The following is a 123,283-nucleotide window of genomic DNA, read 5'->3' as shown; positions in this document are numbered from 1 at the left end:
TGCTCGGAATCTCAGCGGAGAGACTTGGCTTCTTACATGTGTCGAAGGAAAATGTCACCAATCTCAAAGAAATCAGAAAGCACAGTACCCATGCACGTAACTCCCAACAGCAGTCTGGGTGTGCTTACATATGTATTTCATCTCCACACAAAGCACCCTCCCTTCTCCTTCACGCAGTCATCACCCCAACACAGGGAGGGAGCAGAGATTGTGATAATGACAGTAAATCTCTGAGCATTCTCATATTGGTAGGGGAACTCACTGAGTTAAAGATTTCAGCCTTAGTTGATAGGCTTAAGTGATTCAGGCGTGTGGGAAGCTGTTGTTCCGGGAACCGGAATGCAGACTACCGACTCCAGGAAGTCACCAGCAATTCAACCTTTGTGCCCCAGGGGGCCTGCAGGTGCTGGAGAGGGTATGTGAGTTCTTGATCAACAGATAAAAAAGTACTAGGAAGATCACTCCAGGTCCTCAACTCTTATCCAATTGACCTTTTTTCCAAATCCCTTACCTTCCCCTTCTTCTCATAAAAAAGTCAGCTTGAGATGTTAAGACAGGTTTTTGGGAGGGTACAGAACCCACAGTCTTCTCAGATCACAGCCTCTGAATAAAGCGCCTACAAAGATTCAATCCTTGTCTCTACTCACTGGTTCTGGTAGTGACAGGCAGCACGAACACCGACTTTTCTGGTTTCAATATCTCAGTGGTCACCAGATTAATGGAACAGCATCACCAGCCCCATTTTCACAGACACGGCAGCTGAGAACCTGAGTGGTACATGGCAGGGTCAAGACAAGAACAAGGTTCCCTGGGTCCTGGTTCAGAGGACATTCTGCTCTGTCTCACTGACCCTCAGCAATGCGGAGGGGTACGTGGAGCCCAGAGCCCGGAGGTGAAGCAATCATACATTTTCAGTAAACACGTGAGAACTGCCAAAGGAAGGAATGAGCAAATCAGTGAGCAGATGTGTAAGTGGAAGTGGCTTCTTGGCTCCATCTGCCCAGAAGGGTAGAATTTTCTCCACCGGAGGAGGTGGATTGGGTGGGGGACCATGGTACACAGCAATTTGTCACGAGTTCTCCCAGTAGCATTGACCCATTTATCCCACGGTTGGCCCTCCTGGAACATGGCGTGGGCATCCCCTGTTGGCAGGAAATGAGCTTTGCATGCTAAGAAGCCACTCAGAAGCAGTGCATCCTGGGGCTGAAGTTGCTGTGAACTCTGTTACTTGATGAGAAACCAATCTGGGAGCTGAGCTGTTGCACTGCATATGGGCAGTTTCTGTTTGTCCCTGGACAGAGTCCCCAGAGCAGCACGCTTGAGCAAGCTTCCTGAAGACCCACAGTCCCCATCACCCTTGTTTGCTCTGCCCTCTCTTCGCTGCTTCCATCTCCCAGGTCCCAGGCTCCGCTGGATTCTCCTTTAGGGTCCCACCCAGGAAGACGGGGACAGGGCAGGCCCCAAGAGTGAGACAGAGGGCATGGAGGTCCCTGGGAACTTGCATTGTTCTCTTGGTTCTTCCCACTTAATCCCACTGAAACCTCAACCCACTCAGGTAGGAGAATGTAGGATGGACCTTGCTGAAGGATATTGTGATATAATAAAAAATAAATGTTTAGTCTTTGTCCCTGGTTCCTGACTCACAGCTCCTAACCCCTGGAAGCTCCAGGGTGATGTGTCTTTTGTACGCTAATGACTTCTGACCAGGGAGCTCTTAGAGGACGGCAGCTGGTCTCCAGAGAGACCAAAGCATGATCACAGGCTTGGAACTTACAGCCCTACCCCCCAACTTCCAGGGAAGGGAGAAGGGCTAGAGGTTGACTGAATCACCAACGATCAATGATTTGATCGATCATGCCAAAGTAATGAAACCTCCATAAAAATCCCTAAGTGATGGGATTGGCAGGGCTTCCGGGTTTGTGGGCACATCCAGGTGCTCGGAGGGCGGTACAGACAGGGAGGGCGCGGGAACTCTGCTCCATACTTCTTGCACCTCTTCCCCTGGTGGTTCATTTGCATTCTTTATAATGAACCAGTGAATGGAAGCAAAATGTTTCCTTGAGTTTTGTGAGCTGTTCCAGCAAATTATCAAGTCTGAGGAGGAAGTCACGGGACCCCTCGGTGTACAGCTGGTTAGTCACAAGTGCCGGTGGCACTGAGACTTTTGACAGGCGTCTGAAGTGAGGGTGGTCTTGTGGGACTGAGCCCTTACACCTGTGGGATGCAACACTGACCTTGGGTGGGTAGTGTCAGAGCTGAAGTAACATGGCAGGCTAACAGTTCTGACATCCGGGGACTGGGGTTTGGAGAACTGGTTGTTGGTGTGGAAAAACCCACGCATTTGTTGCCAGAAATGTTATGAACCAAAACAAGGTCAGAGTTATAAATCAACCACCTCCCTCCCCGCAAAATGGGTCTTTTCCATTTCATCTATTCTGTATTTCCCCAAGCCCAGGGTAGTGGGTGGCGGGGGCACATCATTATCCAGTGAAGCCGGAGTCCCCGGCTTTACCTCATTCACACCTCATTCTCCTCTTTCCGATCTGTGCCCAGTGGCCTCCACTCCTGCCTGTGGCCCAGACTGCTCCCAGCATCCTGCTTGCTGGGCCCCTCTTGTTCCCCCCTCACTCTAGTTCCCAACTGCTCCTTGTATTACGCTTTTACTGGCGCATCCTGGGAAATGTCTCAATTGGTCTAGCTTGGTCCCAGTGCCCTGTATGGGGCTCAAAAAGTCAGGAACTTGATCTCCCTTACCTGCTGGAGCCCAGCAGCAAACACAGCACCACAGCACTCTCCAGGAACCCTCGTGGACCTCTCGGCAGGCTGGGCTGCAGGCAGCCAGGCGGGGTGTGCAGGCTGAAGGAGGCCAGGCAGCCAGTGGATGTGCCCTTCATCACACCACCGGCCACCACTCCTCCCCCACACCCGTTCTGCCACCTTTCACACACATCAGTCCCTTTCAAATACCTGCCATCCTTGGCCTAGAAGCATTGAGAGCGGTAAACAGGAAAGATAGAGGAAGCGGGAGCCCCGTTGGAAAATGACCGGCCTGTCTAACGATTAACATCCACCCACTCAGCCTCAGCCACAGTAGCTCTAGTCAGACGCTTTCGATGCCTTAAAATTTCCAAATCACTTCAAGCGACTTGGGTGACATTCAGATGCAACATTCCCCAGATGTCTCCAGTTACAGGAAGCCAGATTTCTTATTTTCAGCATTTGAGAAAAGTATAAATCCTGGGGCTGGAGAAGTTTCAGCCAAGAAGTGCCCTACGTTGAGAGCAACACCAGTTGCACAGCCTGCAAGGAACGCGCCTCTCCTCTCCGGGGCCTCCCAGAAGTCTCTGCGCCCGGCTCTTCTAAATCATCGCTTCCTGGGCTAGCAGATCTAAAGAAGGAGAAACACCGGGCACACAAAAGTCTCTTCATTCCAACCATAGACATGTTCAGGGTGAAATGAGTCTTTGTGTTTGCTTTGAAATACTCCAGTTTGGGGGGTGGGGGGGATGGGAGGAAGGGAGATTAATGAAAAAGTTGGCAAGATATTGATCATTCTCTTGAAGCCGGGTGATAAACACATGGGGCTCACACTGCCCTTCTCCCTACTTTTGTGTGTGTTTGCATCTCTTTACACTAAGAAATTTGAAAGATGCCACGGGAAATCAGTCCTCAGCTGCCTTTTCATCTGGAGTCCTATTAATTACATACCCAGCAATTATTCAAGGGCATCGGACACAGGCAAGTGAGCACAGAGTTCCTCTCTTGCAGGCAATTTATACAGCCCGTCATTTTTTTTAACCTCACTAATTAAAATTAATGGTAATGTAGATGCCCTACCAGAAAGAATGATCAAGTCATGCCTATAGTTTTTACACATCCGAATGATTCATCAACTCTGCATTCACTCAACACAATCTTTACTGAGCTTATGATATGGTAGGAACACACAAAATTAAAGCTTGATGCCATCATCTGAGGTCCAGCCTCACTTTACGTGATGTGTGACTTGTTATTTAAGCCTTTTGCACCTCGTCTGAAAAAGAGGGACTGCTGTAAGAATCACCAATTGATTCACCAATTGACACGGGCCCTGCCCACATGAGAAACGCCATGTACCAGACCTGCAGACTGCTTGTGAGAGAAAAATGAGCCCCTCGGGGCTACGGCACCATAAGTCAGGTTTTTGGTTCCTCAGAGCTAAAAGCACTCCCAAATCACGCACCCACTTGTTAAGATTATTTTGGTGTTCTCCATGCTAGGCTTAACAGAGTTGAGAGATCTCACACATAATTTTACACTCTGCGTGTTTCATGTGTCATTAAACCAGGAGGATTTTCTCGCATCACCAAAAAGCATTCCAAAACCCCATTTTAGTGTTGGATGCGGGGATGCTTACCAAGTAATGAGTACAGTGCCTGATAGAAGTGAAACGAATGGTAGGTTTCCCCTGGCGACCACTCCGGGCCTGGGAGTGGGGCCCTGGGGGCCACAGTCTGCGGGGGAAGACAGGCTGGTTGATCCAGCTGTGACAGTATCGAACAGTGTCTTCCGCACATTTTTTGAGTGATGACACTATAGACTCTTCCACACACAAGAGCCCACAGCCTCACAGGGGAATTTTAAAGTAGTTATCAGTTGTATTTTTCTCAATTTCAGAAATTACAAATGCTTCTGGTAGAAAGATTAGACAAGACAGAAATGAATAAAGAAGAAAAGCAAAAACATCCACCAGCTGGAAATAAGCACAGGGGGAAGACATAGTTTGTTTATTAACTAACCTAACAGGTATTCCCACCCTTGCCCCATTGCCACTGATAGGGGACTCAAGACTTGGAAAATTTTTGTTTAAGGTAAATAGCCATAAATCTAGCAGGTAATGTGTATGTTAAGCTTTCCTTTCAGAAACTACAGATAAGGCCCATCCTGGCGCCTAGGAAAAGCAGCTGACCTCCTGGGGCACTGGCTAGAGATTACCGCCTGGAGACATCCGTTCCAGGAAGAAGCAGGTAACTACCCATCCCTCTTGGAGACAGCTACCTGGCCCAGGACAGGAATGTTGCAGCTGCTGAATTTCAAAGCCCTTACCGTACCTTACTTGCCCTCCCCCACCCCCTTTATAAAAGATTTGGCCAGGAAAGAGAAGGCAAGATGGTTTGTTAGGGTATGAACCCGCCATCTTCTCAGATCACTGGCCATCTGAATTAAGCGCCCATAAAAGATTCAATCGCTGTCATTGCTGATTGGATTTGGTAGTGACAGGCAGCCCGAACGCCGGTGTCTTTTCCGGTTACACCGCCTCCACTCTGCAGACTGCGAAGCTACAAAGTCACGTCCCCAGGGCCCTTGTAGCTGGGGACGGCCACAGGACATGGCTCTGGTCGAAGACACCTAAGCAGAAATGTGCTGGGGCACCTCGGTAGGGTCTGGAGGATCCTGATACGAGGAGCAGATGCTGCAGGCACAGTGTCACCTCCCTTCTTCCTTCCTGCCTCAAACGTGGACACGGTGCCTGGAGCTGGGGCAGCCGTGTGGGACCATAAGGAAAAGAGAGTGGCAGGGATACCCCCTTAAGCCCCCCTGGAGTCAGCCAGGCGGCTGACCCCAGGCCCTCAGACCTCCAGACTGTTTGTGAGAGAAAAATGAGCCCCTCGGGGCTATGGCACCATAAATCAGGTTTTTGGTTCCTCAGAGCTAAAAGCACTCCCAAATCACGCACCCACTTGTTAAGATTATTTTGGTGTTCTCCATGCTAGGCTTAACAGAGTTGAGAGATCTCACATATAATTTTACACTCTGCGTTTTTCATGTGTCATTAAACCATGAGGATTTTCTCGCATCACCAAAAAGCATTCCAAAACCCCATTTTAGTGTTTCTCTATTATGTAGTCATGTATCATTTCCATATTGCTAGAAATAGTTTCCAATTTTTCACTACTATAAATAAAACTGGGATAGACATCCTTGTATATAGATAAAAAAAAAAGTATTTGCCGGCATCTCTGGAAAATTCTCTAGGATAGATGGTAGAAGAGAAATTACTGGGTCGAAGGGCGTGAATCACGAGGTTGAAAACAGACGAGCCACACGGCCAGAACGGGAACCAGCAACCAGGCAGGGGTGGCGCCCGGGCCTTCCCCTCGGGTCACAAGTTAGTCGATCAGCCAGCACACACTTCCTGAGCTGCTGTTTCGCTCTAGGCTCCGGCAATACAGTGATGAGCAGAACAGACACGGGCCCTGCCCACATGAGAAACGCCACGTACCAGATGGCTACCCGGAGAGATGGCTGGCTTTCTTGGACCGTGGCCAGCTGATGAAAGGATGGGCTCACCCTAAAAGTTAGGAAGTCAAAGCCAACTGAGAAAAGCATTTGTGATCTGTATGGAAGCTCTAAGGGTAATCGGCATAAGATACAATCACAACCCGGCATCGTGTTCAGTGTGCCATTCTCAAAAATGATGTTGCAAAAAAAAATATTGAGGTGCGTGGAAAGTTGTTCAGAATGTTCAGAATAGATTTTAAAAAGCAAAAGGCAGATTTCATCTGGCTGGTGTGGCTCAGTGGACTGAGTGCCGGCCTGTGAACCAAAGGGTAGCCGGTTGGATTCCCAGTCAGGGCACGTGCCTGGATTGCGGGCCAGGTGCCCAGTAGGGGGCATGTGAGAAGCAACCACACATTGCTGTTTCCCTCTCTCCTTCCTTTTCCCTCTCTCTAAAAATGAATAAATAAAATCCTTAAAAAAAATCAAAAGGCAAATTTCAAACAGTGTACAGAAGGTGATTTTATTAAAATGAAAACTTTATCTTTTAGAAGACTAGAATAAACATCCACATGTTAGTGAATTCTCTGGATGGTGGGATTACAACTCATGTTTATTTTCTTCTCTTATCTGTGTTTTCAAAATCTCTATAATAAACTTGCCTTATTTTTTTTTTCAAAGAGAAAAAAATACATAGGCCTCTCGCACGCCCCTACCTGGGGACCTGGCCCAAAACCCAGCCATGTGCCCTGAGTGGGAACCAAATCAGCGACCCCTCCAGTTCACAGGCTGGCACTCAATCCACTGAGCTACACCAGCCAGGGCTTGATCATCTTGATATTTGGTGCCCTCATGGCTTTGGGCAAATGGGAGAAGGTCAAAAAATCTTAGCGGGCAACAGAGAGTTAAATAGAAGCCCAAAAACCAATCACGAACTTCAGGAACCTGGGCTGGGTGAAGTATCCCTTTAGACTCAGAGCTAATGTAAGGTGAACTGTGGCCAGGCACTAGGGCCTTGTGGTGGGACATGGGGGTTCCCACCCCCATGGGGGTTGCATGTAGCCCCCTTACCAGCTCCATGAAGCAGGTTACTCCTGTAATTCCCTGTTTGGTTCACCTGAGAAACTCGTTCCTTTCAAAAACACGTGTCGAGCTCCTACGGTGAGTCAGGCACTGTTCTAGGCATCGGGGTCTGCCTTCTGGTGGAAGGGGGAGAAGGAGCACGTGAACGAATAAACGACAATATCATCAGGCACCTTCCCCAAATCGGAGAAAACACGGCCTCGAGCAGACACTCGGGTACACTTCACGGTGGCATTATTCACACCAGCCAAAAGGTAAAAACTCACAAGTGTTCATCAGCCAATAAATGGATAAGCAAAATGTAGTATATACATACAATGGAATATTATCTATTCTTTAAAAGGAATAAAATTCCGACACATGCTATAACGTAGATGAGACTTGAAAGCCAGACACAAAAGGACAAATACCATATTTATTCCACGTATAAGAGGAACCTACAACAGGCAAATTCATGGAGATAAAAAGTAGGATAGAGGTCGCCGAGGGCTGGGAGGAGGGAGTGGGGAGTTACTGTTTGATGGGTATCCAGCTTCTGTTTGAACTATCTCTTCTGGAAACATAGCAGCGATGGTTACACAACATTGTGAATGTACAATACTGCTGAACTGCACACTTTAAAAACTGGCAAAATATCTGCCTGCAGGGAGAGAAGTTTAACCTACTGCTTGGTAAATATGCATGCTCCCCGTGGGCAGACCCCAAGGGGACTGTCAGGAGAGAGACGCCCAAAAAGAAATCTGCCCGAGAGTTTCCTGCCAGAAGCCAGGCGGCATCCCAGCAAAGAGTCTGGCTCTCAGAAGCCGAGGCGCGGTGGCCAGCCGGAGGAGGCGTCTGTCCTCCGCTCGGTGGAACCGCAGTCGGTGGTCCCCAGGGAGAGGACCTCCAAAAAATCCACAAAAACCAGCCCACAAGTCACCCTTGGGCTTCTACCACACCCCCAGGCACCAGTGCCAGATGACTACTGAAGCCACCAAGGAAGACCTTTTCTTCCCCCTCCCCCAGCCCTGGGGGGACCCAAAACAGCAGTGTGGGTGGGGGTGAGGGGCGTGAAGGTGGAAGAATCAGAGAAGACACCTAAGCCACATTGTCTCCGCCCCACAGGATTCTGAGCCCAGGGAAAGGGAAACTCAACTGGAAGAGTGGGCCGTTTTTATCTCAGCCTGGAGTGGACTTTTTTTTCACTGTCGGCCAAACCCACAACGAGGGTGAGGCCCTGAAGACGGTGAGTGATGAGGCCCTTGCCTCTCGGTTCCTTCCTGCACCTCCAAATGACGTTCATTCAGTTTCCTAAGGCTGATTCCTGCCTGTGCTCTTTCATAATTAAATAAGGTGAGGTCTCTTTTCCTGGAAAAATTAAAGCCCTGTTATGTACAAATACCGTTTCTGCCACTGTTGCTAAGAAACTCCTTCAGGATATTAATCTCCACTGGAGACCAGCCCTGTCCGTTTCAAGCAACAGTGGTGTTCATTTCACTTGGGAGGTTGTTGTTAAACATCTCAGAATTCTTCCTGATTCAACATAGTTTCTATTGTCTCTGTGACCGCCAGAGTTCAGAAGCAATTTAATTTTTTTTCCCTGAAAGGTGAGTCTAGCTAAAATACGTGCCACTAAAAATATTAAATGGCCTAAATTATTCCTCTTTGGGTAACAACCATTGCAGAAACTCCAACAGGTAAATTAATCTGAGCTCATACCATCTTGTCAGATGAAGACACATAAAAAATAATTCTGATTTACCCCATGAAGGAAGGAAGGGAGGTTGGTTTCAGGAAATAGAAATCACATCAGAGATATGGCCAGAGAGAAGTTAATATAAAAAAGTGTTAATGAGGTACAATGTTGTTCCCTTGGTAACCAAAGGGTGAAAGGAGGAGACTGAGCCCTCACAGAGGTGGCATGCGCAGGAAGCAGCTAAGCTCCCAGGGCAGGGGGAACAAAGGGAGGAGCTGAAACTGAAAAACTCAGAGGCGAGCCCTGCAGAAGTGAAACTCAGACCCCTAAGGAGGAGGCGCTGCTTTGGCTGGTGCTGGTGCTGGTGACAGTGATGCCTGCCAACGCTTCTGCTGTTAGAAGCGTCAGCTGCTGCCGCTGCTGGAGTAAGAGCTGTTGCTGGGGAGGCCCTGATGAGAACAGGAAACAAAGCGAAGGAGCGCGTCCCTTCTTCCTCCTCCACCAGCCTCGCAGCCTCCTCTAGTGTCATCTATCTGCCGAGTCCAGTGGGGACCAACTGGGGGAGCAGAAATGTAGTTTGCAGAGTAGAACCATAACTTGTAAGTGGCACAATAATAAATAGATAAATTATGTTTGAAAATGGTAAGGGTAATGAGGGGAAAAAGAGCAAGGTGAAAAAAAAGGATTGGGAGTGTTACATTTTAAATAGGGTGATCAGGGCGGGCCGCGCTGAGAAGGTAACTTCGGACCTGCCATTTAGAGCCAGGAGGTTTGCCACTGACCGCACAATGGCCCCATTCAATGTGCCCTTGAGGCAGCCACTGCACTGCCAGTGTCTGCCTAGGGCCGGCAAAATTCGCTCCTCACCCAGACTGATATTTAAGAGGCAGAACTGCTCAAATTTCTCACCTTTGCCTTCCCAATCCTATGTAAACAGGCTCTGACCTGACTCCCTGGGACACGGGCTTACAAAGATCTCTCCTAAAACTGTTTTCCGTTAACTTACCTGAGGGGCTCATCACAAGTGGGGTCCCCTGGCACGGCTGCACAGGCCAAGAGCATTCTAGAGAAAGCGTCTTCCCTAAAACAAAGACTTGCCAAGTACACACACACACACACACACACACACACACAAACACACACACCAGGTATTTGTGAGGCCAGGAAGACACCGATGCCCAGGCTGGGAATAGCAAACTGGTGAAAGCTACCCATTTATCTCAGAAGCCACTTTAGACAATTGGCATATTCCACTGCACAAAAATATAAACAAAGGCTTTTAGATAAAAAGCTTAAAGCCTCCGTTGAAACACAAACTAAAACCACAAAGAAACGCCACAACGCACCGTCCGAACGGCTGGACTGAAAAGACAGGCGGTGGAAACGACAAGTGCTCACGAGGACCTGGGGCAACCGAGATGCTCGTCTCTTGCTGGTCAGGGTATAAATGGGGCAGCCTCTTCGGAAATCTGTTCACATATTTAGCTTCCGGTTTTTCTAAAGCTAAATATATGGCTATCTTCTCATTCAGCAAGTCCAGTGCTAAGTGTCCAAGAGAAATAACTGCACAAAAAGATATGGACGGAAATGTTTTGCATAAAAGCCAATGACTAAAAACAATTCGAATTATCAGCAGACGAACAGCTGAATAAACTGTGGTAGTCGTACAATAGAATAATACCGAACAGCAACAACTAAACAGCTTTTTTAAAAAAGATTTTATTTATTTATTTTTAGAGAGAGAGGAAGGGAGGGAGAAAGAGATGGAGAGAAACATCAATGTGTGGTTGCCTCTTACATGTCCCCCACTGGGGACCTGGCCTGAAACCCAGGCATGTGTCCTGACGGGGAATTGAACCGGCAACCCTTTGGTTCACAGGCTGGCACTCAATCCACTGAGCCACACCAGCCAGGGCAACAAAACAGCTCTTTGCACACTCAGCAGTATGGATGAATCTCAAAGACAGAAGGCTGAACAAAAGGAGCCACACACAAGAACATACACTGTATGTACAGGACCAGGCAAAGCTGACGATAACAGAAGTCAGAATTGTGGTTACCTCCAGAAGGGGGGTGGCATACCCTCGGAAGAGGCATGAGGAATTTCTCTGAGTTGCTGAAAACGTTGTCCATCTTGATTTGGGTTAGGATCACATGGATGTGTTCATATCTAAAAATCTATCAGGCACTTAGGTTTAGTGCAGACTGAATTTCTCAATATGTGCCTAACCCTCAGTAGAAAAACTAAAGCAGGGAGGCAGGCAGGCAAGGGTCCTTCCCGAGGATGCGCAGTAAGGAGTCACAGGGTCTGGAATCACCTGCTGATTGCTCAAAGCGGACGTGTTAAATCCATCAGCCAGGATGCAGCCTCATAAGTCAAGATAAACACCACAGGACAAACCAATTACAAACAAAATTCAAGCTGATGTAAAAAATCTTTAGTGCTGATACTAGTCAGCTATATAAACTGGCCAAGTAAGTGCCCTTGAGGGACGCTAAGAAGAAAAATCCTTAAAATGCTAAAAAGTCTGTCCTATTAGTTTCATGTCTGTGTTTCCTCTTTTATGACACATTATGATGCTCTGAACCTTCCAACAGGCAAATAAAACAGGTGCCAATGTAAAGCACAGGTATATAAATACACACACACATATATGAATCAAAATGGTTCTGGTAGAATGCTTATCCAACTATAATTTGATAATTACTTTTTTAGAATATAGAGAAGAGTGTGGAAATTTGGCTGGTTCTCAGTATTTAGTTAGGCAAACATTTAAAATAATCACGCTTCTCTGTCTCCACAGTAAAATATAAATATCTGAAACCCCCTGACCACACTGATGACAAAAGCCAGCTCACTAACCAGCTCACACAGGGCACTGTTCAGGCAGCCGGTCCGAGAGACACGCTTTCCCTCTTTAAGACGGTTCCGGAGATAGAAAAAGAATCTGATTTCGCCACTAAAGAAACAACACAATGTTCCACATTATAGTTTGCCTGGATAAACTGTGACATAGCCATACCTTTAATATTGTGCAGCACTTAAAAATCATGCAGTAGACATGACCAATAAGCATATAAAAAGATGCTCAACTTCATAGAAAATCAAACAAATGTACGTTTAAACCTAAAGATACACATTTCACGGGGTTATCTGTAGTGAAAGAAAAAGGAACCTGGGAACAGCCTCAGTGCCCATCAACCGGGGAACGATTAGATAAGTCACGGGGCAGGACCCACTCGCCATGCAGGGGTCACTGCGCGGCCATGAAAAGGATGAAGCAGATCTATATGCATTGACAAGATATCTGTTACATGTAATGAACAGTATGTGCCGAGAAGCTTTCCCACCTAAATTTCAATGTCTGCCGATTCGCAGACATTAAAACTCCAGAAAAAAGAATGCCAGCTCTCCCCTCCACCAACAGATGGCATCGGCTGGAGTGAGAGGTGGTTTTGCACTCGCCGTTGGGAACGGCACATGGTCCGGTTCGTTACTCTACCGTGTTGCTATTCGTGTGCCCAGGTAATTTTTCATACATTATCCACCCTATAGTAGCCAATAAGCATAAAGCCGGTGAGAACCTCGAAGGCACCAGGAAGAGGCAATTATGAAAGAAACAAATGTAGAAATAACATTTCCTTTGAAAATGGTGAGGAAATGAGGAAACTAATGTTACATGTGCGCGTGGAAGGAACTGTCACCGTGGGAACGGTTTTACAAGACAAAAAATAAAGCCTGCACTAGGGGAAAAGATCTACGCTTATGCAATCAAGAGTAAGCAGGGGAAAAGGAAAAGTGAAACTGATGAAAGGGAAAAACTTATGGACAAATAAAACAGGTGCCAATGTAAAGGACAGGTATATAAATACACACACACATATATGAATCAAAATGGTTCTGGTATAATGCTTATCCAACTATAATTTGATAATTACTTTTTATTACGAGAGATAGAAAAATTACAAGAATCAAATCAGGTACCTATCAGCTGATATCTGCGTAAGTAGTGGCAAGAGTCCAAGTTTAAATCCAAATGTAGGTCAGCCTGACGAATTTAATGAGAGGGAAGGGAGTGAGCCCCAGGACTGTAAGCATCCCCACCCCAGGTAACCCCAAGTTACTGGGGACTCCTCCCACCCCCTCAAAGGTCTCCTCCCAAGACCCCGCCTACAGGCAGGGTGTCTGGGCAAAGAGGAGAAGGGTGGCCTCACGGTTATTTTCCACTGGTTCTGGAATGTATGTTTTCCTCCGGCTTCAAGAGTTCCTTCCAGAGCTGATTTTAAGGAAGAGACCAATCCAGGCTGGTTCAACATCTAAAATGTGGGAGCTCGCCGTGTCTTTTAAAATTGTGTTTTAGACTATTGTTGAAGCACCTTTTGCATGCAGAAAAAAATGCACAAGGCTTAAGTGTGCAGCTTGATGAGTTTGGACAAATATATGAAGCAAGAATACCAACACGTAGAACGAGACATAGGACAGCGTTACCAACAAAGAATGTTTTTTTTTAAAGATTTTGTTTATTTATTTTTAGGGAGGGAAGGGAGAGGGGAGAGAGAGAGAGAGAGAAACATCAATGTGCGGTTGCTGGGGGTTACGGCCTGCAACCCAGGAATGTACCCTGGCTGGGAATCGAACCTGGGACACTTTGGTTCCCAGCCCGTGCTCAATCCACTGAGCTACACCAGCCAGGAGAATGTTTCTTTATGAACCTGATGAACCTTTGCCAGTCAGACCACTTCAGAGGCGGGCACAGTTCACATTTTTACAAGCACGTGTTAGTGCCCACCTGCTCGGTGGAATTATACAGTATTCCCCTCTGGTATCTTGCTTCTTTCACTCACCCCTAAATATATTTCTAAATCATAGAAGAAAACTTTCCTTTTGAACATAGGTCAGAGGGTGGCTGAACTCATTTAGCTGAAGTCCTTGTACCAACAAAGCACCCTTTACTCTGGGGGTACCCACTTCAGTTCTCTGGGGGGAAACGCCTAAAACAAACAGTTCATCCTAACACGAAAATATGTAAGGAAGCGTAACTGACTGCAAATAACGTAGCAAACATGGAGTCCCCATATAAAAATTGAGTATCACTTGAAATCCAGGTTTGAAATTGTCACTCTTGGTCCCCAAGGGGCGGCAGGCAGGCTGGATTCTCAACTCCGTGCCCTGTTTCCCCCTCTCTCCCCGCCCCGTGGAGCTTCCTTAATCTCCCAAAAGCCTGATCTCACCCTAAAAAAGTCCCCTCATGCTTATCAAGTCCATGGGGAGACTTCCAAACCATATTCTACTTACTAGAATTTTCTTTTCAGCATTTTTTTTCCTCCTCAAAAGAACCTTCTCCCTTCTGCTGGAAAAATGAAAAAAGAACCCTTTCATTTAAGAGGTCAGAGACCATGACCTCCAGAAACGGTTCCCAACAAAGAGATCTGTGGGTGAACAGAAATCTCCAAGAGCTGTCGCAGTAACACACCAGGGTTTGTATCTGTGGTCTGTGTGCACGAATGAGGTCCATCAACAGATCGATCGTGGTTTTGAGGCAGGCTAGTGAGCCAGGACCAGCGGGACAGGGAAACTGAGGCAGAGGGTTAAACAAGCAGTTTGCAGGCATCTTGTGAATCCTATCTTCCCCAAACCAAGGACACTGAAGAGTAAATGTTTACTCTTCCTTCTGTCCTTGGAGGAGGAAAGGAGAGTGGAGAACCTTGAACCTCCTCCCCAGCCAGGGGGTAAACAGCTTAAATCACCCTACTCGGGAGAGATAGCAGAAATCCAATTAGTGCCATTTGCCAGCCACACCCACGGACAGGTGAAGTTATGGTGATAAGTCTCATTTTGTCACATCAGCATAAAATTGATGACTATTCTGTTGAGAACCTCTCCTAAACTCCCAGCTTTTAAAGCCCCTCAAAATGAAGGCTCCACGGCCAGTGCCCGCTGGAACCTGTCTCCAAGGCCCCCTTCTCTCTGACGTGTCAGCGAGCCAGAGCAGCCCCGCCCGGGCTCACTCCCCCACCCAGCCCCTCTCCTGCTGCTTCCGAGGTCCCGAGCCCCTCCTTGTTTCACTGTCCCCGCTTTAATAAACACACTCTAAAAATCACCAGGGCTCACGTTGGCTGACGTGGCTCCATGGGTTGGGTGCCATCCCGAGAACGGAGAGCTTGCTTGTTTTGATTCCCAGCCAGGGCACGTGCCTGGGTTGTGGGCCAGGGCCCCAGCTGGGACGTGAGAGAGGCCTCGCAAGTTTGTCTCGCACGTGGATGTTTATCTCTCTCTGTCTTTGTCCCTCCCTTCCTCCCTCTAAAAATAAATGAAGTCTTTTAAAAAATAAAAGAAAATAAATCATCTGGACTCAGGTTGTGAAGTCTTTCCTACACGGTCAAGAAACCCACACACTACAAGCCACCTGAGCAGACCCGCTCCGGGCCAGGTCCCCTGTCCGGCAACACCTTCAACAGCTAATGTGTGGGAGAGGGCAGGGCCCCAGCTGCCTCCTTCTGGGGTCCCTGGTCCCCTCCTCTGCCTCTCCAGGGGGTCTCTCGTGTTCTCTGCCCCACATCTATTTGCTCCAGACCGCACACCTGGCTGTGCCTTCTGGGCCAAAGCCCTGATGTTCCCCTGTAGTGGCCCCTAATGTACCTTCAAGCGCTGCCCAGGGCACCGGTCCTGTTGGCCGGCCCTCCAGTGCGGGCATCATGCCATTGGTTTGGACACACAGCTCACTGTCATTGCCCCTCATCCAGGCAGCAGCTTAGAGTCGTTTCTCCACAGCCACCGCCAAGCCCTTAGCAACTGTCAAAGACAAACAAAGCTGGGCATGAGTTCAAACAGCAAAAACAGATTTTTCTCGGGAACTACAGATAGCCAGGGAATTGCTGAGCTCCATTCCAATTTGCAAAGGGCATTGTAAAGGGAGAAGGAGAGAATCGGGAGGGGAAGAAACTGGGAGACGGCCCCCCCTCCTTCCCGTTGTGTTGGTTATGTTTCAAAGGAAGGCCTCTCAGGTCCTTGGGAAAGACCCTCCTGGGTTGTAAGAGATGCACATAAATCTCAAGGGGGCAGAGGAAGGAATTGTACACTTCTTCTAGTAAATGCACTAAGGGAAGGAAGTCAGAGGCCTCTGTCATGTGTTGGCTAGAACAAACAATAAATTCTTTTGACAACCCTGAGCTTTAGCAGATTAGAACTCAAAAGGGGCTGGGTGTTCCAAAGGGCACGGCCTTAGGCTGCTAGAAGCCCTGCTGCACCTGGTCAGGTCCCTTGTGCAGGCGCTTGGACAGTGTTCCTGCAGCTCTCACTACCCGTCACCCAGACCCCCACCCTCCAGCTGCTGAGCCTACCTCCGCCTGTGGCCTGCCTCCGCCAGCCTCTATTCTCGCCCGCAAGCAGCCAGTGCACCACCGCCGCCTGCCACCCATGGACCTGCCCCTGCTGCTCGCCCGTCTGCTGCTGGCAGGGGAAGGACCCCGGACCTCGCAACTCTCGCAGTTTTTATGCCCAGAGCATGCTCCTTCCCCGGGGTAACTGTGAGCCTCCATGACGTGTTTGGGCCACCCACTGTGTTCGGGTTACAGCCTCACCCAGTGGGAGAGCCACTGCTCTCATCTCAACCAAGACCCCGTGTCTGGGCTTTCAGTGGCCAGAGTCCTTCCTCCCCACTGTCGCCCCTCCCTGGGGCACCCCCCACCTTCAGTTCAGCTTGTGAGGATCCATCCTCCCCACTCCCACCCCACCCCCCTCACCAAATATGCTCAGATAAGTTCTATCCCCAAGTGAGAGCAAAGTTCAAATTTTTCCACCCCGTGGGCCCCTAGGCCGATGTGGATAAACAGCTCTAACCTGGCGGGAGAGGATTATTTTACATTGTTGCTAATGTGGATTGTGCTCCTGAACCTCCCCCTCTCCCAGGAGCAGCTAGTGCAAGTCAAGCCCTCTCCCTGGGAGCCAGGGACAGGGGAGGAGACGGCCAAACAAAGAGTCCATTCTTAGCTTTTGAGTTCCAAAATAGACCTTTTAAATTTATGGTGAGGCTGTCTTTGAAAAAAGGGAAGGGGGAGGGGTGCTGAATTTTAAAACCTAAGTCATGAAAGATTCAGAACATAAAATGTATGTCTCAATACATTCAGAAGACTGTGCATCACGTAAGAGCGTGTTTTCCAGCCCCGGGACGGAGGGGAGGGCAGGGGAGCTCGGGCATTGCTGTGTCGCTGCTCCCTGCAGTCCTCAGGCCCCGCCCGTTCCTGAGAGCGGGAGTGACCATGGCACCCACAAAGGCTCACTGAGGGCCCAGGAGCAGAGAAGACTAGAGGAAGGTGGACCTCCCGGAAGCGCAGGAAGCTCAAGTTTTGGGCACCGCACCTGTGGAGGCCTCTTCCCAAGTCCTAGACCTGCTTCTATATCAGTAATTTTAAATTTCTTTTAGCGAGGGCCCCCAGAACTGTACACGCTCCAGGATCTGCCCCCTGAGGGGCCCTGGGTCTCACTCCTGAGCAGAGCCTGGGGAAGCAGCCGGCCTCAGAGGACCTAGGCCTGCCAGGCGAAGAGGCCCAGGCTAGCCCTGTGGAGGGTAAGACCAAGGAGCAGTGCTCATCCCAGCTGAGGCCCCCACCAGCCTGCCAGGTGACTGCAGTTAGAGAGCGGTCCCAGACAAGACCAGCAGAAGAACCCAGGCCCCCCACGCCCCATGCCCCGTGCCCAGCCCAGCCCAGCTCAAATACTGACCCACAGAAGCCTGAGCAAACCACATGACTGTCGTTGTAAGCCACTGATAAGCTTGAGAATGGTTTCCTACGCAGAAATAGATGGCTGATACAGTGAAGTGAATTGGGGCAAAATGTTTATTAGGAAAAGAAATAGATTTCCACAGCAGGAGTCTTATGTTTTTAAAGATGTACACACCTCCACACTCTTTGTACACGCACAGAAAATGTCCGGAAGATCACCTTCCACATGTTTGAGCATTTATCGGTGTGCGTTACACTTAACATAAAAGGAAATTCACTGAGAACTTGGGTGCGTCCCAGGCACTGTGCTAGGCCTTAAGATAAAAAACATGAGCTCGACGTTGTCGTGTCCTCAGAAAGCTCCCAGCCTAACAGTGACAAACATGCGGACAGACCAGCCGACTGTGACGGCCATCTGTGCGGAGAGCAGGAAGGCGCAGGGAAATGGCCAGGTCTGTGGCGCAGGGTGGGGAAGGAGCACAGCGGGACAGGTCGGAAAAGTCCACCAAGGACGCTCAGAAACCAGTAACTGCTGATTACATAAAACGTGGAAGGACTTGAAAGTAGGGGCAGAGGACGTGGCAATTCCCTTCTCTAGGCTTCAAATCTTCATCAGTAAAATGAGGGAATTGGGCCCTGGCGGGTGTGGTTCAGTGGACTGAGCACCAGCTTGTAAACTGAAAGGTCACCAGTTCAAATCCCAGGCAGGGTGCATGCCTGGGATGTGGGTCAGGTCCACAGTTAGGGGCGTGGGAGCGGCAACCTATCAATATCTTTCTCACACATTGCTCTCTCTCTCCCTTTCTTTCTTCCTCTCTCCCCTTCTCTCTAAAATAAATAAATAATTAGGAAAAAAGAGGGAATTGGGCTAAATTATCTTGGGGGCCACTTCCAGTTCTCAAACTCTGGCATATTCCTCACACAGTGAAAATCACAAAACTAATAACACATCTAGAGGAAGCCCAACAGGTGGACACAGCCGCAAATCAGGAGCGAGGGATGTGAGTGAGTTGCTTCATCAGACTTCTGAAGACAAATACCGTTTTGTGCTCCTGCGATTCAAGCGCCACGTATGTGGATTTCAGATGTCAGGTGCAGGGGAGGCAAAAACGATCCTATCTCTACTTAAGCACTCATGTAACAAAAGACAGATTAACAAGAGAAGAACAGAACTTAATTAACATGTGCGTCGCATGTGTACACAGGAGGAACTCAGGGACGCGCCCCTCACAGAGAGGGCTTAGAACTCAGGCGTATGTAGCACCTTCACCAAAGAACAACACATCTGTAGAGAGATGGCAGGACAAATAAAAGTGGTTTTAGGCTTCCGAGGTTGGCCAACTGTGTGAAGATAAATATATGGGGGAAAATTAATCAAGTGAGGTTTGTGTGCAGGCTCCTCTGGTGCCATCACCAGACTCAGAAGAGTCTAACGTCGTCTCCAGGGAATGAAATCTTATGGCCTGCCTTTAGGCAGAACGGGAAAAGGTACAGAGAGCTTCTCCCGCATTCGCTGTTTCTTAATTTCCTTCAACTCTAAACAATTATGTGGAAGAGGCATGTTGTGGGGTGACATATTCTGGTTTCCTCCACAGGTTATGGGGACCAGCCATCCATCTGCAGGTGGAATCACTGAAAAATTTTGGGAAATACAAAACAGAGGAACGTATCTTTTTTTTTAAATTTTAAAAGATTTTATTTATTTATAGAGAGGGAAGGGAGGGAGAAAGAGAGAGAGAGAGAAACATCAATGTGTGTTTGCTGGGGGCCGTGGCCTGCAACCCAGGCATGTGCCCCGACTGGGAATCGAACCTGGGAAACTTTGGTTCTCAGCCCACACTCAATCCACTGAGCTACACCAGCCAGGGCAGAGGAACATATCTTATTCTGGCACCCGAGGCAAGCTCCTAGAACCCCAGCAGGACCGTACAGAACAAAGGAAAGAACACTGGAGGAAGTCGGTCTGGGTCCAGCTGGGTGACCTTGGGCAAATTATTCTCCCTCAAATAAATTATTCTCTGTTTTGCCATTTACATGTAACTCAGATGTAACTGAATCTCCTGTACCTACCCAAGACTGAAAGGCAGTCTCACCCATAAGCACATTAAAACACACACATACACCCCTGACTTCAAAAGCAAAATGACTATAGTGAGGGTTTTTCCTGAAAGTTTTAAGGAGGGAATTACAGTGCACGTTATATAACAAAACTTCCAAAAAGTCTTAGCTCTGCCAGAAAGGAAAAATAATTATAATCCCTAATTACAATTCTGAGTTCTTGGCTGAGACATCTGTACTAAAACACAAATTAAAAGCAAAAAGCAGGCCCTAGCTGGCGTAGCTCAGTGGATTGAGCGCGGGCTGGGAACCAAAGTGTCCCAGGTTCGATTCCCAGCCAGGGTACATTCCTGGGTTGCAGGCCATAACCCCCAGCAACCGCACATTGATGTTTCTCTCTCTCTCTCTCTCTCTCTCTCTCTCTCTCTCTCCCTCCCTTCCCTCCCTAAAAATAAATAAATAAAATCTTAAAAAAAAACTGATTAAAAGCAAAAAGCAAACACATGTGTATCTCATGTATACATGGGAGATACCCAGGAAAAATTAATACCCCAGAGAGGTGGCTCTAGAATTCAGGATTAAATACCATTTTGATGGGGAGAGAGGAAAGGGGTTGGCCTCTCAGGAGAAAGCACGTGACTTCTAGCAAAGGTGAGTGGGCCCTTCGGGGAACACGTGGGAGGTGTGATGGTTTGTGACAAAGTTTGTCAGGTGTGCCACTGCCAGGGCGGGGGAGAATGCCCCCCTCCCTCCCCTTCCGTAGTTCTCACAGCTGGATTAGCAGTATCATAAAACTGACTCGACTAGATTAACAGGAGAAAAGCCAATGTAATATGTGTGCACAGAAGAATCACAATATTATGCTTTCATCAAGTGAGGCTCAAAGAAATGATCAAACCAGGAAACTTTATACTTTTTAGACCAAAAAAAAAAAAGTTGACTGGACAAAGAAAGTTGGTGCCCTTTAGAAAGGACTCTAAACAAGGTTTGGGTGTTTGTTAATGAGGAATGTAAGCAAAGTAATACATTAGAAAATAGGCGGTGAGATTAGATTTTATAGACTCTTCCACTCTGAGCTGTTGAGCTCTAGCCATGTGGGGTGTTTCCAGGTGGGCGCGGGGAGGTGCCTTCCTTTCACACAGGAGATCTGTTTTCTGTGTCCAAGGAGATAAGGGAAGGTCAAGGTGTCCTTCTGGCACTGGCCCCTCGTCAAGCAACTTTGTTCTTTAAGATTTTATTTATTTATTTTTAGGGAGAGGGGAAGGGAGGGAGAAAGAGAGGGGAGAATCGAACCAGCGACCTTTCTTTCCGCTTTGCGGGATGACATCTGCTGCCCTTCAGCTCCTTCCTCGAGTTCTCTCTTCATTCGCTGCCACAGTGTTCCCTCCTCATCTCTTTTCCTCTCTCTCTCTCTCTCTCCCTTGCTGACACCCCTTCGAGTGTCACCTGCAGTTGAGCTGTCCCTCTCTGACGAACAGCAGTGACCTCACCTAACCTTCCTTCAAAGATTGTCTACAACTAACCATTAAAATGCTCTTGGTCTCAAAAACCGAGGAAGAGCACAAACCTCACTGTGTTACTCTGAGGATTCAATGAGATAAATATGACAAGTACCCAGCATGGAGTGGCAAATATGTGTTCCTCTTTCTGACTTCCTTTCTCCTGGACAATAGTGGATAGACAGAGGAGGGAGGGGGGGAGAGAGAGAGAGAGAGAGAAGCAAGCCACCCTAGGAGAACCATTGACCACTTTAAACCAGACTGTACGGAGATTTTTTTAGCCTGGGCCCTAAGCCCTGTTTTGTGCCAGCCCCTCCCCCACATCCTTCCAAAGTCCCCACAACCCTCCCTCACCCAGCCCCTTACCTGACTTCGCTCCTCACACATCACTCCTCACAGCTGGTTCCCTGCCTGCCTCTCACCCCACCTGTCCTCAGCCTCCTTAAACAGTCAGGCACATCACTCACTGAAATAGGACCCCGCTCTCCTTTCCTGAAACCCCTCTGCACCCAACTCGTGATACACTAGTAATTCCAGCCCCTGGGAGCAAAAGCCAATCGTGCCCAGTTTCTTACAAAGTTAAACGTGCGTTTACCATGTGGCCCAGCTGTTCCACTGTTGACATCACCCAAGAGAAATAAAAGTATAATGTTTACACAAAGATTTATATACCAATATACCTAGCAACTTTATTAGTAATGATCAGAAACTGGAAACAACCCAAAATGTCTATCACCAAGCACAAACTGTGCTTACTCCATACAATGGGACCAGCTATGAAAAGGGTTGCACTGCTGACACGAGCAACCGCGCGGATGAATCTCAGAAACATTATGCTGAGCACCAGACGCCCGCCACCGAGAAAGCATGCATGCTGGCTGCTTCCATTAATATGAACTCCTATATTCTAAAAGGCAAAATGAATCTGTGGTGACAGAGCTCGGCGGTGGGGGAGGGGGTAATGCAAAGCAACAGAAAGAAACTTGGGGGTTTGATGAAAAAGCTTTATATCTTCATGGTAGGGGTCATTCCCCAAGTGAATACATGATCGAAACTCAACAAACGGCACACTTTATTTTTGTGTGTAAACACTGGGAATAGTGAGAACTGTGCGTGTGTAAAATATCTAGTATTAACTGAAAGTGATTTATTTTTTAATTTTTAATTTTATTTTTCAATAAGAGTTGACATTCATTATTTTATAGTAGTTTCAGGTGTACAGCATAATGATATAATTCACTAAGTGATACCCCTGAGAAAGTACAGCACCCGCCTGGCACCACACATAGTTATTACACTATTATTGACTGTATTCCCTGGGCTGCACGTCACATCCCCACGACTGTGCTGGGACTACCGATCTGTACTTCCGCATCCCTTTACCTTTTATACCCGGCCTTTCAATCCCACTTCCATCTGGTGACTACAGTTTGTTCTCTGTATCTACGAATCTGTTTCTGTTTTGTTTGTTCCTCAAACTGTACACTCTATTTTTTTCCTATGGTTTCTTTTTTTTAAAGATTTTATTTATTTACTTTTAAAGAGAGAGGAAGGGAGAGAGAAAGAGAGGGAGAGAAACATGCAAGAAATATATCAATTAGTTGCTTCTCACAGGCCCCCAAATGGCGACCTGGCCTGCAACCCAGGCATGTGCCCTGACTGGGAATCGAACCAGCAACCTTTCAGTTCACAGGCTGGCACTCATCCCACTGAGCCACACCAGCCAGGGCAAACTGTACATTTTAAATGGGTGCATTTCATTGTATGCAAATTATATCTCAGTGAAGTTGGGCTTTTAGAACTGTTCAGTTTCAGCCCACCTCTCAGAGACAGGCTATGAATATAACAACTGGATTGTAATTCGGGGCCCTGGGGCAGGCTCCCCAGAAGTCTCTCTCCAGTTTGCACAAGTTCAAAAGCTGGAGAAAAGGAGTAGCTTTTCTAGCTCAATTCACCAAGCCAGAGGTCCTCCCGCTGCCCGCGGAGAGCAGGCCTGCACTATTTCAGGCCCAAGGGCAACATCCTTGAGACGTTTCTGTCTGGACAGAGCAGGAGATCACCATGGCAATCTGTCCGGGGCCCAGCCCTGGCAGGGCTCCAAAGCACACAAATAAAGCCATTGGAATGTGGAGCAGGGTTCAGGGCAGGGAAACGAGGAAGTTGCCAAGTTTTCATGAAAGTCAACAATGGGAGGCCACCGCCCCTGGAAGGTGTCAGTAGGGGAACTCGGGGTTCCAACAGGATCAGCCCAGGGATGTCTCGCACGCACACACACACACACACACACACATACACACTGCCTGGAGGAGAGCAGGACTGCCTCTTGAAAAATTTGGCCTGATGACATGAGAGCATGGGCTTTAGAGCTTGACGAACAGTGATCCCAGAGCCCGTGGTCACTTCCCTGTAATGTCAGGCAAGTTTCTGAACTGGTTATCCATGCGACCCCCTCCTCCCCTCCTCCGCATCTCTGCACGGAGGTCACCTTTTCTGTGAAGCCTTCCCTGATCCCCCTAAATCAAAATGCAGCCTACCACCCACATCAAACTCCAGCTCTATGTTTCTCTGTAGTGCTTAGCACCACCGGACATACAATATATTTTAATTCTTTTTTTTTAAGATTTTATTTTATTTTATTTTTTAGAGAGGGAATGGAAGGAGAAAGAGAGAGAGAAACATCAATGTGGGGTTGCTGGGGGTCATGGCCTGCAACCCAGGCATGTACCCTGACTGGGAATCAAACCTACGACACTTTGGTTCGCAGCCTGCGCTCAATCCACGGAGCTATGCCAGCCAGGACTCATATTTTACTTCTTTATTTTGTTTATTGCCTTGTTCATGTGTCAACCAAGGGTTAATGAATTAGAGGTTTTGCTAGAACTGAATGACAAAGTTTTATTCAAGGAACTTAAACGAGTGAATTACAACTCAGGAAACACTACTAGGCAATATGCAGCGTATTCTGGAGACAAGAAAAAAGTCAAGAGTTTTTCTAGTAAAAAGCACGTATTTGAGAAGAATCAGTCCTGCATTCTTAGCTCCTGAGTTGGTCCAAGATAGTGATCTGCCAGATGTCCAGTGGGCTCCACACAGGAACATTCTTTCCTAAGGTTCTCAGAAGGTTATCTAGAGAATTTACACACCTCCAGGCATTGGTACACAACCGAAAAGTTCACAGGTTTAAGGTCCCGGGCTAGTTGAAGTAAAATAAAATCCTTTTCCTCATGTTCTAACCACTCCGATTTTTGTCAGCTTGACTATAGTGACTCCATTTTGTCTCTGCACTCTTTCCTCAAATGTCAGCTCCATGAGGGCAGGGATTTTTATCTGTTTTGTCCACGCTCTGTCTCACATGCCTACGACTGTGCATGGCATATAGTAGGTGTACAGGAAACATTACAGAGCATGAACTTCTCTGAACATCTGCTTCTCATCAGCAAAATGGGGATAATATTCCTCCCATAAGGCTGATGTGAGGGTTAAAGGAGTGAGTTTAAGGCTATGGGTTATGTGCCCAGCCCCTAGTGGGGACTCTAGTGTCATTCACTGTTAGAGCTTTTATTTGATGAGGCTTAATCATGAACAGGCTGCTCATTACCACCCTTTAGCATCTTGGTCCAAATTTAAGAACAACTTTCATGCTTGCATTGGTAGCACATATACTAAAAAATTGGAACTATATGGAGTAGATTAGCATGGTCCCTGAGCAAGAAGGACACATAAATCCATGAAGCATACCTTATTTTTTAAAAGAAAAGAAAGAACAAATTTCATAGGAACTTACCTTGCCTCCCTGACCCCTGAGCCCAAGAACTTACCTGTGTCCTAGTTCTGCAAAACGACTGATTTTTAAAGACAATGGAATCAGAGATTCAGTCCACAGTGGCCAAGTAAATGAACTAATTCATTCATTGGCCAATAAGGTCCTCAAAAATGTAAAGGTCATTTGAACTGGTGGGAAAGGTTTAACCTATAAAAGGAGAGAACGGGCATGTCTTGCATCCTTCACATGTGCCAGGTGGCATGTGAGGCACGTGACATGCCTCACGTTGTTTTGGCTTTAATATTACAAGGAAGGAGTCTGAGAATGAAGAAACTGAGCCGAGAGGTCCGGTCACCAGCAGGAGACCTCACAGCGTTCAGCCACAGACCGGGAGGTGAACCCACAGCTGATGAAGCCCCAAAGCCTATGTCCCTGACGTCTTGGCTCAGCTTCTCTGGAAACTCACTTGGTAGAAGACCTCTCTGCCAAGCTAGGAAGTTTGGATATATTCTGTAGGCAATTCTAAATTTTTTTTAAAGCAGCTGAATATAAATATACAGGAACTACTAAGGAAGGAGGAATCATTTCTGCTTGAGATAAATCAGAAGAGCTGCAGAGAGGAGGTGGGCCTGCTCCGGGGACTTGCATTTCCGGTTCATCAGCTCCTCTCCAAGGACGTTATCACCGGCTTCGGGTTCCAACACGTGACCGCGAACAGCAGCGCTTCCTATTCACGTGCGTCTTCCATCGGGGCATATTTTCAACAGGTCTTTCCTTTGGGATCCTTTATTTTTATTTATGGCCCTTTGCGTCATTTCATACACAGACTTTTGCATGTTCTGACAACCACCACTTCCTGAACGGTTGGACTCCCCAGCGCTGTACACTTGAAGAGAATACACAGCAGAGGGCACAGAATTTGGCCCAGTGACTGCACATGCGTACCTTGAAATTCACCAAGGTGAAAGTAGTTACACCACGGAAACCAGTCAATGCTACAAATCAAGACTCCCCGCCCCCACTCAGCTAGAGAGCCTCTTGCTAACCACCGCGCCAACACACAGCTAGCTTCCCTGTGGTGAAAGGGCAGAATCCTGGACCGGAGTCAGAAAACCTGAGTCCTAGGAAGCCACTGACACGTGTAAGCAGGGCGGTAATCTGAGCCTCAAAAGCTCATTCGGGCTGTTATACAGAGAATGAAGGTCAGGGAAGCAACACCGGAGGCTGGAAGACCAGCTCAGAGCTGGTTTGCAGCAAAATGAGCCTGATGACCTGGGGTCGTGCGTGAATGGGGCTCCTGGGGCTACCTTAGTAAAATCCCGAAAACCTGGTGGCCTAAATAACAGGGTTTTTATGACAGTATTTTATAGCTGTGAGGATGGTCTCGCAGCTCTGAAGGCTAGACATCCACACTCGAGGTGTCAGCAGGGCCGTGCTGCCCCCCAAGACTGGGTAGAATCTTGCTCCCCTCTCCCGAGCTTCTGGTAGTGGCCGTCGGTCCTCTGCGTCCTTGCTTCGCAGCCGCCGTCACTCCGATGTCTGCCTCTGCCCCCACACGTGTTCTCCCCGTGTGTCTGTCTCCTCGCGTCACAAGGGCCCCAGCTGCAGTGGATTAAGGACACCTCCCCAAACCCTACTCCGTCCAGCATGATTTCATCTCAACTAATCACACCTGCAGTGGCCCTGTTTCCAAATGGGGTCACATTCTGAGTTTCTAGGGGTTAGGACTTCGACACATCTTTTGTGGGGGGGACACAATTTAACTTGTGACAGGGAGAGATTTAAGAAACTGAATCAATAAGACTTAAGGATTGATTATGTATTTGTACGAGGAGCAAATAAAAGATAGAAGTCAGGGTTACAAAACCGGAAAAGCCGGCGTTCACACTGCCCGTCACCTGCCAGACCCAATACACAGAGACAGGGACTGAATCTCTCTGGGCGCCTTATTCAGATGGCAGAGGACCCGAGAAGATGGCGGGTTTGCACCCTTACAGGCCATCTTCAATTCTATTTTCAACCGATGCTTTTTAAAAAGGAGAAGAAAAGTATAGGTAAGGGGTTTGGAATTCAGGGAAAAAGCTAATCAGATAAAAAGCTGCAGCATTCTTTCACCAGTGTCCTGGGCGTCTCACCCGGGAGGACAATGGTCCAGATAACATCTCAGCTGCCTGCTGTCTTCGTCATCATCATCCGTCATCCGGAGGCACAAAGGTGGAACTGCCTGTGGCCTCCTGCAGCCAGGCTGGAGCATACCTTCAGTTCCTGGAACAGAAGCTTTTTTTTTTTTTTTTAGGAAAGTTTTTAAAAGATTTTATTTATTTATTTTCAGAGAGAGGGGAAGGGAAGGAGAAGAAGAGGAAGAGAAACATCAATATGTGGTTGCCTTGCTCGCACCCCAAACTGGGGACCTGACCCACAACCCAGGCACGTGCCCTGAGTGGGCATGGAACTGGCGACCCTTTGGTTCACGGGCTGGCACTCAATCCACTGAGCCACACCAGCCAGGGCTGCTTTTTACATACATTGACTACTGAGCTTATCAGCTATTACCTGAAACTAAAATGTTTCCAACATTTGAGTCCCCCATCATCTCCCCACTGCTAGCTTAAACTTTAGCTTATTTCTATGAGGTCAGTTTCACGTGGAAGTGCTCATTTTCCGGTTGAGCACGCATCTGAGCATTAGAGCACCTGATGGGGGGGGCTTCAAAATACACTGAACTGCAGAACTACATGAGGGGCACATTGTGTGCAACAACAAGCTATGACACTGAAGAAAGTGAAAACAGCAAATGCCTCTCTAAGACCAGTCATGCCAGGCCCCCAAGAGGTTTGTTTAGACAAATCACTACCAAAGAGTCCCTTTCTTTGTCAGTCATTTACCTGCTTTATTTTATGCTCTAGGAGCTGTGGATTATCAGTCAGGTAGGAACAGCAGAGTCCTTTAAATTCTTCACATCCATGATTATGTCTTAAAAGGAGGCAGTCTATAGCTGCACGATTCTCCAATCCCGCGTCTCTGACTTGTCTTAGGCCTTAACTAATGGCACTGTTGGCCTGTGAGGTGGCATTCAAAGCTTTTGCTATAGCACAGGCTAATCTACTTATTTCCACATTCAAATAGGTTACCACGGCTGGCATTACAAATACAGTCAAAGGCACATATGCGGCAGGGCTAAAGGGTGTAAATCACTGTTACAATCGGGTTCGAGGGACTGTTCCCGTTGAGCCCAGGTGATGCGGGGCTTCTGAGGCATACACACTGTCAGTCTACCCAGAGAGCATGGCCCCCAGAGCTGTTTGCTGGAACACAGGAATACACAGTCGACTCCTCCACTTATCAGAAACCATCCTGCAGGCAATGTACCATGACCAAAGGCGTAAGATAAATTAGTGGTGGTGCAGTTCATCTTCACATCCACTGAGAGCACAGTCTTTAGTGCATTGACAAAAGTTGCACACTCTCTAGCTGGGGCTCTGCTAGCGACCTTTAAGGAAAACATTTCTCTGTCCTTCAGAGTTACCGCAGGTCCCCAATTACAAATACTATAGTAGGCCATTTTCTTAGCAACATGCTCAAACACAGTCTAATTTCTAAGGCTTTCCAAGGGAGTACGAACTCCAACAAGACATGAAGTGGAAACTTGTTCAACATAAATTCCTCCTGCAAGACAAAAGTCAGAGATGTTCAGAACATTTTTTGCTAAATATTCCCAAATATTTTCATCTCATTTGAAAGGGATACGTTGTCCATCACATGGGGTTAATTAAAAAGTAATGAAAAAAACGTAAGTCATTGTTTTTGAAAGATGATTTTGAGGTCTTCTTGAGGTTCGGAGGCCCACTGTTCCTCTGGTGCTTTCTGTACTCGGACGTGATGAATCCAAGGTTGTATTTCTGCCAATTTCACTGTGGTGGGTGGGGGTGGTGAGGAGCACGTCCCAAGGTTCAGTCCTCTTTCCTTCTAGTTGGCCCTCTGGAGATCCTGTCTTCCAGGTCCTGAGTAGCACCCCGTCTCCAGGCTCACAGGAATGGAGTCAAACCGGAGGAGGAGAGGTCTCTGATACAAGCAAGGTCATTCATGACAGCTAAGGTCTGACTTAAATACCGTACATATTTCTTTACCTTCACTTCCTGATCTATATGCATATCTCCCACCCCACTCATAGCCTGAAATGGTCATCCGTACACAGTTTCATAAGGATGCAACTGAATCCCACTTTGAGGAGACACCCGTATCCTGAGCAGGGCAATAGGCAAAGCTCAATGCCAATGGAGATGAGTTTCTTGACACAGCTTGGCTCCTTTTCTTCAAGGTGTGATTCATCTTCTCTCTGCCTTCCCAGAAGCCTGAGGTCTCCATGCTGTGTGGAGGGCCCACTTGATTCCTAAAAATTCACTAACCTTCTGTGTAATTTCTGAAACAAAAGCAGGTCCATTTTCACTCTGGATGCTGCCAGGGAGGCCAAAGCAAGGAATCATTTCCTTCAGTAAGTCGTCCACTACCTCAGGGATTTCTCCATTCTAGTGGAGAGGCTTCTCCCCATCCCAAAAAGGTGTCAGCAAAGACCCACAAATAGTTCCACCCTCGGACCCTTAGCATCTGGGTCAAGTCTGTTTGCCAGTCTTCATGCAGGCACTGTCCTTGGTGTCATTTCCCTTCTTTCTTTTGATGGGGATCTGTTTTGGGGGTGTTCTTCTGGCACACAACACATCTAGCAATTACCTTTTGTATGGCTTTAGAAATTCCAGGACCTGAGAGCCACAGCTTGAGATGGGTGGTTGGTGAGTCTCTCCCGTAGTGAGTGGCCTCATGCAAATGCTTCATGACTGGCTCTACTAAATGTTCAGGAAGCAGTATAACTCCTTTCTTATTCTCTCTCCATCCACTCTCAGCACCTTCTCCATCAACACCCCAACTCTCAGCTTTCTCTAAGTCTGCAGACAAATATTCAGGGTCAAATTGTGACAAGTCCAGAACAGGCACCAAAGGCATTATACACGTTCCTTTAGCAGCTTCTTTCACTGCTCAGTCCGCCAGATCGCTTCCTCTAGCCGCTCGTGTCCCCCTTCTGATGCCTGGGCGGTAAATGACTGCCACGTGTAAAGGTACCTGAACAGCTTCTAACCATTCTAAAATTTCTGCTGCATGCTTAATCTCCTTTTTATTGGAGGTTAATAGTCCTCTTTCCTTCCAGGTTGAACCATGTGCATGCGAAATTAGGAAAGCGTACCTTGAGTGAGTGTACACATTCACTCTCCTTTTGTGAGACAATTCCAGTGCCCTTGTTGATGCAATCAGTTCAGCTTTCTGGGCAGCGGTTCCCAGTGGCAAGGCCTTGGCCTCCACTGTTCCTTCGAGAGCCACGACTGCATAACCAGCCTATTTCCTTTTTCCATACAACTGATGCCGTCTGCATATACAGTCCAGTCTGCCTCTGCTAGAGGCTGGTCCCGTAGATCAATTCTGCTAGAATACACTTCATCAGTTATCTCAGCACAGTCATGTATTAGTGCAAACAAGTCAAGCTCTTGGAAAAGGAAGTCAGGATTTAACTTACTTCCAGTTTTGAGGGAGACGTTGGGATTGCCGAGAAGAATGGCTTGGTACCTGCCCATTCTTCCAGCAGTGAGCCGCATATTTCCCGTTTGCTCCAGCAGGCTCAGCACTTGCTGGGGCACATAACTGGCATAGGCCGTCCCAAGGAAAAGTCTTCAGCTTCCTGCAAGAGCTCTCAGGTGGCTGCCACTCTCAAGCAGGCGGGCCACCCCCGGACAGTATGATCTAATTTCCTTGACAATTATGTGATGGACTGCAAATGTCACTAAGCATTTGGGTGAGGAATCCTAGGGCAACACCCTGTCTCTCACGCACACATCATTGAAAGGGCTTCAGTAGGCTTGGAAGCCCAAGGCCGGTGCAGAAGCCAGGTGCACCTTCAGACACTCAAAAGCCTGAGTGCACTCCTTTGTCCACTCTAGAGGGCTATATTCCAGTTCCTTCAGAGCCTCACACAGTGGGTTAGCAATGAGCCCAAAGCTTGGAATCCTAATGTGGCAGTCGCTTGCCATCCCAAGGAATCCCCTTAACTGTTTCCCGGTGTTGGGAGGGGTCCTCTGTGGACTTTTATTGCACCACCTGCACCAACTCAGACTTTTCTGCTCACGGATGACTTTCCCCATTCCCTCAAGGAGGCATCTCTTATAATGCTCTAAGGGAGGAAGGCCGTCCCCATTGGGGTCCCAGTTGGGCTCAGTCAGAGGCATTGCCCTGGGAAGGCCCAGAGCCCCATCTGGATTTTCTTGGTGTAACCTTCGAGCCTCTTCATTTGCCTTATCCAACACCAGCCCCTGCTCATCCTCCTTGTTGAAGCAAAGAATTCAATAAGGCTTGTATGTCTGCCCAGTTGGGGTGATGAGTGGCAAAAACTGACACAACCAAATCAGTCATTTTAGCAGGATCAGGCCCATAAGATGGGTTTGAGCTTTTCCCATTTAACAGATCCAATGTAGAAAACAGAGTACGCGCCCAGTAATATCCAGCAGGCTGGCCCTCTGGCCTTACTCCCACTGAAAGTCTCCGAAAGGATATTGCCCTGTCCCAGTAGGGGCTTTTCCGCCAAATCTAATTCCTTAACCAATGCCAGTTCAGGCACCCTTTCCCCGTTTCACTCATTGGAGTGGATCCCCCGGGGCTGCGGGAACTCTGAGCAGCTCCTAGGGGTCATAATATCTAGGTCTTCCTGCCCCTCTCCTCTGAGCTTCTATCTTTCACATGCAAATTCCCTTTTCTCTGAGCCATTAACTTATTTTCTGTTTTGTTTTGTTTGTTAACTCTGCATGCATCTTTATCATGTAAACTCAAAAAAACTTCTAGGTAAGGCAATTTGTCCCACTTCCCTGATTTTTGACAAAACAACTCTAGTTACAATATAATACAGTCATGTAAAGACCCATTCAGTGATCAGAGCTCTCCTGAGTCTAAATTACACAGGACACAAACAGAACAGTACTGCAATAAAGCCACATACGCTCTAGGTATATACTCATAAGTCGACAAATTAGCCAGAAGTGGCCCGAAAAGGCTGTTTCCAGAACAGAGGCTCCCCCCCATCCTACCAGACGGAGACCCACACAGAGGGACCCGAACCAACCAGATCGGACATCACTGTTTCAGACGAAGCCCTGTGACCCAGAAAGGTACCTTTCCCAAACGACCTAAGACGTGACCCTGGATTTTAACCTGAACCAGAAAGCGCAACGATTCAATCAAACGTGTTAAGTGACCAGAAGCGCCGGGGGGGGGCGGAATCCCCGAGTGAAATCGCCTGGCAGCTGCTTGGGATTCTCTGAATCCAAACCCCCGGGCCTCTCAGCCCAGGCGGCCGATGGGACTCCCCGCCACATGCCCAGACTCACCGGAGAGTCCCAAAGTCAGTCCCAGCGCAGTCGCCAAAATATGAAACCGGAAAAGACACTGGAGTCCGGGCTGCCTGCCACTATCAAACCCAATAAGCAATGACAGCGATCGAATCTTTATGGGCACTGGTCATCTCGCCCTGGAGGACAATGGCTCAGATGCCATATTGAACTGCTTGCCGTCCTCCTGAGGCCCAAAGATGGGACTGCCTGTGGTCTCCTGGAGTCAGGGCGGGTCACACACTCAGTTCCTGGAACAAAGCTTTTACGTGCTTTGATGACTAAGCTTATTAGCTATTACCTAAACTGAAATTTTCCAACTCTTCAGTCCCCTATTGAACAACAAATGAACGGTGCGGGACTTACATGTGAACAAGGCATGGATGCCCGTGAACAGCATGTGAACAGCATGTGCAGAGCATGTGAATGGGGCATGGGTGACACATGATCAGGGCATGGGCAGCACATGATCGGCGTGTGAACAGGGGATGGGCGGCCTCGCGTTGCCAAACCAGGCCAGTTTGTGGGTGTTTTAAAGGGGGTGGAACTTAATGACAGAACTCCATCATTATTTTAAATCTGTGTAACTTTTAAATAAACAGTTCCTTTCCTTTTCACCAAACTCTCGCACTGGGAGTCACGCTTCATGGTGGCAGGCAATCGGACCCCAGATCTGTTCCAGAACAGCCTAGGCTGGGGTTCTTTCACAGCCTGAGTCACCCAGTCTGTGGTGTTTCATTACAGCAGTCTTAGGAAACTAATACAGGCTGTAAATTAAACCATGAGACTACATACAGCTTGCCCAGGGAAACTGTGTGGGTGCAAAAGAGAAGGACACAGAAGGAGAGTGAAGGCGGATACCTGGGGGTCATGCTGAAGGGAAAGCACCTCTCCCATCATGAAAGGAAGGAGGAAAAACCGGGTGCAGACTGTCTGAGACTGAGTTCCTCAAAAGCAAGACCCTGAGGTGAAGATTTCTGTGCAATGACCTATTAGGAAGCATTCTTAGCAATGACCCGCAGGGAAGTGAGAAGAGAGAACAGGAAGAGAAAGGGGCTGAGCATGAACGCAAGGACAGCAAGGGAAGGGAAGTATAAGGGAGTTCAATGGTAATGGGAAAAATACAATAAAAATGCAATTGTAACAGGGTGCAGCCAAGGCAGGGCCCCAGATAGGGATTTATAATGGAGTCCAGAACTCAGGGTGTTCAGGAAATATTAGAGAAAAATATGTATAGGATGTCCTCACCCCCACCAGTCTGAGCTGGGGGAAGGGACACATGGAACAGGGCCATTGAGAGCTATTTCGTACAGCAACAGCTTTGCAGCTAACCTCTGTCATGGTCATTTACCATATCTATAATCTTTAACTGGTTTCATAGATGTGTTAAATAGCTGTAGCCATGCTTTGAACCAGGGGGATGGGAGTGATTTCAACCAGGGATGTAACTAGGAAGCAACTCCCCCTGGTTACAGCACCTGTGTGAGAGCTTGGAGAAGATTGACTCCACGCCATGGGGCCACGCCTGCCCAGACTTACTATGGCAGCCAAGAAAGATTGGAAAAATATGGGAATGCTGGCAGGTGTAACTGATTGTGGGAGGAGTTGGAAATGGGGCTGCAGAGGAAGATTGACACAGGATTTAAACCCAGGTGCCACAGCCATACTAGGGGGGACCATGCGGCTTGGATGAGACTTAGGACCACGCGGTTTTGGGGTGCTCCTCTTTGCCATGTGGCTTAGGCAGCAGGAGAGACTTTGCCTGGAAGAAAAGGGGAGAAAGGACTCTTGCTGGTGGGCCATGAGAAGGTGTCACAAGGCTCTGTATTAACTGGAGATCGAGGTGGCAACACAGCGGATGGCGCCAGAACCGAGCGGCTGCCTGAACCACGGGAACAACCACAGGTTGGAAAAATGTGGAAGGGTGGGAGGGTGTGGTCGCATGAGATCTCTAAATTTAAGATTTCAGAAATGAGGGAATCCTAGGTGATACAACGTCCAGGGGGTGGCCACGGCAGTGGGTGCCTTAGACAGAGCAGAGGTGAAGGTCTCTGGCATTGAGGAGGTCAAAAGGCTAACAGGATGCTCTCACCTTATTAAATGGAGAGATACCATGTTCATGGACTGGAACGCTGAATATTGTTGAAATACTTTAGTTATCTTAAAACTACAAATAGCCACCATCAGGAATTCATTATTTAAAATGGTGACTTACACTTTAACATCTGAAAAGTGTAAGCATTTTATGGGGACACTCTGTGTCGTTGAATTTGTTGGATTTCAGGATAGGCTCGACAGAAAAGTAATTTCTGAACCTGCAAAGGAGGTGATCAGAACCTGGATTGTAGAGGTTTTTATGAAGGAACATCCCAGAAGTGACTCTTCTTTCAGTATAACAATCTGGGATTAAGTCTCAGCCTCACAAGTAGAAGTAATACGTGAGATCAAGATGGTATCAGTGAAATAGTCCCGAGGGTGCCCTGGCTGGTGTGGTTCATCGTATTGCGCACTGGCCTAGGAACGGAAATGTCCCCAGTTCCCGGAGAGGGCGCATGCCTACTTTGGGCTAGGCCCCCAGCTGGGGGAGTGAGAGAGGCTACCAATAGATGTTTCTTTCCCTCTCTTTCTCTTTCCCTTCCCCTCTCTCTAAAAATAAATAAATAAAATCTTTAAAAAATAAAGTAATAGTACCTAGGGCAAGAAATCTTCAAATTCCCCACCTGTGAAATGAAATTAATTCATTCCCGTGCTCCTGGATGATAGACTTGTATTACAGATTAGATCTTTACATTACTCGAAAAGCTAACTCATCATATGAAAGTCTTTAACCGTTCCCACGGCCCAATTTTAAGAGTCAAATTGAAGAGAAGGAATGTCCATCAGGATGCGAGGAATGTTCTAGGAACATCCTTCCTAGAAACCAAGTGAGGAAAAGATACTATGTACTCTATTAATCAGGATCCAATCAAAGAAAAGAAAACCAGTCTAGGTATTTTAAACAGAAGACATTATTACAGAACCCGGCTCCTGGAAGGTTAGAAGAGGAGGGGAGAGGAGATTACTCAGAGATGATTGACTTCAGGAAACCATCGCCACCGTGGGCTGGAGGAGCAGAAATGTTACCCGAAGCTCAGAGGCACGGTGTCCCTAAGGCTCTGTTGGCCGTCGGAGCCCAGTTGTCTGAGCAGGAACCCAGGGGCCTGTACTTTGCAGGTGGTTGCTTCTGTCCCTGCAGTCACTATCTATATCCATTGCTGTCATCGGCACTAAAGCCAGTGCTGTCACCACCACCACTGCAGCCACCTCAGCTGCGCTGCCGCCGCCGCTGCAGAAGATGCCATCGGAAACTGGAGGCAGGAAGGGGGTCGATCCTCTCCATCTTCCACTGTCTTTCACTGACAACACCTGAGCAGAAACCAGAACACATGGAAGCCTAGAAAACGTTACATCTCTCTGAGGCAGAGCCAAGCACTCAGGGGCAGATAAGGGCTGAGAGCAATAGGCACACGATTGGCACAGCCTATCCTGTTGGTTACTCGGCGTCCATTTCCATGCTTCTGCCTATATTTCACTTTCACGCAATTCTAACAACTTCATGCTTTCCTTCCTAAGAATATGCAAGGACACACTCTCTCCCCTTGTCCCCTCCCCCCACACAAAAAAAGGTGAAATATAAAATCCATCTCTGTATTCATCTCTGGGTGATGTGAAATCCTCTTTTAGCCCAATCACAATTCCATCTAAATATTTTATAATTCAGACTAAATTGAAGTTGGTTACCAAGACCACCTTCATCTCATATTGTTCTTGTTTATAAGCTTTCCACAGCTCTCCACTATCTTCAGGGTAAAGTCAAAACCCCATAGCTTGGAGCTCCAAGCTAGGCCTAGCTTCCTCTCACAACTTCTCACTACTCTAATCAGGCTGATCCATATTTTATTTACCAAACACAACTCGTATATTTTTCCCTGTGAGCCCTTGAGCTTATCATTTCCACCACCTAAAAGGCATTCCCCCATCTCTTTTTCTTTTCAGCCTCACCTCCTGTAAGACGACCCCATTTTCGAGGTGTGGCTCAGCTCCCATTCCCCCACACAGCCCCCTCCCAAAGGCACCAGCCCTCGGGACTCTTCCCACTGTCTGACGTCCTCTGGTCTACGCCACGGCGGAGAGGCCAGCTAGCCGTCCGGGCTCCCCCGCCGCACCTAGTGGCATGTTGCCTCCCACATATCCACTTACTGGCTGATACCTGGCTATGGAGGGTAGGGAAAATGAATTGGCAGTGCATCAGGGGCAATTAATTTGAAGCCCACGGCACCTACTGCCCAATATCGGCTTCCTGCAGCCTCCCAGAGGCCCCACTATGACTCCGCCTATTTGAGTCTGAATTATAATTTGAAGAAGTTCGTTGATTCTCCATAGCAAACTTCAAAGAAATTCAGTTGGCCTCCAAAGACACTGTTCTCAGATTACTGCCAAGCTAGCAACCTGGTTGAGGGTGTTCGTAAACCACACAGCTAGCCAGCTAATAGCAAGGCAAAGATAGAAGCAAACGAAAATGCATTCAGAGAGATGTTGCTCAACAGGAATTGTGGGCCCTGAGAAAACCTGCAGGATCTGAAAAGCAGAGGCCAAGAACTAAACAAAAGTTTGCGTAGCCATTCTGAGTCTGCTCCTGGCAAAGATAAGAAGAAGCAAAGCAGCTATAAATCTTCCTTCCTATGGAGATTGTGAGATACGGCTCAGAATGCTAACTCCTACCCACAAAGAAAATGGTTCATGAACACAAAAAGCAATTAGCAAAGAACCTAGCGACATGGTTCTTGTCCCAGTTCTGCCCCGGACAAGGTGTGACCCTTGCCCTCTCTGGAGCCCTGGCTCCTCATCTGAAAAATGAGCAAGTTACACCCAATAACCCTCACGGGCCCTTCTAATCATAAAATCTGAAGACATCTTTGTTTTCCGCTCTCCTTTTTACAAAACATCCAATCACTCACTGAAAACTCTTAATCATATATTATCCTCAGGGCCACCGCACAGGACTGTTCAGGCTGCACACTGAGCAAAGCCAGAGGTCACCACTGACATTGTGGTCTGTGTAAACGATACCCCTGTGCGGGATTGCACACAGCCTCAACATCCATGTTTAGCAGCTCTTCGATTTGTGAACCTTTTAAGGTTTCACATTTTATCTTCTTGATATCCATTGTTTCCTGGTCTTGGGTCTCTACCAACAGGACTGAAACTACATTAATCTGTGATACTGAGCAAAGGACCCTTTTATTGATTAACGCTTCATCATGGACATGAAATGAGGACAATAACACTCATGTGATATTTATTAATCACCTGCCATGTGCAAGACACTTTACATACATTACTACACTCAATCCTTATGAAATCCTATGCGGTATGAACCATTATCCTTATCTTTGGGTGAGAAAGCTGAGGCTCCAGGAGACTAAGTCAGCTGCCCCAGGGTTCACAACACAGCCACAGAGTGGCTGCGATGAGTATCCAAAGCTCAGTTTTTCTGTCCGTTGTCCATTGGAGCACCTTCTGCATGCTCCGTAGTCTCCCTACAGCTTGACGCTCTTGTGGCCTCATTGAACAAATGCAAATAACGAGAGCACTCAATTACCTGGAAGTAGCAGTAACACGGCATAAACTTGCTGGAAAGAAAATCATGTTGCAGGTTCGATTCCCAGTCAGGGTACATGCCTGGGTTGCAGGCCATGACCCCCAGCAACCACACATTGATGTTTCTCTCTCTCTATCTCCCTCTCTTCCCTCTCTAAAAATAAATAAATAAAAATCTTAAAAAAAAAAAAAAAAAGAAAGGAAAATCAGCGTTCACCAGTTTCCATCCTGATGGCATCACCATGGGCCTCCGTGTTGTCATCTGTCAAAGGGGGGTGATGTCTTGGGACTTCTTAAGACATTCAAGCACTGGGAAACACTTGACTAGTCTTTTTGGCCTCACTTACATTCTTGTGCCACTCTTGCGACCACTTTGGCCACCAGGAAGAGTTCACTGGGGTCCCTGCTTCTCCATGCTTCCTCCCAAAGGGCATCCCCAGACGCCCCCTCACCCTGAAGACCCTGGATCTGAGAACTTATTCTGTATAGGCTTAGAGACGGTTGTTTATTGTCGGTAGCCCTTGTCTCCTTCCCTCTGACACCCCAGCTTTGGGGGGTTTTCTCTGTGAATCAGGCATTACGTTCCTCCTAAGGGCGACGCAGCACTGTGGTCAAGTGGCAGGTGAAGTGCAAGAACGATGCTGCCTGCTGTTTTAAAGACCTGTCTTAATGTCACTCAACAGAATGTCACTGGGAGGCATCCTAATGAGCAAAAGTTTCAGATCCAGACCGGGTTTTCCCTCTCAGTGTGAATAGTCAAATCATTATGACTATGATTATAAGGGTGCGGGGAGTAGAGATCTAAATAAAATTAAAACGTGTGAATTATTTTTCAAGTACGGCTAATATTTTCTGCTCAATAACACTTGAATGCAAGATAGAATCTTTTCTTTATGTTTCTGCACCAAATTATATGTGGTTAGGAGCTTTTACCTACTCAGAGGGGAAAAAGATAATCTTAGTTATGTGTAGTGGCTTGTATCCTTCCCAGAATTGTTTTTGGTATCAGGGCACTTAGGCCATCCTGACATTTGGGGGAAGGTTCTCTGATTTCAGGTTTTCAAGGTTCTCACTAAGAGGCTCATTACCCAAAGCCACATGGCCCATCAAAAGATGACAGTTGGAGGCCCTGGCTGGCATAGCTCAGTGGATTGAGTGCAGGCTGCAAACCAAAGTGTCGCAGGTTCGATTCCCAGTCAGGGGACATGTTTGGGTGGCAGGCCATGACCCCCAGCAACCACACATTGATGTTTCTCTCTCTCTTCCCTCTCTAAAAATAAAATAAATAAAATCTTAAAAAAAAAAAAAAGATGACAGTCGGTAGCATCCATCCCTCCACGCCCGGCCATAGGGACCTCACTCACTCCCAAGACTCCCGTGATGCTGAGGGTTGAAACCCCAGGACCCCTCATGCCACTCCCAACAAAAAAAGATGCTTTGCTGGAGTGCTGTGTGGTGCTGGACACTGTTCTTTACCACTCCTGGGGCCCCCACAGTGACCAAGGAGAGTTCTCTGTGGCCCCTACTTTACCGTGGCTCCAACCCTGCTGTCTAAATCCGGGAAAGAAGCCTGTGACTGGTGAAGCCTACATCACAGGCCACACCTTCGCTGGAAGGGAGCCTGGGAAAACAAGTGTGGGCTCTAGAGCAACCAAACGGTGAGGCGGAAAGGCAGGCCCTGCCTCTCCCCAAGACACGTACAGTGGGGAGTTCCCCAAACAGGGGCGTTTTACCCTGTGGATCCTGGGGAAACCCTTACCCTCTCTTACTCTCAGCCTGCTCATCTGAGAATGAGGATGATAACCCCCACCTGACAGAGTGAAAGCCCAGGGGACAAAGTAAAAGGCTTCCTGCCTTCGGCTGGGGCAGCGTGGGAAAAGGGGAGACACTCCCAGGAGAGGAACGAAATGGCAGTGAGGAGCATGACCCACGGTGAGCATGTTTTGATCGTCAGGCAAAGACCAAGGTTGCAATTCCATTAAAAATGCAAAGGATCCAGAAATCATTCCTTTCCAACAGTTATCACCGAGCAAAGAGGATTCTAGGAGGAGTCAAATGTAAAAGAAGAAGAAGAGAAGATGCCCCAAAGTAGGACGCTGCATACAGAGCCAGGAGAGAAGGAAAAGTCGAAAGGTGGGGCAGGCTTATGACAGACCTTATCTCGCACTGAATCAGTATTACGTGACAGCTTCCCCTTCTCACCAAGGGCTCCAAGTCACCTGATCCTCCCACAGGCCAGCAGGTTGGATGTTAAGTTAAATAGTTGCAAGTACAGCAGCAGTGAACCTAAACAATTAAATCTCTGCATTCTTTGCTTTTCATGCCTGAGTCCTCCCCACATAAAAAACCTAATGTGATTTTTCCCCATAACTGTGAGCTTCCTCTCATGTTCCAGATGTGAAAATAAACAACAACTGATTACGGAATATAGTTCCAAAAAGAATATTTTTAAAACTTTTTTACTGGTATTTTCAATCTCTACAATAGCTTGAGCTTAAAAATAATAATAATAAAATAACAAATTACTTGATTAATAAATTATTATTTATTATTAATAAATAATTAAAATAATAAAACTATGATTACATATAATTAAAGCTATATATATTTTAAAACACCTTGTGCTTTGACTAATGCGGCTCAGTGGGTTGGGTGTCATCCTACAAACCTAAAGGTTATCGGTTCCATTTCTGGTCCGATGTTTCCCTTTTTCTACTTCCCTTCCCCTCTCTCTAAAAATAAATAAAGAAAATCTTTTTAAAATAAAAAACACCTTGTACAATTCTATAATGTTACTGTATATTTATATGCTTAGTATATAGACCGAACTAGAGTATATATGTATATGTCATTGAGTTGTATACATTTACTAAATTTTATTTAAAAATATAATAAAAATCATTGAACTGTACACTTACAATGGGTATATTTTATGGTATGTAAATTATACCTCAATAAAGCTATCTGTTAAAACCACCCTATATAAGATTTTTTAAAGATTTTATTCATTTACATTCAGAGAGGGGAAAAGCAGGTGAAAGAGACGGAGAGGAACGTCCATCAGCTGCCTCTCACATACCCCAACCAGGGACCAAACCCACAACCTAGGCATGAGCCCTGCCCAGGAATCGAACTGGCAACCTTTCACTTTGCAGGCAGACACTCAACCAACTGAGCCACACTAGTCAGAGCTCCCCCTACACAGGATCTGAAAGCAAACTACAAACTAGCAGAATATATTTGCCATTAAAACAATTAGAATAGAGATATCCTTACTGTATGAAGAACTCTTCAAAATCCTGAGAAAAACATTTGCATCTCAATGGGAAAGTGGACAAAAGAAGAAATAGACATGATCCATAAACATGAGGAAGACCTTCATCTTCACTAGCAATCAAATACACATAGTTTTAAGAAGTGAAAGCTTTCATGTATAAAAATTGCAACCTCTTCTTTAAGGTAATATGCAGAATTGGTGAGAGTGGCTGACTCCAGCTGAGAAAACTCCTAGATCCCCTGGCTGTCACCTGCCTTCCTAACAGACACTGACCTTAGTCCTCCTGCTCGGGGCTTCATCACCACCCCAAGTTCCCAGCTGTCATTATCGTACCTTATCGTTACTGGCTATTCACGTGGCTGTGTCGCCCAGGTAGGTTTCAGACCCTGAGAACTGTGGCTCGTTGTTCAGTTTATTCCCAGCCCCAACACAGTGCCTGGCCCAGAGTAGAAACTTCCCACGTATTTATTGCACGTTTACTGAATGAGTACGGAGAGCGAAACCTGCACGACTTTCCGAAGGGCATTTGCTTGTGTGTATGGGGTCCTCAGATTTTTTCTCGTTTTTGGCTCAGCCATTCAGCACTTAGGAGTTTGTCCTCACCAACAGGCACACAGATTTGCATGTACAGTGATGTTTATTTCAGGGTTGGTTTTGATAATAAAAATGAGGAATGACCACAAGTGTCCAACATCACTGATAGATTCATTTTTTTTCTTTTTTTATTGTGGTAAAACACACACATAACTGGCCAGTTTAACCGTGTTTAAGTGTACAATTCCGTGACATTTAATGCCTTCCCCGTGTCAAGCAACCATCACTACCACCCAATCCCAGCACATTCTCAGCACCCAGCAAGAGAACTTCATACCTGTTGAACAGTCCTGCCCCATGCTCCCCTCCCCCAGGCCTGGCAACCACTTTCTGCTTTCTGTCTCTACAGATTTACCTATTGTAGGTATTTCATATAAACTGAATCATACAACATGATTCATGTGGTCTTTTGTGTCTGGTTTGGTTCACTTAGCATAACGTTTCCTACACTGTGGATGTATCAGTACTTCGTTCGTTTTTATGGCTGAACGATACCCCACTGTATGAACGTACCGTATCCTATTTACCAGTCAATGAGCATTGGGGTTGTTTCCACCTTTGGCTATTGTGAATAGTGCCGGTATGAATATTCATGCCCAAGTTTTTGTTTGAATGCCTGTTTCAGTTCTTTAGGGCACATACCCAAGAGTGGAATTGTTAGATCATAAGGTAATTCTATGCTTAATTTATTGAGGAAGCCCCAAAATGTTTCCCACAGCAACTGCAGCATTTTATAGCCTCATGCACTGCACAAGGGTTCCATAGATTACTATGAGGGTTCCATAGATTACCACGAAGAGGCCAAGCTCTTCCCAGGCAGGTCCAGCCAAAGGCTGTACTAGGGCCTGGCCCCTTCTGCCCAACACAGGACTCTTCGATGGGCCATCTTTATGCCACGGCTCCCTGTTGAGTGGGTGGAACTTTTTCAGAGCTGTGCTGAAACATGAGGTTCTTCCCATCCAATCTCTCTTGCTTCCTCCTCTATTTTTACAGAATCAGATTTGGTCTGAAGACCCTCCCTGGCGTCTCCTGTTCCTTTTCCCTTTTATTTTTCATGGGAATTAACCCAAAGAAATCTCCTGCATTTCTCATCCCATGCTGTCCTGTTTCCTGGATGACCTACCATATGACCTAGCAATTCCATTTCTATTTACTCAAAAGAACTGAAAAGATATATCCCCAAAAAGATTTGTGCACAGGTATTCATAGAAGTTTCATTTATAATGGCCCCAAATCCAAAACAACCCAAATGTCCAGCAAGAGGTGAATGAATAAACAAATTGTAGTTATAGCCATAGGCATTAGGGTTTCCCAGAGAAACAGAACCAATAAAATGTGTGTGATTAAGGATTGATCAATTGATGGATTGATGCATAGAAACAGATTTGTTTTAAAGAATTGGCTACGTGGACATGGAGCCTGAGAAGTCCCGAACTTTGCAGCTGGCAAGCTGGAGACTCAGGAGAGCCGATGGAGTAAGTTCCAATCCAAGGGCAGCAGAGCACCAATGTTCCGACTCAATTAATCAGGCAGGCGAAGTGCCCTCTTACCTAGCTTCTTCGTTCAATTCAGGTCCTCCATTAATTCCATGGAGGCCACCCACGTTAGGGAGAACAATCAGCCTCACTCAGTTTACCGATTCACATATTGATCTCACCCAGGAACCCCTTCACACACATACCCGTAACAACATTTGACCAAATGACACGGCCCAGTCAGGTTGACTGTGTTTACTTGTGCGTGCTTGTTTCAAACAGTCTCTGGTGACCGGCTCAGTGACACTCATCAGGAAACACCTTTAAGCAAGCTGACAACAGTGTTTTGTGCTTGTTACTTTCTGAGGTTGGGTAGCACTTGATGGGGAGCATGACTGATATAAAACTAAACTGGTTAAAATTAAGATGAGTGAATTATAAACTATATGAAACTAACCTTAAATTTAACTGTACAAATACTGTGACCTCGCCGGCATAGGAACTGTCTTACCTTCTACTCCCTAAGCCTTGTATATTGTCACAAAGCCTTGTAGTGTCATAAAGTCTCAGTTGCTTCATCTGTATAGTGAGGAGAGTCATAGTACCTACCTCACAGTAAAGAAGATTAAATAAGATAATGCAGATTAAATGACTAGCATGTATCTGGCATATAGTTAGTTCTTATTCAATGTTAGCTTTCACTATCATCATCACGCCATGTATATACAAACCAGTTATGCTACAACCATGTAGTGAAATATACTCTTTAAATGCATTCACAGAAAGTCCTCCCTCTCCCTCTTCTTTCTTATAAACAGAGCAAGCATGGTGCTTGCTGGAAGGGAGTTCAGAAGGACATATTCTGTTACAGCCATGGAATTTTGAGCCTGTCTCCATCAGCAGAATCAAAACCTTGAGTCCACACTGACTGGCGTAGCTCAGTGGACCCTGACTGGCGTAGCTCAGTGGATTGAGCGCGGGCTGCAAACCAAAGCATCGCAGGTTCGATTCCCAGTCAGGGCACATGTCTGGGTTGAAGGCCACGGCCCCCAGCAACCGCATATTGATGTATCTCTCTCTCTTTCTCCCTCCCTTCCCTCTCTAAAAATAAATAAATAAAATCTTTAAAAAAAAGAAAATTATATAAAAACAACCTTGAGTTCATACATGAAGATTAATTTTACTGATACAGTTGTTTAATTCAGACAATTGTCACAGATGGTTGCAGCACTGTCTCTGTCTCCGTGGGCACAGAGTCAATCAGAAGCATGCTCTTTAAATTTATTTAATAAGACGTGCCTGGCATTTTCCTATATGCCTTCTCACTCGAATGTGTAGGCAACAAGCCAACTTCCCAGACTAAAGAGGACTCAGTGTTCTTTTTCTTTTATTTTTTTTAAGATTTTATTTATTTTTAGAGAGCAGGGAAGGGAGGGAGAACGAGAGAGAAAAAACTGAGGGAGAAAGAAACACCGACTGGCTGGCCCTCGTACATGCCCAACCTGAGACCCAACTCGCAACCCGGGCATGCACCCTGACCCGGAATGGACCTTTCACCTTGCAGGCCCACGCCCAGCCAGCTGAGCCACGCTGCTCAGGACTCCACGTTCCCTTCCAGACATTCCTTACTTGTGGTTTGGAAACTCTGGGGCACACAGAATTTATTTACCTAAGTACAGGCTCTTCTTTTAAGCTTTGGCTCCCACCAACTCTGCTCTGTGGGTGAATTCACTGCTAACGCTCACATTCGTTCCTTGTATTCCTTAGCATCTAAGGCTCAGATCATCTATTCTAGCACACAGATTGCTACCTGAAATCTCAGATTGCTACCTGAAATCTCCTTAAGGTGAAATCACTTGTTATATCTGAGCCTCATTTTAATGTGTTAAAATAACTTTTTTCCCTAGTTATAAAAGTCTTGTGTTTACTGTTAAAATTTTGGAAATAAAGAAAACAAACATCACCTGTGATCCTACCACTCAGAACTAATTACAGTACTATTAAGACTTTTATGTATTTCTATGCATTTATATAATTGTTAAAATTGGATTCATATTGTATATACAGTTTTATAATGTATTTTTTCCCAAGAAACTTTTTTTTTCAAGAGTATCTTTCCTGCCAGCCAAGATGGAGGCATAGGTAAACACACCTCACCTCCTTGTACGACTACAGCAAAAATTACATCTAGACGACAAAACAACCATTACCCAGAAATGTTAGAAAATTGAGCTGTATGGAAGTCCAACAACCAAGGATTTAAAGAAGCCACATTCATGCAGATGGGTAAGAGATGCGGAGATACACAGAGAGACATGGAAAGACGTGGAGAGGTGCAGAAACACGGAGAATTGAGGAGATACAAAACAGGTGGTCCTGCATCCATGCATGGTGGATAAAAAGTGGGATGGCTACTTCAGGAGCAAGGAGTCCCAGCCCCAGACCAACCACCCAGCCCAGGGTTCCAGAGCCAGGAAGATAAGTCCCCATAACTTCTGGCTGTAAAAACCAGTGGGGGTTGAGGCAGCAGAAGAAACTGTGGGTTTCTTGGAAGACTCCTCTGAAAGAGCCCAAAATGGACTTGGGACTTGTGTAGACACACTCCCTCTGGGATTCAGCTCCGGGGAACAGCTGGAAGGGCACCAGTGGCATTCAGGGAGAGATGAGGTGGCTGGCATTGGGGTGAGTGCAGGGAGGCAGCCTCCTCCTGGGTAGTATTCCAAAGGCCAGGCAGTGACATTGTTCCCCTCTTCGATTCCTCCCCCACACAGAGCCTCAGAGTGGCAACACGGGTTGCCCTGCCCTGGTGACTACCTAAGGCTCTGCCCCCATACAACTTACAGGTGCACTTTTCCACAATAGGCCAAGCTACTAAGATAGAGTCAAAGCAGTTCTACCTAACACACAGAAACAAACACAGGGCTGCCAAAATGAGACAAAGAGATATGGCCCAAATGAAAGAACAGAACAAAACTCCAGAAAAAGAACTAAACAAAATGGAGATAACAACTTATCAGATGCACAGTTTAAAACACTGGTTATTAGGATGCTCAAGGAACTCATTGGGTACTTCAACAGCATAAAAAAACACAGGCAGAAATGATGGTTACATTAAGTGAAATAAAGAAAAATCTATAGGGAACCAACAATGAAGGGGATGAAGGTGAGAATCAAATCAAAGATTTGGAACACAAAGAAAAAATGTTCAATCAGGACAGCAAGAAGAAAAAAGAATTTTTTAAAAAAATGAAGATAGGCTTAGGAGCCTCTGGGACATCTCCAAACGTGCCAACGTCTGAATCATAGGGGTGCCAGAAGGAGAAGAGGAAGAGCAAGAAATTGAAAACTTATTTGAAAAAAATAATGAAAGAATACTTTCCTAATTTGCTGAAATAAATAGACATACAAGTAAGTCCAGGAAGCACAGAGAGTCCCAAACAAGATGTACCCAAAGAGGACCACATGAAGACACATGATTAAAATACCAAAGGTTAAAGATAAAGAGAGAATCTTAAAAGCAGCAAGAGAAAAGCCGATAGTTACCTGCAAAGGAATTCCCATAAAACTGTCAGCTGATTTCTCAGAATAACCTTTGCAGGCAAGAAGGGACTGGTAAGAAGAATTCAAGCAATGAAAATCAAGGACCTACAACTTAGATTACTCTAGCCAGAAAATGTATCACTTAGAATGGCAGGGCAGATAAAGTACTTCCTAGACAAGGAGGCACTGCAGGTAAAACTGAAGGAGTTCATCATCACCAAGCCATTATTATATGAAATGTTAAAGGGAATTATACAAGAAAAGAAGAAGATCAAAACTATGAACATTAAATGGCAATAAATTCACAACTATCAACAACTGAATTTAAAAAACAAACTAAGCAAACAAGCAGAACACAAACAGAATCATAGATATGGAGATCATTTGGAGGGTTATCAGTTGAGAGGGGCAGAGAAGAGATTGAGGGGAAAGGTGGAGGGATTAAGAAGTGAAAAATGGTAGATACAAAATAGACAGGGGAAGTGAAGAGCAATGTAGGAGATGCAGTAGCTGAAGAACTTATATGCATGACCCATTGACATGAACTAAGGGGGGAAATTGCTGGAGGGAACAGGGGTACCAGGTGGAGGGGGGCAAAGAGAAAAATGTAAACAACTGCAATAGCATAATCAATACAATATATTTTTTAAAAAGAATATCTTTCTTGACCACCAACAGTTTTAATAAGTAAATATTTTTTCCTCCCGTAAGTATAATTTTAATAGCTGCTGTATCAATTATAAATTGGGTTCAGTTGTAACAAGAGCCTGAAGTAATAATAATCTTGATGACGATAGCTACTACTTATTGAGCAGTAAAATACCAAGCACTATTCTCACCAAAGAATAAGAGAAATGATTCAAGAAGTATCAGAATATTACAGCTTTAGAAGTCATTTCCCTCGTGGTTTTATTTATTTGTTTATTTATTTATTTATTTTAGTCACACATATTAACCCATTTAATCCTCACATCAAACCTATGAGCAAGGTATAAAACTATACATTTTATAGATGAGGAAACTGGTGGTTATGGATTGGTCAGTAAAGATGCAAATGAGGAAATAGTTGCAGAGTTGTGATTGGATGGGGCAAGTCTCATCCCATTGGTCAAAAAGAGATTCCAGGAACTACTTTATAAGGGTCTGCTCAGAGAGCAGAATCCAGCACACAAGGCTTGGCAGCATCCTCTGTGACTTTTGCATGATAGGAAATGTGTGTGAGACTCTAAGGCTGCTAGACTCTATGAATTTGAGCCCAATTAACCACTGGGAGTCCTTCTTGGCAAATATATTCCTTCTGGGGTTAATACTATGCAAACTTCTGGGGTTTTTAAAAAATCTTTTTTAAACTCAAACCTATATTATTCCCTCATGTTACAAATCTGCAATTATTTCGGTTGTTTACTTGCTTATTTTTTATGGAAACAGAAGCTCCTTGTTTTTCATCACTGAATTTCCAGCATCTAGCACAATGTCTGAGACATAATAGATAATCAGTAACCGTTTTAATAAATTGTCATCCAAACTTCTTAGAAAACATAAATGTAGAAAAATAGTAACTCTGGGTCCTGGCTGGGTAGCTCAGTTGGTTGGGGCATCATCCTAATGCCAAGGCTGCAGTTCCGATCCCTAGTCAGGGCACATACAAGAATCAAGTAATGAATGCATAAATAAGTGGAACAACAAATTGATTTTTCTGTCTTTACCCACCTGTCCCCCATTTCTCTCTCTCTCTAAAAAAATTAAAAATAAAAATTATTTTTGAAAGAAAAACAATAGCTCTGCTATAGAGCACAGTGGACTATCACCACCTATGTCAAATCAATTGCTTTGGATGCTGATTAATACAAAAATAATGCTTTTATAAAATAAAAGCTCATTTAATTAGGCCCTGGCTGGTGTGGTTCAGTGGCTTGAGTGTCCATTTGAGGACCAAAGGGTTGGGGGTTAGATTCCCAGTCAGGACACATGCCTGGGTTGGGGGCCAGATCCCTGGTAGTGGGGTGGGCAAGAGGCAACCACACACTGATGTTTCTCTCCCTCTCCTTCTCCCTCCCTTCCCCTTTCTCTAAAAATAAATAAAATCTTAAAAAAATAAAAAATAAAATAAAAGCTCATTTAATTGGACAAGACTGTGTCCCTATCAGCTTGGCAATGTGCTACCTGCCAGAGGCATTCTCCAAAGTGGTCCCCCATCTCCAAAAGTTGGGTCTGATAGAGCCAGGAATGGTTCCCTAAGTGGGATCTGGGAGGGGTCCCAGGGCCCTTTCAAGGTGGGAAAGGACCCTTCCAAGGTCAAAACTAAACTACATTATTTGCTTTCTTCTCTTACAGAAGTAGTAGTGGAATTTTCCAGAGGCTACATAAGTGTTGAAGGGTATTGCAACGTCTGCTGTGTGTTGTGTTCCATTTTCATCGTTTTAAATTCTAGGTCAGTAAATATTAATAATTATATATTAATTATTATTAGCTCTTTGTGGTCTTCTACCATTTGTAAGAGTTACGTCATCTCTTTGTAAAGAGGTTCTGAAACCAGAAACGTGGAGAACCACTACAATACAGGAAACCATTAGCAGCAGAGAAAACACTATAGATCACAACCGAGACTAAGATGAAGGTTTGCATCCCAACCAAAAGGTTGAGAATGCTTAAAATAAGGAGGAAACAGTGTGGATAGTCGAGGAAATGGCTGTGAAGGGTTTGGGCGAGGGTCAGCCTGGCCAAAGGCCACAGGGAGGGCGCTGCATGGGTGCAGAAAGCCCGAAGAGACAGGCCCATCTCTCTGCAAGGACCCGCACTCCTCTTTCACACTCAGCAGAAGCCGTAAATTCTTCTCTTGCTGGTCAGCTAATAAAAACCAGGGCGTAACTTTTGGCGGTATCTCCGAATTAAAATGTTTAAGACTCCGTCCAGTTAGTAATAACTGTAAAGTTTAGCGTGGGGGTTAAAACATCTGCTTCCTGACTTGGCGAGAGGAGGGGGAGAAAGCAGCGCAAGGAAGAAAAGAGCGGGAAAATAAGACATTAAAGAAAGAAAGAGCGCGTTCAGGGGTAGAGAAGTGGCAGAGCGGGAAGCCAATGAAAGAGACCAGGACCGCGTCCCGTACCACAACCGTCCACTTGCGCAGGCGCCCACCAAAGGATCTCGCGGGAAAGAATAGCTGCCAGTCCCGGCGCTGCGCCCAGGTTGGGGGGCGGGGCTGTGGAGGCGGGAGTGAAGTCTCGCGAGAAGAGGCGGTTGCCGTAGCGGAGCCCTTTGGCTGTGTGTGACCGACGAGCCGCCGCTGGAGCCGCGGAGGGTTTGCCGAGCCCGTTAGTGCCCCTGTGGAGACTCACGCCGCAGTCATGTCCCGCTACCTGCGCCCCCCCAACACGTCTCTGTTCGTAAGGAACGTGGCCGATGATACCAGGTATGTACAGGGAAGGCATTAGGGTCTACGCAGGGAGGCCGCGGGCGCTCGCAGACGACCCTTGAGGCGGCGGCGTGCGGGCACTGAGGAGGGAAGGGGCGAAGATGGCGGGTCCCGCGCCGGCTTTGGGGCCTGAGCAAGGCCGCACCGCCGGCTCAACCGCCGCGTGCGAGCGAGGGCGGCGCCCCTGGCCCTCCCGGGCCGCCGCGGACTGCGCGGGCCGCGTGGCGGGGTTTTTGTCCCCCCCCCCATCCGCAGCTCCTTTCTCCTGGCTTCCCCTCCGCGCGTCCACCCCCCGCTTCGGCAAACCTCCGCTCCCCCATTGATACGAAGTTCGCATTCGTTGGGGCGCACGCCCCCTCGGCCCAGGGATGATTTTTTTAATTAAAAATTTTTTCCAACGAAATAACGGGATCGGGGGAGGGGAGTGTGGCGAAGCATTTGCTACCTTTTTGTTGTGATGGGAGTGTTACGTTTGGGGGTTTTTTTAATGGAGGTGTTTGGGGAAAGGGAATACTGAGATTTGGAACATCAAATATTTTCAGTTGAGCGGCGTTAACTCGTTCTTCCATTTCCCGGAAATACTGGCCACCCTTTGAGAAGGGGAGTTGAAGAAGCCTCTGCCTCGAGGACGTTGATTACTAAATTGGATTAATCCAGAACCTGCCTTTGTTCTCCCAGTTTCCTTAATGGCTTGGAGTTGGCTGCCAGAATTTTTTGAAAGAGATCTTACCCCACCATATGAGACTTTATATTTCACAAATCACCCTACTCCCCAATCAAATGTTTCTGATAGCCTTGTGTAATTTACGTTTTTCTGTCCTGATTTTAAGTAGCGAAGTAAGCAGGGGTGATTATTCTAGCGTCTAGAAAATTTTTGCCTTTATGTCATCTGATATTTTTAAGTAGTTACATGTATTCGTGGCATTACATACCAAGTGTTGAACCTGTCGTAAAATTTGGGAGTAAAAATAAGTGCTTGGCATTTTTTCAGAATTCTGAAGTTGACTTGAAACTGTAAAAGAACTATCAGTCCACACGTACAACCTAATGCTAATAATACACCTTTTGTGGAAAAAATGAAGGTTGGAGATAACAAAAGTAGTGATCAACTACCCTTAAATGTTACAAACTCAATTTTTATCTTCCAGAATTTTGGGTCTTAGGCTTCCTTTATCAGAAAAGTACATTTATCTTTTTGTGTGTGTTCATAAAATTGGCTCTTAATATTCAGATTTAGAAAACTTGTCAGTTTTGGGTAACCCTGGGATACAGAGCCGTCCCTTTCGTTAACTAATCCAAAAAATACCTATTTTCTTACAAAGAAACTCTTTTTAAGGGAGTGGAAGTAAAAACTTGAGGTCTTCTTATGATGTTTTAGGTCTGAAGATTTACGTCGTGAATTTGGTCGTTATGGTCCTATAGTTGATGTGTATGTTCCACTTGATTTCTACACTCGCCGGCCAAGAGGATTTGCTTATGTTCAATATCCTTTCTTCAGATGGCTGATTAGTGAGGGGTGTTGAAGTGTGAAATTCAAGTTTATGTAAGAGGTAACATCTAAAAAGTAGTTTATTTTTGTCCTTTAATGTATGTTTTCAAATTTTTGAAAATTAATTCTCACACATTGCTCTAGTTCTTAAAGTTAATCCAAAAATAGTAAGATATAAATTCCCGTTTATGCTGCTGAAACTCAAGTCAATGATTATAATATGTGATTTAAATTTGAATACACTCTGGTTTCTACCCTCTTCGATGTTGATCAGATTAAAAGTTAATATGTTCTTGTGCTTAGCAATTAAAGTTTGGTGTTCTTGTTTGTTAATTGAATCACATGATCAAAACAAATTGTATAACGATGAGGTAAACTCTTCAATATTGTCCCCTAATTTGCTGTCCTCTGTTGTTACCTCAGAGAATGTAAAGCTGTACAGTTATGGCGACCCCAGAAAGAAAGCATGAAAGAACCTTTAGAGTAGAGTTCAACACTTAAGGCAAGTAGACAAGCCAAAGACCTCTTAAGGATCAGGCTTGAAGAGAAGGGAGAGTTTGGGAAAAGAAAAAATAAAGAAAAGCTGGAAGAAGGACAAGCCTAATGGGAGACAAAGCCTCGCTTTATCTACAAAAGGGGGAAAAGGTTGTTTTTCAAAGTTAAAGATAAAGCCATCTGTCATATTTGGCCAAGCATCTCATGACAAGTCCTTCTGACAAGCACTTAAAGAGTTAAAGGTCAAGATGAAGTTGAATGATGGCCAAGATTAAAGGAGTCATACCTGATGTATCCTACAGAATAACTATTTTCCTTTTTTTTTAAATGTTTTGTAAGCAGTTAATTCTCAAAATTCTGGTTTGGTCTAGTGACAAAACCTATAACTTGATTTATGTGGGCCTTTGATGTTGTGATTGTAGTCTTGAATAAATGTACTTTCTTAGCTTCTCAAGTTAAAGCATACTAGGATGTAATGTTGTTAAGCCTAAATTCAGCATATTTCTATTTTGGACCAGGTGGTCAGGTGCCATAGGGTAGCAGACAGTGCTGTTTAGAGTAGCATGAGGTTCTGTGGTCAAGCTGACTTCACAGAGCCATGCCTAAAGGGGAGACACATGCATGCACTGGGGACTACTTAAAAACAGCTCTGGTTGTCTTGTAGGGTCAGATCCGCTAGAACAATTACCTGTCGATAAATAGGTTTTAAAGTGGCTCCTGCAGGACACACACATACTCCTAACTTCTGGAACTTAGGTCTGTGAAGCCTGCTGGCCCTGCACTGTTTTAGTACATATGATCAGTTGGCCATGAATGGATTGGAGAAGGCCTTATCCCTAGTATGGGTACCTGCTGGAAATCATTCCCTGGCCCAGAGTTTCAGGTGACATCACTTCCTTAACTGAGATCATCTCCATGTGACAACAAAAGTTTGGGCTGTGGACTTCAGGCTAGAGAAGTTTCTTATTGCTTAATTAAGTTCAGTGTGTCTCTTGAAACTTAGTGGAGTCCTAGTGAGGCTTAAAGGCTGAAAGCTGCTACTCTCACAGGGCCAGTGATCGAGGACAGTTGTGGGAATTCGTTGCAAAGCTGTGCTACAAGGAGGATAAGAGCTGCATCTTGCTTGGGCTTTGTTTTGTTTTTGTTTTGAGTGACGATGCATTCTTGCTTACAGTGTTGACCCGGTTTGGCCTGTGAACTAGCATCAGCAGTAGTATGGCTCAAGAATATGTGATACTTGAGCCAGAAAAGTTGTCATCTAAAGGAAAATTATGTATTTAATACAAATAAAGTATTTCTAGTCTTAAAATAGTTCTTTTTAAAAAGACAGTGAGTTCAAGTTTCTTTATATGTGGCATCAGAGTGATATTTGGCTGCCCCTGCTGTGGCCATTTGCCTTCTTTAACAGGTAGAGAAGAACCTTGCAATAGCTTGTCTAACCCAGGTTTTTGAGGGTAGCCAGAAAGGGTGATTTGCTCCCCCTAGTTCTTAACCTCTTGGTGTAAATCCTTTAAAAGGTTATTAACATTGTCTCTTGGAAGTAATAAGTAAATTAATGCATCCATTAAGTGGACTTACTCCTTTAATTACTTTAGAGCCCAACTGCATTAATATTGAGGGCTGATTTGTTAGGGTATTAAACCTCCCAGTCAGTTTTTGTCTTTCAATATTGAAAGGCCTATGATTTAGGACTTGGGAAAGCCTCTCTGTGCATTAACCTATACATAATAGTCTCAGGAAAAGAGAGCTGTGGTCCTTAATTTCTTTCAGAACAAAAAAATAGGAAATCTAGTGAAGTAAAAACTTTTTAGTCGAGTAAAAGAATGTTAGTATCAGTCTTAAAGGGAAGGGGGAGTATGTCACTTCGTGGGGGGGGGGGGGGGGGTTGATTATTTATTCATAGAGCAAGGGGAAAGAGGAGAGAAACATTGAGGTGAGAGAGAACATCAATTGGTTGCCTCTCGTATGCACCCCTACCAGGGACCAAACCCGCAACCCAAGGCATGTGCTCTGACGGAATCAAACTGGTGGCCTTTCGCTTTGCAGAATGACCAAACAGCTCAACCCCGCCAGTCAGGGATAGGGGTAGTTTTTAATCACTCCTCAAGATACCTTTGAAATTCGAGAAAAAGAAAAATTGGCAAGTTCAAATCGTGACAGTCCACACCTAATCCTAACCTAGCTCCCTTTCCAAAGCTTTTATATCAAACACTGCTCTAAGTATGTGCTTGGCTTCCATGAGGATGGTGATTTTAGAAAAGGAGCTAAATTTGGATAGAATAACGTAAAGCCAAGAGTTCACATGGTATTGTTGCAGACATAAGTGAAAAGAACAAGGCAAACTAGACTCAGAGGTCAGACGAGGGACCAAGAGTACCTACTGTATGCTCATAGATACTGTCTTGAAATTCTCCGGTTAAGGGCAGTCCCACATTCACTTCTTTGCTGAGTACTGTGTTAGGTATCATTGTTGTTAAGGCTTTCCAGTTCAGGAATTTTTAGAAATGGTCTGTTACTTGAGAGCATGCCCTTATAGTCTGTGCATGACTGTGCATGACTGTACTTTTTGGTGCGACGATGTCCTGAAGATTGCTGGATTCTGGCTTGATATCCACAAGTGGCTTAGTTACTGGTCTTCCTGTGCAATATAAGGAAGACAACTACATTAAATAATAGTGTTAGATATGTCTGGGAAAAAATAGCAAAATTTGAAATTAATGCTTTCATTTCTTGTATATTCTGCTTGCTCACACAAGAACTATTGGCATTTTCTTTTTCTTTATTTGAAATAAAAATAAGCAGTTTTGGTTTTATTTTAAGAAATTTTTGTTTTAACATACAACTTAGAACTGACCCTTGTTTTTCTTTTTGTCTTGTAAAGTTAATTAAAACTCAGGGAAAAAATTTTTTCATAGGATTACTTGGTAGTTCAGCTATAATATCTTACTTCAATAACAACTTTACAGTATGTATTCACGTGTTTTTTTAAATGTATGTCTTGGGAATTCAAAAGTGTGAAGTGTTTATAGCTGAATCAGCCAGTAGTAAGTGGGGTCTGATGGATTTTGCTAGAATAATATCAAGAGCTTCATATTACTGTGACTTGTTTACGATGTACCAATTGAACTTTCATTCATTATCAAAGTTTACAAAACTTCCCAAGCCCCTTAACATTTAGCACATTTGAAGATGTTCGTGACGCCGAAGATGCTTTACATAATTTGGACAGAAAATGGATTTGTGGTCGCCAAATTGAAATACAGTTTGCACAGGGGGATCGGAAGAGTAAGTACCTTTGTGCCTAATGTGTGTAATATATCATTGGAAAAGATAAAGTATCTTGAATGCTTTGTTTCATCATATTTTTAGATGTATTACAAAATTTGGGGCTAAGACATAAGGTAGTATGAGAGTAGAATGCCTAAAATATCTTTGGACTCTCATATGCATTGATGCTGTCAGCTGTGGCTTGTTTAATATACTGGGGGAGGAATTGAAAGGGATAAAATTTTGGGTTTCTTGGGCCATTTTTCTTCCTCAAGGTATAATTGGATAATTGGGTACATGGCTATGAATTGGACTGGAAAGGCTGACTATATAGATTAAACCTAGACTAGATATTATATTAGTGTGCAGCCATATACTAGATTTTAACTGTGCTAATGAAGCAGGAGTACAGGCTTTGAAGTCAAATAGACCTGGGTTTGAATTTGGCTGAACCATTATGTTATCTTAGACAAGATACTACTAAAAGATAGTGATTAAAGTAGCTGCTATGGAGAGGAGGAGCACTTTGGTGGACATATGGTATTGGTAGTGTCTAGGTCTTCGGTTGGTTGATGGATTCCTGGGTAAATAATTTTCCATGTTATTTATATATTACATACACACATAAAGTACCTGCTTCTTAGAATTGAACAAGATAACATAAGAATTGAGAATTGTCCAAGAGTATGGATGTGTCTAAGGCATTCAGTAAGTGTTAGTTAGCTGTGTTAGGTTTTCCTTTGTTGTGATCTCTCAAAATTATACGACTGTATCTTACTGTATTTTGACACACGTTCATAGGTCACCAGTAAATATTTTGTCATGGTTAATTATGTTCTTAGTGAATGGAAATCACAGTGGGACAACTCTAAAATAGCATCTGGTTCAAAAATCATTTATATTTTAATTTGAAGTTTTAAAAAATATGTTAATGATATATTTTGCTAATGTCAAAGTCATAGCATATTTTTGGGCAGCAAGCCAGATGGTGAGAGGTCTTTGGGGGAGGGTAATTGGGGAGAAATTTGAGGGTATCATTTTTAACATAAAACAGTCTTCTGATCTTTGAAAACAAACATAATAGTTTTCAAGATTAATATTCACAGTTAACTGTGACACAGATTGGGGATATAAGAAAGGTAAAGGGGACACAAAAATTTTTCCTATAATTTGATGGCTTACAATACTACATTATTGATGTGTGTAAATATTTCTGTTCTATGTATTCCATAGCTCCAAATCAGATGAAAGCCAAGGAAGGAAGGAATGTGTACAGTTCTTCACGCTATGATGATTATGACAGATACAGACGTTCTAGAAGCCGAAGTTATGAAAGAAGGAGATCAAGAAGTCGGTCCTTTGATTACAACTATAGAAGATCTTATAGTCCTAGAAAGTAAGTGTGATACAGTACAGTGATCTGTCAAGAAAGCTTTATGTTTGTTAGCTTTTTTTTTTTTTACCTTTTTTGTATACTTCTAGTTATATACATTGTATGTTTCATTGAGACAAAATATTTTAGTGTTTATTTTTAAAGTTTTATGGTTCACTTTTTAAATTAGAAACTTTAAAAGATTGTAAATAGACTTTTGTCATTGTTTGCTTTTTCTGGTGTACTTTTTAGCAGTAGACCGACTGGAAGACCACGGCGTAGCAGAAGCCATTCCGACAATGATAGGTAAATAACTTTGCTTTGAAAGAGACTTAATATATTTTTCAATTTCAGAGTGAACTTTTGCTCTAAAAATAATAAATTTGATTAATATAGAATCTAATTTTTACTCTAATTGTATCTCTCCTCTGTTTTGAAAGATTCAAACACCGAAATCGATCTTTTTCAAGATCTAAATCCAATTCAAGATCACGGTCCAAGTCCCAGCCCAAGAAAGAAATGAAGGCTAAATCACGTTCTAGGTCTGCATCTCACACCAAAACTAGAGGCACCTCTAAAACAGATTCCAAAACACATTATAAGTCTGGCTCAAGATATGAAAAGGAATCAAGGAAAAAAGAACCACCTAGATCCAAATCTCAGTCAAGATCACAGTCTAGGTCTAGGTCAAAATCTAGATCGAGGTCTTGGACTAGTCCCAAGTCCAGTGGCCACTGATAGTATAAACCATGATATTTTTAGGCATGTATCATTCATTTACTCGTAGTTTGGTTTACTTAAATTATCAGGAGTACAATGTTGCAATGATGCTTACAAAACACTTGTCAGTTTTCCCTGTACCAGGCAATGGTTATAATTAAAATGATATGCTGTTGAGAAGCCACTCTTAAGAGTCCAGTTTGTTTAATGTTATGGGCAGCTACCAATTTGTGGTGTCTCTGTATATTTTTGTAAAGACTCATTTTTTATGCTTGAAGTATTGGTGAAAAGATGTTGGTTGACCATAATTTGCAACATTGTCTTATTAAAAATAAACTTTCATATCCATATTTGATAGGCCTGTTAACCTAGAAATGTAGCTTGCTAATAAGATAGAATGATACAAAAGTGAAGTTGTAGCCACAGTACACTTGAGTGATCAGATACATTTAGGTTCAGGGTGGACCTTTTGTCAAGATGTCTAGGCCCGTGATAATAGTTAATTTATGACACAGTGTGGAATAGTTCTTTTGTTAACCCCACTGTCATAGGGAATGATGCCAACTGGATTAAGGAGCATTTCCAGGGAGATTTGAGTTTTTGACTGAAACATGGAGCCTTCACTGCTTTTTTTTTCTGGTTTCTATGATGATTTGAAACGTACATCAGAAAAACTCACCTTAAAATTTGAGCAGGTCATTGATGACAAAAGTAATTTTGAGGTGAAAAGGATGCTCTTATGTAGTTACTCTAAACTTCTAGGAACATTATTAACCATAATAGCTTAGTTTTCTTGGCTGCAGTTAAAAGCAAGTAAATTGTTTCAGAGTAAGTTTATGTGTGTACATAGTGTAAAAGAACTGAATTTTGATACTTAAGCACTCGGTGTGTGTGCAATTGTATCAAAATTTGCCTACCTCTTCATGGAGGCGGCTTGTTCTTCACACCTCAGTTTATTGAATGTGAGGCAAGTTGAGAAACAACACTCCCATTCTAGGTGATTCTGTGGTGCCATGAAGTTTAAAATAATTTCAGTAAAAGAACTGACTTAAGTACAAGCCACATCTTTGAGTTTTTGATTATCAATGTGTAGTACCTGACTAAAACAGAAAATAATTCCCTTAACCAAATACAAGTTCTAGCATTTCTCTGAGAGGTCATTTTGGGGTCAATAAAAGTTACGTGATGTGTCCAGTCTCATTTCAGAATAAAAGCTAGCATCTTTAAAATTTTTGGGTTGTTTGCTTGCCAGGTTATCAGTAAGAAATACTATGGAAAATGACTCCTTTTACAGGAGTGCTTTTCCCCCCTCCAGTTTTGGTTTAAGTAATCTAGGCCTTGCCTGTAAAGAACAAAAGATGGTTTCTAAAGACTGTTCGTGGAATGTGTTTAAAGGATTGATTCTAGAACCTTTGTATATTTGATAGTATTTCTAACTTTCATTTCTTTACTGTTTTGCAGTTAATGTTCATGTTCTGCTATGCAATCATTTATATGCACGTTTCTTTTAATTTTTTTAGATTTTCCTGGATGTATAGTTTAAACAACAAAAAGTCTATTTAAAACTGTAGCAGTAGTTTGCAGTTCTAGCAAAGAGGAAAGTTGTGGGGTTAAACTTTGTATTTTCTTTCTTATAGAAGCTTCTAAAAAGGTATTTTTATATGTTCTTTTTAACTAATATTGTGTACAACCTTTAAAACATCAATGTTTGGATCAAAATAAGACCCAGCTTATTTTCTGCTTGCTGTAAATTAAGCAAACGTGCTATAATAAAAACAAAATGAAGGAAATAATGATTAACTGGAATTATTATAGTTTTTAATGAGATTCTAAAGTAACAGTAGAGACAAACCTTTGTAGATTTAGGAATAGTTTTAATTGGTGTTGCACTAGGCACAACTAACTCTTTCTTTGGAAGTGAGAGCTTGCCAGTAAGGTACATCTTTTACATGGTACTTAAAAATTTCCTTGTGTGATATGAAAGCCCCTTGGGTTAAATTACTTAGAGGTTATTGGTAACGTTAAGGTATGTATTAAAATGAAATTTGGGCCAACTAATTCTATTTATATTTTCATTATTGGTAGGCCAGTAATTCTATCCCCCGTCCTAAACAAGACATGTTAGGTTTATGTTTATGGCATGGTTTAAATGCTTTTGCATTGAATGTGCTGAGCAGTTAATAAGTGATAACCATTTTGGGGAGTTGGTTTAAGTATTTTGTGGTTTGAATTCTAGCTATACAATGACAACAATTACAGCTGATAGTAATTGAGTATTTAGGATGTGCCAGACACCATTCTAAAGGCTTTATGTGTTAAAGGCTCCATTTATTCTTCAAAACCTTATGAGAAAGATACTTTTATTTCCCCCATATCACAGATAAGGAAATTGAGCGACAAAGAAAAGGCTCTAAAATGGAGGTCTAGGATTTGAGCCCAGGCCTGATCCTTAGTACTAAGTTTTTCTCATGGACTACAATTTGCGTGAAGCAGATTGGGGAGATTGTTCTCAGTCTCTCTAAAATTAAATGCCGCCTTTTTCTTTTCTTTTTTTTAAGCTTGTGTCACTTACTTTAACACTTGACTATGTTATTTCTGAAGTGACATACCTAACAGCTTCAAAAGGACTGTTCTACATTTGGTCCTGTGATAGCTAGGGTCCTGCTGATACCAGTGAGGATCCTTACACAGTGCTTTAATTTGGGGTTACATTCTTAAGTTCCACAATTATTGAGAACCTACTGTGTGTCTGGCACTGTGCTCAGTATATTAGAGAACATCAACTCTCAAGTGAGGGCTGACACTTCACCTCTCGTGTTACAATTTTTTTTTAATCAAGTAAGCAAGAAGAAAAATGACAGATAATGCTTCAGTGAGAAAGGAAAGGTGCTGCATAGAGTATGAGCTGTTAAGTTACAACCCAGGGAATAGACCTGGAAAGTATTATGCTATTCTCTTGAAAATTTGGCCCAGTAAGCTGCTACATCCAGTTCAACTAACAAAATCCTGTATACCACAGAGAAGAATAAAGAAAACCAAACTGACAAACATCCTTCTTTTATTTAAGACCAAACTGCAGCTGGAATACCCAGTACAGTTCTGCTTACTACACTTCAAGAAAGATCTGAGAAAGCGGAAAAAGAACCAAAGAAGGGCAGTTCAAGCGACCAAAGGGTGGGTGGAAGGTGCTGCAGTATGAATACTGTGTGAATATTTTGACTCTGGTCTGAAAAGATAAAAGAATGTTATTGAAACTACATGGAATAATTGAAGTCCCTTCAAGTATGAAAGTAAGCATTTTAGGACAAATAAAAGGAAATTCAGCTTTGTACTTGTGGAAACTAATCCCTAAATTTGAATAGGTTTATATTGATTCATGGATAACAGGTCCATAATAAATTACTGGAAACTAGGATGTCTGAATATCAAGGAAGACAGCCATAGTCTCTTTAACAGTGCCTCTTTGGTCTGTCTCAAACTGAATTGGGTGAGAAAAGGTATGGTCCAGTATAAACTTTTTCTTGGTTATCTCTGAAAGTCCGTTACATTTTTGCTACTGGCAAATCTTGCCTTTGTTTATTCCAGTGCCACTGTTTTCTGCTTAATGGTTTGCTTTGTTGGTATCTGAGTTTATTTACCTGTATGCCATGTGCGGTTTACAGTTTCCTTCCACACTCATTCCCAGGTAAATTCCAATTATGATACCTGACATCCAGCTAAGAGGTTCCATCTCTTCTCACCTCTTTCCTAGTCAGTATATTCAGCAAATATTTACTGAGCCCTTACTGTGAGCAAAAATTGTACTGGGTAATTGGGGGGAAATAGATTAAAAATTCACTTACTCAATAAATGTCTACTGAGCACAATCTAGTGAATAACATTACAGTATTGCCTCATTGTTTTGTTTGAGGTGTATTGTTTGTGGCAATATTTTACACCATTCATATCCAATGTAATTATAAAACCCAATATACTATCAAAGATAAGTAATTTTTGTGGTTACCTGCCATTTAAAAGTATCTGGTATTTATTTCTGTTTGCATCCCATTAATACAAATAATGAAAAAATGATGTTTAATCTGTAATAAACTGATTTATTGTGCAGTGACTGTAATATACTAGAATTATATTGTTAACTCTGCTTCCTCAAACACATTAGGAGAAAAACCCCCTGCAAGTATTTCATTTTGCATTAGATATGAAGAACACTGGGTGCTATAATTAGATTATTTTGAGGCAGACAGAGAGCTGTTATCCCAACTGATTTAGTATGTTCTGTAATTGAGAAAATGTTCACCAAGTTATACTTTTTAGTGATTGACATGTACATTTTATAGGGGACATGTTCTGTGTATAGTGAATAAATAACTTTTATAGTATCTCAAAATGTTTTGGATTCCTTAGTTCCTTATTAGGATATGAAGCTTATTTGCGTATATATATATTGATTCCATCACTTATATTTTTGTTTTATTTCTGCCACATATTTAAAATTCAGTTATTCATCTAAGAATATGGAAGTGTTTAAACTTTTAATTTGTAAAGACTTTGAAAATACAGAATACACATGAGGGAGGTATAAAATAGAGGTTACGTTTACCCTTGTTTTATTAATTTCAAACTTGGAAGATTATACAGGAAACAAGTGGCAGATAATAGAGTTCCATGATTTTTCATTTGGTTCATCTTTGTCACTGTTTTGCACTACTTTTTAGTTAATTGGGGAATTTTTTTCTAACAATGAAATTAATATAATGGAGTCTGGAGTTCACTTAGAGGGAAGATGTAATAGGTTTTTAAGAAGGCTTAATTACAAAAGTATTTTGTTTGTAACTTTTCTGGATGCAAAGAGATTAAATGTAAGCCGAGATCTCACAATTGTAACTCAACACTTTCAGGCTGGTACTCCAAATTTCAGTATTGTATTACACTTTGGTCATTATTCCCATTTACGAAATCCTGAGATACTTTGAAATGTGAAAGCTGTGACCTGAGACAGCGGATTGGTAGCTGAGGAATAATCTAATGGCATGCTACCAAGAGGTCTGTCATTAGGAGTCCCAGGAGTAAACTGTTACTGATGGTAAATGAAGTACAGTATATAAAAGCAACCTATTTGTCTTCAACTATTGACATCTTACAAGACAGCCAGTTGCTTAAGATTCTTTACCTTGGGTTTTTTATCCTCTGCCCCCTCCAATATTGTTAATATTTAGTGTGTTACATTTTTGTATTCCTAACAGTTGTTTGAGCCTTATATTAAAGATGGGATTTTTTTGTTTGGAATAAAAGCAAGGCATGTAAATTCATTTCATTGATAATTGACAGAGTAGTTTGTTAAGTAAAAGGCCTTTGTGTCTAGTTTTTTTGTAGATCACATCTCTTTGAATGCTGGAGAGCAAAATAAAAAAAAAAGCTCTAGGAGCCAAAAATCTTGGGCTTTTTTCTTTAAGGTTTAGCTCTGCCTTACAGACTTGTGACTGGATAGACAGACTTTCACTTGTTAAGGTTAAAAAACACTGTCCCTCTTGTTTTATAAATTGCCTATGAGAAAGCAATTAAATACTAGAAAACCTATTGAAAACCCTTCAGTTTCTTTCCATTTTGTACTTGTTTTTGTGAAGATCAGAACTTAAATGTGAGATAAGTAATGGACTCAGATGCCACGATCACACTCTGCATCAAAGATAGGACAAATTTACAATTTAACACTGACCAAGGGCTCACATTGGGGGCCTTCAGCCCTGCAGGATAGGTTTGTGCACGTACAATGATTTGGGAATTATCTGTCACACACAGGCTAAAGCTTTTCTACTCCACCCTCAAACTTCTGAACTTCCACTGTTTCAGTCCATTGTAAACCAAAAATCTTACACTCGACTAACAGACACTTGGGGTGAGAATTGTTCAATGTAGTGAAACTAGTGCAGTATAGGAAAAAACTTGGCATTTGTTGGCATTTTCCATAGAAATGGCACTGGGGATAAAACAGGGCTTGACTTTCTCCAAACCAGTTGTTTCCTAGTTTGTATGAGAAAATATAGCCTTGTCCTGCTAGGGTAGAACTTAAAGAATTACCAACAAATATAAAGGTTCTTGGTTCCAATTAATTTCAGGGAATTCTTTTGTGGTGATTTTTTTCAGTAAACCTAAAGAGATAAGTTAAACCCTGCTTTACTCAACAAATCAGAAATTTTCTTCTACAGCCTTTTGTTAAGTCTTGGAGAGTCACCTGTAGTTGCTTTATAAAATAAACAAGCCACTGGGGAGAAAAAGCAGTTTTATTTTAATTTCATGCTTCAAATTCATATGTGGACATTAAGTACTATATAAACTTGTCTTAGGATATAATTATTGGACTTGAACAATATTATCTTGCCTGAATTTATTTGGAAAAATACAAATTGGCCATTCTGCTTTAAAATATTCAAAAAGCCACCAAATTTTTAATTAATCCCCACATTTTTAATCTACTGAGTTAATGTTATACTTAGCATTTATTTATAAAGGTGGGTAAAACGTCATCAAGGTATTAGGCAAGCAATCACATCATTTCAGTAAGTGGTCCCTTGGTTGCACTTACTGGTGACCAAAAAACCCCACTGGCATTAATCTATGTATCATAAGTTACAAAAATTGTTCAAAGCCAGTATGAATTTTTAAGGTTGGATGGACCCTTTCATAGTTAATCTTTGGGTTTAAGGAATAAAAATTAAAATAGTCCCATACTGCATTTCACATCTCAAAAATAGGAAGTGTTTTAGCAGCTTTAAAACCTTTTCAGTTATATAAAACTTATTACACTAGTATTTATTGAAATATAGTTTACAACCAGATCAGTTTTAACATACATACACTGGCACTTTAGCACAAGGGCAGGCTTTAAAAACAAATTATTCTGGACCTTTAAAATTAGGCCATAGGCATAAAAAGAGTCTATGGTCTTACATTCAACAAATTTATACTAAAATACTCTTTATTTTTGTAGGGTAAATGCCAAAACTTTACATATGCTACAAGTTTATTACATATATTTACATGGCTCTTTCCTACGTACTCAAAACTTTCACATTATGTAGCTCCCTATTTTAAGCAAGCTTTGCAGGGATGATTTGAGGCCAGATCACAGAATAGCCTGTGCAGTGCTTTAAAAAAAAAAAAATGCATTTTGAAAGCTACTCTGCCCACCAATTGATTCTATAAAAATGGTTTTGGCACTTTTTTTGCAGTCACTTATCCACTGCACATGAGAAACACTGTTCATTCTGAATTGCTCCTAGTGCCCCTTCCACATTCACCACCAATCGGATCACTAAACTGCAAGTATTCCGTAAGGAAAATTCACATTTTCTTTCGGCAGTACATCAGATTGTTGGCATATTACTGGTGGTGTTTCTAGGACACAAAACTTTCAATACTCAACTAATTCTCATTTCCTGTCTTAAGATGCTTATAATCAGATTCACTGGCTTTCAGCAAGTAATTCTGACTTGATAGTCTTCAATCAGTATTCTACCCAAACAAGCAATAGAAAAAGTTGATTCCTTTACCATTTCCCAAATCTAAACTTGGTTTCACCTAGGAGCTGTGCAATTGAGAACACTTGATAAAAAGTAGGGTTATCAGTAATTTAGTTATTTTAAGTGGCACTGATAATACCATTACATATCACAGTGCACAACACAAAACCAGATGAAGTCTAATTCTTTTCTACATTAATTAGCAGTTTTATAGACATTAATATCCTAGTGAATTTGGTATGAAACAACTGACAACTACCCTTAATTATTACTAAATTTAAACATTAGTACTTTATCTTACTTTATACCTGGACTTTAAGTAAGGTTTTAAGTTGAAATGTCATTATTTCCTTATCAGAAGGGTTAAAGGAGACAGGAACCCAGTGGCTTGGTGGTTTAGGAAGTACGCTTGGTGATGGTGGCTCACTGAATTTGGCTCCAGCATAGTTCTGGTTGGTTGGAGACTTAAAAAGTAAGCTGGGACTTGACAAGCCAGAGTTCCAGTTTTGATTATTTGGAAAATTTTTGTTCTTTCCCCCATTCTGCATGGCCTGCCATGCAGCTGCTGATGTGTTATAAGTATGTCCTCTTTCTTTTTTCTTATGAACAATCTTCATCTGGGAATTTTGATCCTTGGTCTTCTGTCTGTTAAGTTGTTGTGGGTTCTTAGTAACATTTCTAGATTGAGGAGTTGGAATGTTATACCTCTCTCCACCACCCATCTTCAGCTTCTTTGTCACCTGTGAGTGGAAACAAAATATTGAGTAAACTTCCAATTTAAGAAATTTAAAGCTTCATGGTAACTCCAGAAATCTTAGGGAAGACTCAAAAGTACTATTCAGCTACTTCACTGTATGTTCACACTTCATTATATGCCGTTTTTATTACCTAAGAAAAATGAACTTATTACCCACAAATCTGAAAAGTCCTCTATTTAAAAAAAAACAAAAACAATTTAGGATGAATCCACCACAAAATGTTTGCAACAAAAAAAAATTTACAAGTTTTTCTATACCTTTCAGTCTGTTTTTCAGATTGCAGGATTCCCACTCTCTGTTCTCTTCCTTGTTGCCAAGCCCAGGAGAATAGATGTTGCTTTCTGACAGATCCTTTCCTTTGTCTCAAAACAGACGTTTTCATGGGCCAATCTGCTGAGTCCAGCTTAGGAGCCGAGGCCAACATCTGAGACTCCTCAGCACACAAGTTTGAGAGAAGTCCTAGCTAGAAAAGTAAAGATTACTTCATTAATTCAAATAAAAAACACAGGAGAAGTGACTGCTTATAGTTACTACAGAAATAAAGAATAACTAGCTCTTGAACTAAAACGCAGAAAATCTTAAGGTGGCTTTTTTTTTTTTCAACCTGTCATCATTTAAGAACTCTTGACCTTGAGACCCAGGAACTCGTTCCTGGTAAATATTGGGACGGGAGGGATGTTTGCAAGTCCCTGCAACAAGTTGTTCATATCTTTTTCCTGCGGACTTTGCAGATTCTCGCACGGTTTTTGTGACCACAATGTTAAGTCAAAATAAGGAAGCGTTAGCCTTTACAGCCGTAACAAGAAATTGGCTTAAAATTCGTTTTCCAAAGAGACCGTATCTTTCAAGTTCCAGGAGAACTTTCCAATCTTCCAACGCATCCGTTTTCACAAAGCCTGTATTCCCAACATGTTTACATCGGGCGGTGTTTTCTTTCGTTATGAGCACTCAACTCCTCCCCGTTTTAGAGTAAGTTTTCACACGCCATTAACAAGCCAAGGCAGTTCCCATCTCAGGCACATGACAGTGCCTCCCTACAGTGATTAGTTAACACTCGAGAGCCCATTTTCACCTGCTGTTCCAAGAAACCAGGTCATCGGTGAGCCCTTTTCTTTTCGAAAGGGTAACAGGGCCTTCCGGGCTGTTTTAACAGCCCCAAATAACTACGAGTTTCCGGAACTTGAGTTGTTCACGACGCGAGCGACCCCGGAAAGTTCGCTTCTTCCGACAGGGCTCCGGAGCGGCTCCGTCCATCTGTCTCGAGCCCGGCCGGGACCCGGTCCTCCCGGCCGCCCGTGCCCCGCTGGGTTCCCGGATCTCGCCTCCCCCCAACAATGGGGAGCACGGCCGCCAACATGGCCGTACCCGCGGCGCCGCTGCCACTCACCGACTTCAAGCTCGGACTGTAGCTACGGATCCTCCTCAGCGACGAAGCCCCCTCCCCTTCCAGGGAGAGACGAGGCACGGAAAGAACAAAGCCCACAAGCACGGATGACCTAGCTACCACCACCCCGGCGTCCCGACGGCTTCCTCCTTCTGCCTCTACCGACAAAATGGAGGCAGTAGCGAGCGTAGGAGCGGGGCCGGGAGGCATGACGGCCAATCAAAACGCACCGACGCGGGGCCCGGCCAATGAAACGCAGGCCACCGCCTGTTGCTGGGGTGGCTAAGGAAACGGGAGGGTGGTGGTTGCGGCGAGGGTTTGAAATCCTCTAGAGAAGCATGTCGGGAACAACTGCTGCGGGCCCACCGCTGACACGGGACCCCTTGGAGGCTCCCGCCCAGCTGTTCCCAGCACCTCCGGCCGCGTGGCCTAAGCCCTCGGACCTGCTGACTCCCGGGGGTCGCGACGCCGGAGCCCCGACCCAAGGATCCCGCGTTCAGCGCGCGTTTGGCCCCTGGAAAGGGACAGGAACCGCCTGCCGGGGCAGCAGCTCCAACCTGGCTCTCGCGCTGCGGGCCGCAGCCCTTATTTCCCGGGTTTTCTTCCCGGGGCGGCCGAGGAGGATGACTAAACGGGCCAATTGGCTCCCAAGTTCAGGTGACTGAGCGGCGCAGTCAGTGTTTTACAGATGGAGGATTCTCAACCAAGTTGCTTTCCACGGCCTGGCCCCTGCCCCTTTGCTCCTGACACTCCCCCCCCCCCCCCACCTTTTTCTGTTCCTGGGCGTGGAAACAGCTTGGCAGCTCCCGGGGCTTGCGGTTCCTCCCGTCCTCCCAACCCCAGCCTCAAAATTCTTCACTAGTTTGCCCCAGTGAACGCATTTCCGACACCAGCGCGGACCAAACTAATCACTTCCTCTCTGTGTCCCCACTGGTCCCTGACCTAAACTACAGCGCTTCCTCTTAGCGCACAGTGATTATTTGTGATTGCACCTGACCACCCACCGCATGCACGCCCTCGAGGGACAAAGCTAGGTTTTATTTGTCCGAGCACAGTGTCTCGCACGTGGAAAGTGCACGAGAAGAGTTTGTTGAAAAAATGGGGGCTCCCTTGTTCCCCTTCCTGTGCAGTGTGCAAGTGTAAAGATAGCGTTCAGTTGATAGTGCCAGCAACGTGCAGGGCAGAGGAAAAGGACAACTTCTGTGGAGTGAGTGGATTAGCAGTCCAAAGTGAGTGTTTTCAAAGAGCACGGTTTTCTATGAACATATGAGCGTTTTTGTTACTGGATTTATATATACGTTTTATAAGTTCCACCTAATTCGTTTTTTAATCTTCAGTTTATCGCGGCCGTCATCCCCCGTCACTATGTTCTTCTACCCGTGGGCCTTAAATTTCCTTAAGAAAACGACATAAGCGACTACATTTTTAAAAAGGAGTTTGTTAATCAAATTAATTTAGAAGAGTTATTTTTTGAGCATGGGACTTTCTGGTGCTATTATAGTCAGATAAGATGCACTACCCATGGTAAGTAACTGCTAGGTTTCTGAATGTGTGATTTACTTTTTTAAAATTCAAAAAGCTGGCTTAGACATCCGGCCAGAAAACAGCCAGGCTGTATTTAACGGGTCAAAACTGACTTTAGAAAAGTCCCTTACCATATGTTCTTTAATATGATGGTTTGCAAAGTGAACAGCCTGGTTTCAGTCTGAGCACTTTATTTGTCCAATTCTTTTATTATTATCATCATCCCAATGTCTTTCAAATTCATCCCACTCCCACCTCTTCTTTCTCTCTACCCTCCACGGACTCAATTTTCACTTATTGTATTTCAGAATCCAACCATCCCCCCAATACTTGTCTGTATAAACACACAGGTAATGTACTGGATACTTGTAAATACACGCACAGTGTATCGAATATTTTGCCTTCCCCCTCTCTGTGCTATGCTGTTGTTGGCTTATGTCATTTTGTTACAGAACAGACTGGGTGGGGGTGGTGGTGAACAATATATTACTACCAAAAGGACCCCCCCGTTTGTTCTGGGAGTGACCCCCACACCTACTAGAGAAAAGATGTTTCTCAATGCCAGAGATTGGTGAAAAGGAAAGGAATTATTATTTATTTAAAAGTTATACAGACTAAAGTTCCTTAGAATACCCACAAATGCACACAGTCCTCCCTTCTCCCTCTGCCCAGCCTGGGGTACCGTATCTCAGGAAAGAAGTAGAAGCCCGTGATTCAGGCTCCCGGCACCATCCACGTGGCAAAAAGGGAGCACTTCCAAAGCCTCACGGTCCTGACTCTTGTCCAAGCCGCGTAGTTCCCCCAAAAGACCCCAAATGGCTGCCACGCCTGGGTTTAAATGCCAGCGCCAATCTTCCTCTGCAGCCTCATTTCTGGCTCCTTCCACAATTGGCCACAGCTGCCAGCATTCCGGGCAGGTGTGGCCCTGTGGTGTGGAGCCAATCATCTCTAAGCTCTTCTGGATCCCATTTCAAATCCCTACTTGGGGCCCCACGCTTGGCTGCACCCTGTTACAATTTCATTTACTTTTCACAACGTATGGGGTAGGTGCTGTTTTGATCTCCACCTTACAGATGAAGAATCCGAGGCTCTGACAGTTTAGAGCTGAGAGCCACCCACTAAGTCTCCAGCGCTCAGGCTCTGTGTTGCCTGCAGCATTTGCCTGTGTCACCTCCATGTCCTCCCCACTGCCTGACACTGACTGGCTGGTGACTGGGCTGCCCGGGCTGCTTGGGCACTATGAGGCCCCCATCATGCCGTCTGGCTGAACCAGGTTTCCTGCCAGGTCAAAGTCCCACTGCCCTTGGGAGAGCACTGTCAAAGTTTTTACCATGTCTCAGGCTCTCAGCAGCCTCCCCAAATAGTTTCTGCCTCGTGGGTCATTAATATTTACACCAAGTGCTCACAAGAGCTCAGAACTGGAGAGCGGGAGTTAAAAACACCCCCTCTTCGGGGCACGTGGTATACAGCCTCTGCCTGTCCCCTGCTGGTCTTTAAAATCCGTTCCATCAACAAATCCAATTAGTGGTTCTCAGTTCCAATAGGAAATGTTAGTGCAAACAACAAAAAAGCTCTTAGAATGTAGACCAGACACTAGTGCTGGGAGCCAGATGCATAACAAATACGTGGGTGTGCTTTGGCCAAGGGGCTGGGTTGGTTGGAGCATCCTCGTCCCAGACCTCAAAGGGTTGGTTTCTGGGGAGGGCACGTACCTCAGTTGGGGGTTTGATCCCCGGGGCAGGGCGCATATGGGAGACGATTGATTGATGTTTCTCACACTGATATTTCTTTAAAAATAAATAAATTTTAAAATTTATTTATTTTTAAAGAAATATATAGAAATAAAATAAATACAAGGGCATTTAACACCAAACATTCAACAAAAATTTATGTGATGCCTTCTTTGAGGCAGGCACTCTGCCAAGATGTGGGAGGACAATAGTCAATGAGACTCCTGCCCAGCCCTAACGGACCTCAAAAGCTGTTGTTTCCTTTACTATAAATCAGAGAGGAGAGCTGGGGGCCTCCGCCCCCGAGGGTCAAGGACATGCAATGCCCGTTGTAAACACAGACGTCAGCCTGCTGGCATCACGAAGGAGTGAGGGTCACAGACATTGGACCAGACTGTGGAATGGAGGCCTCAAGGAAGGGTGCCCATACTCGCTGAAGTCCTTTCCCAGGAGAATCTGTTTGGATTATGTGCCAGAGGGAGCCAAAATGAACAAAACCTGTTTCATGTACATTACCTACCTAATCCATAGGTAGAAGTAGGGCAAGAAAGTGTTTCTGAAAGTTCAGCTTTGGAGCCAGCTGGCAGGTTGCAGGCTGATGCTTAGTGTTCGTTAGACTCCCAGGTGCCGGGCAGGTGGGGCAATCGCCCAGGTGTGCCAAACCTGTGGAACCAGTCACTAGTGGGACTGCCTGGCTTTCAGGCTGGGTCACTTACCTCCCAGTCTATCTCAAGCTAGTTTGGTTATTTTTATTCCTCAAGCTCCTGTATGAATTCTCAGTACAACTGTGAATGCTTGCAGATCTGTCCATTGCTGGCTTGTTTCAGTTAGGAAAAGCAAGTTCTTAGAACCTGACAGAGTCAAGTGGGACACCTGCCTGGCATTTTGACGTGCCTTAGGGCTCTGAGCTCATTGCCAAACTGGTACCAAAACGCACGCCCTGCGCACACCGTGAGCTGATTTCCTGGGGAAGCATCTGCCGCGTGTTCCCAGTTGCTCACACATTCCTGAGCAACACGTCAGTTCTCAGTCGTTGCAGCCACTTGGGTCTGGTTACCACACAGAGCACAGGAAGTCAATGCTTATCTGCCACACTTCCTGTGACTCTGCCCCAGGGGTGCTCCCGGACTCTGAAGGATTCTAACGCATGGATTCCCACTCGAGATTAGAATCTTTGAGGATGGGTGCTTGGGTGTCCAAATTCCAGCTGCAGAGCAGCAGACTAGGCCACTCCAAAATGCGCCACTTTGGCATAAGGATAGTTCTGAGCTAAAAGCACTTGAGAAATAACAGGTACAAGAAGGGCACTTGGATACCACTCTCCTCTTCCTGAAAGCAGAGAAAAATGTCTTCCCCCTACCAGGAGGAAAGAAACATTCTTTTTTCCTCATCAAGGACAGTTTTCATTGCTTTTAGAGACAGCGGAAGGGAGAGAGAGAAACCTTGACCGGTTGCCTCCCTCCTGGGCCTAGATCAGAGATCATGTGCACCCGGACTAGGGATCGAATCTGCATCCCAGGTGTGTGCCCTGACCAGTAATCAAACCTGCAACCTTTCCGTTTCTGGACAATTCTCCAACAAATTGAGCCACACAGCCACACTGGCCAGGGCAGAAATATTCCTATCACCAGAGATTGGGAGTGGGAGGGAGACCCAGGAAATTCTGTACAAACAGACCTTCTCAACGTAAGTTTTATGTTCCTCTAGCCTCCCCATGTACTTATTTTGGCTGTGTTACCATGATTGTATTTCTTTGTTCAACCTAGTTTAAAAGCATTTAAGCGTTGCCACTTCTCTGGGTGTTCCTTTCCTTATGAAGGCTCCCATGTCACTTAAAATTTACATTAAATCAATTTGGCCCTGGCTGGTGTGGCTCAGTGGATTGAATGCCAGCCTGTGAACCAGGGGGTCGCTGGTTCAATTCCCGATTGGGGCACATGCCTGGGTTGCAGGCCAGGTCCCTTGTGTGGGGCATGCAAGAGGCAACCACACATTGTTGTTTCTCTCCCTCTCTCCTTCCCTTCCCCTCTCTCTAAAAATAAAATAAAATCTTTTTTTTTTAACTAATTTTTTTTTAAAGATTTTATTTATTTTTAGAGACGGATGGGGGGGGGGGGGGGAGAGAGAAACATCAATGTGCGGTTGCTGGGGGTTCTGGCCTGCAACCCAGGAATGTACCCTGGCTGGGTATCGAACCTGGGACACTTTGGTTCCCAGCCCGCGCTCATTCCACTGAGCTATGCCAGCCAGGGCTTAAAATAAAATCTTTAAAAAAATAAATTTGAATGCTTTTCTCCTGTTAATCTGTTGTGTGACAATTTAATTCTCAGGCCCTGCTGAAGCCCCTGAGCAGGTGGAGATAGTTTTGCTTCCCCTGCATAGCTGATTGAGAACCACTGCTCTGAGTTCTGTAAGAGCAATCCCCTGATGCGTGGGGGGGGGGGGGGGGGGGGGGGAATGTGTAGGAAGGGGCGTCCTCAAAGTGGTGATCACACCAAACAAACGATGAGGGAAAGTAAGAAACTAGCTCCTGAATACCCAGAGTTGTGTAAATTAGTTTTTTTTGTTTTTTTAAGATTTTATTTATTTATTTTTAGGGAGGGGGGAGAGAGGGAGAGAGAGGGAGAGAGGGGGAGAGAGGGAGAGAGAGAGAAACATCAATGTGCGGTTGCTGGGGGTTATGGCCTGCAACCTAGAAATGTACCCTGGCTGAGAATCGAACCTGGGACACTTTGGTTCCCAGCCCGCGCTCAATCCACTGAGCTGCGCCAGCCAGGGCGTAAATTAGTTTTTAACGTGTCTGTTACACAGGTAGACTCCCAGGCTCTACCGTCAGGCTCCCTGCCAGTCTGTAGAACAAGCTGTCCATTTCCTGGTCCACCCCGGAGTCTGAGCTCCCAGTCCCTGAGGCCACAAGCTGTGTAAACAGAGAGAGGGGCGCCAACCTCGAGAAAAGCAACCCAAATGGGCTCAGACTGGCAACTGGATTGAAAATAAGAGGAAATCTGGGACATCCAATACCAAAGGGAAAAACACGGACTCCGAGACCATCCCCCTTGTGTATGAGACCATAGCAACACCTGTCTCCCCACTGTTCACACTCACGGCGTGAAGAGCAGACACACACCACCCCCAGCACAGAAATCGTGGAGGGCTCTAAAGAGAATCAAGTCAGATACGAAACCACTCAAAGGCTACCCCGCGTTTGTTCCGTACGCCAAGCCCTGAATTCCTGCACACGTTTTTGCCTTAACTGCGTTCTTGCTTTCCCTTCTGTGAAGCACCGTGCTGTAGCACCCAGCACTTTGAACCTGTTCTACATGTACATCATGGACGCGCTGGCACGCTCACCCCCTCACCCCGTCCTGGCATCAGCGCTGCGGGACAGGCATCACCACCGCCGGGCTGCGGAGGCTGCAGAGGAAGAGACGCGGGCACCGCGAGACTTGCTCTCAAGTCTGCAACAAAGACCTTCTGCCTCAAACGTTGTGGTTTTTTTTGTCGGAGTGTGTCTTCTTGCAGAAGTGATGTGTATTGACTGCAGAAAAGGCAGATAAACAAAAATAAGCACGAATCACTCAACATCTTACCTCCCAGAGGTAGCCGCCGTTAGGCGTTGGGTGTGAGCCCTTTCGGTCTTTTCTCGGTGCTGAGAAGCAGCAGTGGCGGGTGAGGCACAGGCTCTGCACCGGGGTGAGGGCAGAGTCAGACCTCAGCTCTGCGACTTACTAGCCTGCGGCCTGGCCGGCTGTTAAACCTCTCTGTGCTTCAGTTTCCTCAATCTGTAAAATGGGGAGAATAACGACATGTAAGAGTTAGTGTAAGGAGTAAGTAAATCAACATCTCGGAAGTACTTAGAACAATGCCTGGCATATAGAAAGACTCAGTTATTGAGCTTTTTTTTTCCTTTGAATAAAAATGATAATAAATGGGACCTCCGGCCAAGATGGAGGCACAGGTAGACACACTGTGCCTCCTCGCACAACCAAAAGGACAACAACAATTTAAAAACAAAAAAAAACACCAGAACTGACAGAAAATGGAACTGTATGGAAGTCCGACAACCAAGGAGTTAAAGAAGACACATTCATTCAGACCGGTAGGTGGGGCGGAGACGGGCAGCTGGGTGCAGAGGATTCACGGCAAAGTGGAGGTAGAGGACCCGGGTGGGCAAGGCAGGAGCAGGCGGACCCAGTGAGGTGGCGGCTGGTGGACCTGGCAGGCCCACATTCACGTGCTGATAACCTGGGAGGAACAACTGGGGAGTGAGACAGACTGCGTAGCCCAGGGCCCCAGCGCAGTGAAATAAAGCCTCAAACTTCTGATTGAAAACATCTGTGGGAGTTGAGAAGCCGGGAGAAACTCCAGCCTCACAGGAGAGTTTGTTAGAGAGACCCACAGTGTCCTAGAATGTATACAAACCCCCCCACCCTGGAATCAGCACTAGAAGGGCCCAGTTTGCTTGGGGGAAGTGGTTGAAATCCAGCAGAGAGCAGAGCAAGTACCATTGTTCCCTCTTGGGCCCCTCCCCCACATACAGCATCATGAAGCAGCAACATGGATTGCCCCACCCTGGTGAACACCTAACACTCTGCCCCTTATATGTAGCAGGTGTGCCAAGACAAAAAAAAATGGCCCAAATGAAAGAACATATCAAAGCTCCAGAAAAAATACAACTAAGCGACAAAGAGATAGCTAACCTATCAGATGCACAGTTCAAAACACTGTTAGGATGCTCACAGAACTGGTTGAATTTGGTCACAAATTAGATGAAAAAATGAAGGCTATGCTAAGTGAAAGGAAGGAAAATGTACAGGGAACCAATAATGTTGGGAAGGAAACTGGGACTCTAATCAACAGTGTGGACCAGAAGGAAGAAAGAAACATTCAACCAGAACAGAATGAAGAAACAAGAATTTTAAAAAATGAGGAGAGGCTTAAGAACCTCCAGGACATCTTTAAATGTTCCAACATCCAAATTATAGGGGTACCAGAAGGAGAAGAGGAAGAGCAACAAACTGAAAACTTATTTGAACAAATAATGAAGGAGAACTCCCCCAATCTGGGAAAGGAAATAGACTTCCAGGAAGTCCAGGAAGCTCAGAGAGTCCCAAAGAAGTTGGACCCAAGGAGGAACACACCAAGGCACATCATAATTACATTGCCTAAGATTAAAAATAAGGGAATCTTAGAAGCAGCAAGAGAAAAGAAGACAGTTACCTACAAAGGAGTTCCCATAAGACTGTCAGCTGATTTCTCAAAAGAGACCTTGCAGGCAAGAAGGGGCTGGAAAGAAGTATTCCAAGTCATGAAAGGCAAGGACCTACATCCCAGATTGCTCTATCCAGCAAAGCTCTCATTTAGAATGGAAGGGCAGATAAAGTGCTTCTCAGATAAGGTCAAGTTAAAGGAGTTCATCATCACCAAGCCCTTACGATATGAAATGTTAAAGGGACTTATCTAAGAAAAAGAAGATAAAAATATGAACAGTAAAATGAGAGCAAACTCACAGTTATTAACAACCACACCTAAAATAACAACAAAAGCAAACTAATCAAACAGCTAGAACAGGAACAGAAACACAGAAACGGAGATCACATGGAGGGTTATTAACAGGGCAGTAGGAGGGGGAGAGAGGGGAGAAAAGGTACAGAGAATAAATAGCATAAATGGTAGGTAGAAAATAGACAGGGGGAGGGTAAGAATAGTATGGGAAATGGAGAAGCCAAAGAACTTATATGTACGACCCATGGACATGAACTAAAGGGGAGGAATGTGGGTGGGAGGGGAATAAAGGGTAGGCAATGGGAGAACTGTAATAGCATAATCAATAAAATATATATTAAAAATGATTATAAATGGCATATATTCTTATGTTACCTGACTTTTTTCATTTTTTGAACTCAATATATTGTAAATATATGTCTGTGTATATATAAACATACCTACATCATTGCTAACAGCATTTGATGTTACGACCACAGGGGAATTTTACCTTCACCCCACTGTTTGTTCCCAGTTTTTTGCTGTTATACAGAGATGAATATCCTTCTAGAGAAACCTTCATTTCCTTGAGGAAATTTCCTTTAGATAAATTACTACACTAAATAGATAGGCGGGACTTTGATTTATGCCTGCACCATCGGGATGGGTCAGGTCTCAGGCTTCTGGCTTAAGGGCACCCTTCTCCCTCCTCGTCACTTCTGGCTGCTTCTCTGGCATCGAACCTGTAAGAGGAATTGGTGGCTTTACCTAGAAGGGAAATAGTTGAAAGAATTTTGAAAGGTTTTTTAAAAGATCACATGTGATATATGGCCCTTTTAAGAAGTATGCCTGGGGACGGCTCTTCGGGGCAACGTGAGGCTAATAAGGCCTACTTAGTCATTACAGCTGATAGCCTTCACCTCTGTCCGCGTGGCAATTAACGAGCCGCAGACATATGGCGTTTTCCACTGACTCAGGCAGTCCATTGTTTATCTTCAGCTGATTGCACAGGTTTGGGAGGAGCCTGTGGGTCAAACTCCCATGGCCCTGAAGGGGAATCGGAGACTCAGAGGTGGCTGTGGCCTGTGGCGGTTGCCACAGTGGGAGAAACTCCCAGTCTCACACGAGAGTTCATGGAAAAGTGCGCTAGAGCCCAGCAGGCGAGCTGCACTGTTCCCTCTCTGGCCCCTCCCCCACAGGCAGCTCCGGCTGCACAGCAAAGAGGGTTGCCCTGCCTGGCTGATACCTAAGGCCCCGCCCCCTCACAGCTTAACAGGGGCCCTGAGCAAAGAAATAGGGCTAAAGTGAAAGAACAGAGTAAAACCTCAAAAAGAAAGCTAAGTGATGAGGACATAGCCAACCTATCTGATGGAAAATTTAAAGCCCTGGTAATCAAAATGCTCACAGAACTGATTGAGCTTGGTCGAAAAATGAAAGAACAAATGAAAGATACCCAAAATGAAATAAAGCAAAATATTCATGGAACCAACAGTGATAGGAAGGGAACCAGGACTCAAATCACCAATTTGGAACAAAAGGAAGAAATAAACATCCAACTGGAACACAATGAAGAAACAAGAATTCAAAAAAGTGAAGAGTCTTACAAACCTCTGGGACAACCTGAAACATTCCAATATCCGCGTTATACGGGTGCCAGAGGAGAAAAACAGCAGCAAGATATCGAAAACTTATTTGAACAAGTAATGAAGGAAAACTTCCCCGATCTGGCAAAGGAAATAAACTTTCAGGAAGACCAGGAAGACCAGAGAGTCCCAAAGAAGTTGGACCCAAAGAGGAACTCACCAAGACACATCATCATTAAGTTACCCAAGTTTAAAGACAGAGAGAATCTTAAAAGCAGCAAGAGAAAAGGAGATAGTTGCCTGCAAAGGAGTGCTCATAAGACTATCAGCTGATTTCTCAAAAGAGACCTTGCAGGCAAGAAGGGGCTGGAAAGAAGTATTCCAAGTCATGAAAGACAAGGACCTACATCCAAGATTGCTCCATCCAGCAAAGCTTTCATTTAGAATGGAAGGGCAGACAGAGTGCTTCCCAGAAAAGGTCAAGTTAAAGGAGTTCATCATCACCAAGCCTTTATTATATGAAATGTTAAAGGGACTTATCTAAGAAAAAGAAGATAAAAATATGAACAGTAAAATGACAACGAACTCACAACTATCAACAAATGAACCTAAAAAAATAAAAGAAAGAAAAACAATGAAAACAAAAACTAAGCAAACAACTAGAACAGGAACAGAATCAGAGAAATAGATATCACATGGAGGGATTTCAGTAGGGAGGAGGAGGAGAGGAATGGGGGGAAATGGTACAGGGAAGAAGCAGCATAATTGGCAGGCATAAAATAGATGGGGAGAGGTAAAAAATGGTATAGGAAACAGAGAACTCAAAGAACTTATATGTACAACCCATGGTCATGAACTAAGGTGGCGAATGCTGGAGGGTTAGGGGGTACAGGGTGGAAGGGAGAAAAATTGGGAAAACTGTAATAGCACAATCAATAAAATATACTTTTAAAAAAATACAGCTACCATGTCCCAGGAGCCTGTGTTTTGCCACAGCAAAAAAAATACAGATCGTCATACTTTTAAAAGATGATGAAGACTTCTGGCCTAGCTGACACCAGGGTGTGACTTCCACTCATGGGAACAGCAGGCACCAAGGAAGTCCCCACTCAACCTACAACTTCTAAGGCACGGGGAGGTGACGTGACCTGCCCAAGGACAACAGTCTGATCTCTTGACTCCAGTTTCCCATGCCTGAATTTTTATAGCATTCCTTTGCCTTTAAATGATATATCTTTATTCTATTTCATTATAGCTGTTACCTTGTACAACTCAAAGGTATGATATTTTGCATATTCCAAATGTACCCCTTGTCGGATAATAGCAGTAACTCTCGAGCACTTTACTACGAGCGAGACACTGTACAAAGCAGTTTATGTGCGTCCTCCTAGTTCATCTCATCACAACCCAGCTGAAGTCAATAGTATCATTATCCCCATTTAACAGAGGAGCAAACTGAGGCTCAGAGAGAAAGGTCTGCCCAGAATCATGCACCAAGAACTCAAACCTGGGTCTGTGTGATACCAAACCCTTTGCTCAATCCACTCTGCTACACCGGCATGGTCTTTATGGTAGATATTCCTCGGAACTGCTCAGAATACAGCTCGCTCTGGAATAGGAGGTGGCCACCCTTCTGAGTCTAGCCCACGTCATTCAGCTCAGTAAACTTCATACATATTTTTAACTCCTTTTCGAAAGAAAAACTAGCGCATTTGTAGTCCCCTGTGTGGGGCGTTATTTTCAAAAGACTCCTACCCTTAAGTGTGGTTCCTTCAGTAAGAGCATCCTTCCGGGAGGCAGAAGCTTCCGGAGCTTCCGCAGCAGCGGGCCTGGGAAGAGCATTGCCCGCTGCAAAGGAACTGCAGCCTGGTGAGCTCCTGAGGGGGGCAAGGACCTGCAACGGTGCCCCCCAGACAAAGAGGCAGCTTTAGATAGCATCGAGCCAGGAAACCATGAAGCCATCTGAGGAGAGTTCTGCTCCACAAGGAAGCTTCTTGCTCTGCTTTCCTTTCTTCCTCCCTGCCTGCAACCCCAGAGGTATTAAAACATGTAGCTAACCAGAGGCAGAAAGAGGAAGAAGGAAAAACAGAGCATTCAACCCTCGACGACATTCAGCATTCTGATTATTATCTGTACTGGCCAATTTTCATTACTACGTCAGAACAGAGTTTAAAGGTTAAAGCGACCCCAGGATTCTGTTACCCGAAAGAAAGGCCGATGATGAGAATAAGGACTGGACAGCACAGCGAGCAGGGCCGTCTGGAGCACACTGGCCAGATGCCAGCCCCGCCAAGGGTTACCTGCCCACCCCCACCCCCGTGTTTTCACCCAGCGGCTGGAGAGAAACTATCAACCCGAGTAGACTTCAAAGAAGAATAGGTTCATACAGCTAATAACAAACCATCAAATATATGATGGAAAAAAATGGGTAGAGCTGAAGGAAGAAATAGGCATTTCTGTTGTAATGATTGGAGGCTTCAATACCCAGCTCTCAGCAACAGATAGAACAAGCAGACAGAGGTAAGGAAACAGTGGACATGCCCAACACGGTGAACCGCCCAGACCTAACAGGCATCCACAGGACACTCTGCCCGGCAGCGACAGAGCACCTGCTCTTCTCAAGTGCCTGTGAGACGTTCCCCAGGATAGAATGTGTTTTAGGTCCCAGATTAACTCTCAAGAGGTTTACACATATTGACATTATTCAAAGTGTCTTCTTGACCACAACACAGTGAAGTCAGAAATCAAAAACAAAAGGAAAATTCACAAAATTGTGGAGACAACACGTTCTTAAAACTCCGATGGGTCCCTGGCTGGCATAGCTCAGTGGATTGAGCGCGGGCTGGGAACCAAAGTGTCCCAGGTTCGATACCCAGCCAGGGTACATTCCTGGGTTGCAGGCCATAACCCCCAGCAACCGCACATTGATGTTTCTCTCTCCCTCTCTCTCTCTCTCTCTCTCTCTCTCTCTCCCCCTCTCTTCCCTCCCTAAAAATAAATAAAATCTTTTTAAAAATTAAAAAAAAAAAACTCCAATGGGTCAACGAATCTATCACAAGGGAAGTTGAAAGGAAAGACTTAGAGATACGTGAAAACAAAAGCACATTTCAAAACCTACGGACTCAGCAAAAGCAGTGCGAATGGGGAAATCAATAGGTACAGACATATCAAAAAGTAAGCAAGATCTCAAAACAACAACCTAATTTTACAACTTGAAGGACTAAAAAATGAAGAACCTTGTGAGGGATCCTGAGCCAGAGGACTCAGCTAGGCCGCACCCAGATTTCTGGCATAAAGAAACTGTAAGATAATCTGCCCTGGCTGATGTGGCTCAGTGGATTGAGTGCCAGCCTGCGAGCCAATGGGTCACTGGTTCGATTCTGGGTCAGGACATGTACCTGGGTTGTGGGCTGGGACTCCAGTTGGGGGCGTGTAAGAGGCAACCAATGTATCTCTCCCGCATCTTGATGCTTCTCTCCCTTGCTTTTGTCTCCCTAAAAATAAATAAAATCTTTAAAAAAAAAAAAAGAAACCGTGAGATAATAAATGTTTCTGGTTTAAGCTGCTAAGTTTTGGGATACTTTGTTATGCATAAATAAAGAATTCAGCTGTTGCTATTTTTATAAAAATGGTTTAATATTGAATATACAATTATATCATCTGCTTACTTGGCAATATATTTCAACATTTATCTATATAACAAAACACACTTTTCTGGAAAAAAAAAACCTTGATTTTTTTAAAAGCCATAATATGGTTGCATAATTTAGTTATGGGGGGTGTGCCTTTTGTGTACCTGCATTTATTCCACCAACTCATCAATATGGTTGAATGAACTGCATACATTCAGTCAAAAGAATGGACTGGCATGTGGGCAGCCAGCTATAAAGGCATCTTCTACGGCATTTCCGGAAGGAAAGCCCCTGTGTACAGACCCTGTAACCCTTACGTGTCTGATCCATGGAAAGAAAGGGAGAGAGGGAGGGCTCGGGCTCCTTACCCCAGGTAAGGGCTGCCAATGGGAAGACCTTGAGCCACAGGATTCGCGGCACTTGTGGGCCCCAGGGCCTCACTCCTGGAGCCGGCTGCCACAGGACCCTTAGATGTCTCAGTTGCTCTCTACTTCATTTCTACTAGAGTGCAGGGACATGTAAGCAAATGTGGCACCTCCTGGCCCAGGCGAGGGAGGCCTTTGCTCTGGGCTCCACAACTGAGGGCACCCTCCATCACAACCACACGTAAGATAACTTTATGGAATAAGGGATAAAAATGCAATATCCGTCAAATTATAAAAAATAACTGTTAAGAATGAAATACGCAACCAGGCGATTTTCATCCCATCTTGAAATGAATGCATCCAAGAGTGAAAAGCAGACCGTCTATGTAAACAAACCTAATTCAGCCCGCCACGGCAGTTGAGGGACTGGTCACATGGGTTACTCTGCATGCTGAGAACACGGGGCCACTTCTGACACTCAGCGCTGGCACGTCACAACCCCCACATCCACTCTTCCCACGGACCCTGTTCGGGCCCCACGGAAATGCTTCCCCACATCCCTTGCCCCCACAACCTCGAGGCAGACGGCCAATGTGTCCAAATGCTGTGAAAGTCTGCAGTTGCTCTTGTCGTTATGAGTGTACATTTGACAAAAAAAGAAAAACAGAACATCTCATTTAAATGTTTGTTAGTTTGTCCCATTTAAGTATCTACACAAATGATATGTGGGTAGGTCTCCACTTGTACCACAAGCCTCAACAAATATAATGATAGGTTGAAAAAGAGGATCCGTCTTTATTTTACTTCTTTTTTCCCAAATTATTTTTCTGTTTATTGTGGTGAAATACACATAGCACAAAGTTTAACAGGGTAACCATTTGTAAGTGCGCAGGGTGGTGATTAAGTTCACTTGCACTGCTCTGTGGCCGTCGCCACTGCCCGTCTCCAGAACTCTTTTCTTCTCGAGAAACGGAAACTCTGCCCATTAAACCACCACCCATTCCCCTCCCCCAACCCCAGGCACCCACCATCCTGTTTTCTGTCTCTAGGATTCTGATTACTGAGGAACTTCGTGAAATCATTCAATATCTGTCTTTTTGTGACTGGCTGGTTTCACTTAGCATGTTTCATCCATATCGCAGCCTATGTCAAAACCTTCTTTCTTTTTAAGGCTGAGCAGTATTCCATTGTGTGCACACACCACATTTTGCTTATCCATTTATTCGTCGGTGGGCACTGGATTGCTTCCATGTTTTAGCTGTTTTGAATAATGCCACTGTGAACATTAGTGAGCATACTTCCTCAAAACCCTACTTCAAATGTTTTAAATTCCTCAGAACCCCCTGTTCAGCAAGTGACAGCATTACTAGAGAGAAACTCATCAAATACATAGAATACCTGAATAATACAATCCAAAGTGGACTTGCAGGGTCGTACAGTAATTCTATTTTTAATTTCCAGGAAACACCACACTGTTACCCACAGTGGCTGCACCAGTCTCCGTTCCCAGCAGCAGTGCACAGGGCTCTGGCTCCTTCACACCCTTGCCAGCCATGCTTATTCTCTATTTTTTGCATGGCAGCCATTCTAAGGGGTGTGTGTGAGCCAGTATGCATTGCACTGAGGTTTGGATTTGCTTTTCCCTAGTGACTAGTGATGATGAGCATCTTTTCATGTGCTTATTGGCCATTTGCATATCGCCTTTGGAGAAATGGTTATTGAAGTCCTTTGCCCATTTTTGAATTGGGTGATTTGGGGGTTTTGTTGGTGGTGGTGAGCTTTAGGAGTTATTTTTTTCTGCATATTATTCCCTTATCAGATATATAATCTGTATATATTGTTTCCATTCCATAGGTCACCTTGTCATTCTGTTGATGGTGTCCTCTGATGCACAGAACATTTTCATTTCCATGAAGTCCTGTTGTGCGTTTTGCCTTTTGTTGCCTATGCCTTTGAGGTTGTAATCCAGCAAATCATCGCCATACCGAATGTGGTGGAGCTTTTGGTCCACTTTTTCCTTCTAAAAGTCTTAGCTCCTTCATTTAGGTCTCAGGCCCACTTGGGGATGTTTGTGTATATGGTAAAGGATGGGAGTCCAACTTCATTCTTTGGCGTGGGGATATCCGGTTTCCTCAGCACCATTTGTTGGAAAGACTCCCCTTTCCCCACAGTCTGGGCACCTTGTGGAAAACCATTTGACCCCATACGTGAGGGTTTATTTCTGGTCCTTCCACTCCATTGGCCTGCATATATATATATCTTTATGCCAATATTACGTTTTTCTGATTACTGTAGGCCTGTAGCAAGTTTTGAAATGTGAGACCTCCAACTTCGTTCTTCTGTTTTCAAGATTGTTTTGGCTACTTAGGGTCCCCAACATCCCGTCACTTTGCTACATTCCTTGAAACAGTTGGAAGCTGGTCATTGAGTCCAGCCCACAGTCAGGACGAGATTACACCAAGGGCGTGAATGCCAGGAGGCAGGGATTACTGAGAGCCAATGGAAGGGCCGCCTACCACCGGCAGCTAACAAACACTTACTGAGGACTCAATAAGTGGACTAAACCACTAAATATACACTAAGTGAGTGTATATACACTCATTTAACACTGACAATAAGCCTAGGAGTCTGTAACTACTATTGTACCGAGTTTGTAATAGAGGGAACTGAGGTTTAAAGACTTGGCCCCCAGCTACTAGATGGCGGAGCTGGGATTCAGACGCAGCCTGCCCAGCTCCAAAGCTGTGTCTGTAACCACTGTGCTACCTGCGCACGCTTGGCTGCTTCAGTATCTCAGATGAATATGAAATGCTACTGGTTATAATTAGAGCTTAGCTTTACAGTTGGCAAAAGTCTCAGATGACTGCTCATGAGTGGAAGAATGAGTTTTTTTCAGCTGTGTTTAGCCCTAGTCAAATAAACTTCAGAAATCCCATGTTGGTTCAATGTCAACTTGTTATAGAAGTTTGCTGGTCACTGTGGAAAAGGGAAAGACAGGCACTAAACACGAACACGTGGAAGAATTCCCCTTCTTGCTACACTGGACACCAGGTTCTCCAGGGCCTAAGAAGGACCTCAGCTCTAGGGAAGTTCCCAGACCTGATTTCACAGGCAGCTGCCTCACAACATCAGACGTCTCTGGAACTTCCCCAGGGTTTCTGGGGAAGGTCATGCACAAGAGAACTTTGTGAAAACAGGTTTGCACAGAACCCCGTGGCCTGTGAGAGTTCTGCTTTCAAATAATCCCAGCCCTGCCTCCTCCCCAGTTGGATTCTGCCACTTGTAAGGGAGGGAAGGCCTCCTTCCCACCCCGGATCAAGGCTCTGCTTCTCTCCCCGCTCCTTCTGTGACCGCCATCTGCGGACTCTCACAAAGAAAAACGCTGGGCTGAGTTTGCAAGCCCAGGATAGAAAGCTCGGTTTCAAAGTGTTTCAGGGATGCTGAAAATGTTTTTAAATGCGCTTTTTAAAGGTATCCTTGTTTTTAGTACATTTTTATCAGCAGATATCATTGTCTTAGGGCTTCAGTTTAAAAGAGGAACCCGCTTCAGCCACATTCATCTTTTCTCGGAGCCATAATTCAGTCCTTGAAGCTGGGTGGGATGCGCTGCAGGTGCAGAGGTGAATTAAGAGGTGGATCTTGTCGTTAAGGAGCTTGTGCAGTGGGACCCAGACCCATGAGAATCTGGGGACACTGTAATGCAGAACAGGCAGGTGCCACAGGGGAGCTGTAAGTCATAGAGAGGTGGCCCCACCTTTGCACATGGCACTACTGCCCTTTCCCTTACTTTCACAACCTCTCAGCTTTCACGCCATCTGGCTGGGTCAACATTGTGATAAGAGCACAGGCTCCACAGCCAGACGGCTGGCTTTGAACCCCAGCCCTGCCACTCCCACAATGCACAGCTCTAGGCAAGTTACTTAATGTCTCTGGGTCAGTTCCCTTATTGACATAATAATATTCTGTGTCTCACGGTGGGTGGTGGGTGAGGATTAAGGGAAGTGGTGTGTTTAAAAGGCTTAGATTACAGAGTGTATAATAAATGTCAGCGGTTATGGCATTTCTGTCTTATAAGTGAGTAGGCTGAGGTTTAGAGAGTCCAACTGACTTGCCCAGAATCCTTCAACTAGTAAGCAGTGAGTGGGGCAGAGCCTGAACCCAAGACTCCAAGCCAACAGTCTCTCTGGTGCTCAGCAGCCTGCAAGCTGTGGGAGTTCAGAATCTGATCCAGGGGGCTGGGAAAAGGTGGGCGGAGAGGGAGTGAGTAGTGGAGATCCAGGAAGGTTCCTTAAGACAGTGGGGAATGGAAATTCTCCTTGAGCTCCAGAAAGCTTTCATCTGTAGATTACTCTCAAGGGCAACTCAATTTGATAGTGTATTCTCTTAGGCGTATTAGTACTTTCTTTCTTCATGTAGCATACGCAACTACTTTTATTTATTTGTTTGTTTGTTTGTTTTTAAAGAGGGGAAGGCAAGGAGAAAGAGAGGGAGAGAAACATCAGTGTGTGGTTGCCTCTCATGTGGCCCCTACTGGGGACCTGACCTGCAACCCAGGCATGTGCCCTGACCAGGAATCGAACTGGCGACCCTTTGGCTCACAGCCCACGCTCAGTCCACTGAGCTACACCAGCCAGGACTTATTCAACTACTTTTAATAGCTCTTTCTTCCGTGTTTCAAACACCCAGTGTGAAGTTCTATTATAGTGCCCATCGTAGGGTATTTGCGTTACCTGCTGTTCCAGTTACTGTTGCTACACAATAAATCCCCCCGAAGCGTAGGGTTTAAAGCAAGAGCAATCATTTTATGACCTCTCAGGGTTTCTGCAGGTCAGGAATTCAGGCTGGTCTGACTTGGGGCCCCTCACGTGGTTGCTGGTGCAGGGAGGCGGATGGAGCTGGAAGAGCTGGGAGCTGGCTGGGCACCCCTCGGTCTTCATGGACTCTCACAGCCTCTCCCTGTGGTCACTCCGCGGGCAAGTGGAGGCTTCCTCAAAGCACAGCAACCTCGGGGCAGTCAGACTCCTCACGTGGTAACTGGAGGCTTCAAGAACAAGTCTTCCCAGCTTGGAAAGCCACAAACGTCACTTGTGGCATACTCTTTCAGTTGAAATAATCACAGTCTTCCTAATTTTAAGGGGAGGCGGCAAAGACCTCACCTCTCAATGGGAGAAGCCATATGGAAGGGAGACTTTGTTGAAGTCGTGTTTGGAAAACACAATCTCAGACTTGATTTTGTGTGTGCCTTCCCTGCTAGCACACTCATTCATTCACCAGCACGTGGGCATTTGTTCGCTCACCAGACATCTGCAGAGTGCCTACAACGCATGCCAAGCGCTAGGCTAGGCCCCCACATATACACCTGATTTACTTCACCGATTTTCACGTCAAGCCTTTGAAGTAAATGCATTATCTCCGCTCAACAAGTAAGGAATCTAAGGCTCAGAATGATGCAGTATTTCCCAAAGTCACACAGTAGATAGAGAAGTTGTGATTCGAACCCAGGGCCTGTGTCATTCCTTACACCAGGCTACACTTCCAGCTTCCACGTCACCTGGTCATCTCTAGGCCCTTTTGGTCTGTACCTTGGTGAACCTCCTTACCCTCCATTCCCCCAGGGCAGGTCAGTGGTGGGGGAAACACTGTCTAGGGCCAATGGGAAGGAACCCCAAGTCCCGCACCAGCCACGGGACTTCCGTCTGTGGTCCCAGAGGCTCTGGTTGCCCCATGTGGGTCAGAATTCATGCCAAGTGAATTCAGCTGTTCACACACGTGGACCCAGTCTCGCCTCCGCCGTTGCTTCCTCGTCCATCAGGCATCCCCACAGCCCCTCGCTTGTGGTCCATTTGCTGTGCACTCTCATGGGCCCTGCAGCTACTGTCAGAGGGGAAATTACTCACGGCTGTTGTTGGAGACAGTAAGGGAGACTGTAGGGACTGTCTCAGTGTGGTTCTCAGTGTGGTTTGCAGTGGGAGAGCGATTGGACCCAATTCTGAATTCAACACAGGCAAGTGGGAAATTACAGCCCAGGAGCCGGGTGGGGGTCAGAGGATGGAAAATTACTGAGAGGAAACATCCAGAGTTAAGGGGGATTCTGGCCAAACTGACCTACCAGGATTCCTGCTGAGGGCAGGTCATCCCCTGGGGGCGGGTAGGGCGGGGGACGCTGAGAAACTCAGGTTAGATACCGATGGTGATCAGATATTGAGGATGGGGGATTCCGGCTAAACCTACCCAGCAGGATGTCTTGTTAAAACTGGTCAATGCAGAGATACACAAGCAAATCCAAAAATCAAGGCCTGATGGAAAAGCCCGAGGCGGCCTGAGTAGAGTTTGGCTAAGGAGAAAAGCTCCTCAGTTTATAATTTAAAACCATGCAATAAGGTAAACAAATGAATGAATGAATAATAAATAAATACAACCCTGACACAAGGGATGAAATGTACAGCACGGGGAATATGGTTAATAATGTCGAAATACCTTTGCATGGTGACAGATGATCGCTCGACTTAGCGGGTGATCAGCTGTAAGGTATATAAACATCAAATCACTATCTTGTACACCTGAAACTAATATATTGTCATATGTCAACTTTACTTAATAAATAAAATAGCCCTGGCTGGGTAGCTCAGTTGGTTAGAGCATCATCCTGATACACCAAGGTTGCAGGTTCGATCCCTAGCCAGAACACTTAGAAGATGCAACCAGTGGCCCTAACTGTTGTGGCTCAGTGGGCTGGGTGTCATTCGGCGAACTGAAAGGTCCTCAGTTCAATTCCCAGTCAGGGCACACGCTTGGGTTGCATGCTAGGTCCCCAGTTGGGGGCGTGTGAGAGGCAACCAATTGATGTTCCTTTCACACATAAAAGTTTCTCTCCCTTTTTCTCCCCCCGCTTCCCCTCTCTCTAAAAATAAATAAATAAATAAAATATTCTAAAAAAAACAAATAAAATAACTTCAAAAATAAATACAACCATGTAATAGTTTAGTCAACTGTCATTTTTTGAAGGGGTCACAGTAAACCCAGCCCCAGTTTCTGGGGTCCGGAGTGTCTGGGTCAGGCACGCGCAGCCAGGTGGACCCGCCCGGAGAGGAAGCTGCAGCTGCGGGCCCGGCCCCAGAGCGGCTCCCTCACCAGGGACCCAGCCAGTCAGGCGGCAGGAAGCACCGCCCTCTGACCCGTTTCCCCAGACCCCCGATCTGGAGCCTGGGAAGGCAGCTCCCCTTTGTTTAGGGGTAGTTCTTCCTGCCCCTCCCCTGCACTTGGCTCCTTTTGCCCTCAGCCCTCACTGGCTCCGCCCTGCCTCCTCTTCCCTGTGTGCTTTCTGCTGGGGAGTGGAGGCTGTGTCACCCCTTTGGCTGCCTTTTCAGGCTCCTTGCTCTCTGCGTCTGGCCGATCACTCCAGCTCAGCGCGCAATCCCGGAATGTGTCTTGTGCCTTTTTGACTCTTCCGTTGTCCCAAGCCCCGTTCTACACACATAAGTCTAGACAAATACCCACCAGCTAATTGACAGACATGGCCATTTAAGGGGGAAAAAAAAAAGATTGAGAAGTGGGACCTAAGAAAGCAGCAGGGAAGAATTCCTGTAGGAGGAAGGATTTTAGGAAGCAGAGAAACAGACGAGATCTAGCAGATGAGCAGGAGGAAGAGAGCGGGCCCAGCCCAGGAGAACTAACTGTGGAACCAAAGATGCGGAGGCAGAACTGTCCGGGCAGACTGGAATTCCAGACCTGGACAGGAGATTCTCTAACAAGAGTTTTGTCAATCTTTTTCTTTTGCAGTTTCTAGGGTTTGTTTTTTAAAAAAATATTTTATTTACTTATTGAGAGAGGGGAAGGGAGGGAGAAAGAGAGGGAGAGAAACATCAGTGTCTGAGAGATACATTGATCCATCACCTCTTGCGCCCCCAACTGGGGACCTGGCCCACAACCCAAACATGTGCCCTGACCTGGAATCAAACCAGCAACCCTTTGGTTCACAGGCCAGCACTCAATCCACTGAGCCACACCAGCCAAAGCTACAAATAGCATTTTTTAAAATGAAGTAGAATAGATTAGGAGCATATCTATACAGTAAGGATTATCACTATTTCATCAAATTGATGTTGCAATCTTAAGTGAAGCATGTAAGTATCACAAATATACTGGCTCATGATGTAAAATGAATTTGTCACGAATTGCAGTTTTTTAAAAAACGTTCCTTTTTAATCTCTTATCAAGCCCAGCCCATCCGTTTCGCAGATGAGGAGACCGGGGCTCACGAGGCAGGGGGGCGGGGTGGGGGGGCGGCTAGGACAGAGAGGGAGACCGAACACCCAACTCCTGACCCCCCAGTGCTCCTCTGCAAACAACCCACCTTCCCAAGCTGAGGAGACAGCTGGAACTCAGCTCCTAAACACTGTGGCCCCTGCTATTTTTACCGTCAGAAGGACACTCCATATTTATTGATTCAACAAATGCTTGTTGAGGGCCGACCCTGGGTGAGACAATTGTGCCGAGTACCAGAGGTCGCATGGAGTTCACAACAGGAGTGTGGGATTTACTGCCTGATACTGGTTCCTCTTGGGTTAATGTTGACATTTTTTGTCCAGATCGAGTATATTAAAGAAGAAGTCTTCTGACGCTTGTCAAAACAGTAAGAAAGACTTTATTCAAGAATATTGCAATAGCGGGGAGCGGTGGGGCTCAACGCCCTGCACAGCGAAGACAGCTGGGGGTTCACAGCCAAGGAGCAGGAGGAGGGTGTCTGCCGATGGGAAGTTACTGACGAGAGACATCAGGGTTAGGGGAATTCTCAGTGAAGTAACCCAACAGGACTTTCGCTAAAAGCAGGCCAAGGACTTAGACATGGAAAGTGGAGGATCAGGATTTGAACAGATATCAGGAGTGGGGGAGGACTTAGCCAGGTTCTTTGCTAAGACCGGGCTTGGCAGTTCTAGGGCAGGACAGAGGCCAAGATCAAGGCCCAGTTCAGAAGAGAGTGCAGAGGAGGCCACCTATGGTTTGGGGAGAGTCTTCGTCGGTGATGCATCTGTATCTGTCTTATTTACATTTATTACTCTCTTGTGTTCACACTTTTTCCTGTTTACGTGGTTCTTTCAATTTTTTTCACGCTTAACTTGCTAGGTAGTATTAGTACAAGGAAAAACTGAGGTTCAAGGCTATTAAGGGACTTGACCATGATCACATAGCTTTTCAATGGCAGGCCTGGGAACAGAGGACCAGGTCCATCTGGCTCCAGAGCCGGGCCACTTAACCACTGTGCTGAGCTGAGCCGCTCCAAGTGGCCAGAACCCAGCCTGGAAATCCAAATCCAACCTTCTGCGGCTGCGCTGCCCGTTTTGGAGCCTGGACACTGCTTGTCTTTGCCTGCATGGCTGTCTGAGCCCGAGGGTGAGAGCCAAGGCTATTATTAAACACTCTCCAGTGCCTGAGTCTGGCAGGCTCGGATGTGCCCCCGGCCCCTGCCCACACTGTTATTTATAGAGTTGATTGTTTACCGCTGCAGCTGGGCCGTGACACAGGAGCAAAGACCAGGTCAAAAACCCCACGTGCTTGGCCTGGGCACCAGAGCCCTGGGTTTGGCTCCAAAGTCACATTCTGTTGATCCACCCTCTAATTCATCTCTTCAGCCGTCCCTCTTCCCCGTGGCCCCCGCAGGTATTTCGGGGGCTAAAAAAGTAAAACTCTTTTGTCCACTCTCTAAGTTCCTTCTAGCTGAGCTAATAACCAAATTAACAGACAGATGAACTGGAGAAAATCTAATTTTAATACGTGTGCATGGGGAATTCATGTAAGCATGAAAATGTCAAGGACAGTGAGGTAAAATGGGTATATATGCTATTTTGGACGAAGGAGAAAGCGGGGCAGGGGGTTGACATTTTAAAGGAAGTAGGCAACTTACAGGTAGTTGAGGAGGCAGGAGCATGGTTATTGCTGGTGGAAGTAGGATTCTTCCCCAGAGTCACAATACACAGAAAGATGAGGCGCAGCCGTTAAGCTTTATTAGAGCAAGAACAAAGGACTGCCCCATTGTTCCCTGCTCTTTTGTTAGCATCTAACTAGCTGACTGCCTACCTAATAGATTCACTAATGAAACGAGCTTCTTTTCCCGCCCTTTTTCCCACCCTACCCCACCCACCCCACCTCGCCACCACAGGTAACCCCTCTTGGGCACCTCTTGGATCACTAAGTAACCTTGACTTTAAATGTATCCTTGTCAAACATGCCGTACTGTTCTGTGTGTTTAGGTGTTTCCTAATGTACAAAAACAGTAGTGTGTTAAGAAGTACACACTGACAATTACAAATATTCATAGGGAATAGTCATAGTACACCCTAGGGAATATAGTCGGTATTGTAATATCTTGTACGGTGCCAGGGGGTGGAAACCTCAGGGGGAACATTTTGTTAGGTATTGTCTTTGTCTAACCACTATGCTGCGCCCCTGAAACCACTACAAAGTAATATGGAAAGTAAACTGTGATTAAAAAAGAAAAATGATAAAATAATAAAATAAAGTGTGCTTCATGTTATGTTAAAAAATTCTATCTTGACGAAAAAATCCTGGCTTGCTGTGTTCTTCCTCTCTTTTTTTAACTTGGCACACACGTGGCCATTGTTACTTCTGTTTACTTTCCTCATCAGAAAAACATGTGAAACAAATAGCAAAGGGCGGGTCAGATGGATTTCAAGGGTAGCTGTGAGTGAAGTCACTGTTCCCTTCTTTGGAAATACAAAGGCGCTCTTTGGAAAAAGGCAGAATAGGTACCCTTGGGGAAGCAGTCTACTGGAGAAGTTTTCTTTCGGTAACCCTGTCTGGCAGGGGCCAGAGAGGGAGAGAGAGGGACAACTCGGAAATGATGCTGGAACCAGAAGGGTCCTTAGGTGAAGGCCGAGAACTGGAGGCCCCCAGGATCCACCCAGCCTGCACACACGTGTTGTTTGTTCCTCGTAGTGTTTGATTAAAACATCAAATCCAGATTTTTGGCTTTTCCTGAACGCTCGTTTCCACAAGGAGCATCAGCAGTGCTGACAGACAGCGCCCCCTTTAGGCAGGGCACGGGCTCTCTGATGTTGCACACCTGGTTCTTGACCTGTCCCCACACAGTGCTGTTTGCAGTTGCCTTCAATTTCATCAGTTTCCTTAAAGGGGACCATGACCCCTCCAAGCTTTAAGAACGATATTCCAAGGATGCCAAAACCTTGCACGCAAACCACTAGGGCCCCTCCTCCACCACAGCAGGCCTCACTAAGTGACCATGACACTTTTTCCTACTGAGTTTACACTCGACTTCAGAATCCTTCTCAACACTGTTCTCTGTCGACAGTCACCAGAATAGCAGACTCAGCAATCAGGGAAAAAATCTATCTGCCATTCCTGGAAACCCAATGGTCTCGTTTTTTCGGAGGAGGCGCCTAAGGCCCAGAGAAGGGAAGTGACTTATCCAAGGTCTGCCCAGCTTGATGATAGTATGGCCTGAGGATGACTGTTAGTGCTCATCAAGTCTCCTAATTCCAGTTTATCTCTCAATTGAAACTTGAGTGACCTCACCGAACATTTTGGCTTCGGTAGGGCCAGAATGAAGGCCACGTCCCAGAGTTTCTGCTCCATGTTAAAGCACAGCCTAGCACCCGGCGAGCTCAGTGTGTGTTCCAGCTGCAGCCCATTGCTGTGCTGTGGCATTCAGGCTCCCCTCCGGGGCCTGCATGCGGAGTCCCCATGGCCGTGGGCCATGTGGCTGCTAAGGCCACATGGCTATGGAGAGAGGACGTGCAAGTGCATGGAGAGAGTGCAGGTCCTGAGTGAGAGAGAGAGCGCGAGCGAGCTTTTCCTTCCTCTGGGGTTATAACCAGGAGTTTGAATTTAGGATGGATCAGGTGCTTCCTCAAAATGACCAGTCAACTCCCAAGTTTTTGTGGGCTTTGGATGAGTCTACACCCTCTAGTGAGACTGACAGGCCTCTATGGTCCAGCACCTCCCCTGCGGCCCCCAGCAATGCGGTACCCTACCAGAGGGGAGGAAGGGAGGAGTGTGAATGCCCTTGGAGGAGCAACGCTGTGACCCCCTGGAGTGTACAGCTGTACCTTCCTGGTGAAGCAATGGGCTCATGCTCCCCATTATATTAAACTCAACGTCTCATCCCCTCTGCTCCCCTTTCCTATTAGTACTTAGTTAAATACCAATGGTAACAAAGGTAGTTACAGAACAGTCACGGGGATGTAAAACCGCACAGGAAGCAGAGTCAGCAATATTGTAACAACTGTGTGGTGGAGGACCAACAATCTGCCACCCAAAGCTGCTTTGGGGGGTATCGATCCCCAAAAGTTCCCCTTAAAGACTCAGCAAGAACTTTGGACCATCCCGCCTCTCCTGCCCCAGGGATTCCGAGAACACTGCTTCGGGAAGGAGAGTTCAGGGTGTCTCCTCAGCCCAGCTTGAATTAATCACGGTCCAGGAGAGGGCTTCGGCAGTGCCTGCTGGCCAGACCCCTCCGGTCCCGTCGTTTCTGAGTCACCCAGCAGGACCTTGCCTGCCTTGTGTCCTTCCTCAACTGCGAGTGACTCGCCCGGTCTCACATCTGAACCCTCACACCCAGCTCCCCCACTTTCTCCTTTGTCCAAAATGTCTCACATACCCTGTGTTGCTTCACTGTGTTTGGACCTTTCACGGAAGGACCACGCCTCTGTGAATCCCTCATGCACCTGTTTGAAACTGATTTTTCCTGTTAGCCTGTCTCTGTGAATTTGGTTATTGGCCCAGCTTAGTACAGCTCAGAAGGTGGAAAGAAAACTATTGATTTTTTACTAGCCCCCACGGCGGTGCCAGATGGATACTAGGTTTATTGGGGAGATCATTTCATAAGGCACGTAAATGTCTAATCACAAGTTGTTTGCCAGGAACAAATATAACATTGCACGTCAACTATAATTGAAAAATTAAAAAAATTATATAAAAAAAGACTTTCAACTGTGGGATTGGGGTTTTTAACAACTCCCATGAAGTGTATAAAAAGCATGTCTGTTTCATCATACACTTGCCAGCATCACTGTTGGTTTCTTTTTGGTTTGGGCCTAATTTGATAAGTGAATTGTCATTTTTTAAAACAAAACGTATCACAGCATCTAAAAAGGGTGCCTACAGTAAAAATTTGTAAAGATATACAAATCCCCTTCCATATAAATATCACCACCGACTTTTGAATTTAGTTAATGATGATACGTGTATGTGAGGCTTTTAAAAGCAGAAAACAGCAACGACCTGGTGAAAGGAGGTCACCCCACCTGCATGCAGGGGCCTTCCTTTCCCCAGTCCCAGGTTGATTCAGGCGCCAGTATCCACAGTGGAGACTGAGTCATCCCAAGGGGTTAGACGGCCTGACCTCACAAAGGCTGCTTCCCCGGGGGTCTGATTGGAAAGGCCGCCTAGGAATGTTCTTCCTTCAATGAGCCCCGAATCACGGCCTTGCTCCGGGCCCAGCACGGAGTAGATGCATCCAGCAGATGGCAGTGTCGCATAGGCCAAGGGCTGGTGAGGCCTGCTGACCGCCGGGAATGCAGAAAACCAGCCAGCGGGGGCCTCCGCTGCAGGTACGCCTAGCCCTCCCCAGAGAAAAAGACAACAGACTTCCTCTGTGGCCCTACCAGTCCTGCCAGGGTACCCAGGGGACTCGAAGATCCTGGGCCAACAGAGCAAGAAGGGCCCTTAGCCATCATCTTGTCCAGTGCTACCCAAGGTGTGTCCAGGGACAAAGAGCATCACTGGGAAACTTGTTAAGGATGCATATTCAGCCTGACTTCTGGTCATGATCACAGCAGAGGCAGACATGGTTCACCTCCTCACACAACCACATCAGAATTACAACTAAAATACAGACCAACCATCACTCAGAACTGTCAGAAATTAAATTGAATGGAAATCTGACAACTATGAAATGGAGTTGAATGGAAGTCTGACAACTACAGAATTAAAGAAACCACATCCATCCAGACTGGTAGGAGGGGCACAGACACAGAACAGGCTGGCCCCACACCTATGTGTGATGAGTAAAAATTTGGGAGGAATATCTCAGGAGCAAGGAGTCCCAGCCCCACACCAGGCCCCCCAGCCCAGGGCTCCAGTGCCAGGAAGATAGGTCCCCACAACTCCTGGCTGCGAAAACCAGTGGGGATTGGTCAGTGGAAGAAATAGCTGGAGCCACAAGCAGTTCCTCTTAAAGAGCCCACACACAGACTCACCTGCTCAGACTCACTCCCCCTGAGCTCCAGCACCAGGGCAGCAGCTTGAAAGGCACCAGTGGTGCACCCGGAGGGGCTGAAGGATCTGACATCAAGGCGAGCAGAGGCCATGATCTCTTTTCCAAACCCTCCCCCCACAGCCAGCAAGCTGCTACCATATCTGAGACTGTCAACCTGGCTAACACTGTTTGCCCCACCCTGGAGATCCCCAGAGACTCTGCCCCACCCAACTCACAGGCCCACCCAAGCTGCTTTTCCATAGGAATAGTTGGTTTTGGTTCTGGATTCACAACTTCCTAAATCCTCTCAAACAAGCAACAGCTGGCCTTAGCGAGCCCCAGGCCCAGCACTAGCAGCAGCCAGCCTAGATTCACAGCTTGGCATCACCTGGGAATCTCTAAGCTGAGCATGAGTAGCAGCCACCTCAGATTGCTTTGTAGCTCAGGCAGCGTGCCCCAGGCAAAACATAGGTGGGGGCTGAGCTTGGCCTGCACCACCCAGGAAACCCCAGGGCCAGCACACCCAGTAGACAGCTACAGACCATGTTAGAGCACCACCACACTGCCTCTGAACAGCTGATCTCCCACAGAAGGCAGGGTTGTGGTCAGTGGTCACAGCCAGTCCTTACAGCTGACTGACCTGGGTAAATCCTTCCCGTTGACCTGCCAACAGCAACCAAGGCTCAACTCCAAGAGGAGGGTGTACTCAGCCCATGTAAAGGGCACATCTGCAGTACCCAGCTTGGGTGATAGGGGAAGCTGTGCCACCGAACCCTACAGGACACCTACTACATTAGGCCACACTACCAAGACAGAATCAAGAGTCAAAGCAGCTCTAGGGGCAAGGGGCTCAGCGCTACCGCCGGGTAGAAACAAGGTGCTGGCTGGATAAAACAAGGCGGAGGGCCGGATTCGGCCCAAGGGCCTGGTGTTTGCCACCTGTGCTCTAGAACACTCAAGGAAGAATAACCCTGCCGCCCTCCGCCAGGCCAGCCCGCTCCTAGGCTGCGCCTGGAGTTCTTCCCCATCCGGAATGCCATCCATCGTCCGTTGGGAAATGCAGGCGGCCGCAGCATGCCCACCCAGTATCCCAGGAAGACAGCCGAGAGAGCTCGTCCTCTTTTTACTTCCAAGTGCTCCGGAGGCCTGCAGCGGCCTGCAGCGTCTCAGCCAATCCCGTCCTAGACCGTGTCTGGTCGCCTTAGCAAACTCCTCCCGTGGCCCCTCCCTACTTCTCTCCAGTGATCTGATCAGATCTCTGCATCACTTTGGTTGGGTCACGCGCTCCCCCAGGCCCCAAAGTGCCCACCACTCCTGCTGGCCCTACACCAGCATCCTTCAGCCGTTCACGCCATCTGCCCGGCACCCGCAGCCGTCTGGATTCTGAAGCTCTGGTCTGGCGGGGAAGAGGCGGTGAGGTGATCTGCCCACGGCTGGCACGGAGTCCCCATTTCACACACGCAGAAAGAAAGGTTTAGGGAGCTCCAGTGAACTGCTCGAGGGCATTACAGCTGGGCTGGACTGGAGCCCAAGTCCCTGGACTCCAGGGCGCACAGCCCGGCCCCACCCTCAGAGTTCCTCCTGAGAAACAGCTCCACTGCCCTGGCAAGAACCTTGTGGCCATGGGGACCCAGAGGGGAAGTGGTGACAGGGACGGAAGACCAGACCTCCCCCAGGCTCACTCATCTGTGATGTGAGAGAGAACAAAAGCAAGAGAAAGCGGGTTGAGGGGCAGCAGCCAGCAGCTCTGATTGGGACCCAGGACCACATCTCAGACACCAGGTCACCAGGTCTCCTCGGCTCCCAGCAGGCTCAGCCGCAGAATCGGTGAGTAGTTCTTTTGTTCTTTTATTTGGGGCTTCTTTATTGTTCCAGAAAACCTGTGTAGTTACCGTACCCCTTCCCTCCTGGGATGCGAGAAGCTGGGTGGGCCTGCCTGGGGCGAGGGACTGATGTCACATGATGACTCCTGGGGCTTCTAAGGACCCGTCACAGGAAGGGTTAGGGCTGATGTGGTCCTCGCCGGTGGACACAAGAGTCCTCTCCACCAAGGTCAGGGGACAGAAGGTGGTAATCACCAACCCACAGACAGCCTTACTGTGTGCCAGGCACTGCTCCGGGGCATTTCATCGATCGTTGACTGAATCCGCACAACCACGGCATACAAGTACTATTATTACTCCTCACTGTACAGAAGGGTGCTAGGCAGCTCACCTGAAGTCACGCGGGCACTAGATGACAGTGCTGGGCTTACACGTAGGCACTCTGGCTCCGTGGTTTGCCCTTTAACCACCAGACACTTCTGCCTTTCAAGGCAGAGGCTTGAATAGCAGATGGGGGCCAGGAAAGAACCCCAAAAGAAGGGGGCTGGGAGAAGACTTAGAGATCATCTGGTGAGTCCGAGTGCCCTCATTTTACAGGTGGAGAAACTGAGGCACAGAAAGACTTGCACTCCCGACTGGGGCAGCTCAGACGTGTAGGGTAGCCTCGTGCGCCCGAGACCCAGGAGACCAGGGGTTCCTTCTTGGAGGTTCCGCTCAGTGGGACAGTGGCGTTTATGAGTGCGCCCTGGGGCCGGTGTCCCGTGAGGGCGGGCCCTGGCGTTGTCTCTCCAACCCCAGGGCCTCGGGTAAGCCGCTCCACTGCTCTCCCCCTCAGCTCACGCTTCCGAGAAATTCTGCCCCAAAATATCACAGTGAGGCTTGTGGGTTGACTCAATGACGTGGGCGCCGGGATGGGGACCTGCGCTGGGCTCAGGATGGCTGTGGTGGAGATTTGGGTCTTCACCCCACCTGGCCTTGCTGTGGGTGAGAGATGAGATGAGGCCACAGCTGCTTTTCCCTCGAATGCGTGGCATGTGGACACCTGGAGCCCCAGGGCTGAGTCGGGGGAGGGACCGGGGAGACCCTGGGAGGTGGCGCCCCAGCGACTCTGGCCCCAGCTCTGAAACCACTTTGCGGCTCCCCCGGAGGGGTCCCCTCACCTGCCCTGGGGCCCAGCATCGATTTCTGCCAATGAAGTACATCCTCTGCCCTTTGGCTGGCTACGGATATGGAGGTGGTTGAGGGGGGCAAACTGGCAGCTCAGCAGAGCAGAGCCCTTCAGTGCCAGCCTCTCCCCTCCTCATCTGGTTCCACCTCTCCATCTCACTGCCCGCTCTCAGATGTGCGTAGAAATGCTCTTTGATTCATTCTTATTGTGGCACATTCGACAGAACTCTGAGCCCTCATCCTACTGGGCTGGTGGGTGATTAAACCTCAGGGTGCGCTGAGCTTCCCCCGCCCCCACCTGCACTTCCCAGCACGGAATGCTGCCTCTGAGGGCCGCACACAGAGCACAGTGTGAGCAAGGCCCCTGGTCTTCGTGGCGCCCCAGCTCCTCCTAGGATGGATGCCCCTTATCCAAAGGGGCTCGGTCCCTTGGAGTCCAACCCGATCCACTTCCTTGGCCTTCCTGGAGTCCAGATTCTTTGTCAAGATTCAAATTCACTGTGTCTTCGGTCCAACCTCCAAGGGGTGCCACCCTGGCAACCTCCCCAGAGGACCGCCATCTCCTCAAGGCCCTTCCAGGCGACAAAGCCCAGGTCCCCAACTCTCATGGCACCGTGACCTCTGGCCCCTTACCTCTCTGGGCCATCTCTCCTCTCCCCGGCGTTGGCTCATACACGCGGGCTCCTCTCTCTCCACCCACCTGGGACACCAGCCTAACCTTCTCGCTGAGCTCAGGTTTTTACAAAGGACAGGAAGAAAGGCTGTCTTCGAATGGCTTCTGCTTTCTACTCCCACCCCCGCAAAAAGTCCCTGAGCCAGGAGATACGTAGGGCGCTCTTTGAAGGGAGGCGCAGCCCCAGCTCCCAGCGAGGAAAACCGAGGCCCGCAGGCGGTGGTGATTTGCTTCGGGTCACATGACCGAGGAATCACAACGCTAGTGTGGAGCCCAGCTCTGCGGGTGCCAAAACCTGTGCTCTCTCCCCCGAACCCCACCGAAGACCTAAGCCCCCGCACCAAGTAGGCAGGCAACTTTGGAGGAGTTACAGCTCCTTTTCAAAACTCAGTTTCTCCAGCTCTTAAAAAATGAAGCTGTAAACAGCATTACCAACCTGCCCCAAAGGGGTGCTTCTTTATTTTCTTAAATTAACATGTATGGAGCATGCACTACACGCCAGGGCTCTCTGCTAGCACCGAGAATCCCCCTCGTTCAATCCTCGCTACAGCCCTCGAGGGAGATGCTGTCACTGCCCCCGCTTGAGAAGTGAGAAACTGAAGCTCACACGGGCGTGCATCCGTGTGAAAGTTCACACGGCTCGCGGTGCACCGCAAAGCCAGCACGCAGACCCCGGTGAGCCTGAATCCACAGCGGTGCTCTGTGGCAAGAAAGCGCTAAGGTGAGATGCAGGCTTGAAAAATGGCCAGCTCTCTTCCAGCAGAGCTCAGGAAAGGGTAAAACCGCTCCCCCTTCGCTCCATCTCCTGGGAAGGGGGGACATCCGCAGAACATGAAGTGTGTCCTGCCCCCAACCCCGGGCCACAGGAAAGGAGAGCCCGAAGGCCAAGGAAAAAAAAAAACGTCAGACAAGGGCAGATCCTTGGGGTAGATGGGCCAGATGGGGGGGAGCCCCCAGGCGTGGAAGGGAAGGCTGCTGGAATCCCACCCCGATAGGGAGGATGTTGGCAAGACCTCGGGGCAGAAGTAGGTTGGGTTGGGTGTCCTGTGGGTTTTGCTGTTTCCCTCCTCCCCAGCTGGCTCCCACCCCTACAGGGGAGGCCCCCAATTTTCTGCTCACAAAGCAATTAGAGGTAGCCTGCCCACCAAAGCCCCCCACCCGCCTCTCTCTGGGGATTGGAGCCACCCCGAAGTTCCTCTTTGAGAACCACAGCTGCGTTCGTGGCGTTGCCTCTGCCAGAATCAAGTGTGTCTGCTTCTGTGCATCTCATGGACCTGTCTGGGTCCCGGGGGACCTGACGGAGCTGGAAGCAGGGACAGGTGTGTGCACGGGGCCATTCTTACTAATACTCACTTAACAGGTGAGGCTGCCAAGGTTCAGACACGGCAGGTCAATGGCAGAGACTAGAGTCAAGTTCAGGTGTGTCCTTCCACTACTTCACCAGGTTTCCCAACAGGTAAAGAGGTATTCCAGAAGGTTCACATCATGAGAGGATCATGGTGCCTGTTCCCTTTTTTTTTTTTTTTAAGATTTTGTTTATTTTCAGAGACAGGGTAAGGGAAGGAGAAAGAGAGGGAGAGAAACATTGATCAGTTGCTTCTCACACGCCCCCAACTGAGAACCTGGCCTGTAACCCAGGCGTGTGCCTTGACACGTGAACCGGTGACCTTTCGGTTTGCAAATCAGCACTCAATCCACTGAGCCACACCACCTAGGGCTCCATTTTTTAATTGATGAATAATTATTTTACTATTTAAAAGCTATTTTTCCCAGCGTGAGAGTTTCTTAGGGTAAACAGAAGAACCAAAAGCAGCCGTTAGGGTATTATTCTAAGGGAAACCAGTCAGACAGAAAAAGGTAAATGCCATATCATTTCACTCACATGTGGAATGTGGAAAATAAAACAGAGGAGAAACAGGCCCACAGACACAGAGCACGAGCTGAGGGTTGCCTAAAGGGAGCGGGCAGAGGGGGTGGGTGAAATAAAAAGTATATATTTATGTTAAGGGGAAATATATATATGAAAAACTTGTGCATTGTGGGAGCTACTGCAGGCACACTCAAGGGCAGTAATCCATTCCGCTCCATCTATTGAACACCCCCCTGCCCCCCGTGTACAGAGTTGGGATGGAAGGCTCCGAGGGCGTGGAGAGGACAAGACAAGGCCCCCTCCTGGGAGGGAGGAAGAACAGACCAATAAACCCACACAAGCAGCAGTGAGAAGTGACTAAGCCAGTAACGGTCTCCTGGCTCCTGACCTGGCTGCTTAACATTTGGCCCCTGGAGTGGCTTTGGGGGACATGTGGTCTTATTTGGGGGACATGTAATTTATACCCTTAGCAAACCAATGATTGAAGACAGGAAGCAAAAGAAACTCTGCCACCCACGCCGTGTACTCCCCACAACAGCCCTGGTGGAGACACTGTCGCCGTTCCCATTTTACAGATGAGGACACTGAGGCTCAGGGAGGGGAGTCATCTGCCCAAGAGGCCACAGATTTAATAAGGAGCAGAGTCAGAACTCACAACTGGGACCTCGGGCTGCCTCTCAAACCTGTGCGAGCGTTTCCTCCTTGTCCTTCCCTGTTAGCCACCTCTCTTCGCCGAAGCAAGCGATAGAAATCCAGTCACCCTGCACGATGGGCGGGATCGGCATGGCCACTGCAGGTCCAACACCAAACCCAGGCCAGAAGGGGTGATATGCCTTCTTCCTCACAGCCCTACGGCCCAAAGCCAAACAAATCCACAAATGCACGCAAATTCATTCTACTCTAGTCGGGTAGGTGGAGCGGCCGTGAGGATCAGCTCCCCCAATGTCGGTCCCTTCTCCGCCTCTCCTCATGCCTCCGTGGCCTGAGTGCTCATGCCAGGTGTAATTTACCGTCAGCCTCTGTCCAGTGGTCCCTGTGACCCTACAGCGCTTTGTCACCACTCACGGGTCTTAGTGGCCTGGAGCCCTGTGAGTCAGCCACTGGCTCCCGCCAGTTTGCTCCATTACAAAGTGGGAGCGGTAGCAGCCCCTTGTTGGCTTGTCGGGAAGGATATATGACTCAGCGTGCAGAGTGCACGGTGGCGCTGGACGCAGCATGCGGTGAGCACTCATTCAAACCGACCTGCTGTCATTGTCACAGTCACCAGTGTGTTTCCAGAGCCGAGCCTCCAGGGCTCTTCACATCATCCTCACCCGTCACCCCACCTCTGCTCGGGGGCCCCGCTGCATTCCGACCCCCACCCCTCTGCTGCAACGCTAGAAACAACCAGAATCAAGTTTAGAGCAGGGGTGTGGCCAAGCCCGGAGAAGGTGGAACAACCTGGAGGAGGAAAACCGCAGGTGATTCAGAATGTCCACCCAGAGATGAACCGTTTCCTACGCTCTGCTGTGTAGAGGAGTCACTGTGAAAAGTCCTTGTCACTGTTCAAAAGGCCTCGGTGTCCCCGGGGTTATGAAGCCTTGCCTGTCCTACGGAGAACACTGCGTGGGCAGGAGAGGCGCCTACCACTTCCAGGTGTAATTTTAACAGTGTTCCCCAAACCCAACCACACACACACACACACACACACACACTCACACCACACATTTCCAGTGGCCAGTGGCCGAGCTGTCAGCGTAGCAAGCTGCCCCCGGGTAAGGGAGATCCAGACACTGTTATCGGTTGTTTATATTTTAATATGACTGAGTGTCCAAAATTTTCTGTGCTGGGTTTTATTTTTTCTAAGAAAGGAGCAGGCCTTTTTGTTGCTATTACAGCGATAAAAATAAAGGGCAGAGAGTCAGAGCGATGTTCCCTGAATCTCAGGGGACTGAGCACCCTTAAGCCCCTGAATGCTGGGATCTGGTGAAGCAGGAAACAAGGGAATTTGTGTTACTTACAGTAACTGTTTCAAGAGGTGCCCCAGACGGGACAGAAGTTCCCAGGAGAAGGTCGCAGGGGCCACCTGAGCAGCCGGGAGCAGGACGTGTGACGATAATGGCCTGGGCCTGGGGTCCAATGGGCTCTGCCCCTTTGTCTGACCTTGGGCAAGCCACTCATCTCTGTGAGCTCCCGTCTCCCCGTCTGCAAAACAGAGGCCACAGTGATAGCACGGCCCCCCGGCTTATTGTGGGGATAAACTGAGTTTACACACAAGCCATTGGTATTCAGGTACCCTCCCCCCAGCCCCTCTTCCCCCCCAACCCCCACATTTACCGAGGGGCAAGTTAGGCTCTAAAAATCTGTTCCTAAGCCCTTGCACCCTTTGAGGCCCCTTTTGAAATAAATAAGTGTCAAGCCGGCCATGCCCTTCTTGCTGCTGTGTTTCCAGCAAGCCTCCTCTCCGCCCATAAATAAGATCAGTTGTGTCCACTCTGAAAGTCCTGAAGAGCGTAACTGTCCTTGAGGATTTTCACAAGCGTCAGGGAGAACCCCTTCAACCAATTCATTCCACACATGCTGACGTGGCAGCTGCCCTGTGCAGCCAGAGTTCCGGGCCCTAGGGACGCAGCAGTGGACAGCAAGGCTCTCCCTAAGAGCGGGCATTCGAGAGTCCTAGCGGCCACAAGTGGCGCTGGAGGCCCTGGCTGGAAAACTGGGCCAGGGAGGAAAGGATGGCGAGCAGAGACCAGGGCACAGATGGTTGCCCAGAGTGTTAAAGACCCCTGTGCCCCTCCCCCATCTTCCATGGGCAGTGTCTGGCACCAGGTGTCCCAGCAGCCTGGGCTGGAGCTCTGACCCTGCCACCTGCAAGCCGTGGGACACCGGGCCAGTCCATCCGTCTGAGCCTCACCCTCCTCATCTGTGAGACGGTGAAACCAAGACATCCGCCTGCAAAGGGCAGCGTGGAGGACAAAGGAGACAATGCAGGTACAAAGCCCCTCAGGGTGCCTGCCACAAAGGAAGCTCGAGGGCACAGTGCCACGTTCATTTTCTTCACGTACTTTAACCACAACGACGTGTCACAACAGGTTGGGTACAGAGGTGGGTGCAAACCCAGCTGCCAGACAATCAAGAGATTTGCACCCCCCCAAAGTTATTTTTATTGAAAGTGCATTGTTTCTATTAACATGTGTTAGATTTATTAAAGACATGTTTAAGTTGAGAGGTTTATCTTCTAACACAGTGATGACTGGTGGGTGTAACCCCCACCCGCCGACGCCCGTCAGGGCCTGAGGAACTTTGCGTTGCGGGTTGTGCAGAAACGCTGAGAGCGCCAAGTCTGAGCCGCCGCTCAGGGCTTCCTGAGCTGCTTTTCTCACGCCAGCTCCCGGGCGGCCTGGCAGCACCCCCGCCCCCGCCTCGTGTGGGTGGCTCATTGTGCAACTTCCAGGTTGAAAGGACCCCCCTGAGATCTCACCAAAAGCCCCCTGCAGATGCTGATTTGTCTGAGGTTACCCCACCTCCAGTTCCACCCAAAACTGGGACTGGAATCCAGATGCCCATCTCCTCGGTCCAGGGCTCTTGCCATGATGGCAGACAGACAGACAGGTGCTGACCTCCTCGCCCCAGGCTGGTGGACAAGCCATCGGGCCCCCCACACGCACACGGCTTCCCGTTCACTCAGCTCTAAAATCCCAAATGGCAACAGGATCTCCTCCCTCTGTTCTGCCAGCTCTGCCCTCCCTCCTGCCTCTCGCCTCCCTCCTCGGCCTCCCTCCTTGGCCGCCCCCTCCTCCAGCCCAAAGCACAACAGAGATGATGATGTCATTCCCATTTGTCACCAACTAGCAAGGGAGCTGGGAAGATGAGGAGAAAGACATAATTGGAGTACGTATTCTATATGGCCTACACATACAATCTGCCATCAGCGGAGGGCTTACTGTGTGCCAGGTACTGTATTAAGCACGATGCGATTCCATTCATCCTTGTGCCTCGCTCCACTGATCAGATAGTTACAACTCGTTGTTCCCATTTTACAGATGAGGAAACTGAGGAAAAGAAGCGAAGTACTTTATCCGAGGGCACAAAGCTAACACTTTGCCGAGCCAGGACTGGAATTCAGGTCTGCCTGGCTCCTAAGCCCACCGGCCAGAATGGTAAATCCTTGGGGGTGAGGAGGTCAGGACTCCATCAGGCTGGGGGCAGGACTAAACTCTAGTCCAGCCAATGGTGGCCATGGCGGCGGTGGTGAGTGCAACGGATCAGAAGAGGGGGAAAGCCAAAAGGAGAGAGAAAAGAGATGTGATTCCCCCCCCACCCCACCCCGGGACTAAAGACAAAAGGTTGTGTCCACTGTCGGGGCCCCGCACCCTGCTCAGGGTCACCAAACAGCTCCTGGCCCTAGACCAACCTGGCCCTATCCCAGCAGGAGGGCTCGAGTCCTGCATCCTGTCCCTGGCTGTGGAATTTGGGGCAAGTGACCCGCCCTCTCGGAACCTGTTTGCTCAGGGGATGCTGACCCGCCTCAGTGAATAGCCAGGAACCTCCTGTGCAAACAATCAAGTGTGAAAAAATGTGGGCATTGTTAGCACACTCTTTAACAGGGAAGTTGCAGGGAGCATGCGGTCATGGAAAAGAGGAAGAAGGTATCTGAATGCATTCAACAAAACTGCGCTGTGGGCAGATTTCAGGTCGGTCGGATAGTGTGCCGAGTGTTTGCCCGAGGTGGGAACGCCAGTGTAGGAGGAGAGGATGGATGGGGCCCGGTCTTCAGAGCCATGGACAGGAGCACAGGTTCCCAGTGCCCACGGCCAGTCTCTTCACATCTCCGGGCTCCAGTTTCCTCACCTGTGAAAGACGGAAGATAATAATACTAGCCTCACGGGGTGGTTTGCAGGCTTAAATGAGATAACGATGCCTAGCACGCATCGTCATTATCGGCCAATCTTCTTTTCATGTGGCAATAAGGGGCTGGAGGACAGCAAGTGACTTCTCCATAGAACTAACTGGTGCCAGAGCGGGGGCTCATACCCTGTGTACCAGCTTCCCGACTTGGGGCCCTTTTCTTTCCACACCCCGCACACACATTCTGCAGTTGGATCAGGCAGCCAAGCCACTGCTTAGGTTGTTTTAAATAATGATTTAACGGGCACATCAAGAATTCCAGGATTAGCTTCCCTAGTCACAGATGAAGCAACTGAGGCTCAGAGAGTTTAAGCAACTCGCCCCTAGGTCACACAGCCCACCAGTGGCAGAGCTGGGATTTGAACCCAACAGCGTTTCATTCCTAACCCTTGGTACTTAACCTTCCTACAGTGGAAGGAGGCCTCAGACACCAGCTGGCCCCGTTCCTCCTAGGGGGGAGGCTGGAGGTGATACAGCAGCTGAGGATGGAAGGTCCAGGGAAAATGTGAATCCAGACATCAGGCGGTCACCCTCCAGACCTGTAAGTGGTGAATGGCCGTGAGAAGCTGGCTTGGGATGGGATCCTTCAGCCCCACAGGGCAGACCCATGGGGATGGGGTTTCAGTGACAACCAACAGACATTTGAGAGAGGAATTATAGAGGAACTAAAGTGATAATCTTTTGCCCTAATTCTGTAAATTATTCACTCTTTCCTAAAAGGAGTGGAGGTAGCCTATAGTATGAATTAGGAAGTTGAAATAAAAGCAAAGCATTTTATTTCAGGAGCCACTAAAAGGAGCAATAAGTGAATCAACCTTCAGTGACCCTACATTGCATTTAGCTCTGAGCTTCCTGGCAGCTGAGGAAAAAGGAAACAGAAATGTGCCTGAAGAAGCTTCCTTCTTTCCTGAGAGATGTTTGTTCATTCATTCAATAAGACAATAAAACAATTTATTTATTTTTAGAGAGAGGGGAAAGGAGGAAGAAAGAGAGGGGGAGAAACATCCATGCGTGAGATATTCACAGACCGGCTGTCTCTCACATGTCCCCAGCTGGGGACCTGGCCCACAACCCAGGCATGTGCCCTGACCAACCAACCGGAGACCTTTCAGTTCACAGGCCAGCGCTCAATCCACTGAGCCACACCAGCCGGGGCTCAGTAAGTCAATCTTAAAATATTGAATTTCCTGATTGGTGCCAGGCCCCATGCTCAAGGGCTGGAGATCCCAGGAGTGCATTAAAGAAACCAGTTTGGAAAAACCCCCTTTGGCAGCCCTTTGCATCTCTCCCCGTAGTTCACCTGACATCAACCAACTTCTCCTGCGATTTTTATCGCCAGAAAGACTTTGAGTTGCTTTCCCCACATGCTGTCCTACCTGCCAAATCCATTTCAGGTAGGACTGTCCTGGTGGTCTGTTCACAAGGTCAAAGAGCCTGGATGTGTGTGCCAGCCTCCTAGGCCATGCCTTAGCTGTGCCGCTGTGGTCCCCATCTTTTTCTGCAAGTCTGGTTGCTTGGGTCAGGAGCAGTCTGGTGAGAAGCTCACGGTCAAGCTTAGTGTGAAGGAGGTCTCGGACCGGTGAGCAATGTCTGCCTTGGACTTGGGAATGAGGGGTGGTGGCTCGGGGGCCGTCCAATGGCCTCACTTTCCTGGGCTGAGTTGCATTTCCATAAGGTCTGCTTTGCTTAGCTCAGGCCCCCCTCATGAAAAGATCTCCACCAACGATCTCATGTGGGCTATTTTTGGTATGAAGGACAGTAGACTACAAAGAGGTGTCCACTCCCTGACCCAGATTCTAGTCTCAAAATTAGAACCTCACAGTCCAGGAAGCAAAATGAGAAATGGGCATGAATAATAGAAGGAAGACAGTGATCTGTGCACTAGGACTCAGTGAGTTTCATCCACCTGGAGAGGTAAGAACAAACCAGAGAATGCTTCCTGGAGGAGGTGGCTTTTCACATAGGCCCTGAAAAAAAAATAGCTAAGATTTGGGCAAAGAAACATAGCCTACAACTCCAAACTCCAGCAAACTTCCTTGCAACTGCAACCAAGTGCTACCAAGCACAGAAGGTGACTAGGAAAAGAAATGTAGCATGAAGTCCCTGTGACACACCTCTCATGGCTGGACATAGTGCCAAGAGCCCAGCCTTCTAGGAAGCAGGTCAGGGGGGTCACCTTGGTCTATTACTGATGGACTGTTCATGCAGGTCAAACTTTTTTTTTTACTTTTTAATTTTTTTAGATTTTTATTTATTTATTTATTTTTAGAGAGAGGGGAAGGGAGGGGAAAAGAGAGGGAGAGAAACATCAATGTATGGTTGCCTCTCACATGCCCCAAACTGGGGACCTGGTCTGCAACTCAGACATGTGCCCTGACTGGGAATCGAACCAGCAACCCTTTGGTTCCCAGGCTGGCACTTAATCCACTGAGTCACACCAGCCAGGGCAAACAGGTTTTTTTTTAATGTGATGGTTCAGCCTTCATGGAGGTTAAATGTCCACCGAGGATGAGTGGAGATCTTTCCATCTGTCTGAGCTCTCAGGCAAAGGTCAGATACGACTCAAGCACAGAATCCTGTAAGAATCCTATAAACTGACTGTTGAGGATTTCCTGCCTTTCGTTAGACATGTACTACAAGCCAGGCACAGCGCCACGAATTCAGCAAACGTGAAGCACTTAATCTGCATGACACTGTGATATGGGTAGCATTTCTCCAGGTTCGCAGATGAATGAAACAGGTGAAGTAACTTGCCCAACCTCATACTTCCCATAAAGTACAGACCTGATTTGAATCCAGAGAGGTCTGGTTGCAAAGCCTGTGCCATTGGAATCCAACACAGTGAGATCCCTGGAGGAGACCTAAGAAATCACTCAGTCAACCCACCTGCTTTAAACTGCTTTAAAAAGAGAGACTTCTAGCCAAGATGGAGGTATAGGTAGACACACATGTCTTCTTGTACAACCAAAAGAAGGACAACAACAAATTTAAAAACAAAAAATAACCAGAACTGCCAGAAAATCGAACTGTATGGAAGTATGACAACCAAGGAGTTACAGAAGAAACATTTATCCAAACCAATAGGAGAGGCAGAGATGGGCAACCGGGATGAAGAGGACTCACAGCAAAGCAGCAGTTGGTGGACCGGGCAAGACAGCAGCTGGCGGAGTGAGTGGTCCCACATTTAGTTGCAGATAAACTGGGAGGAACAACAGGGGAGCTAGACAGACCGTGCAATCCAGGTTTCCGGCATGGGGAAATAAAGCCTCAAAACCTCTGCCTGTAAAAATATGTGGGTGTTGAAGCAGCAGGAGAAACTCCCAGCCTCACGGGGGAGTTGTTAGAGAGACCCAGAGGGTCCTACAACGTACACAAACCAACTCACCTGGGAATCAGCACCAGAAGAGCCCAATTTGCTTTCGGGTAGCAGAGGAAGTGACTAAAAGCCGGCAGACAGCTGAACAAGCAGCATTATTCCCTCTCGGACCCCTCCCCCCCACGTACAGCACCACAACACAGTGATGTGGGTTTCCCCACCCTGGGGAATACTTAAGACTCTGCCCTTACTAGGTAACAGGCGAGCCAAGACAAAGAAATATGGCCCAAGTGAAAGAACGGATCAAACTCCAGAAAAAATACAACTAAGTGATGAAGAGATAACCAACCTATCAGATGCAGAGTTCAAAACACTGGTAATCAGAATGCTCACAGAAATGGTGGTGTGTGGTCACAAAATAGAGGGAAAAAGTGAAGGCTATGCAAAGTGAAATAAAGGAAAATGTACAGGGAACTGACAGTGAAGGGCAGGAAACCAGGACTCAAATCAACAGTTTGGAGCAGAAGGAAGAAATAAACATTCAGAACAGAATGAAGAAATAAGAATTCAAAAAAATGAGGAGAGGCTTAAAAACCTCCAGGACATCTTTAAATGTTCCAACATCTGAATCATAGGGGTGTCAGAAGGGGAAGAACAGCAGCAAGAAGTTGAAAACTTATTTAAAAACAAAATGAAGGAGAACTTCCCCAATCTGGTAAAGGAAACAGACTTCCAGGAAGTCCAGGAAGCTCAGAGAGTCCCAAAGAAGTGGGATCCAAGGAAGCACACACCAAGGCACATCATAATTATATTACCCAGGATTAAAGATAAAGAGAGAATCTTTTTTCTAAAGATTTTATTTATTTTTAGACAGAAGGGAAGGGAAGGAGAAAGAGAGGAAGAGAAACATCAGTGTGTGGTTGCCTCTCATGTGGCCCCCACTGGGGACCTGGCCCACAACCCAAGCATGTGCCCTGACTAGGAATCGAACAGCGACCCTTTAGTTTGCAGCCCATGCTCAATCCACTGAGGTACACCAGCCAGGGCTAAAGAAAGAATCTTAAAAGCAGCAAGAGCAAAGGAGACAGTTAACTACAAAGGAGTTCCCATTAGACTATCCGCTGATTTCTCAAAAGAAATCTTGCAGGCAAGAAGGAGCTGGAAAGAAGTATTCCAAGTCATGAAGGGCAAGGACCTACATCCAAGATTACTCTATCCAGCAAAGCTATCATTTCGAATGGAAGGGCAGATAAAGTACTTCCCAGAAAAGGTCAAGTTAAAGGAGTTCATCATTATCAAGCCCTTATTATATGAAATGTTAAAGGGGCTTATCTAAGAAAAAGAAGATCAAAAATACAAACAGTAAAATGGCAACAAACTCACAACTATCAACAACTGAACCTAAAATTAAAAAAAAATAAACTAAGTAAACAACTAGAACAGGAACAGAATCACAGAAATAGAGATCACATGGAGGTTATCAGCGGGGAGGGGGAGTGGTGAGAATGCGGGAAAAGGTACAGGGAATAAGAAACACAAATGGTAGGTGCAAAGTAGACAGGGGGAGGTTAAGAATAGTATGGGAAATGGAGAAGCCAAAGAACTTATATGTATGACCCATGGACATGAACTAAGGTGGGGGAGGTGGGGTACAGGGCAGAGGGAAATAAAGCAGAGAAAAAAAAACAGGACAGCTGTAATAATATGATCAATAAAATGTATTTAAAAAATAAAAGAAATAAACAGGAGAAAAGAAAGACCCAGAAAGGAGAAGGGACCTGCCCGAAGTCACTCCGCAGCAGAACAGGGACTGAAAAGCCGGCCTCCACATTCTCAGTCAGAGGTAAAAATAATGGCTCTTGGCCTTGAACCTCAGCTTCCTGTTGCAGCTGTATAGTAGCCTCCAGGGAAGGGGCATGTTCCTTCTCACCTAACATGTCCTCGGTGCCTTCAGGCTTTAAACATAGTAGTGATGGTGGGGCCACCTGTGAGCGTGGCGTTGTTTTACTTCACAGTTTCACTTCAGGTCAGAAAAAACCCCAGTGCCCCTTTCCCTGAGCGGTTCCCACAGCCCTCCAAGTTCCCTTCGCAGACACCCAGCCCGAGTCAGGTCTCCGGGCGACATCCCTGAACACCCATGGCAGTGTGGACCCCTTGTCTGGGAGAAGAGCGTCGGGTAGGACTGTGGCATTTTTCTTAGGTGGGGAGAGCGCTTGGTTGGTTGGTTGATTCTCTCTGAATCTTACGCTTGTAGGGTATCAGGTCACAGAATGTGTCTGCATGCCTCAGTGGCTCTTAATATTTGGCCCTGCAGTGCCGTGGCACACTGATGAAAATGTCTGAGCCCTTTCCACCTAACAAATGCATGGAAATAAAATCTTACATGCACTTTGGAAGGGACTGCCGTCCTGTCGCAGCCTACCTGTGCACTGGGTTACAAAGCCTTGGTGGAAGAACAGGACAGGTATTGTCATTGTCATTTCACAAATGAGAAAGGGGACTGAGAAAGTTGAAGGGACTTGCCCAAAGTCACGTGACAAGGCCGAGGCGGAACGAGAGCAACCGCGCAGGGCAGCACACAGCCAGTCCCTCTCCGTGCCGGGCATTCAGAGGGGGCTTTGCCCCGAGGAAGACTCTGTCTAGAAGCCAGATGCTCTGACCCCAGAAGGATGTCTGTCTGTCTGCCCAGAGGCAAGGCAGGCAGGGAGCTGGTTTTCTTGTGGCTCTATGCATTCTGTTGTTCTCCGATGTTGTCTTTTTAGGACCTCCATCCAAATGCCCGGATTTTGTGCCCTGACCTCATTTGGACAATAGGTACAGATTGGTGGACATGCCAGGGCTGGGGGAGGCACAAACGTGGCCACCCCCACCCCAGGCATCCCTGTTCTAGGCTGGATTTTGCATGAGTAAGCCATTCTCTGATGCGGGGAGGGGCTGTTTTCTAAGGGGAATATGAGAAGAGGGTTGGGGCAGAGGAGGGCAGCAGGGGTGCAGGGAGGAAGCTTCCAGAAGTGTCAAGGTGAAAGTGTGGGAGCTGAGAAAGGCTTACAAGCCTGTCACTCATTCGTGACCAGGGCTGAGAACTCAGTAGCTGTGTTTCCTGTGTCAGGGCAGGTGTGATCTTGCCAGCATTCAGCAGAGAACTTTCGTCTCAGGGAAATGCGCCCTGTCAGCTTGTCTGGGTAGGGCCATCTCCGAGCTTCCTGCGCAAGAGTTTTGTCTCGTGACTTAGGGGCTGTGGAATCTGGTTCCAGCTCTGCCGCCAATTCATCCCCATGGTTGGACTGTTTTCTCAGTGGTACAGTGATGGAGTTGGATTAAATCAGAGGTTGTCCATCTGTTTCTTGGAGCCTGAGAGCTCCACAAAGAAACCTACCTGGGCTGCCTTCAAGACAGCACAGAGGTGACGTGGACTCAGATGTTACCTGATTTATAAACTGGGGTTCCATCAAGTGTAAAAAGCATTCTGCTCTTGCCGTGGTCAATGTGGCTCAGTTGGTTGGAGCATCATCCCATAGACCAAAAGGTTGTGGGTTCAATTCCTAGACAGGGCACATACCCAGGTTGCTGGTTGCATTCCCAGCCAGGGTGCGGACAAGGGGCAGCTGATTGATATTTCTCTCTCTCTCTCTCTCTCTCTCTCTCAGCAATGAACACATGTCCTTGGTAAGGATAAAATTTTTTTCTAGTTTTAAAAAAGCTCTCTCTAAAATTAAAAAAGCAAACAAGCTGGATTATAATAAGGGCTGCCATTTAGCCAGCACTTTGATGCACCAGGTATGTCATTCTTAACAAGCTCACGGAGAAGGTGCACTATCCCATTTAAAGATGTTCCTGTTAAAAATAATAAGTGCTTCTATGTATTATATTAATTTACTTACATTTTCACAAAAAACCGTTTTACAGGTGAGAAATGGGGGAAAACAAGGCATTCGGTGTATGTCGAACAAGGCCACCCGGCTGAGATGTGAGCCTGCAGTGTGCTCCCGGCCCCATACGTGCTCACTCGGGGTCTGCTCCATTTGAGACAGCCCCTTCCAGCTAAATGGCTGCCGTGCATTACACAGTTACTGCGCGCGCACCGTGCAGCGGGCTTTGTACAGGGCTCCGAAGACCCAGAAACAGCGAAGGCTCAGTCCCGGACCTTGGCAAGCTGCGTGGCCTGTGCCAAGCGGTTTAACACCTCTCAGCCTCTGTTATGAAACGACGGTAACCACAGTTCTTATGTCACAGAGTTGTGTGGATGGTGTTCGACTGTGGCTGTGAGAAAATAGTCTGTAGAATTTAAATTACGTACACATGTTGGTCAGTGCAATCATCAGTGCGGTTGGAGACGAGACTAATTGATACAGAACCAGCTACAAGATATGCAGATAGGGCTGGGAGCTTGTGGTGTGACCGGGATCAGGAAAGACTTCCCTGGACAAAACAGGGGCCCAGAAGGAAGGTGGGGAAGGAAGGCGAGTCCGGGAAAGGAACCTTGGGGCAAAGGTGCAGGAAAGCAGACTACCCCGGGGGCTGGCGAGGCGCCAGCAGGCGAGCGGACTGCGGCTGACCGCAGCGGCTGCGGCTGCGGAGGGATTTGTTCCGCCCCAACCGGCTGTCGGTGGCGGCGCTGTCCCATAAAGATGGAACACGAGACCTTGTCATTTCAGGTTTTCCAGTAACCGCATTAAAAAATAAATAAAAAGAAACAGGCAAGATAAATATTTAGCCCAGTGTATCCAAAATATCGTCATTGTGACTTGTAATCAACATAAAACATTATGGATGAGATATTTTACACTGACTTATCCATACTGTCTTTGAGATCTGGTGTGTATATTACACTTAAAGCACATCTCATTGCAGACCGGCCACCTTGACAGCGGTGGCTACAGACAGAACTGGAATCAAATCCCAGCGTCCAGGCTGAAATAACCAGGTCATCCTGGGCCAGGTCCAAGTGAGGACTAGCTGTCCCCAGGGTCAGGCTCTCATCTAAATATATTTTGTCTATTAATTCGCTTAATCCTCCTGAACTGTCTGTAAAAGCGGGTTATCATGGTTATCTCCATCTTACAGAGAGGGGGCCCCTAGAGCTCCCTGTTCCGAAACCGCCCCCCTCCCTAGGACGAGGGTAAGCACACCCCTCATCCCAGGGAGGTCCCAATGAGGGGAGACTTGAAAACGCTGTGAAGGTCCCCTCACCACACACACCATGAAGCCACCATTGAGGAAGCCACAGGTCTCTCCGGCCCCAACTTCCCCTCCCTGAGCACTCGAGCCAGACAAGGTACAAAATTTCAGTGGGCACCAAAATAATTACAATAAATTCTGTTTTGCGTGTCAATAAAAGATTCAAACTATTAAATAAAGTTGTGAGGTTTTCAAAAATATTTTATTTACTTACTTTTTAGAGAAGGTAAAGAAGGGAGAGGGGGAGAAAATCATCGATGTGCAAGAGATACACATCGATTGATTGCCTCTCATGCGTCCCCAGCTTGGGATCTGGCCCGCAATCCAGGCAGGTCCCTGACTGGGAATCGAACTAGTGACCTTTCAGTTCACAGGCCAGCGCTCAGCCCAACCCACTGAGCCACACCAGCCAGGGCAAATGTTCAAATTTTATACATCCTGTTAATTAGTATAATGCCCGCTTAATCTGTCAACTTCTGAGAATGGAATGCTAAAATTACTCAAAATTCAGTTTCACTTCAGTTCGACTTCACAAACATTTATCGAGTTGCTGTTGTGTACCAGGTACTATTCTAAGCCCTTATATCCTTGGAGAAGGAGTCAGCTCGTTGACCTTATAGAACTTCAGTTCCAGGGGAACAAACAGACAGTGAACAATAAACATAACAAATAAGTTATGTAGGGTAAATTATGTATTAGAAAGTGATAAATGCTATGGAAAAAAAAAAGAGTGAAGGGGACCACAGGAGCAGGAGGGTGGTAAGCTGCAGTATTTCAGAATGTGGTAGGAGGGTAGATCAGAGAGCTAAAACCTGAGCCCCAAACTGAAGAAGGGAAGAGACTAAGCCAAGCACCTGTCTAGGGAAAGAGTCCAGGCGGAGGCAACAGCCAGTGCAAGGGCTCTGCGGTAGGAGTTTGGATCTGTCAGAAGGCCAGCGTGGCTCACGCTGGCCGACCAGGGGAAGCGTGGTAGCACGGGGGTCAGAGAGGTGATGGGACCAGAACACATGAAACCTTCTAGACCACTGTGAGTACTTTGGATTTTACCCTGCATGGAATGGGACCTGTGCAGGGTTGGGACAGTGGTAGGATCTGACCCATTTTTAAAGGATCACTTTGGCTATTGTGTTGAAATTAGGTTCAAGATGGGTCTGGCCGGAGGCAGGGAGCCCAGTTAATATTGCAGGCAACCGGGTAAGAGACAATGCCTGATTTTGAAAAGCCTGAATTAGATCAATGCCTTGATTCACTTCCTAAATAAAGCCTCAACTCTGTTCATCTCTCTCTCGGCTTGTGTTACTGTCATTCACAATTTTACTCCCACTTTGTGTTTTTTTAAAGATTTTATTTATTTATTTTTAGAGAGAGGGGAAGGGAGGGAGAAAGAAAGGGAGGGAAACATTGATGTGTGAGAGATACATCCATCAGTTGCCTCTCGCATGCCCCCTGCCGGAGACCTGGCCCACAACCCAGGCATGTGCCCTGACTGGGAATCAAACCCACAATCTTTTCGTCCGCAGGCTGGCTCTCAACTCACTGAGCCACACCAGCCAGGGCTCCACTTTGTTTTTATACCCTCCAAATCAGTCAGTTATTATTATTATGGCCTTATACACACATTTTTAAATTTCCTTATATATTTATCAACTTACTTGTTCACAATTTCTTCTTGCCTTCCTGTTCTTCCCTCTGTGAAGAATTTCCATCTCATGATGACGTATCCTATAGTCCTTCAGCTAAGGCCTGTTAGTGGACAATTCTATTTCTTTTTTTAATATATAATCTATATTATATTTTTTCCATTACCATTTAGTCCCCAATTCTATTTCTATTCCTTTATTCTGAGTGATAGTTTAGGTTTTTTCCCCTTTATCTTCTGGCAACTATTGTTGCTATTGGGAAATCTGCTTCTAAATGTAATTATGATTCCTTTGCAGGTATGGCATCTTTCTGATTGCTTTTAACTTTTTCTCTCTTTGTCTTTGGTAGTCTGGAGTTTTATTATGCTATCTGTAAATGATCTGTAAGTGTAGAATTACTTTGTTTTCAAAATTCTGCTTGGAGTTCACTGGTTGCTGAATCTGAAGAGTCACATCCAGGAGAATTCTGGAAGGTTCTCTACAATCGTCTCTTTGAAAACTGCCTCCCCAGTGCCCACCGCCAGTTCTGTGATTCCCTTTTGAAACTCCAGTTGGATCTATTTAAACTTTCATTCAATCCTTCATTTCAAGTTTTCCATCTCTTCACCTCCTTGTGCTGCATCCTGACAAATCCCTTCGGATCTGCCTTCCAGATCAATGCCTTTCAACAAATGTTTGGTGCTCTTTAACCTGCCCTTAAGGGTTTCTTTTTTCAATGACTTTGTTTTTCACTTCCAATGTTAAACTTGATTCTTCTTCACGTCTGCCCAGTCATTCATTATGTATTCAAGTTTTTGATTCCTTACTGTTTAATAATATTAAACATTTTTTTAAAAGATTTTATTTATTTGTTTTTAGAGAGGGAGAAAGAGGAGACACCCATGTGTGGGTGCCTCTTGCACGCCCTCTACTGGGCACCTGGCCTGCAAGCAGGCATGTGCTCTGACTGGGAATCCAACTGCCAACCCTTTGGTTTGCAGGTCAGCATTCAATCCACTGAGCCACACCGGCCAGGTCTAATATTAAACATTTTGCTAACCTATACCCAAGAATTATACGAAGTTCCTGGGAGTCTAATTCTACTGTCTGATATTTCTGCTAATTCTTGTTCATGTTTCCTTATGTGTTTTGTAATTTTTGCATTGTAAGCTCAAATTCCACAGGCCTTTACATAGGGTCTTTGTATATATATTGTGGAAATCTTGTGTGACCTGGATAGAAATTATATTCCTCTAGAGAAATTTTGAGTTCGTTTTGTAATAATGATATCTAATAATGTCCCATATAATATTTGGGTGATTTATTTTTCTCTCAATATTTAAAATATACTTATACTAAAAAAATGACTCATTACCTAACATTCAAATTTATCCGGACTCCTGTACTTTATCTGGCAACCCTGCTGGTGTGAAGCCAAAGTCTTGTCTCCCATCTCTAAATAGTCGTTTAAACTTTAGCCACTTACTTGCCAAAAGTGGCAAACAAAAAAACAAAACACCAGTGCAAAAAAGCAACAACAAAACCCCTCCACCGTATCATTCTAGAGTCCATTTTTTCTTGGTTTTGATTTCCTCTTCATTTTTGACCATTGGAAATTTACCTTACTTTCAGAGGGAAGTCTGAGGATTAGTCTTTTTGAAAACACAAGGCCGAAAAGTTTGCAGGCCACTTCTGCTTCTTGAGTTCCCACACACCTCTCCTAAGGCTACCAGTGCAGACCTAGTGCCCCGTTAGAATGGAGAAAAGGCGAGACGGAGAGGAACAAAATACAGATCGCTATTTTAACACATCCATCTCCACAGATAAAAGGTTGGCTAGGGTCAGTGATCGTGTGAGGTCCTAATTGTGCCGGCTGAAAAAAACTCATTTCTTCTTCTCGTTGTACCCCAGTAAAGACTCCTTGGCAAGCCCAGCAGAATCTGAAGGACTCGCTCCATGGAGAGCTGCTCAGCGACGAAGGCAGCCAACAGCTCCAAGAACGGCTCGGACTTCAACCCCATGAAGGATTACATGATTCTGAGCAGACAGCAACAGATCGCCGTCGCGGTGCTGTGCACCCCCCTGGGCCTGCTGAGCGCCCTGGAGAACTTGACTGTGCTCTACCTGATCCTGTCCTCCCGCCGGCTCCGCAGGAAGCCCTCATACCTGTTCATTAGCAGCTTGGCTGGGGCTGACTTCCTGGCCAGTGTGGTCTTTGCCTGTAACTTTGTGAATTTCCACGTCTTTCAAGGCGTGGATTCCAAGGCTGTCTTTCTGCTGAAGATCGGGAGCGTGACCATGACCTTTACAGCCTCTGTAGGCAGCCTGCTGCTGACCGCCATTGACCGCTACTTCTGTCTGCGTGACCCACCTGCATACAAAGCCCTAGTCACCCGTGGGAGGGCACTGGTGACCCTGGGCATCATGTGGGTCTTCTCAGCACTGGTCTCCTACCTGCCCCTCATGGGGTGGACTTGCTGTCCCAGTCCCTGCTCTGAGCTTTTCCCTCTGATCCCCAATAACTATCTGCTGGGCTGGCTCCTGTTCATCGCCTTCCTCTTCTCTGGCATCTTCTATACCTATGGGCACGTCCTCTGGAAGGCCCATCATCACGTAGCCAGCCTGGCTGAGCACCAGGACAGGCAGGTGACAGGAATGAGGCTGGATGTGAGATTGGCCAAGACGCTGGGGGTGGTGCTGGCCGTTCTCTTCATATGCTGGTTCCCAGCACTAACCCTCATGGCCTATAGTCTGGCCAGCACTCTAAGTGACGAGGTCAAGAAGGTCTTCGCCTTTTGTTCCTTGCTTTGCCTTGTCAACTCCCTGGTCAACCCCATCATCTATGCCCTGCGGAGTAAGGAGATCCGTTCCTCTGCCCACCACTGCCTGGACCGCTGGAAGAAGCATCTGAGAGGCCACGGGCTTGAAGAGGCCCAAAGGTCCTCAGTCACTGAGACAGAGGCTGATATAAAAATCACCCCGTGGTCAGATTCTAGGGTTCTGTCTTCTCTGGTTGCTGATGAGGCCTCTTTCATAGTTTTGAACAAGTCAGGTCAGAAATCATTTCACTCCCTGGAAGAGAGAGAGCAGTCTTAACCCTCTCATCTCACTGGAACCAGCCCCAGAGGCCTGAACACTTAAACTTCTTTGCTGGTGAGTGTTGGCACCGACCCCAGGAGGGTAGCCTGGTCACGCCTATCTGCACACAGTCTGCTGGACAGCTACATCCTGTGAGGAGTGGCGAGGTGGGCAGGAGGACAGACGCCTGGGACAGGCTCAGTGCACGTCAGGTCAGGAAAGTTTTCTTAACAAGATGGCCCAGTGCCTGCATTCTCCGGAGACCAAAGGACCCAGAGGGAGCCTTGAAGCTCAGCAATGAGGGGCTCAGAGAAAATTTGAGAAGAATGGCTTATTCTCCTGGGATCTCAGGGTATGAATGGATGGATAGCCAGCTCTTATTCCTGCTTAGTTGTCGGGCCCTTCTTGGTTGTGGGTCACCCTTGTCCACCAGGGACCTTTTTAGGTCACCCTACCCCACTGAGGACCAAAAACTGTGATGTGATGAAAATTACAGGTGTTGGTCCACCTCGTTCAGAAGTAACCGATAGCCCTCCAGGTAAAGGCGTCTTGTTATTAGGGTGATGGCCCTTCTCGACCACTGATAATCCCCACTCACAGCTGTGTGACCCCTTAGGTGTCTGGGGAATATGGAGGCTGGGATCGCTGGAGACAGAATCTTCAGAGAATGTTATTGACCATGTGAAGTGCTATTGGGTGGCACCACTGGAAGCAGGCAGCATCCCAGTCTAACCCACCTCCAAGAAAAGGAAGACATTCACAAAGATTTCATACATCCCTCAACTCGCTCTCATTTCAGGCCTTTTGTCTCCTCCACGCCTCTAGGACAAATAAGAAACAGAGCAAGGAGGAAGAGGGGGGGAGTGCCTTTACTATGTGCTAAGCACAGGGCTGACAGCCCACGGTCCATTATCTCCAGCAAGATTACAGCCCCAGTGCTTTTGAAGATCCCTGGACACTGTATTTTACATATCAGGGAGGCCTCAAACAGTAGGCAAGAGAAATTGTTGGTGGCGGCCAGATTGCGGGAATTCTAACGCAATTATTTGGGACCAAAGACAGAATAAAAGGGAAGAAATGATTAAATATATCTTCATTCAATATTTTGTAAGACAATGTGTCCACTATTCATTCATTCACTGTTTCCCCCATCTCCTAAATGCACTCCAGGGTGTGTGCCAGGTCCTGGGTGTTCATAAATAAGACTCTGCCCCTGTCTAATGGGGTTGACGTTCTCCATTCTGGTGGGGAGAGCGCCAATAAATGAATAAGTAATTTCGGGCAGTACAATGAAAGGTATCATCGGGATCCAGTGATAGGGATTAATTGAGGCAGGATAGACCTACTAGGTGCTCTTAAGTCTTTACTATGTGCCAGGCACTGGGCTAAGTGCTATTTTTTTTAAAGAGATATTTTATTTATTTATTCTTAAAGAGAGGGGAAGAGAGGAAGAAAGAGAAGGAGAGAAACATCGATATGAGAGAGAATCATTGATTGGTTGTCTCCCACACGCACCCAGGGACTGAACCTGCACCCCAGGCATGTGCCAGACTGGGAATCAAACCAGTGACTTTTCACTTTGCGGAATGACACCCAACCCACTGATCCACACCGGTCAGAGCATGGGCTATGTACTTTTAAGTGAGGTATTTCACTTGGTCTTCACAATACACCACCTGACGAAGGTGGTTTGGTAGCCTCATTTTATAGACGAGAAAACCGCTAAGACGCAAAATCACTTGCCTGAGGTCACACTGCTAATATATACCCAAAGCTGGGGTTTCTGTCTGACTCCAAAGCCTACCCTCGTGACCACTAACCTCTTGACCTCGCTCAGTCAAATTCGATTTGATTAGAAGTAATGTTCAACTTCTGTAACCTCACGTTTACAGATTGCACCCTGGCTGGTCTGGCTCACTGGGTTGAGTGCCGGCCTGCGAACCAAAGGGTCACTGGGTTGATTCCCAGTCAGGGCACGTGCCTGGGTTGAGGACCAGGTCCCCAGTAGGGGATGTGCCGGAGGCAACCACACAATGATGTTTCTCTCCCTCTCTTTCTCCCTCCCTTCCCCACTCTCTAAAAATAATAAATAAAATATTTTTTAAAAGGTTAGAGATTGCTGCAAACTTAAATCATCATTATTTCTCAATATACTTCTTTCTATGCCCTGTATTACTTTCCTGTAACCATTTTCCATAAACTGAGTGCCTTAAAACAACAGAAGTTTATCCTTTTACTGTTCTGGAGACTAGAAGTCCAAAATCAAGGTGTTGACAGGACCATGCTCCCTCCAGAGGTTCAAGGGGAGGATCTTCTCTTGTCTCTTCCAGCTTCTGGCAGCTCCTGGTGTTCCTTGGTTTGTGGCAACATAACTCTGACCTCTGCCTTAATCTTCACATGGCCTCTGCACCCCCTTTGTCTCTTGGGTTTTCTTTTTTTTTTTTTTAAGATTTTATTTACTTATTTTTAGAGAGAGGGGAAAGGAAGGAGAAAGAAAGGGAGAGAAACATCAATGTGTGGTTGCCTCTCACACGTCCCCTATGCGGGATCTGGCCTGCAACCCAGGCACGTGCTCCAAGTGGGAATCGAACTGGTGACCCTTTGGTTTGCAGCTCACGCTCAATACACTGAGCTACACAGCCCAGGCACTTGGGTCTTCTTTTAAGGACACCAGTCATTGGATTAAGACACATCCTAATCCAGTATGATCTCATCTTAATTAAGCAAATTACATCTATGAAGACTCTGCTTCCAAATAAGGCAACATTCACATGTTCTGAGTAAACATAAAGTTCTAGGGGACACTATTGAACCTAGTTGAAATGGCATAATTTTTTTAAAGGTAAATTTTTGATTATTTAAATTTGGGTTCATGTGTTTCTTTATTCATTGGTGGGTTCTTTTTTTATTTTTTTCATTTTAGCAAAGGAAATTCCCAAATGCATGGCATAAATTGATACTCAGTTAATATTTCTTTAATAAATACAGAATTTACAGTCCTGGCTGGTGTGGTTCAGTGGATTGAGTGCCAGCCTGTGAACCAAAAGGTCATAGGTTCAATTCCCAGTCAGGGCACATGCCTGGGTTGCAGGCCAGGTCGCTGGTTGGGGGTGGCATGCGAGAGGCAACAGATCAATGTTTCTCTCACACACCAGTGTTTCTTTCCCCCTCTTAAAAAGAAAGAAAAAGAATTTAGGAATCATTGAATTAAATGCACCTTCACACTTTCTACCCCTCTCCTGTCCACACTTTCTACCTTTCTCCTTTCATAGTGTCTTATCTCAGCTCTAAGTAAAGCACTAGAGTTTATGAAGGAGGAGAGCAAGGGAGCAATGACCTTGGATGTCACTGAGAACTACCCGCATTGCTTAGATGAGGAAACGGGCCAAGGCTGTGGACAAGACTTGCCCAAAGAAACCCCACAAGGTAGTGTCTGGTGCTAGAAACCCAGGTCTCCCAACTTCAATATTGTCCGCTCTATCACACCTTTCACCTGCTCCTGCAGATTTGCATTTTGGTTGCGAGGTTGTTGAGCTTTAACAAATAGACAGCCAGATATTTCTCCAGCAAAATGGGTTTATTCAGGAACAACAAAGAATTGCAATTCAGGACCTGTGGCCTAACGGTAAACCATGCTCAAGTCCAGAGAAACAAAGGAGAGGGCTATTCTTTGATGGACTTCAGAGGGCCCATTGTA

At 46.3% G+C, this 123,283-nt stretch overlaps 3 protein-coding genes, 1 long non-coding RNA gene and 1 other non-coding gene across 11 annotated transcripts; 3 read left to right on the top strand and 2 right to left on the bottom strand.

Annotated features, from left to right (window-relative positions):
* Nucleotides 1–24,935: 24,935 nt before the first annotated feature.
* Nucleotides 24,936–25,044, top strand: LOC114498240. Its single transcript, XR_003684684.1, has one exon. It is a non-coding gene; the product is annotated as a U6 spliceosomal RNA (small nuclear RNA).
* Nucleotides 25,045–50,215: 25,171 nt separating this feature from the next.
* On the top strand, nt 50,216–63,339 carry SRSF10 (serine and arginine rich splicing factor 10). Of its 6 annotated transcripts, XM_028511810.2 has the most exons (7): nt 50,218–50,416; nt 51,798–51,902; nt 55,585–55,688; nt 56,904–57,066; nt 57,295–57,348; nt 57,483–57,584; nt 60,830–63,339. In XM_028511810.2, the coding sequence occupies exons 1-7, from the start codon at nt 50,352–50,354 to the stop codon at nt 60,888–60,890; spliced, it is 654 nt and encodes a 217-aa protein (XP_028367611.1). In that variant the 5' UTR covers nt 50,218–50,351; the 3' UTR covers nt 60,891–63,339. The 6 variants fall into 6 exon arrangements, with proteins under 6 accessions (XP_028367610.1, XP_028367609.1, XP_028367611.1 ...); XM_028511809.2 differs by lacking the exon at nt 60,830–63,339 and having other exon boundaries at nt 50,216–50,416; nt 57,298–57,348; nt 57,483–59,965; XM_028511808.2 differs by lacking the exon at nt 60,830–63,339 and having other exon boundaries at nt 50,217–50,416; nt 57,483–59,965.
* Nucleotides 63,340–64,911: 1,572 nt separating this feature from the next.
* On the bottom strand, nt 64,912–66,022 carry PNRC2 (proline rich nuclear receptor coactivator 2). Its single transcript, XM_028511817.2, has 2 exons — nt 65,508–66,022; nt 64,912–65,461 (listed from the first exon to the last, which is right to left on the bottom strand). Exon 1 carries the CDS (start codon nt 66,002–66,004, stop codon nt 65,585–65,587), a length of 420 nt encoding a protein of 139 aa, XP_028367618.1. The 5' UTR covers nt 66,005–66,022; the 3' UTR covers nt 64,912–65,461; nt 65,508–65,584.
* Nucleotides 66,023–66,292: 270 nt separating this feature from the next.
* Nucleotides 66,293–67,937, bottom strand: LOC118500538. Its single transcript, XR_004903102.1, has 2 exons — nt 67,428–67,937; nt 66,293–66,503 (listed from the first exon to the last, which is right to left on the bottom strand). It is a non-coding gene; the product is annotated as an uncharacterized LOC118500538 (long non-coding RNA).
* Nucleotides 67,938–97,583: 29,646 nt separating this feature from the next.
* On the top strand, nt 97,584–120,984 carry CNR2 (cannabinoid receptor 2). 2 transcript variants are annotated; one of them, XM_036025526.1, is made up of 3 exons: nt 97,584–97,802; nt 105,531–105,613; nt 118,420–120,984. In XM_036025526.1, exon 3 carries the CDS (start codon nt 118,465–118,467, stop codon nt 119,602–119,604), a length of 1,140 nt encoding a protein of 379 aa, XP_035881419.1. In that variant the 5' UTR covers nt 97,584–97,802; nt 105,531–105,613; nt 118,420–118,464; the 3' UTR covers nt 119,605–120,984. The 2 variants fall into 2 exon arrangements, with proteins under 2 accessions (XP_035881419.1, XP_028368408.1); XM_028512607.2 differs by lacking the exon at nt 97,584–97,802 and having other exon boundaries at nt 105,478–105,613.
* Nucleotides 120,985–123,283: the final 2,299 nt, after the last annotated feature.

This window comes from Phyllostomus discolor, chromosome 5 (genome assembly GCF_004126475.2).
Source record: "Phyllostomus discolor isolate MPI-MPIP mPhyDis1 chromosome 5, mPhyDis1.pri.v3, whole genome shotgun sequence".
NCBI classification, from domain to species: Eukaryota; Metazoa; Chordata; class Mammalia; order Chiroptera; family Phyllostomidae; genus Phyllostomus; species Phyllostomus discolor.
This window is presented reverse-complemented; position numbering and strand designations above follow the sequence as displayed.

Bases quoted from the DNA above. Each gene is read 5' to 3' on its own strand.
- SRSF10 (XM_028511808.2), top strand. From the start codon at position 50,352: ATGTCCCGCTACCTGCGCCCCCCCAACACGTCTCTGTTCGTAAGGAAC. The intron at 50,417-51,797 runs GTATGTACAGGG...ATGATGTTTTAG, and splicing joins AACGTGGCCGATGATACCAG to GTCTGAAGATTTACGTCGTG. The intron at 57,349-57,482 runs GTAAATAACTTT...CTGTTTTGAAAG, and splicing joins AGCCATTCCGACAATGATAG to ATTCAAACACCGAAATCGAT.
- PNRC2 (XM_028511817.2), bottom strand. From the start codon at position 66,004: ATGGGTGGTGGAGAGAGGTATAACATTCCAACTCCTCAATCTAGAAAT.
- CNR2 (XM_036025526.1), top strand. From the start codon at position 118,465: ATGGAGAGCTGCTCAGCGACGAAGGCAGCCAACAGCTCCAAGAACGGC.